Source organism: Hydra viridissima, unplaced genomic scaffold (genome assembly GCF_058129835.1).
Source record: "Hydra viridissima isolate aposymbiotic clone 2 unplaced genomic scaffold, HvirCarnegie_v1 scaffold_22, whole genome shotgun sequence".
NCBI classification, from domain to species: Eukaryota; Metazoa; Cnidaria; class Hydrozoa; order Anthoathecata; family Hydridae; genus Hydra; species Hydra viridissima.
The window spans coordinates 276,738-383,285 of record NW_028324321.1 but is presented as its reverse complement, the minus strand read 5'-3'; the positions used below and the strand labels follow the sequence as shown (position 1 = coordinate 383,285).

Below are 106,548 nucleotides of genomic sequence, written 5' to 3'. Positions count from 1 at the left end.
CATTAATTATCAAAATTATCATTAATTCTGGATCCCCTAAGAAAATAATATTTAAAGTTAAATTGTTCCGTTCATAAGATTTAAAGATAAAAAATTAAATTGCCAAAATATTTCCTTCTATTTCTTAACTTTGTGCCAATATTGTGGCTCACAGTTTTATTACTGCCAAAGTTGATACTTGAAAGATGATACTAGAAAAATGATACTGAGATGAAAAACAATCTTTAAATCATTTCAAACTTTGAAAATTTGCTAACGCAATAATTTCAAAATTTGTAAATTTAGAGCTTTACTGCAGTTAAGATTTTTTCCATCATTTAAACCCACCATAAACTAGTCTTTTAAATTGCGATTACTTATAAAACAAAATGAAATAAAACTCATAAACTTCTATTTTAAAAACGAATCCTTGCAGTGTTTATCCTAAAAATAAATCGATAATTATTAAATTTAGATGCTACATGCTGATGTCATCAAATACGCTGTCATCTAAATCTGAGTTGTTATGATCCGAGTTGGATTTACTATCTTTCATTGTATCAATTACAACAAAGTTCTCACTGTGAGTGCTTTCTTTTTCAGGCTTTAAAAATCGAATTCTTTCTTTAGAACTTCCCCTTGATACTTTTCTCATTTTAAAACCGAACTTTGGTTTTTTCGGTTGATACAAGCGTAACTTAGAGGGAGTAGTTGGAGATTCAAACGCATCAGTAGAAACTGAATGAGACTCTTTGCAACTGGTCCCAGGAGTATTTGTACTATCATCAGAAATTGGCAGCGGGTTTTGATCTTCATTTGTTTCACTATCCTCACCGATAGAGTTTAAACTGTGACGATAGGTATCATCTACAGGTCTAGTGACTCCTCCAGGAAAGATCTTAGTGTTACCTTGAATCTTGTCAAGAATATTTGCATAAGGATGAGATTCTAAGTTAAAAGAATCAATCAGAGATTCACTTCTTTCCGACAGTTTTCGCATAGTGCTTTTTCTAGAAACCGATTGTCTAAATGATGGACGTTCAAATGAACTATTTTTGTGTTGCTTTTGTTCGCCAGAAAACGAGACATACCTTGTAGAAAACTTCCGACTTAGAGCCGTGGATTTGTCGATGTGATCGATTGACGAACTAAAAGAGCTTCTAGGGAAAATTACTTCTTTAGAACCCCCGGTACTAACTTGGGTTTGCACGCGGAATCTTCCAATTGTAAACGTTCTATTTGCAGTTGCATCTAAAGATTCAAAAGTCCAATCGTCAATTGTTGATAGATTAATATCGTCTTCACTCATTCCATCAAATGGGTCATCAAGTTTGTCTTGTACGCCTTGAAGAGCAGAGAAGACAAATGCCACAAGCACAGATATATAATACGGTGACCAGTTATTTTTTGACCTTTGACCTTCATAAACAAAATATGGCGAGAGAACAATAGGTAAAACAAATATCAGCACTTTGTTAAAAGAGCGAATAGATCGCGGTGAGCGATATTCACGAATTACTCGAAGGCGCTCAAACGCTAAACATAGAGAAGTTAGAAGAACGAGAGATCTTGATACGAGCGCTGAGTTCGCCGGTAAATCACTAACGCGAAGATTTTCTATTAATTGATTAGTATCACTAAAGTCTTCATACATCGCTCTAAGAATAACTTTACGATGGGATGTCTTGTTTGTTAGAAGATATTCTCTCATATAAAAAAGCATACTTTTCAGTTTTTGGTGAACAGCCTGCATCCAAAGTATATCCAAATGTGCTGCTTCTCTCCAATCACGCATGCAAAAAAACCATGATAAACCCGCAGATTTAAAGTTTGCTAAATCGTCTAAAACTTTTTCACGTCGTTGAAAATCAGTATTAATGGAAAATGCTAACGGGAAAACGATAGGAGATACAAACAAACCGACATTGACACTAAAGGTCAAATTGTAATACTTTGACAAATAAACCGAAACAGCTGCTATTACCATTTGTACAAGGACCATATAATTGAAGTTTTGAAAGAAACTTTTTAAAGTACTCAAAGTAAAAGTGTAAACAAGAAAACCACGATAGTATAATGTTGCTTTGGTTGATAAGTTGAGCCTTCGCTCCTGCGACCATTCGTAAATAGCCTCTCGTCCCTCTTCATCCTGAAGATCCCAGAAATGTCCGCCTCCATATATTTTCGTTCTTTTAGGCAGTTGCCTCATTTTCTAAATAAAATACAAACAAATTTATCTTCTTTCTTAAGTTGATTGTTAATTTTTCTTGTTATTTTAATGGATTCCAGCGAAAGGTACGCTATAAAAATCTAAGATTGTTTGCTGATACCATGAAAAATATCTGAGCCCCTTACAAAGTAAAATGCTGCAATTCCATTAAAACAATATTTTCATTCTTTGTATTTAAAATATCTTAGAGTATTACAAACGATTCATCAATTAGACAAAAAGTCTAATTGATGAATCGTTTGTAATACTTAATCACAGTTGCCATCCAATTTGACAACATTTTAACTAATTTAATTTCATGTTAAGTCAACGAAAAAATATCGTAACATAATTTGGCAAACAGAAGAAAAAGGAGCACTACAAGGTATTTCACAGACGAATGAAGCATTCCCTATTGTTTCAAATGCTTTTTTATTTTAAAAAGAAAAAAAAAAAAAAATAGAATAAACGATTTTCTTACTTGCGCGTCAAATAATATTAAATTGTTAAGAAGTGCATTCTTTGTAATTCTGTTTTTGAATTCATCGATGCGTTAATCAGAATTTATAATACAGTAAAAGAGTTAGCTATTTGCAGGAATAAAATAGATAAATATTGAAGGAGCATTAGAACAATACAGCGTTGTTAAAAAGTTTTAATTGCCTCTACGTTGAAAGATTTACGCTGAACTACCTTTTAATCCTGTATTAAAGCGTCCTTTAGTTTTAAAATTTAAACTTGATCGTACGAATATCAAAGCTACGATAATCACGTTTTTTATAGCCTTTCGTCTGAAAGGCGCGATGCTAGCCTTATAAGGTTATTGTATCGCTTGAAATGTAAGAAGATGGCTTGCTTTATCATTTATAATGTTAGTCATAAGAAACTATATATGTTAAGCTTCTTCAAGACCGTTTTACCGACTGACTTTAAGCGACCTTTTTCTATTCGACTTAAGTCGTAGAGAGTCGTGATGAAACACTGGCCTCTGTTATATCGGAAACTGTTAGTTGGAAACATCTTGACAAAACTGGTTGAAATTACAATTAAAAAACGTACTCCCTCATTTTAATTACGTTATTATTTTAGAAGCATTTCCGGCTCAAGTGTTAAGCACAATAAATTAACGAATGGAAGGGCAATTTCTTGAACCTTTGGAAATTTTTGTGCGGTTTTCTGATATGGCATTTTTGCCAGTTTTTTATTGTAAGATTTTTTGTGATTTTTTTTTCGTTGCGGTTGAAAATTTTTGTTTTTAAAATGTTTGCAGATTGAAAGTTTTTTAAATAGCACAAAACTCTCTTTGAAATAATGTTTTTTCGGTTTAACTTTTTGAAAATAATAAAACCTCTCTTCCAGTTTATCATTTAACTAAGTTGATAAGAGATGTTATCCGCATGTAAGGCTCTAGCGAATTTTAGCATCTGTTTTTAGGTTGCTGTATACCAAACATTACTATTAGACATTAGAAATAAAATATACCTCTTTCCACCATGTATTGAACTTCATCATAAACCGATTCTCAATTGTAATCTACATTTACTAAGCAACACTTTTTAACCTTTCGGTTTAAATTAGAAAACAAATCATGCTGAGCAAATACTCAGTGATAACGCGAAGTTTATTGAAGAAGAATGTCTCAAAAAATCAACGGCTTTTGTTTTTTGATACCGACTTGTTATAAAGTTATAACTTTTGCAGGAAAAAATGCTTTTATAAACTGTCTTTTGTTGCACGGTTACCGTGGTAACATTGCTTTTTAATAAAAAAAAAAGCGGAAGAAAATTATCGAATAATAAAACCGCGGAAGTATAAAAAGTAGTGTTTAGTAATTTAAACAACGCATTTTACAATAAAAGCGATCTTTTTGCTTAGATAAGTTCGCACGAAATATACTAACGTAAAAACCCAAAGTTTTACAATTTTTTAAATTTTCATATTTTTATTTTTATACATGCGGAGCTGTTTTGTTACAAAATGCAAAAAGTCAACTGTAAACAAATTCATCTCCCACTTTTTTTTTCTTTATCTTTATAGCTTCGAAATTTCTAACTCTTGGTTATAATTATTTATATAAATTATCGATAAGTTTTTTGTGACGTGAATTTACAAGTATATTTTTGTACGTATATTTCAAAGTATACTTTTCATTGTAAGAAAATTTTAGCAACCCGTAATAAAGTTTCTTACTAATATGCATTAATCTGTTTATTAGAAAGCAAAACACTGAAAAGCTCACTTTTTTCCAGCTCGCACTTCATCTACTCATTCAACGCACTGATTAGATCTTGAACCATCGTCAATAGTTGTAGGCAGTTTGCACCAATAGTTTCAGACTGAGTTCAAGGCAGAGTGTATAGTAGATTGAGTTTCATATTTTGTAAGAAGTTCGAGCAACCTGAGATGCGAGCTTTGAGCATACTTCTGCGTTATGGACTCCAAAACATATCCACAAACCTTCTCGTGTATCAACTAATATTCAATATTTGGTGAAGTGAATTTTGCGTTGAACTTTTCATCTACAAAATCTTTTTGAACCTCGTCTAGCATACGTTCACTACTAGAGCTAATATTGTAACTTCTGAGACAAAATTTGTCACAAAAACCAGTCGCAAAGAAGAAAGGAAAATTTATCATCAAAAAATAGACAAACAATTTCATTATGTTAAGCTTTTCATTATTTTAGTGAGGAGGAAAGACGAAAGAAATTTTAAACATCTTTAAGTTTTACACAACTCAAACATCCAATTTTCAATCGAAGAAAAGTGCGAGACGGCCGAAACACCAGATGGACACACGTGTACAATTGGGTGAAAAATAAATCAAAAAACACCATTAATGTTTAAAACTGTTTTCATAATAACAACCAGAAATTCAAACGTAACCGCAACGATAAATGGTATTAGTTCAATTAGTAAGGCACGCAACAATTCTGTAATTCTTTTATGATTTTTACAAACAAATCGAGACCAGAGACGAATGCAAATCAAAAGATAACTGGTAAAACCCGTTTCTTAGAGGTCGAAATAAGTACACTAATTTGAATATAAAATTCATTGTTTACGCCAGAACATCACCTGAGATAGGAAAACATCTGCAGACATGTAAAAACAGTAGTTGAGAAAATTTGGCGAATTTTTGGGGGATTTTCTTGGAAGATTTTTTTCCAGAGCGTTTGGAAGGATTTTTTGTGAGAGATTTTATGGGAAAAAGAAGAAGACTCTTATGAGAAAATCTTAAAGAAATTTTTGGTGAAGATTTTAGGAGAAAAGTCAAAAAGAGATCTTTTTTTTTAAAAGAAAATCTTAAGTGATTTTCGGAAAATGAGAAAGAGAAGATTTCAATATGAGAATAGTTCTAATATGGAAAGACACTCAGGTCACGAGTCCAAAGGTGGTAAGAGAAGATATTTGAGTGACTTGGATTGTATATTATTATTTGTATTTTTAAATTTTAAAAGAATATAAATTCATGAGATAAATAATTGAGAATATTTATGTTAAATAATATAAGTAAGAAAAGAAAAACCAGTGGTAAGTATTGTCATTTTGTATATATTTTTCGATTTAGCATTTTCATTATTGTTTCTATTTGTGTTAATATTTTTATTGAAAAGTAACACCACCCTCACATATTCTCATCACTCACACCATCTCCACCCTCACACTCTACTTGGCGCTACTCACACCATTGCCACCCTCATACTATTTGCGGAATTCACACATCACCACCCTCACAATCTCCGCAATCTAGAAAACCCCGCCCTTTACAATATGGTTAACCTTTTACATAACGTTGCTGTTAAGATAATTCACGAGTTTAGAATTATTTTGCTCTCCCTTTTTAAGAGTTGGAAGAAAATGAGTTATTAATTTTAGCATGCAACTATTACTTTTAAAAAAATACGCTTTTTTTTAAAAAAACTTTTTTCTAAATAACTTGTTTAAACATGAATTATTTAAAGCATAGGTTATTATTTCTTTAAAAATTAAAGTTAAAATTTTAAGTAATTTTTACTTTTAGAAAAAAATCAAAAACTTTCTCTCAATGTTTAAATTTGGAGATGGAACAAAATAATTCTAACCTCGCGAAATGTCGTTATTTAAAACTACTTTCAAATATACAATAAAAATATAATATCAATGTGCATTGTATAATAATTCTTTTTTGTTCATCAAGATCAAATTAGATAAAAGTAAAATGCACTTTACGATTTTTACGTGTTTTATCATTTTAGAATATCACCAATCAACGACAATCAATTTTAGAATATCACCAATCAACGACGATCTTGAAACAAATTAAAGAGGTTCTACAGCCTTATGGTGTTCCATGGAATAGAAGCACTGTAACAGGGTATGTATAGTCTAATAGTTTACCTCCAACGTTTTTCCAATCACCAGCAGATAGTTTTTCTATTATCTATCGTAATGGTTTGTTAAACGATTACTTTTTCAAGAACACCAACATGGGGATGAGGCTATGAATTAGACTGGGGAACATCAGCATGGGGATGAAACTGAGTATTCACTAATTTGCTTGATGATTCTTTTTTCAATATACCTTTCAAAGGAGCTATAGAGCCTTTGTCACTTTTATGCTGGATTGAACTTTGTAAGGGAACTACATTCAACAATTGATCTTCCTTAAAAACAGAAGTTGTCAATTTTCGATCAGCTGATGTTAAAGGAAATAGAGCTTGAGTTAAATTTTTCGGTTCATCTGAACTCTCTCGATGCTCTTTGATTAGCTGCTCAAATTTAAAATACCTGTCTTTAGTAGCTTCTAGAGACTGAAATGTCCATTCATCTATTGATGATAGATTAATGTCATCCTCACTCATTCCGTCAAACGGATCATCAAGTTTGTCCTGAACTCCTTGAAGAGCTGAAAATACGAATGCTATTAATACAGATATGTAATACGGTGACCACTGGTTATTCGAATTATAACCTAGAAGTACACAGTAAGGCGAAATGATGGTAGGAAGAAAGAAAATAAAGATTTTGTTAAAGGAACGAATTGATCGAGGCGAACGGTATTCCCGAACAACTCTGAGACGCTCAAATGCCAGGCACAATGCATTGATAATAAGATGTACTCTGGCTACAAGAGAGGTGTTTGCTGGCAGATCACTCTTCCGGACTAATTCAATCAGTTGAGTAGTATCGCTAAAATCTTCATAAATCGCTCTGAGGATTACTTTTCGTCTCGAAATCTTGTTTGTTATGAGGTACTCACGCGTATGAAAAAGGATGCTTTTTAGTTTCAGATGTACAGCTTGCATCCACATTTTGTCCAAATGTGCCGCCTCTCTCCAATCTCGCATGCAAAAAAACCACGTCATTGCCGCGGCTTTGAAATTAGCTAAGTCATCCAAAACTTTTTCCCTTCGTTGAAAATCAGCATTAATAGCAAAAGCTAACGGGAACACAATAGGAGAAACAAACAAGTTTACATTTACGTCGAATGTTAAATTGAAATACGTTGATAAATACACTGCAACAGCTGCTAATGCCATTTGGAAAATCACCATAAAATTAAAGTTTTGAAAAAAACTATTCAGCGTGTTGAAGGTAAATGTATACACCAAAAAATCTCGGTAGTATAAGCTTCCCTTGTTTAATAGTTTAAGCCTTCTTCTTTGAGACCATTCTAGGATTGGCTCGCGTCCTCGTTCTTCTATTATATCGCCGAAAAGTGTTCCACCCAGGGCATTTTTTCTTTTACCCATTCCGCTTTTTCTGTTCTTTTTCTAAAAAGAATGTTTAATTATTTGGTTTTTTTAAATCATAATCTGCAGATAATATTATTTGTATTATTTTAACTACATATTTTTTCTTATTTTTTCTTTTTTATTACATATTTCATTACGTATTAATCAATATCATATAATAGTAATTGGATGCTATTTCGTATCATTTAATTTTAATTACATATTGCAACATTAGTTAGATTTATTTTAATTGATTTTGTATTAAATTTAATGAACTTTAGTTAATTTACGATTAAATAATTTCAGTTTCATATTTACAACGTCAATTAAAAATGTTGTATCATGTAAACGAGATGCTAATTCAATCTTCATATTATTTTTCATTTATTTCATTATTCTTCATAATATGTATATTCATATTATCTCACTTTAATTACATATTAGTTCATATGATTGTAATAACGTATTATTTCATGTCATTATTTATATTAATTCATGTTTAATTACATATCAATTAATAATAACATATTAATTCATGTCGTATAGTTTAATTACATATCAATTAACAATAATTGATGTTAACTATTATTGATTAATACTATATCATTTTAATTATACATTACCTAATATCATATAATTTTAACTTCATATTGATTTATAATTTTATTAAAAACGTGAGCAACTTTTAAAATAGCAAACAATGTAGAAGAAAAGTACAAGAAAAAAATATATATTATGTTAAAAAAATAATTTAAGCTGTAAATTTAAATAGCAAACATTTAAAGTTATGCAGATTTTCTCTACTCAAAAAAAAAACAAAAAAAAACTAACAAATATTTTAATAGAAAAAATCTACTTCATCTCCTTGAAGCGACTGTGACGTCTCCTTGTTCTTAAGTTCAAAATTTATTTGAGGGTTATATCGTCTAAAGATTCATAAGATTCGCTTCTAGATTTATCTAACGATTCATTAGACTGCTTTAATGGTTTAATAACGCCTCCTCGCAAAATTGTAGTAACGCCTTGTATCTTATCAAGAACTTCTGCGTACGGATGCAGCTCAGGATGAAATGATTCGGTATTTGACTCATGTAAATCTTTGAAAGGTTGACTCGGAGTGTTTTTCCTCAGCGTACTTACACGCTTTATACTGGAGCGCATAAAAGAGACACTTTTAGAAAGCGGTTTTGCACCACTAAATTTTTTCTTATCGTAATGTTGCGTTTGATCGGCTGATGCGGAAAGTTTTGAAGATGATATATAAGAACCTTTTGCACCTTCAAATGTTCCTTTAGGTTCAACTTTGAATCTTCCAATAGTAAATGATCTGTTTGCTGTAGCTTCTAGAGACTGACATGTCCAGTCATCTATTGACGATAAGTTGATATCATCCTCACTCATCCCATCAAAAGGGTTATCAAGCTTATCTTGAACTCCTTGAAGAGCAGAAAACACAAATGCTACTAAGACAGAAATATAATAAGGTGACCATTCATTTTCGTTCTTTCGTCCAACAAATACACAATAGGGGGAAAGAATGATTGGCAGGAAAAATATCAATACTTTGTTAAAAGCGCGAATAGATCGCGGAGAGCGATATTCGCGTATGACTCTCAAACGTTCAAAAGCCAAACACATTGTGTTTAAAAGAACGAGAGATCTTGTTACAAGTGCTGAGTTTAATGGGAGTTTACTGGTTCGTATACTTTCAATAAGTTGGTTGGCATCACTAAAGTCTTCATACATAGCTCTTAGGATAACCTTCCTCCGAGCACTTTTTTCAGTTAAGAGGTATTCTCTCATGTAAAACAACATACTCTTTAATTTTTGGTGGACTGCTTTCATCCAAAATGTATCCAACTGTGCTGCCTCTCTCCAATCACGCATACAAAAAAACCAAGACATTCCTGCGGCTTTAAAGTTTGCTAAGTCATCCAGTACTTTTTCCCGTCTTAGAAAGTCGGTGTTTATCGAGAACGCTAACGGAAAAACTATCGGCGAGACAAACAAGTTGACGTTGACATCAATTTTCAAGTCGAAATACTTCGATAAATAGACTGCAATAGCAGCTATTGCCATTTGTACAAATACCATAAAGTTGAAGTTTTGAAAAAAGCTTTTCAATGTACTGAGAGTAAATGTATAAATCAAAAAATTATGATAGTAAAAACGTTTATTTAACAGTTTAAGTCGTCGCTTTTCTGACCATTCTAATATTATCTCACGTCCTTCTTCGTCAATTATGTCCCAAAAAAGTGCACCACCCAGTGCTATTTTTCTTTTAGCCATAGTTTTTATTATCTACAACAAAAGTTTATTAATAAATCTATAAATCCTAAATAAAGAGAACCACCTGTGTATTATTTGTGTCATAAGTAAGCAGAGAGTTAGAAATATTTAAATCAGCATTTAAATCTTATAAAGAAATTGAACAAGTGTATATAAAATGATAAGCCATCACTAATAATATTAATGGAATTATAGTCAGGTATATCTCAGTTTTTGATTACAGCTGAATAAAAATTTAAAAAATATTTTTTCATAGAAAAAAATATATCGTGGAGGAGATTCGTACTAAAATAGCCATGTACTGAAATAATCTGTGCTTCAAGAAACATAAATTATCTTCTATAAAACCTGGAGCACATTTTGTTAGTTGTTTTTACAATATTTTTGTATCAATAAAAAAAAGTTTATAAAAGCACTAAAAAAAAAAGCACAACGTAAATTTTTTGGACATCAAAAGACAAATCTTTCTAATGCTACGGCAAATAGAGTTTTTAAAAAACAGCAAAAAAAAAAACTCATACAAAAATGGTAAATAAACCTATTATTTAAAATCTGCTCTGTGTGAAATAAAAAAAAAAAAAGAAAATCAAAAATAATTACCCTATTATTCATGTTTAACCGGAGTGGCTCAAATTGTAGTGAAGCGAAACCAAATACAAGCATTGAATTTACCGATGGCCGACAAAAAAAATAACCGATGGCCGACAGAAAAATTTGATGTATTTTAATTTTTAAAAAGCATTTTTTTAAGTTTTTAAAATCATAGGCTTAAAATGTATGGAACCCAAACAGAAGTTTCAAAAAATAATTCATAAATGTTTTTAACAATATTCTCACATAAAAAGTTTAGATTTATAATCATTCGAAATGAAACCAAAATCAATTTGGAATAGTATTAAAAAGGTGATAACTTTTACTTGATAGCATAAGTTAAATTAAAAGCATACATTAAGTATTCACTTAAAAAAAAGGCACTTTGTAAATTTTTTTTCTTGCAAGTTAATTTAAAGATTATTTTCTTCTTTTTAAAACCTTGAATATAAGCGTCTGTCAACAGCTAAAATTGGTAGAGACCAGAATCTATGGTTCAAGTTGTTGAAGATATGCAAAACGAAATTCAAAGCAAAAGATAAGCAAACAAGCAATAGGAACCGATCCATATTACATAAAAAAACTAGCATAAGCTAAACAACTAATGAATAGTTAGTTTCAAGTTAAAGCCCATTCTACCAGTCTCATTTAAGGTTTTAAGAAGTGGAAGACCAGTTATTAAAAAAATGCTATACTAGAGCTTTAAAGGTATGTATGTGTTAAATTGATTAAGCTTCGTAATTTAGCTTTTGAACTTGCTATGCGGCTAGAAAAATGTTTGCTACATTCGAGGAAGGATCGTCAAAATCCACGGGTGGAAAAGAAGCGAGCAAGAAAAGATTGACAGATCTCATTTTTAAAATATAACTTAGATTTGTCACCTTGGAAACCTAAAGCACATCCATTAGAGTCCTTTAATAGTCACAACGCTGACATGTTCTACAATGTCAGCTTTTTGTTTTCAAAAGATGCCGTTCATATTTGTAAAGTGGTTTTTTAACTTTTTGAGATTTTAAATTTTTTTGATTTAAAAACGTCAATAGTTTTATAAATTCTTTATAAATTAAAAAAATCGTTCATGGAATTAAAAAATTATTTAAAAAATTGAAATCGCCTTTATAAATATGAAAAAATAGTGAAAATTTTTACAGCACCAAATATGAAAGAAGAGTGCCAAAAGTAGATATTCTGGAACATCCCGACGCCAAATAAAGAGATCACCAGATTTTACCATTCAAAAGTTCCAAACAAAGCAAACTAGTGGCTATGTAATGTAGGCAGTTCTGGTGGTCTTGCCTCTTTATACAGCAACACCGTCTAGAAATTAGTCTAGAGGGTGTTTCTGTATTTGTAATTCTTAATTAGTCTTATGGAGCATTTAAGTGTTGATATAACCATGAAGTAAATTTTTGGATAGTCAGCGACCTTGCAAGACGGTGTGTAAATTTGTAATTGCAGAACTTTCCGGTCAAAATTTGGATTAAAATGAATTTAAAAGAATAAAGGAATAGATAGAGTTTAAGAAAATAAATTATAATTTATGCCTGCGAGCACTTTAACTTAATTTTTATATGCAGCCATTTAAATCTAATAAGTAGAAATAGGAAGATTTGGATGAAAGACTTTTTTCAACAAATTTTCTGGTCCTTCTTTATTCTGTTTCTAGCGTATATATACAAACAATTTGATGATTGACATGTTTATAAATAGTTCAATCTTTACCTAAAGCTGAAATGCAGGAAGAAGCTAATAATAGATATAAAGGGAAGCGGACATTCAGTGGTTAAACAGACACCATCCTGAAACAAACGCATGCACTTTTAGTGGAGGTTTTAAACTTTCTCATCCTTAATTATTAAGTTTCATCAATATTCACGCACGTGATTTATAATATATACTAATAAATTACATTCTAATTTTATTAAGTTAATTTAATAATAAGGGTTACCCCACCCCCACCCCCCACCTCCACCCCTTAAGAAAAAAGTATCATGTGTCTTTAAATTCCAAAATATTTTTGAACACGATGTGTTTATAAAAAAATTTTTTCACTTCTTTTTTAAATTTAATGCCACAAATTCTTTACATTTTTTTAGCTTTTTAAATTAAGGTTTGTTTGGTTATGAGCGGATTATGGTTTGCCTCGATTATTTTGTTTGAGCTTTCCCAACTTTTAATGAACACAAACTTTGCACGACCAAAAGACCACTTCTCTTGTAGTAATTTTTTCCTAATGATAATAATCATTAGAAAGATTTTATAAATAGATATATTTGACACTATTCGCACCAACATTTTCTAAGTGCATCTCATGAATATAAGTAACAATGACGTGAATTACGACCATCTTTTCAGTTTCGAACGAACTTTTTAAAGTTAGTGTTGTTGTTAGAAGATAACTCTGGTTGACTTGTGAAGATGTATTCAGGAAAAGAATGTAAAAGATTGTAAAAAATAAACAAAATTAATCTAAATGATAGCACAGAGTATTTTAAGAGAAAAAATGTAGAAGAAAAAAAAAAACAAAAACGAATACAGAAGGCTAATAAATGACTTTTATTTGATCAAAAATTAGTGATTATTAAATTTCAAAGAAGGAAAAGAAATTAAAAGCAGCATTTAAAAAGTTTTAGTTTTCAGTCAACTGTCACATCTATGAATGTATATTAAGCTAAAAAGTACAATAAAAGGCGAAATCAAACCTGAAATCTGTGACAATCGTGTTCTCATTAACTTAAAACTTCTCGACAAAGTTCTATTGAAGAGGATTCTAAATGACATTGCTTTAAATAACATAGTTAACAAATCATATGACGCACTTAAGTAAATAAAAAAAGATCTTAGAGTAAATAAATAATAGTAATTGAGAAAATGAGTAAAGATTAACGCAGAGTTGTGATAGTTGTTTAATGTCTACTCCCAAATACTTCTTGTTTACAAAAACGGATTTTGAAACGCAAGGAGTTTAAGCCTTATTTAATGTTAATTTCATGGGAGTGCTCTTCTCTTTCTTCTTCTCAATATAAATATTTTCAATTCGATAAATTACTCAAAAATTAGATACTCGGGTCGAGAAATGTCCTTTTTAAACAGACAATTTTATCAACCGTTTAAAATAACCCTCAGAGGATGTTGACGTAAGCAAAAAATCATTCGGAAGAGCTTAAAACTTTGTTGCTTTGCGAAACATGATCGAATTTCTTTATTTGAAGTTCACGTGAAAATAAAATAGAACAACTTAGCTAAGCAAATAGTTTGTTTTAAAATACGAATAAATACCATTAGTAAAAAGTTGTGCTATTGTTATAGGATTTCTAGTTCTTCACTGGTATAATTTAAAACCAAATTTTTTTCTAACCCTTTTTTCATTTGTTTAACTTTAAATTAAAACGAACTCTTACATTTGCTTGTGTTAAATAATCTCGATATCTGGTCTCGATATCTGGTCTCGATATCTGGTCTCGATATCTGGTCTCGATATCTGGTCTCGATATCATTTGCGTAGTGAAATTGGTAAGGAAAAACTTTTAAAATACGTTAAGTCTTTTCGACTAACTATTCTTCAATTTAATATTTTATTTGAAGCTTAAGAAATTATTATTATTTTAAGATGATTTTTACTCATAATTATTTTTCAGAACTATTTTCAGAATAAAAAAATTTGCTTTTTTCTCTTCCGGAGAAGCTAATGATCGCAATTTATATATAAAAAAACATTAAATATATATATAAAACAGTAAAAATATAAAACTATTTCAAATAATTATTTTGACGATGGTTTCTTCGAATGGTTAGTAAATATAAGATTTTCTCTGCGTTTGGTAAAAAACTAACAAATTCCAAAAAAGCTCATCAACTCAAACAACTTAGAGGTTACTTAGAGTTATGATTTTCCTCCTTTTTTTTTCTTAACTATTTAGATTTTTTTATTAAGAAAACAAAAGACTTCAATAAATGTTTATTTAACACCTTGAAAGCGTTAATCTTACCGAGCATATCAATCCGGTAGTAATTGAAATCTATAATTTTGTCGGTTAAGTCAATAGAAGGGATTTTGCAAGCCACTTATTGTGCCCATCAATTTGTGTAATTCTCTGTGGGTTTTTATTAAAGCTATTCTATTTGTAAAAACCTGTCTACATTTGCTTCTATAGACTGAAAAATCCATTCATTTATCGAACAAAGATCAATGTCATCCTCACTCAATCCATCAAATGGATCGTCGAGTTTATCTTGGACACCTTGCAGAGCTGAATAAACAAATGCAATTAGCACAGATATGTAGAACGGCGACCATTCATTTTTTGTCTTTTGCCCCAAAAACACGCAGTATGGTGAAATGAGAGTAGGAAGAAAGAAAATAAAGATTTTGTTAAAAGAGCGAATGGATCTAGGCGAGCGATATTCACGAACGATTCTCAGCCGCTCGAATGCCAGGAAAAGCGAGTTGATGACTAAATGAATTCTTGCAACAAGAGACGTGTTTGCTGGCAGGTCACTCTTACGAACGAATTCAATCAACTGAGAAGTATCGCTGAAATCTTCATAAATTGCACCTAGAATTATTTTGCGTCGTGAAATTTTTTTTGTTATAAGGTACTCACGCGTATGAAAAAGGATGCTTCTTAGTTTCAGATGTACAGCTTGCATCCACATTTTGTCCAAATGTGCCGCCTCTCTCCAATCTCGCATGCAAAAAAACCACGTCATTGCCGCGGCTTTGAAATTAGCTAAGTCATCCAAAACTTTTTCCCTTCGTTGAAAATCAGCATTAATAGCAAAAGCTAACGGAAACACGATAGGAGAAACGAACAAGGTTACATATACATCAAATGTTAAATTGAAATACATTGATAAATACACTGAAACAGCTGCTAATACCATCTGGAAAAACATCATGCAATTAAAGTGCCGAAAGAAACTCCTGATCGTGTTCCATGTAAATGTGTACACGAGAAAATCTCGACGGTAATAAAAGTTTCTTCTGGTTAATAGTTTAAGTCTTCTCCGTAATGACCAGTCAAATATTGGCTCACGACCCTCCTCATCTATAATGTCCCAAAAAAGAGTTCCTCCTCGAGCGTTTTTTCGTCTCCTCATCATCGTCTCTATTCTAAAAAGAACAACGGTCGTTGAGTTACCCTTTTTGAGATAAGAGAAGCATGTTTTAATCGTTATATTTTAGAAAGTAATCACGACTCAGAAGTAGGTATACTCTATTCAAATCAAAGAATCAAAAGCGACAAATTATACGAAATGTGTAACACGATCCTTCGAAAGTTTTTAAGTTTTTTGATTGGAAACTTTCTGCAGTAATAATTTCATATATAATAATATAATTTTAAAAATTTTAGATGATTTTAAAATCAAATGCAGAACATTTATACATTGATTGCATTTTTATGATCATAAATTTAAAAAAAAATAAGGTGATCTACTATTTAACGATGAAATATTTATTATGAACCCATTTTTTGTTTACAAAACAAATTGAAGTGTTTTGAAATGTGGAGCAAAAATTTCGTTCAAATTTTGTTTTATAAAAAATAATTTTACAGAATTGTCAAAAATAATTTTGAGATCAACACACTCAACACGTCAACCTGTCAACCTATCAACCTGTCGACCTGTTAACATGTCAAAAACACCAGATTTACATCGTTGATATAAAGGTTCCTGAGGTACTGTTTAAAAAAAAACTCGTTGTACTTGCTCATCACCACCAATTGATGTCTTTTTTTGGTAGTTTGTCAAATAAAAGATGTAACTGTGTGTGGATTGCTATTAGATGTTGCATTTTTCGAAGGTTCAAACTCAAGTTGCTTTGTTGAAATATATGGTCGCCCTCGTCTGATTTTTGTATCGCCATTTATTCTCTCAAGAAAATCTGCGTTCGAGTGTAGTTTAACCGGTTGCCTGTTAAAACTCTTCAAAGAATGATTCCGAAGTATTTTCTTTAAAGTATTTGAACGCTTGAATGAGGGGGTTTTAGGTAAAACCTTTATTGTTGGAGATTTAATTTTTTCAAAGTGTTGTGGTTTTTCATACGCACATGTAAATATATTCAGCGTATCTAAATCATCAGCATCTTTTAAATTTCGTTGAGGTTCGACATTAAAACGACCTACTGTAAAAGCTCTATTTGCTATAGCTTCTAAAGATTGACATGCCCAGTCATCAATTGATGATAGATTTATATCGTCTTCGCTCATCCCATCGAAAGGGTCATCAAGTTTATCGTGTACTCCTTGAAGTGACGAAAATACAAATGCTACTAATACAGAAATGTAATAACCTGACCATTCGTTTTTCTTTTGTTTCCCTACCAATACGAAGTAAGGAGAAAGAATGATAGGTAAAAAAAAAATTAACACTTTATTAAAAGCCCGGATGGATCGAGGAGAGCGGTATTCTCGAATGACTCTTAAGCGTTCAAAAGCCAAGCACAAAGAGTTGAGAAGAATTTGACATCTACTAATAAGTGCTGAGTTTAAAGAAAGTTTACTGGTTCGAACGTTTTCAATCAGTTGATTAACGTCACTGAAATCCTCGTACATCGCTTCTAGAATAATTTTCCGTCGGTAGCTTTTGTCTGTTAAAAGGTACTCTCTCATGTAAAACAACATGCTTTTTAACTTCTGGTGGACTGCTTTCATCCAAAATGTATCCAACTGAGCAACCGGTCTCCAATCGCGCATACAAAAAAACCACGACATTCCAGCAGCTTTGAAATTTGCCAAATCATCTAGAACCTTTTCCCGTCTTTGAAAATCGGTATTTATCGAGAACGCTAACGGAAAAACTATCGGCGACACGAACAAGTTGACGTTTACATCGAACGTCAAATTGAAATACTTCGATATATAGACAGCGACCACCGCAATTACCATTTGAACAAGCACCATAAAGTTAAAGTTAAGCAGAAAACTTTTGATTGTACTGAAAGTAAAGGTATATAACATAAAATCGCGGTAGTAAACTTTCCCCTTATTTCTTAGCTTGAACCTTCTTCTTTCCGACCACTCTAATATAATCTCTCGTCCATCCTCGTCTACTATATCTGAATAAAGACATCCTGGTGTAGATATTTTTGATTTAGCCATTTTTCTAGTTAAAGTGAAGAAATAAAATTTAATTTCGTCGTTATATGAACCACAATTTTTCAAGCGCACTTTAAAAATGTGCGTGCGGTCCTTTATCACGTTAAACAATCAAATATTTAGCAACGTGTATTTGGGTATTGTTATTTGTAAATACATAATGTATGAAGGTATATGTAATACCATTCATCTCACAATATACTTTTTTAAAACGAATAGTCATTAAAAAAATTCATCAAAAGATAATGAAAAACAAACGAAGCTATAAAAAGCTTGTTCAACTATAAATTTAAAAATATCTAAATTTATATTATACTTATATACACGTATATAAAAAATATAGGGGTATATAAGTAAAACACGTTACAGGTAAACAATAAAAAAAAAACTTCAACAAAATTTAACTGTTCACCACGTTAGGTCACATAAGATATACTTCTCCATAACCCAGGCTTTTCTTTCAATCTCTTCCTAGTGTCTCTCGCCATTTTTCCACCTGTCGAAATGCTGGGTCTCAAAGCAGGACGTTAAATTCACCCTTTAGTCTCAAAAACAGTTTTGCCAAAAAATACCTGCAAATTTTTTTCTTACCAAAAAAAATGCTTCCAACGTTATGATAGGTCTACATGTTAGAGCAATTAAGATAATTGGTTTCAAAAAACACCTTGCATATTAGGTTTGTGTGTGTGTGTGTGTGTGTGTGTGTGTGTGTGTGTGTGTGTGTGTGTGTGTGTGTGTGTGTGTGTGTGTGTGTGTGTGTGTGTGTGTGTGTGTGTGTGTGTGTGTGTGTGTGTTATAAACTATATAAACTATATATGTGTATTATAACTATATTTTAATTTCATTTTTGGTCGAGAATAAGTTTGGTCCTGAGAGGTATTAAAGTTATCTTTTGTTGATTTAAATATCACACTTCCTAAAACTAATATTCAATAGATATTTATTTATTAAAATACAATATCAATCTTATATAAATCTAAAATAAATAGAATATAAAATAAACCTAATTTTCCAAGGTTTCAAACTTTAATTTAAGCTTTTTTATTGTAATGGTTTAAAACGATAGAATATTTTAAATCTCAGCTTACAGTATTTACATATTTGTAGGGTATATATATACATATGTATCATTATAAAATTTGAAAAAAACATTCTTTTTCTTAGTCACTACTTTTGAATATACCGTTCAGTTTTAAGCCAATTTAAAAGCGAATGTAAATAGTATAAACATGTAAATAAAGAATCAAATAAAATGCTTTATTATTGCTGAATTTATTTATTGCAAGTCGTAATAAAATTAAATTTACTTCGACTTTGAAGTTTCAAAAGTGCGTCTCGGCTCTTTTGTAATAAAAACTGCTTCGACCGCAAAAAAGTTCGAACTACTTTGAGGGCCGTTCAACTAAAAAGGATCTATATTTTGTAACCTCTAGTGAATGAAGCATCCATTCCTCAATTGAAGATAGCTTTATATCATCTTCGCTCAAACCATGAAAAGGGTCATCTAGTCTATCATGAACACCTTGCAAAGCGGAGAAAAAAAAAGTAACCAATACAGACACAACATAAGGTGTCCATTTACTTTCGTTTGTCTCACCCACGTAAGTAAAGTACGGAGATAAAATCACTGGAAGAAAAAAAATGAATATTTTATTGAATGAGCGAATAGAACGAGGAGAGCGGTATTCCCGAATGACTTGGAGGCGCTCAAACGAAAGAAAAATTGACATTAGCACCAGGTAAACTCGTGCTACAAGAGGAGAGTTTAGCGGTAATTTGCTTGTTCGAATATTTTCTATAAGTTGATTGGCATCACTAAAATCTTCATACAGCGCCTTTGATATAACTTTGCGTCGAGAAAGTTTTTTCGTTAAGAGGTATTCTCTCATGTTGAAAAGCATGCTCTTCAACTTTTGGTGCACAGCTTGCAACCAGTTCATATCCAGATTTGAATCAACTCTCCAATCTCGTAAGCTAAAAAAACAAGACATTCCTGCAGATTTAAAATTTGCTATATCATCCAAAACTTTTTCCCTTCTTTGAAAGTCAGCATTGATTGAAAAAGCGAGGGGGAAAACTATCGGATTAACAAACAGATTTACATCAACATCAAAAGTTAGTTTAAATCGATTTGATAAGTACACTGAAACGACCGCGATTATAATTTGGACAATAACCATGAAATTAAGATTTTGAGCGAAACTTTTCAATGTATCTATAGTGAATGTATACTGCAATACTCCTCGATAATAGAAACTGCGGCTACTTGACATTTTAAGTTTTCGGTTGTGCGACCACTCTAAAATTACCTTTCTCGCGCCATGGTGTGGAATATCCCAAAATAGAGATCCACCTAAAGCTTTTTTTCTTTGATTAAGTATATTCTTTCTACTTTTACTCATTTCTTCTTCTTCTTCTTCTTCTTCTTCTTCCGCTTATTCTAAAGTAAACAAAAGTTTACGTTAAACTATTATATTATTAAATGTTTGTATAGTTACGTTTAATTGTTGAGGAGAAAACCCTAATTCAATGTTTAACTATGGTGATGATGATGATGATGATGATGATGATGATGATGATGATGATGATGATGATGATGATGATGATGATGATGATGATGATGATTAGGTCCATAAAAAGTAATTTATCAAAACGTGATACTACACTACAAATGGAACATATTTGATGCGAGGTATTAAAATTGCGAACGCAAGAAACGTTACTTTATAACCTTTGAAAAATTTATTTGAATTGTAAAAAATGACAGTCTCAAATATTAATGGAGAGAGGACCAGCCCTACGTCTAAAAATAAACTGATAGCTACAAAAAAAAAAAAAAAAAAAAAAAAAATTTTGGACACAAAATTTGTACCTCTGACTTTTTCTTTCTTAAAGATTATCTCATCTTATTATTTACAAACTTTGGTATTTTTGGAAGCCATTTTGGTATGAATATTTGAAAAATATTACATTCAAAGATTGCTTCATTGAAATGATGAAGCAAATGTTCTTATTTATGTTCGTCTGTTCCCTCGGTTTTAACAAACCGCACTAAAAATAAAAGGTGCATCGATCTTCAAAACTTGAATGCCAACGCTGAAGATAAATTTTAAAGATGGATGAATGCATTTAAAAAAAAAAAAGGATAAACGCAATAAAAGTCTTTCAGATCACAAGTTTTTAAAAAATTTTTTAAAAAATTTTAATTTCACGTTAAGTGTCTAACACGTTATTTGAAACTTAAAAAAATCAGTTAAAAAAAAAGCGAAGAAAAAGTAAAAATCTAATTATTGGTTTTAGATGTTACTTTAAAAGATAATCCTAAAAAATTTATTCAAAAAAAAACCCCACCAAACTTTGTGAAGTTTCTTCAGCATCCAAAAAAAAAAAAAAAGCAAATCAAAATAAACAGTTAAATATGAACCTTTCATTTTATTATTCTATAAAGTCAAAGTTCTGGCTGAAAGTGATGTAAAAAGAGAGTTCTTTTTTTTAAATAATTTTGATTTAACGAGAAAATGAAAAAAATCTGAGGGGTTTAAATGTCGAATACTTTTTTGTATATAACAAAAGAGTTTTCATTTTTTATTTTTCAATTTTAATTTATTATTATTTGTGATTTTTTTTTTTAATATATTTATCATTTTTATCATTTAATATTACTTATTTTTATTCATTGTTATATACTGTTATCATTTATCATTACTATTCCGTAAAATAGCATATAGTTGTTTCCGAAAATGGGACCAAATGTGTAAAATCCACCATCATTTAGTCTACTCTCTAATCGTATACAAATTTGCGGATCGGTTGACGTAAAATTATTTTTTCTAAAATTAGGAGGATCCATGGTTTAGTTCATAAAGTTAAAAAGTTCAGCCAAAAGCTGATACATAATGGCTTCTAGTTAGTTGCGAGGTTTTTCGGCAATTATTTACATTCTTGATTTTGGAATTACTTTGGATCGTTTATTTCGTAACTCTTTCACTGTTTTGACATTCAGACGAAGAGTATATTATGTAGAATTAGTGTGTAGTTTTTTTAACTGGAATTTTTATCAAAAAGCTATCTCTCGACAAACGATAAGAAGCCGAGTCAAGCTTCAGCATTTCTGAATCTATCTTGAGAAACTTTAACAATACATTTATCCCAATTACAACTTACCAAAAATGTGGTGTCAAACATCAACTTCTGTTGCCAGGTACCAGCTAAAAACCAACCATACCAAGAGGTTTGCTGAAATGATTAAGCTTATTGCCGAGCAGGAGAATTAAAAGGGCCTTAAGAAAATTTCTATGGCTGCTGCTAAATTGGGTGAAAACTTAAGAAAAAATTATTTTAAATCTTCTCATGAAAAATTCAAATACACTTTTTTTTAAAATAAAGTTTCTTTCTTTTAAAGTTATTTGATTATTTAGAATTTGAAAAGTATCTAGGGGAGTCTTAGTTTGTAAAGGCGGGTACACATTTCAGAGTTGATTATTAAAAGATGGGGTATTCATTAATTTTTTATATTTCAAACGTAGTTAGATTTTGCATTTTTTTTGTAAGCATAATAGATTGACATGTATTATGTGGGCGTGTTATATATTTTTAATTTTATCAAAAAAATGTAAAGATCAGAACTACAACTTCTGTCACTACCTTTGAGCCTTGCATCAAAATTACACGGAATCAAGCATACACACACAGGCATACGTCACACAATTCGTTATACAATACGTCACACAACCTCAAACAATTCAAACTGATGTTTATTTAGATTTACAAAAACTTGAATGAGTTACTTAGCTTACATAAAAATTTTCCATTACAGCATTTTTGTGTTCTAAGACCGAAAGATCGTTTTCTGTCTCGATTTAGCTTGGTCAGCTCCGTTAAAATTTTAAAATTTTGGTTTTTGAAATTTGGGCGAAACAGTGGGCGTAGGTTTTAGACTCAGAAATAGATAATGCCATAGGCAATTTCCGTATCTAGTGTAAAGCTTGCGTGCTCAGCTTCTAACACACATTCATTTAATTATCGGTCTTTCGTAGCTCGTGTTTCAAGGTATATTGTCTTATTGCGTGGGTTTGAAAAAGAGTCGACTTGCGAAAATTTTAAATCATAAAAACCGTGTGGCCTCGTCTCTAAACGTTTTAAAAAGTGTTTATTTTAAAGTTAATGAGCATTCTTTTTAAGTCATTCTTTATTTACTTTTAGTTTTAAGTTTCAAGATTGAACCTTACAAGCTAACGTGACGATAATATTGAAGAAAATGTATTTTTCGTTTTTCTACAACAAAACCTTAGCTCAAAAATTTTCCGGAAGTCGAGAAATAATTTGCGAATACTTACAGAATACTTAATCTTACCCGAACGCTGCGATATTTTCGGAGTTAGAAATTCAGCTTATAGGGATTTGACCCCTGGTTACCGCGCAAAAATAAATTTCAAAACAAGTTTTGAAAGCAAACTATTTTACCTTGTCATCATTATTTAAAATAATGAAAAATTCTATCGCTTGAAACATAAGCACTTCATTTTGCAAGTATATAATATTTGTAAAAAATGAAGTTTTAGAAGGTTTTTATTTATTCTAATGCTCATAATTTTTAAACTATTTTAGTCGAAATGCAACCACTAGCTATATTCTAAAACTGCTCCCCACTATTTAAAAAATGTAAATGATGCCCACCCAGCAACAAACGCCTCTAAAAAGAAAGAATTCTAAAAAAATTCTTAAAAAAATATCACAAGTTTTTGTTTGAACTTATTTCAGTTTTTATTTTGATGGTAACGAAAATGAATATAACAAAATTCCGTTAAAAAAAAAAAATCATTAGAGTGGTTTCTGTTAAACTAAATGGTAAGATTTCTTGTAAAATTATTACTCTTTAAATTCTTTAATCATCTTAAAAAATAATAAAAAAAAAGTAGCATTTACATTTAGCAAACCATGGCCCTTAGTCCTCGTTAATAAATCTAAATTCTCTTTTTTACTTAAATACTTAAAAACTCAAAATTGCAATTTTTCTTGGCATAGTTCAAGGAATACAACACTCAGACTTTTAAAAACATTTGAGATCAGCTAAGTCCAATAGCCAACGTATTAAATGCCTAATAATGTAAAAATAAATTTCTTACATATATCTTACAATTCCTTATTTTGTAAATGCATAAACTATTATACTCTGTAAAAAAAAAAAAATTTGCTCTTTTTCATAGTGGTACTTTTTAAAAATAAATTTGCAATTTTTTTTAGAGAACTAATTTTAAGGCTGAAAGTAATGGCTAGGTTTTTCAAAAAATGTATATTTCACTTTTCTTTCTGTGTTACATCTAATATCATTTCTAGGTACAATTAATTTTGTTTATACGCTTTATGCATTGTATTATTATTATGATATCATAAAAGTTTAATCATAAATATATGTAAAAGTTTAATCATAAAAATGCAAATTTTTTATACACTTAAAAATACACACACACAAATTTAATTCTTGGTTATAAAAATCTGTTCTCAAAGTTGTTTATCTTTAATATGTGAATCTTAGACAAGTTTTATGTGTTATTTTGTTACGTGGTTTATTTATTTTTGATGTTATTAAGGTAAAGTATTAAATCATTTTCAATCACCTGTTTTTTTGTTATATTTTTATAAACAAGAAATGTACTGAAAGTGATTAATATTAATATTTTTGTATATAAGAATTATAAACTGATATACATTTCTTAGGTTAAAACTATCAATTTAAAATGGTGTACTCTTAGCTATAATGAGTAACAAATGTTTTGAAGTTCAATTATCTGATGCACTTTCAACAGTTATTATTCCGTCATACAGTTCAGAGTCAGAGGTTTGCTTAATATTAATATCTGTTTTCTGTAAGATATTTTTATGAGTTTATGTAAGCTTGTGTCTACTTCAATTTCTTGAGGTATATATACTTCCTTCTTACAAAAACTTCTATTCTTTGTTATTTTCATAAAATATTATTAAATTATTTACTTAAGAATTGTTAACGAAATAAAACTTGACATTCGAATACTCAAAACTGCCTAAAATATTTTAGTGTTGGTTAGATTGTAGTTCTTATATGCTTTGCTATTGCTTTTTTTATACTTAACACATAGTATGATAGTGAAAGTAACGAGCTATTTGAAGATATGGTATTTCATCCAGTTTTGAACAAAGGTCAGTTGAAAAATTGTATTACTTTTATAAATTTATAGATATAAAGTTAGCATTTATAGGATGTCAAGAGATTTTTTTTACTATTTTACAAGCAAATTATTATAAATGTTTTCAAGCAAATTATCATTGTAGAAAAAACAGAAAAAAATAAATGATCATCTTTTTATGGCTATAGTAATTGAACTAAACATCAACATTTGGTTTTTTCATCAATGACAAACAGTAACAAACAAAGTACAAGTTTATAAATATACAATAATATAAAAAGTAAATGTAAAATGTTATTATAAAATATATACAATATATAACAAAAATATAATATAAATGTAGTGTAAATATAATAAAAATATTGTACTAATATGACATAAATATAATGTAAATGTAATATAAGTATGAAATAAGTTTAATGAAAACATAATTTAAATATTATATGAATATAATATAAATTTGATATAAATTTGATATCTAAAAATAAGATGACCAACTTTTTTAAAACAAAAAAAAAAAAAATGTAAATAAAGTAAACATTTTATTGTAACAATAACACTTGCAACATTTTAGATTGTAATTATGTTTATTTTTTTTGAAGGAGGGCAGTAGTTATAAAAGGAGGACTCTCCTCCCTAAAGCAGGAAGATTAGTCACCTCAGTAAAAATGCATAGACTAAATCAAGTTTTCCAAAAATCTCTATATTTAAACATAAAAAGTGATAAAGTTTAAATAATTTGCAATAAAAACATCACATACCTTAAACAATTTTGTTTCAACCCCTGGAAAATATTGTGCACTAGTTTACTTATTAAATGTACCAAAAAAAATTATATACAGGTATATAATTTCTTTTGCCGAAATTTTTATTTGTTTAAAACTTTTGGTTAGTGAATAATTTGGGCAGTAATTCTTTTTGATAGTGAATCTTTTAAATAGTGAATCTTCTGAAAAGTCAAAGGTGGATCTTATGATAGTTAATTAGTGTATATTTTTATTCTTTGTGCTTTAAATGACACGATTTCTTTTTTTACAAGAACATTAAACTTTAAATATTTGATCCATCCAGTAAACCATTTCAGATATTTAAAAAATACTTTTGAGAAGTTTATAGTTGTTTTTATGAAAATTATATGCAGAGTGATAGCTATGTTGTTGCATTAAGTTTTCTAAAAGATTTTTTTTTAATGCTAAAAGAAATTTGATAAGCAATTATAAATTTTCTTTTCATTAAATTTTATTTATTGTTAATGGGTAATTTTTAAAAATAACAAAGGGTCAAGTCTAATGTTACCAATGAAGTAAAGGTTTCTTAGTCTTGATCTAAATTAAAACTAACTAGTAGTAATTTAACTTGAAATTCAATCAAAAAATTATGAAGTTATAATAAAATTAATATGGTACTATCAAGGTCAAATGTTTTATGCCAAAAACAGTTTAGCTTCTTTATATACTTGTTTTTTGCTTCAATATATTTAGACATACAGATACTTAATGAAGATCAAGAAAACAGTGTCAATGAAAAAAAAGACAGTGGAATACTTGTTGAAAGTTATAATCATAGATTTGATGAAGAATATGGTAATTATAATAATAAACACAAAGATCTGTTGAATAATTTAAAAAAAAAATTTATTTATATTTTTTTTTTTGTTTATAGTTTTGATAAGTACATTTTTTTGAAGTTTAAACTTCATTGTGAAGATATTAGCCAAATTATTTTGTTTTCTCTGAAATGATGACTTTACAAACTCATCTTATACTTTATTTCATTTTGTTTTAAATTTACTATGTTAAGTCAGATTCCCCAGAGATGTCACTTTTATGCAAGTTACTTTTATCTATGATTTATAAAGGCTTTTAAGATCAAAATTTTTAACATTTAAAAACTTTAACATTTCTTTTCAACACAATTTTTTGATTTATTTAGATAAAATAACTTCAATGGAGAGCAGTAAATTTATATACGAGGAAAATTTTAAGTTTTTGGATGGCATAAATTATTTAGACATTCCAACGGAGTCAGAGCTTGATAGTATAATTGCTCAACTCCCTGTTTCATGTCAAGGAACTGAGTATGTGATTGATGAATCAGATTATCTTGATGAATCTGGTAGTAGTAGTTCATCGCTTCTTACAAAACTTGAGCATACAATGGTTGAACTGAAAGAAGAGAACAAGAAAAAGTTGAGCAATCTTGAATCAAAGAATCATTCTGGAAATCTTTTATCCAATTCAAAATTTGCAGTAAGAAAGTTTTTCTCTTATAAAGTTTACTCTTTTATTGTACATTTTTTAAATAGTCAATTTTATGCAATTAAATGCAAAAGTGAGTGAACCTGGTTTTCATTAACTTTAAAAAAGGTAAAAAAAGAGTAAGAACTTGCCTTAGCAAAAACAAAATCATGTGAAAGACATAATTTTTAACAGTTATTAAAAAAATGATATTTAAGCTCTTATTGCTTTCTATTTTATTATTTTAGGAAGAATTTCAAAAAAATAAGTTAAACCAAGCTGTAACGGCACGGTACGGAAAAGAGTGGTGAGGTTTTTAATATAACATTACATATACTTTTATAATACATTTATAAAATATACTATACATATGTAGTCACATAAATGCAATACTGTTTTGAATATTTATTGCGTCAAGTTGCACAATATTATTAGTGGCAGCACAAAAATACTCTGTTTTTCTTTTTTTTTTAAATCTATTATTTATTTAGGATTTTTTCTTTGTTTTACTGATAAAAGCTAGAAAAAAAATCAATAACACATACAGAATCAGGGGGCAGGGTGGGTGGGTGGGGAGCAGTGGGTTAACATTCTTCATTAATGAATTGACTTTTCTTTAATTTATTCATGAAGAATACATATGTTTATCATCTCAAAAAATAGGGGAGGGGGGCAGGAGGAAATGTTGTTTTAAAAAAAACAGGGTTATACTTACTTAAAATTTCTCCTTAAGAAAAAAATTAAGATTTAAACAAAACAAAACAAATCTGCCACACCTCCTTAAAAGAAAAAGCCCAAAATGGCACAATTCTGGACTGTATAAAGAAATCTACTGGCCAGAATTTTGAAAAATATTGTATGTGTGTTCAGAGGCCTAATAGTTTTAAATAAGGAATTTAGGCAAGATGAGTATACCCATCAGTTTTGGTCCCTGAAGACTAAATCTAAGATGGGTATACCTGTCATGGTAGTGGAGCTGTTAACAAATCTGTTCTGGACTTATACTCATGTATTTACATTATTTATTTTATAGGCTTGAAAAATAAAAATCTAAAATAAGTTTTTTTTACTTAGTTCCACAAATGATGTTGATAATGAAGAGGACATTGAAGTAATGCGTCAAAAATTAAAACAGCAAAGTGCAAGCATTGTTAACACTGCAAAGCAATCTGGAAGTCCTACTCCTTTTGAATGCAAAGGAGAACTTCAAGCTGTAAAAGTTGATAAAGAAAATAAACCTGGCTTTGTTAAAAAAAAGATTAAAAGTCCCGAGATAGAATTTTCATTTAGTGGTCAAGTTCAAAATTCAATTGAGAAGCAAGATAATGTATGTACAAGTACTTCAATGGTCAAAACAGTTGATAGCATGCTTGATGAGGTAAATCGCATTATGCGTCAAGCTGCTCCTGATCATGATAAAAATGTTCTCATTTTAAAAGCTGCTGAAGACTTACCATTTAATGAGTGTTCAGGGGAAAATGGCACAGTTGATCATCAGAGTGGTAATGACCTTATTAAACAATTAACTGTTTTTGAGGAAGTTGAGAATGGTACACTCAATTTTTTTAATAGCTAGAATAAAATACAAAGAAAAATTTATATTTCATTAGAAAAAAGAGATGGAATATCCAGCCAAAAACAAAACAACATTTTTTTTTGCAATAGCTCAAATTTTCTTCGACTGAGCTCTTATTTGTTAATGATTTTGAGTGAGAATTGAACTTAAGGATGTAAAGATGGACACAAGTTTGATGAAAAAGTAAAATATATTGTGAAAAAGAATCTCATAATAATAAGATTATTTAGTATTTTATTATATTTAGTATTTTATTATTTTTAAAAATTTGTTTTGCTTTTCAATTTAGAATTTTCACACCTTGTGTATGGTTCTGTGTCATGTAGTTATGTAGATAATGATATGAAAACAGAAGTTGTTGATTGGTCTGATATTCTAGAAAAAGACAGGGATAATGAAAGAAAATTTGCTAGTCCAGAAAAAAATGTAGATAAAGATGTGTTTGAGAGCTTATTTACGGATTCATTTTTTTCAGCTGATGGAGTAACAAAAAATAAAATATCTAAAGAGAATAAAAATAAACCAAAAACTCCTTTACTAAATAAAGCAAATAATTTAAAAACACAGAGCACTGAATTTGGAATAGACAAAAGATTATTACGAACAAATAACCAAACATTTTTCAAAGATATTGATAAGGAGATAAGTTATTCTGCAGAATACTCTTCCAACACTTATAAAAATATCTCTGACTCTTCAACAGATATACAGGGTGATAAAAAAGAGGTAGTAGTATTTAATATTTAGGTTGAAAAATTTTGTGTGTGTTAATGTTTATCTTAATTTATACCTAAGCTTTTTTTTATGTCTGAGTTGTGTTAATATATCATTTGCATTCATTATTTAGACCATAGTTATGTAATAATTAATAATATTATATGTTAATATAAATTAAACAGTATTTTTTTTTGAGAAGATTATATTAAATTTTTTTTTTTTCAAAAGTTGTAAAATTACTTTAAAGACATACAGAACAACAGAGTTGCAGTTTACAGAGCTGCACTATAGTTTTATTGCACTTCCGTCTTAGAAATCTTCCAGAAGTACGAATGATTCATATTAAAAACTCTGACACAGAAGTTGAGGGAAATAAATACATTTCGCTTTATGTAAACTTACATAAAGCTTTTTAAAACATGAAATGTTATCCTGTGATGTCTTGCTAAGTTTCTAGATGGATGTATAAGCCAGGGTATCCATTTAGAAGATATTACACTTTGTTGCATGTTATAAATTGTTGCAGATATTTTTATGAACAAATACACAGAACACTTATCTCTACTTCATAAACAAACTCCATGTTAAGATTCTCATTACGTGAAAGGAAATATAAAAACATTTCCTTTATGTGATCATCAGTTGCCCTATAATATTATTTATATAGTATTTATTATTATAGTATTTATATAGTATTATATAGTATTTTATATAGTATTATATAGTATTATATAGTATTTATTATTACATAGTGTTTATATATATATATATATATATATATATATATATATATATATATATATATATATATATATATATATATATATATATATGTAGCAAAAATTCTTAAGCTTATAAACTTTGTAAAAGTTGAAATTTTATGATAATCATTTTCTTTGAACGACTTTGAAGAATGACTTTCTGAAAATTAATTTTTGATCTTAAATGTTGTTTAAGGCATTTATGTTGTCATTTTTTTTTTAGATCTCTGAAATGAATTCAAACAGTTGCAAAGATGGGGATTTTGATCCTGCTTCTAGTAATACTGACGCTAATAGGAACAAGATAATTTTGAATAAACCAGAAAATGATAACACCATTTATGATAGTTTTATTATGATCTCAGAAAATAAGCAAGACATAGTTCAGGATAATCTACATAATGATGTATTGATTAATGGTGAGCTTTTAAATGCTAATAATATTCATGTAACAGACACCAATAAAAAAAAAAAGAAAAAGAAAAAAAGAAAAACAAACAAATCACTCAGTGGCAATGTAAGCCAATCAGATTTCTCCTATGATACAAACAGTGCATTGACAAATGGTTCACATGTAAAAAATCCGCAAGTCACTGAAGAAAAAAATACTTTAGATTCAAAGAAACTTTTGTATGATCAGGTAGCCATTTTGTTTTATGTTTAACAGTATCAGAAAAAGTTATATTTTTGTGTTCTTAAAAGTTCTTTTTGAGTAAGTAAATTCCTTTATTTAGGATTAGACATTTTAAATAGCATATAGCAAAGTTTCTTTCTCAACAACATTTTGTTATTTTGTATCATATTTCATATTGGTTTACAGTTATACGTAATTGATTTTGTTATTTAAGTCAGTAGGTTAATATGCAGAAGGAAAGGATTATAAATAGTTTTGAATAAATTTTTAAAAAAATTGTTTTTGTTTTTTTCTTTTCTTTTTTCTCTGAGTAAATACTTTTTACGACATTTGAATTTTGTAATAAATTCACTATTACTTATTGATACTAGCTTTAAATTTCTTATTGATAAGTTATTTTTTATTATTAGAGTGTATCGTATGAAGAAGGCTATGCATTTATGCCAGATACAAATAAACAGATTTTAACCTTAAAGATTATTTTGGATTCACCAGGTGTTGTGAAAATCTCAGATTCTGTTTGCCCAGTTGTTGATTCATTAGCAAGTGATATTTACATTGGGTTGGTCACTCTATTCCTCCTTTTGTTGCAAGGAAGTAAATGGGAGATTCCTTCTCAACTCACTGAAATACCATTTGATGTTGTTTCCTTACTTCAAGCGAATTTAGATGGCGAACTTCTGTTAATTGTTGGTATTACTGAGAATCAGAACACAAATCAGCATAAGGTAAAGAAATCAAAACTTGGGTCAAGTTTTTTTCATGCTGTATCTCAGTTTTTAAACACAACATATTTAGAACAAATTTTAAAAAGAATATGGAATGTTGTAGAAATTGGAAAATTAAAACCAATTACATGTGACACTACAATTCGGCAACAATTAGAACATAGGAAAATGGAAAAATATGAAATACCTGGCCATGGAAAGCTGTCATCTTTTATTAACATTAGTCCAGATCCATTTACTCTACACCGTATTTTAGCTATGAAGTCATCAATAGCTATTCACAGAGTTGATAAATCTGCAAAAAGCTCTTTAATGCGATTTGATTCTGCAATTCCTGAGCAAGAGTTTACATGTATAACAATTCAAAATATTTCGTCTATGTCTCCTAAACAATTGTCTTCTTTTATGAAGAGGATGCGAGATGAATCAGTTGAGATAGTTGGTTTAAGAATAGGATACATTGTAAATGGTAGGATTATAATAGCTTATAGTTTATATTTGTATTTAGCAGGCATACGTTTTTAAACATAGTAATATAAAATTTCCTTCATTCTAAATTAGTTTTTACTATTTAGTTTCAGCTAAGAACACACAGAGCATACTTGCGGTTTGTATAAACGAGGTTAGTGCTGCTACAGTCCAAGAAGGAAAACTACTTCTCTGTAATTGTAAAGAGCTAAACAAACTAACTATAAATTTCCATACAGATAAATCATTGCTTGATAATAATGAGGAACCTATAATAAATTATGCTGTCAATAGCAAGATAGCTTATAGGCAAGTTGTTCAGTGGTTTGGACCACATTTTAAAGATTACAATGAAGCTCACACGATGATCAATGAACATAAAATACTGTCTTCAATAACTTGTGGTGCTCAGATCCAAAAGAAAAAATGGAGCATAGAAGCTTCAAACCTATCTCTTCTAGCAAGTTACTCCTATTACTCTTGTTTACTTCTCTCTTCTTGTGTTCCATCTTCATTTTTAGCTTTCATAATTAGTTTTGCTGCAAAACGAGGGTTACAGTTAAAAGCAATGTGTAAACTCTGCATTTCGCTTGAAGATCAGTATGCATGGAAAATAATTACAGAGCAAAATAGCAAAACTCTTTCCAGCAATGGTGAGAAGAAACAGACTTTGTTAATTTTTCATGGAAGTAGTTGTTCTTTCCGTTTACTTGGACTTGTGAAAAAATTACGTCGCATATTAACTGAACCTATAACTGGTGAAAGCCTGCAGCTGTTGTGCAATGATAAACTCATTAAATATAAAGAGTCACATAACAGAAATGAAAGTTTTTATCTCCAAGCTCATTCTACCAAACATTTAGTTTTAGCTTTGGTCTTTAATGATCACATTAATGATTTGTTAAAGACATCAGAATTAATACCCGATCAATTTCCATTTGACTTTGGTGATGTTATTGCTAAAGTTAGAATGAACACATATACTCCTGAACTCAACTTTATAGCTGTTGTAATTTATGGGACAACATTAGTAAGAAGTATGTCAACTTTTTTCAGAATTGTCTTTGGTGATTTATTTTTTAATTGCATAAATGCTTGGCGTCAGATTTCACAGAGCTCTGCAGCATCTTTCTTATACATTCCACCTTTAGAGCTGCTAGGGTTTAAATATATTTCCCAAATGTCAGTAACCCAAGTAACTGACTTTGTTCTACATGAACCTTTCAGTACAAAATGGGGAAATGATACAAGAAAAATGATTGGGAAAGAAATGAACTTGGTGATACTTAGAGCTGTTGACAAGTGTGAAATAATGCGACTAAAGGAAAAAATGGAAGATTTTTTAGTTTTTTTAAGAGCAGATCGAGAAGTTTCTGATGTTATTCTACACAATGATATTGAATATGTAATGCAATTAATGGGTAAATACTTTTATCACCATGAACTTCATGGAGATACTTTACCTGATCAGTCATGTAAACATTATATACCAGTTGATGACACTTTCTCTAGTTTATTGAAAGTGTTCAATTCTAAAACTGATAGTAGTTTTGTTTCATTAGAACATGTTCCCCCAATAGATTCTTATAAATTTCATAATGCTTCAGATATTAGTAATGTTGTATATGAAGTACAGCTCAGTAAAGCACCACTAATGGCCCAACTTCTTTTGAAAAATGAGCAATCATATGTTGGCTTATCTATGATATACAATTCTCAAATCATCTTAGCAATTTCAAAAGCTCTTGTTAAAATGGTGCGCATGGGCTTTCAAATATGCGCTTTAAAGTTCCCTGTGGTATTTTTTTATTGTTGTATTTTTTGTTTTCTCATTAAGTTCTCTAAATCTTTTATTTGATTTTAAAGTTAAATTTGGTATTATAACTGCTGCTGTTACACCAGTTGCAGTTTTCTTTGTTTCAAAATATTATCACAGCACTTGTATTGTTTTATTCAGTTTGACCATGGAGATTTCTGGATGCGTTTAGTTTTTAAACGAGCTGATGCTTTTTTTTTACTGAATAAGCTTCTACTTGATCTTAGGGATTCCTACCAAAGCTTAGTTTGGAGTGGTATGAGGTTTTAACCTAATGATGTTAAATCTTTGTTTAGAATATTTTATTTTAAATATTATTAATCTTTTTTTTATGTTTTACAATAATCATAAAAGAAAAAACACTTTATGTTTTCTTCTATTTTTTTTTCCTTTTTTTTTCTCTGTTGAGTTTGAAAATCAAGGATCTGGAATGTAATAACTATTCTGGATACAGAAGTTGAAATTAGTAAACTGCTCATGTGTTAAATAAGAATCAAACAGAATTAAAGACATTCACATATTCTTATATCAAAGAGATTTTACTTTCTTACATATCTACATTCAAGTATATTTGCTATAAATATTTTTTATTATTAAATATTCATTTTAGTCACAGAAACTCAAAGAGATTTGATATGTTTTATTGAAGATAATTTTAAACGGAGTCCTGGCTCTGGAGGAATATTTTATCCAAACTACTTTTCATATATACACAAAGTGAGTTTTTTTAAATATGAATTTTTTTTTTTATTATTAAAAAAGTTACACAGATTTTATCATGTGTTATACTTTTTAAAAAAAATTTAACCCCCTAACATTTAAAAATTTGTAATTCTAACTTCACCCTTTATTTTGAGGTTTCATGAGTTGCAAATGTTTTAGGGTTTTGATGTTGCTTTGCCAGCACCGGGTTATAGAAGTTTTCTCAAAAACAGTTTTCTTATGCTGCATTTGAGTGCAAGGGTTGTAAAATTACCAGCCAAATAACCTAAAGATTGCATTTGATTTTAGTTAAATTTTGAAGAAGAAACAATTCCTCATGGACGACAGTCTCGAGACATTGATTGGGATCCTGACTGCTCAAGGATTCAATATGGTAAGTGGTCTTCATACATTTCCTTTTAATCTTCCAATTCAAAAAAAAGCAAGATCAAATTAAATGTAAAGCTTTTTTGAAAATTTCAATGTGTTTAGAATATTTCAAGAAGCATGAGCTATCTTACACTCAATCATTTCTATTTTCTCCTTCAATAAAAACAGATCAGTTAACAGTAGTAATATTTACAAGACCTATTTTATCTGGAATTTTCTGTGGAAAACAGTTATCTTCCAAGTGTGTTTTTCCTGAATTGTGGCATCTGTTAGAGTCCCTTTCTTATCGATCAGTGGGAATGAAAATGACAAGTGTCAATGAGGAATTTGCAAACATGATTATTGAAAAGTTTGATTTAGATGAAAATAAGAAAAAATTAATGGTAATTTAATGACCCACCCTTATATATATATATATATATATATATATATATATATATATATATATATATATATATATATATATATATATATATATATTATATATATATATATATATATATATATATATATATACCAAATGTTCTTTACATTAATTAAATTCATAATACAAACCACAAAAATTATAAATTATAATGTTTATTTAAAATTTGATTTTTTATTTGAAAAGGCTTCCATGTTTAGAAACAACTGAATTTTGATAAAAATTCATTTCAAAAATTATTAACTTTTTTTTTTTTAACTATGAACATTTTTTTAATAAGAAAGTTTCAAGAAGACAGTTAGTATTTGGTGGCATATCCATTTGCCTTCAAAAGTCTCATCAACGAGGCATCGAGTCAACTAAATTAATGAGAACATCCTGAGGAATGTTATACCAAGATTCTTAATCAAAGTATATATATGACCTTTGTTGGTTGGTTTTCTACCATCTAATTGGCAGTCAATGTACTTCTAAAGATGCTCAAGAGGATTTAGATCTGGGCTCTGTGAGAGCCATTCAAGAACTTTGATTTTTTGTGATTTCAAATAATTCTTAACAGATTCGGCACAAGCTTTGGATCATTATCTTGTTCAAAGATCCATTTGCGAGTCATTTCATTCTTTGCATGTGACAACAGAATATTCTTGATGATGACTAAGTAAACTCTCTGGTCCATAATACCTATTATGCAATCAATGGGATCCACTTTGTCATGACTAAAATCCTCAAATCATAACATTTCTCCACCTTGTTTAATAGTAGGTAACTGATCATTTGGATTAAGTCTGTCTCCTACTACTAGATGTTTGGCATACTTAATTCCACACTACTGAACTCTGAACTTTGTTAGAGGAAAGGGATTTTAACCTATTGATTTATTGCAAATTTTATTCTGGCTTCCAAATTTCTTGCATATATCAACAGTTTCTTAACTGGATGTCAGCCATACAGATTATTTTGATGCAATCAACGTTTAGTTGTATTGAAACTCAAGTTTATGCCTTGAAACTGATGCATAATTGTGTTAAGTTCAATAGCAGTCTTGCGAGGATCTCCAAAAATATATCGATCTTTTCAGTTGTAACTTTAGGTCTTCCATTCCAAGGGTTCTCTTCAAAAGCTTTGCACTGACGAAATCTCTTCAAAAGCTTTGCACTAACAAAATCTCGTGGAAACATCATAAAGCTCAGAAATCTTTCTTTAAGACACAGCTTTTACAATTAATTTCCTTATATTATTTGAAACTTCCTTAGCCTCTCTCCTATGCTTTATCATGATGAACTTGAATTATAAAATTTCACTCATATTTCAAGGATTAGTTACACTTCACTGCTTTCAAAGTATCTCAAAATAATCTAGTTACTAAATTTCACAAATATTTTGGCGTTTAATTATGCTTTTGCTTACAAAAACTTGATTAAATTGCAGGTTATGTTACTGTTTTAAACTTTTGAACGGAAGTCTTTTTAAAAAAAAAGTTAAATTTTGATTAACAATTGTAATTTGATAATTTAGTGGTTTGTATTATGAATTGAATTAATAATACAAACCACTAAATTATCAAATTATAATGAACATTTGATAATAATTTCAGCTGATTTGAGAAAGTTTGTAAAAAGCATGTATGTATGTATGTATGTATGTATGTATGTATGTATGTATGTATGTATGTATGTATGTATGTATGTATGTATGTATGTATGTATATGATCATAATGAACATACATTAAACCTTCATTTTTGGTTATATGACTTCTATGCTGTTTAGAAAGCTTTATTATGTAACAGTGATGACCCTTTCTTGGCTGTTGCAATGCTTGGATCGTGTATTTTATCAAATTTTTTCATAATGATGCAAAGGTACTCTTTATTATTATTATTATTATTGTTGTTGTTGTTGTTGTTGTTGTTGTTGTTGTTGTTGTTATTATTATTATTATTATTATTATTATTATTATTATTATTATTATTATTATTATTATTATTATTATTATTATTATTATTATTATTGTTATTATTATTATTGTAATTATTATTATTATAGTTATTATTATTACTGCTATTATTATTATTATTGTTATTATTACTATTATTATTATTATTATTATTATTATTATTATTATTATTATTATTATTATTATTATTATTATTATTATTATTATTATTATTATTATTGTTGTTGTTGTTGTTATTACTATTATTATTGTTACTATTATTATTATTATTATTATTATTATTATTATTATTATTATTATTATTATTATTATTATTATTATTATTATTATTATTATTATTATTGTTGTTGTTGTTGTTGTTATTACTATTATTATTGTTACTATTATTATTATTATTATTATTATTATTATTATTATTATTATTATTATTATTATTATTATTATTATTGTTGTTGTTGTTGTTATTACTATTATTATTGTTACTATTATTATTATTATTATTATTATTATTATTATTATTATTATTATTATTATTATTATTATTATTATTATTATTATTATTATTATTATTGTTATTATTAGAATTTTATACATGTAATAACAATTCTCACGTTTGGACATGCTATTTTTACATTTAGAAATCTTGATGATAAAGCACTGCAATCTTTAAGAGACTTTTCTTTGGTTTCCCAATCAAGCTTGCAGGTGATTTTTAAAAAAAATCTCAGTTTTTTTTTTGATATTTTGATTTTTATTTGTTTTTTCAATTAAACTTTTTTTTTTTCAGGCTGAATTTCTTCTCTTGTTATTATTCGATCAAGTCATCCCAAACTGCAAGTTTCAAATACGAACGTGTGTTGTTTGACAATGTGCTCTTTAATAATTCATTATTAGTTGTGTTTTTTTTCTTCATTGCAGCATTTTCTAGATTTGCATTTCAAATTAATCTTGATTTGTTGTTCTTGGTTAAAATTCTTTTTTAAATTTAAGTCCCCTGTTTGCATGTTACTCTCTGAAGTTTCTTTTTGTACTTTTGGATTTTCCAATATGAATCTATTATTTTGAGTTTTTTTTTTTTTAATTTGTTTTTTATTTTATTTTTATTTTTTCTATTTCTTTATTTTAAATACTTGTTTATTTTTTATACTACTAAAAACATTTTAAGATGTATTTTTCCAGTTACTCAATTTCACTTTTTTTTTTCAAGTTGGATTTCTTTGTTACTATTATATTTTCTGATTTAATGCTCCATTGGCATTTTGTTTTTCTTGATGTTAATATGGAAGCAGCATTGGTTTGTTTTAATTAACAATAATTGTAATTTATTTAATGAATTTGCTACTAAAAAAAAAAATATTTATGAAAAGTTATTAGGAACAATATTGGATTTTCACTATTTATGTTAAAAGAAATATTTTTAGTTTTTAAATATTTTAATTTGAGAGATGATATTAATAACACTAAGTTTCAATGTGTTATAGTTTTGTGAAATTAAATGTGGTTTGGCTGGATTTGAGAAATTAAAAATGGCTCTGCCAAATACCAAGCTAAATGTATAAGTTTTGATTTAGTGGAAGGTTCGACAATTATTTATAATTCAATAAAAAATTTTGTTTAATAAATAAACTTTTAATTTTGTAAACTTTTATAGCAAGAGTGTTCAAAACTAATGTTCAATATATTAGTTGATGCTGTAATAAAGAACAATGTTGCTGATCTTAAAAGCATCATGCATGCCAATCAAAATCTTTTTGACAAACAAGATGAAAAATACAAGTTTACACTCCTACACTGGGCTGTGTTGCATGATTCAATTGATGTATGTTTTGCATTTTTTTAATTTTTAAATCTTGTTTTAGAATATTCTTTCTTTATTCTCTAAAATTGATTTTTTTTTTTAAATTGATATTTTTTTAGTTTTCTGATTTTTTAGTGTTTGAAATGGCTAATACTAAATAAAGCAAATGTCAATTTGAAAAGTAAAAAAGGTTGGACACCTATTCATATATCTGCAATAAAAGGAAGAGACGAATGTCTCAAGGTGAAATTTTTTATGATAAATGAGTTACAAAACCATTTTCTATGATATGTTCTGATTATTGGTTGGTTTTCATTAAAGATTAAACAGGCAAGAGCTTTGTGTCCTTATTGACTTCAATTCTTTTTATCTCAAATGAACAGTTACATAGTTTATCTTTAATTGCCATAAATGGAAGTGTAAGAGTGTGTAAATCTGCTGTGTCAGCTAATACTCTGTGACACAGAGTATATACATTTTACTGTAGTTATGCATTTTTTACCAAGGACTAAAAGCTTCAACATTTATTAAGAGCATTAATAATTAGTATTAATAGCATTATAAAAACAAAGAGTGCTAGTATTAGCTAACAATTTTTGATAACATTAGCTAGTGTGTTAGTGTCAGCTAACACTACCTAAACAACCGAAATGAGCTGTTAGTTCAACTCATTTTAGTCATTTTTCTTTGAACCACTTTTAATCCTGTTTCTTTAAAACTAACACAAAAATCAATAGTCCTAGTCTCTAAGTGTAAATTTTTGAAAGGTTTTGTGTTATAGAAATTGTTGTGCAAAAGAATAATTCTGATTAAAACCAAAGTTAAAAATTTGGTGTTATAAAAAAGTAAATTATAGGATGTAATGTTTTTCTGTGATAAAGTTTTTATTCTTTTAATTCTTGCTTTAAAAGTAATAAGCATTGTCATATACACTCCTATGAAAGTATTTTTTTTCTTCCATCTTAGATTTTGGTAAATAATGGAGCTGATATCAAAATGAAAGATTCTCGTGGTAACACTTTTAAAAACTTCTTTTCTTTTTATTGTTTGTTTTTTATTTTTTAAACTTAGTAAACTTTAGATGAACTTTTTTTGGTAAGTTATTAAGGCTGACTTCCTAATACTATTCCATTTAATTGATGGTTTTCTGTTTTTTTCTTTACATGTCATACTTCCTTAGATAACTCAGTATCATTTCTGTAGCTTGCAATCTTAAACAACTTGATTGGTTTGCATAATACAACTTCAATGGTGGTTCACAAATACCTATATACACTTTATCTATATTGTTTTGAAGGTCAAATTAGATAACAGCTTTGTATAGGGTGTTTTCAATTAGGTAAAGTTGATTAAGGTGGCATTGCAGAATATTGGTATAATTGCAGGATTTCTTATTTGGGTCAAAACTTCATCAATGATTTTGTGGTTATGTGAGTTTACTATAAATTCCAAGTTTTAATGTGTTTCTGTTGAAGATGTTGTTCAGCTTATGCTTTGCTGGAAAATACTTATTAAGCTGAGGAATGTTTTACCAACCTTTATAATAACTTTTTTCCTTAATGGTGTTTAAACCATATCATATTTTGCTTGTATACACTGTATGTGTGCATGTGTGTGCGTACCTGCATGCGTGTGTTTATGTATATATATAAAGTTAAACATGGAAATTTTACTGCTTTTTTGAAAAAGTTGTTTTTGATTGGTTGCGCAGATTTGAATAGCCAAATTGGGAGGGACTAGAAATGCTCAGCTAATAACAAGCATGAGGATTTAAGTTTTTTTTGAAGACTAGGAAGGATTAAGATACCTCTCTTTGGGATTAGAAGACAGAAAGTCCTGGAAGAAGGTGGGTTTATTTTACTACTGCATTAAAATATAGTATGAGTAATATACATTATATAAATAATATACATACAAATTATGTGTATATACACATTTTATTTGTTAAAACAAATTACCTTTAGGTTTCTGAAGGTGTGTAGAAGAGTACAAGACCATCAGATGGACCTAAAGAAATTGAAGTCAACTCAGAACTAGAATTCAGTTCTAATGGCACCAGTGCTAATCTTGATACAGATTTTGAAGCAGCAGATTGGCATCATAGATCATTTAATTGTAAACCTACTGCACATACTTTGGATTACTGTCAGGCCTATGTTATTAAAAAGTGCAATGTGAGGAATGGCAGACAGAGTTAGCTGAAATAACCATGAAGTTTTTATCCCCATTTAACAATTTCAAATTAAGGAAAACTGGAGCTGTTTATCATGATAGGTTTTTAGGCAAAAGTCTATAATACCTTAAACTTAAACTTTTGTTCAACAATTAAAGTAATTGCAGTGGCCCTTTTTATTTATTAAATAGGTTGTCTAAAAACCCAAAGCTTTATTCAATTTTCAGGAAGCTTTTTAAAGCAGGTTAGCCTTTTGCCAGCTGTCCATCTAAAAGAGTTTTAGGTATGCAAAAGCATAATTAACAAATTTACTTAACCTTTTTGCATAACAAAAATGTTTCTTTTTTTTCCTCTCATGAATATTGTTTTTCCTGAAAATAAGCAAAAAACCTGAGGATGTACCCTTTTAAAATGAAAATATTTATAACAAATGAACCAGAAAAATTTTTTTTTTTTCATTTTGATCACCCTCAAACACCCCAAATTTAACTTATTTTTTCTATTTTAAAGGACATATTTTTAATTTTTGCTCTTGAGGGAGACATAAAAGTCATCTGATCAACCTGAAAAAAATTTTGAGTAAGCTTTAACATATTTACTAAAACTTAAGTTGAGTATGTACTTGAGTTTTTAAAATTTCCTTAAAATGACCCCCCCCCCCCTAGTAAACACATGCACTGTGTTATATATTATGCTTTTTAGTTTTTAACTTTTAATTAAAAACTAAAAAATGTAGGACATAAGAAATCACTAAAGTTTGAAGTTGATTCTAATATTTTTCAAGCCACTGAATATTTAATAAATATAGAATAAAAATCTTTAGAGTAAATTTATAGCTCTTATTATCGCAAAAAAACTCAAATCAGTGATAACCAAAAATGAGTTTGTTTTAACTAGACAAAACAATTGCTCATTTGGCTTGTTCCCATGGTCATTCAGCTGTTTTAGAAGAGTATCTAAGACAAGGACAAGTAAGAAGTCTTTATTGATTGAAGATGCTATTATTGTTTTAAATGTTGATTTAATTATTTGTTTTCAATTGCACTCGAGATAATTATTTGACTTATCTATACAAAGCCTTTTTTCTTCAGAATATAGAGTTAAGAGATCATATGGGCTGGACAGCAGCACACACTTCAGTTCACCACGGAACTCTGGATTGTTTAAAGGTGTTGGTTTATAATTTATTTGTTATTTTAACACTTTAAAGTAATAGTTAGTAATCATCATTTGTTTTTTGCTTGTTATAATTTTATATTCATTTAATCTTTTAGGTACTTATAAAATGGGGTTGTGACATAGAAGCTGTTGATCGAGATGGAAACAATCTAGGTGAGTTGTTAAATTATAGTGAAGTATACGAAATAATATATGATAACTAAAAATCTGGAAAAAACTTTGAAAATAAATATCTCTTGAACAAAGTTATCAATTTTATTAAATTAAAAACCATAATAACATGAAACTTGTATTTTACAAAATAAAAAAAAAAAATATTTATCAGTCCATTTCACCAAACATGGTCAGCTCTTGTAAAAGTACTCGCCCCAAGCCAATCTATGCAGTTTTGGTTTTTTTGAACGTTGCTGATGAACTTCTTTAGATTTACCAGACATTTAGAAATGTACACATCCTTGTTGACTGCTTGGTCCAAAGGAGCAATGTAATTCTTTGTGACTCCTTTCTCAGAAAAGGCTATCTAAACTAATAATTTTGGCTCATATTTGCTTTTTCTTTTGAGCTTGATCTCAATATCAACTTTCTGGCAACGCAGGATATCATACTTCTGTCCCCAATGCCTACATTGCATTGGGGACAGAAGTATGATATCCTGATTGCCAGAAAGTTGATATTGCTTAAAGAAAAATATGACTTTTTGTCAATGATCACAATTTTTTTCCCAAAACGTGCAACCAATTTTCGGCACTTTAAAATTCTCAACTAAGCTGCTGTTATCATGGAATCCGATATTGCCAATGTAGCTGGCCCAAGAATGCCACCTATTTGGGGTGATAGTGTACACATTCCAGGGTTACCTGGTGCAAGTTTTGAAATCTTTTAGGTACGTCTGCTATAAAATCCATACCATTAATCATAGACCAATAAAATTTGGTGGTAATTTACCCTATGCCAATACCAAGATTTGGGTAAAATTTTATCCCAATCCCCGCAGTATCCCAATCCCTGCAGTATAACAAAAGTTATGGTAGTTTTCATGTGCTCTATTTGAATATACCAATAACTTTATAAAATAAGGATTTTCATGTTCTTACCAACACTTTTGGTTTAGGGGGTCAAAGCGTTTGCAGAAATATCCAAAATTTTCAAGCCTTTCACTTGAAAATTGTTGTATGTGGATAATAATTTTGTTTTTCATTTTTTATAATATGCAAATTGTTAGGCTGAAGTATTAGAAGTGATTTAGGTAAAAATGTAGCTCTACTTGTAGCAATATTTTATTTATTTGAAATACACCTACTTGAGTCTAATGAAATAACATTGCCAGAAATCCTAATATTTGTCAATCATATTCTTCATTTTCATATTATGCCTGAATTTGTCTAGGTACACAGCTACAATCCACTAACTTAAGATGTCATGAGCAGCTGACGTGAGCAGAATAGAAAGTGTGTCTGTATGCTCTGCCTCCAAAAGTGTGGCCGACAGATGACTGCTCTTCAGGCTGAAAGAGTTTGCCACATTTACCAGACAACTCTTAATGTGTGTGACTCTCATGTGCCTCAAGGTCTTCATGAATTCATGGTTAATAAAGCTTTTAGACATGTTTAAGTAAGTTCTGAAAAAATAAAGGCTATGGTATATTGTAGAGGATCAAATTAGCAACATAATAGGTAGGATTATAAAATTATAAAACATTATTAGACATGTATTGAAGCTACAAGGTTTGTCCAGATTTTCTGTTATCATATGTTACTCTTAATAGATTATCAATAATCACATAATTATGCCTACTAATTATTTTTAAATAAAGTTCATTTGTGCTGCAGTGAAGGTCAACTTGATTGCCTAAAGGTTCTCTGTGATGCTGCAAATGAAAGTATAGTCTATACTTTTTTAGCACTCCTCCAGAATCCTAATGACAAGGTATAAAGTTTTCATTAATGCATATTGAAATGAACTTTCTGTATATAACAAGAGAGTATTGTATGTATATTATATTAGGAGAGCATTACTGGCAAAGACAGATTCTCATATTAAATCAAAAGAGAAGTTTTTTTTTAAAGAGGTTTTTCTCAATTACATTTTTGCTTTTGTTTATTTATTAAAGGGTCAGACACCAAAAATGGTTTCTATACAAAATTTGAATCATAGTTGTGTTGAATATTTGATAAGTAAGTTTTTATTTGAGATTATAAAATTATATACTCCAATTTTTCATGAGTTGTTTTACAATAATATTATACGATGATGATGATGAGGATGATGAGGATGAGTATGATGAGGATGATGAGGATGAAGATGGGGATGATGAGGATGATGATGGGGATGATGAGAATAAAGATGAGGATGATGATGATGATGATGATGATGATGATGATGATGATGATGATGATGATGATGATGATGATGATGATGATGATGATGATGATGATGATGATGATGATGATGATAATGAGGATGAGTATGATGAGGATGATGAGGATGAGGATGAGGATGAGGATGAGGATGAGGATGAGGATGAGGATGATGATGATGATGATGATGATGATGATGATGATGATGATGATGATGATGATGATGATGATGATGATGATGATGATGATGATGATGATGATGATGATGATGATGATGATGATGATGATGATGATGTATAACTGTGTGCGGGTATGTTTCTGTCAATCTTCTATTGTTCTAGAACAATTTGAAATTTATATTTGCATTCAATGTAAACAAAAAAATATTGAACCAAGAAAAATTTTAGTTTATTCGATTTAGGGAAGTTTTTGAAAGTTTTGTAATTGACGTTTCATCTGCTTAAACATATAAAATAATGATAAATAAAAAAATATGTAAATGAAGTCATTGATAGGTAGGTTATATAAGAATAGATATTTGATAGGTTTAAAATTATGGCCACATGCCATAATTCTTAACCTATCAATTTTATTAAAGCCATAATTTATTAAAGAAATTTGACAGTTGGTTTATCTAATTCAGGAAAAACACAGTGGATTCATTTAATTCAGGAAAGCTTACCGAGAAATGTACAGTTTAACAGGAGTTATAATTTATTTGGTACAACTGCTATTACTGAAAAAGGTTGTAAAAGAAAGATTACTGAATCAATTGATAAAAACATTATTCAAGTAAAAGAAAACCGCATCGAATCTTCAAGAAAGTTGATTTATCTAATTCAGGAAAGATAGCAGAGAAGGTTGAAAAAGATCATTATATCAAAGTCACTCTACTGACTATTCAAAACAGAATCAGAGATGAATGATTTCAAAGATGACTTGTTTGTAAGAAACATTTTTTAACTAAAAAACATATGAACCGAAGACTAGTATTTGCTAAATTTGTTAAGTTTGGTGTCAGAAATATGGTTTGGGGTGCTACATCATGGCGAAGAGTTGGAAAAATAACTTTTATGATAGCATCATGAACGCCGCAGTGTACACAGACATTTTGGAAAAAAAATCTTAAACCTTCAGCCAGAATGTTAAGATTAGGCAACAACTTTATCTTCCAAGAAGATAATAATCCTAAGCATACAGCAAAGAAAAAACACAAATGGTTCAAATACTGTAGAAGTAATGGAATGGCCAACACATTTGCCAGGCTTAAATCCCATTCAGAATTTATAGGCAACTCGGACTGTAAGATCGGAGTTAAGTGGTTTTGAAAGAAAGAACATCTGAAAGATACGATCTCGAAAGCTTGGGACCGAATTGACCCAAAAGAGACTAAAAACATAGTAAAATCAAAACCGAATGATTTCGGTCTAAATCAAAACAAAGTCCCTAATATGATGTGTTACTAAATTTAAAAGGTTGCAAATAAAATTAGTAAAATATTATGCTAATCTTTATGATTTCAACAAACTTTTTAAACAACAAAAGTATGAACATAACTTTTACCATATTTAAAAAGAAAATACTAAAAAAGTTCTTAGTCCATTAAATATTTTTGCTCACTGTAATCACCTCCTAAGTCAAAGCTGTTACTTGCAGCTCTGAGATATTGGTGTTCGTGTTTGCTAAAATACCATGAATGAAATTAACTACAAATTTCGTTCATGGTTTTTTCTTTTGTTTCGTTTTTTCTTTTGTGTATGTTCTTTTTAGATTATAGCAAAGCTGCTTCAGAGCAACTTAAAAGTAAGCTCTCATTTAGAAAATCTCCAATTTACCGGCGATTTAGATCATTAAAACTGATAGTTTTGTTTTTCTTTTGTTTTTGTTTTTTTTCGTTTTAAGATTCAAGGGAAAAAGATGTTTCGTTGCCAATCTTTCCCAATGATTCATCAAATCATCCAACTGCGACCAGCGATGGCGAGGAGTATAAAGTTGAAGGTTGATGTAACTTATTATTTTTGAAATCGCAAGAAAATAATTTTTCATTCCTAAACGATGAGGGTAATAAAGGTGGTTTGATATTTTTTAACAAATGTCATTATATTCTTAAGTTGGTTGCTCTTTTTTTTATATCATGAATTGATGCTAAATGCTAAATGAGATTTTTTTCGTTTCTAAAAGAAGATACTTTTATTGGGTCTGAAAATCAAGTGAAAAAAGTGAGCACTTCTACAAAATTAAGTTTATCAACAGAGGAGATGTTACGAGCTGCATTGGAGGAAAAGGACCTGTATGAAATATTACCTTATAAAAAGCATTTGCATTAAAAAAGAGCTGTCGATGCTGTTATTTTATGGGTATTAAGTTTACGGTTTAAACATCTTCCGTTTAGAGTTATTAAGAAGTTGAATGATTATCTTGAATTCGAACGCATACGAAGAGAGAAAATAGAAGCGCAGCTCGACGAAGCCAGAATCTATATCAGAAAGTTAGTGCTTACGTTAGGCGATAGATACGGAAAAGTACGTTTACTCTAAACTTCAAAAGAAGTTCGTCTTATTTTTTTCTCAAATAGTTGATGGTGTTGTTGTAAGGTGACGATGATAATTTAAGAAAACGAAACGTGTCATAAGTTGTCTGTTACTTTTAGAAAGAATCGAAAGGACGTCTAGCAGCTCCACCTAAACGGAAGAAGAATAAGATCCCTCAGAATACGCCATCTCTATCAGATGTTTCGTCTTTTGTACTATCCTGTTCACCAGAATCGACTAAGAGTTGAAAATGTGTTTCAGGACCTTTAGAAAATACTTGCTTGTTTAAAACTGGAAAATCGAATTATTTGTGTGTTGATCGCTTTTTTAGATTGTAAATTTACATTTATTTTTGTTAATTTTTTCGTATATATATATATATATATATATATATATATATATATATATATATATATATATATATATATATATATATATATATATATATATATATATATATATATATATATATATATATATATATATATATACACACACACATATATATATGGCATAAATAATATATATTTACATTTACACACACATATATATATGGCATAAATAATATATATTTACATAAAGACATTTTTAATGACACCGCCCCTGATTCTTTTCTAACTCGCGTTATCACAAGACAAGGATGCATTTCATGACAGCAAATATTAAAGAATTGAAAAAGCGTTTGACAATTGTTTGTAAAGGGAGATTATATTGGAAAATAAAACTTATTTCATGTCAAATAATTGTTTTTCATTGCTGTTTTACAAATTTATCGGTCCTGGTAAAGCTGTTGTTGCTTTTTAAAATACTTTCATGCACCAATTATTTTTCCATAACTAACATAACTCATAAAAAATCATCTACAAGATGACAGTGGTACTATGAAATGTTAAAGTAGATTTTTTCTACAGCCTTTCTCAACTCTCCTTTATAAAATATTGTTTTCAATCGGTTAGAACGCACCATTTGAATTGGGGAGGCTGAGTTTTGTTGTTATACAACAACCCAGCGAAAGGGTTAATGATTTTTTTTTTTTTCATCGTTATTTTCGAAATATGGGTTAATTATGCAACAATGATGCATAATGGATAAATAACTTTTTTTCATTATGAATTTACATTAAAACATGATCGAACTTTTAGTTCAACCATAAAGCCGACAATTAAGTTATACACGAACCGACAAACAATTTCCGATGTAATTTGATACTCCGATATTTTTTTAAGAAATCAAATTCCAACATGTAAATTGCAGCATATCGTCATCACTCGTGTACTTTGTTACTTTTATCTGAAAATATTATTAGTACACAAAATAAATCAAAATGTTTTATAAAAAATGTTTTTTTTTTTTTTTAAAAAAAAAGCAAATAAAAACAGCGTGTCGATGTTGCCTAACAAAGAGGTTGTTTTTATCTTGATAACCTAAAGTTTGTGTCTGGACCGAGATAAAATTTCTACAATCATCAACGAAAAAAAAACAGTTTTGATGCAGCATGAAGGAAGCTTCATTAGTAAACTTGAGTCCTTATTTTGATTTAAAACGATGTTCTTGAATTTGAAAGTCTTTTTTTTTTGGATGTATATTTATAAACAAGTATATATACTCAAAAAATTTATACATTTATGGTGTGTGTATACATATATAATACACACATACCATATTATATCTGATGATATGATATATATGATGTATGATATGTATATATAACGGTGTTAGGTTGTGGTGTCATGTTTTACAAAAAGTATCTCTATCAGAACAGTTAAGTCCTTGTATTAATAAATTCTGAACTTGTAATATTTCTTTAACATTTCTTTCATTTTTATTGTTTTAACCCATTCAATTGAAATCTCCATTTAATTTGTAAGAACTGTTGCTAGAATATGTCAGATCCTTTCTTATGAATGCTTCGATCTGAATTTAAAGTTTTTCATGTTATTTTTTTTTTTTTTTACATTAAAGATTTGTTTCGCTTTAAATCAGCGGGTTAAAACCAAAAGCAATTGTAATATCAATATATTATACGCATTAGAGGAAAAATATGGCTAAACGAAAGGCTGGACTTGCTGGATCTCTTTTTTGGGACATTCCACAAAATGAAGAACGAAAAGAAATTTTAGAGTGGTCCGAAAAGAGAAAACTCAAACTGTTAAGTAATCGCAGTTTTTATTATCGGGGGGTTTTGCAGTATACGTTCACCATGGACACTTTGAAAAGTTTCGCTCAAAATCTGAATTTCATGGTTATTGTCCAAATCGCTATAGCGGTTGTTTCTGTTTATTTATCAAGCCGATTTGAATTAACTTTTGATGTTGATGTAAATCTGTTTGTATCTCCGATAGTTTTCCCCCTCGCTTTTTCCATCAATGCTGACTTTCAAAGAAGGGAAAAGGTTTTGGATGATATAGCAAATTTTAAGTCTGCAGGAATGTCTTGGTTCTTTAGCATGAGAGATTGGAGAGTCGATTCAAATTTAGATAAAATATGGTTGCAAGCTGTTCACCAAAAACTGAAGAGTATGCTTTTTCATATGAGAGAATATCTAATAACGAAAAAGATTTCTAGGCGCAAAATTATCTTAAGAGCAATGTATGAGGATTTAAGCGATGCTAATCAACTTATAGAGAACGTTCGAACAAGCAAGTTGCCACTAAACTCTCCTCTCGTAGCCCGAGTTTATTTGGTGCTAATGTCAATTTGTCTATCATTCGAGCGTCTCCGAGTCGTTCGTGAGTATCGGTCTCCTCGTTCAATTCGTTCTTTCAACAAAGTTCTAATATTTTTTCTTCCGACGATTTTATCTCCGTACTTTAACCTTGTAGGGGAAAAAAACGAAAGTGAATGGGCGCCTTATTTTATTTCGGTTTTGGTAACTTTTTTTTTCTCGGCTTTGCAGGGAGTACAAGATACACTCGATGATCCATTTGATGGAATGAGCGAAGATGATATCAACTTATCATCGATTGATGAATGGACATTTCACTCGCTCGAGGTAACTATACATAGATATTTTTCAGTTGATCGGTTAACGGATTCAGAGATTTTAGTCTTAGCAGATTCTACCGAAAAACATTCAACTTCGCGAAAAGAAACCGCAACAAATGAGTCATTTCAACCGAGTTTACATCCATACGCTAATGTCCTCAATAAGATAACAGGAAATACCACTATTTCACGAGGGGGAATAATTAAAAAATTTCATGAGACTCTGCTTTAGCGATGTGGTTCGGCGAGATATTTTGCTGTTTATAAAAAAAAAAATTAAATAATATAGCAAAGTTAATCAAACGGGAAAACGATAACAGAAAAATATTCAAGATATGGAGAGGTAGATTTTAGAACTGGAGAAGAATTAAAAAGAAGAAAGCAAAAAAGAGATAAAAGAGAAAGTTTAAAAACAGACCAAAAGAAAAATACAGTCCATTTATTATTTCAATTTATTATCTTTTTACTTTTAATTTCTTTTTTATTCTAAAGAGAGTTTAAAGAAAAAGTGCGAGGCTGTCAGCTGTCTTCCCACTATGCCAGTTTTTGTGTTAGTTAGCAAAGTGATTGGTGAGTGTGACCGGGGAGTAAAAAGATGTTAAATAATCCAATATTGATGACTTTACTTTTATTTCGCACGTTGGATATAGCTCTTTCCCTTATTACAAATGGCGGATTAAATTTGCTAACAAAAAAAGAGGCTTCACTTTTCGTCCAATAAAATTCCCCGAGTTGAACACTTAGTATATATAATTGATCTTAGCTTACTATAAACATGTAGAGAATTTAGAATCCAATGCAAGTTGTCTCATCTTCAAATCTCTTGTAGTCTATCGAAAAAACTTTTTGCCTCTAAAACTTAATTTCTTATATAATCCCCTATTCTGAATAAGTCCCCAATGAGGTTATTTATAACCAACAGAAATGGCTATTGACAACGATGAATATGATAACGAAGATATTGACATGTGATTTTATGACTTATATTAGCAAAATATAACCCCTCCCCCTCTCCAGCCTTGATAGAATTGCCAATTTGTGGCATGAGTATGTAGAAAGTGAATCTTTAAAATCGCCCTTGAAAGATTTTATGAACTGTATCAATCTTCAAATATTGCATCTAGATCTCATTAGTTATGTCATTTATCAGTTCAAATACTGTAGTTGGGGGAGTGCTGTTTTTAAAATTCGAGTTCTTTGCTATACAGTAATCATTATCTGTTACGTGTTTATAAAGTCTATTTGTAGATTTTACGCTCAACATCTTTTGAAAAAACAAGGAAGTACAGATATAGGCCTGTAGTTTGAGTTCGGTGAGTCATTACCAAACCTAAACATCAACGCGATGCGCCAAATTTTTCATCACTCTATCGTATTTTATAAACTTGATAAAAGGAAAATTCAATGGTTTCGAAAAAAAATTGGACGCTGAAAAAAAAATTGGACACTAAAAAAAAACATGCACGCTGATTTTATCAATTTCTGCTCTTTTTTCATTTTGAAGAGTTTGGAAGATATTTTAAAGTGAATCGTTCTCGAAACGCATCAATGATTTCTACTCTTAATTTGCAGCTAAATTTGTATTTTCATAAATTAGTTAACCATCTCTCAAATATATTTTTGTTTACCTGTAAAATAAATCCTTTTTATGACGACGCATGTTTTGTTCTAATTTTTTCGCATAATAAATCCATGAAGATTTTTTGAATTTTTCAAATAAATTTTTACTGTTTTTGTGATATTTATGTTTAGGAATATTCTCATAGAATTTTTCTCTCTCCTGAAAAGACTTGAGCCTTAGGTCATCGAAGCGTTTTTAATTTTTTTTCCTTTTAAAGAAAGATATTATCATCTTGATTATGCAGTTGTTATGAAAGTTTAGCAGTTGTTATTAAATTTTATAGTTGGTTTCTTTAAGTTTGGAATAGAGTGAATTTGAAGGATTGAGTCTATATGTTGTTTAACAATGTTATTTAAGGAATGATGTAACAATCTTCTGTTTAGATTACTGACTATTTAAACATGTTTTTATAGGTTATTAAATATTCTAAAAAATGTGCGTAGATGAGTTTTTTTTAGATACAAGCTATTTGATTATATTTGTTGTAAACTATTCTTTTTAAGGAATGTGGGCCTTCGAGTAGTCGTTAAAGAAATTTGAAAAAAAAAATTAGCTAGTACGAGTATTTTTTGAACAAACATTCCTCGAATAATCATTCGTTCGAAAGAATGTAATCATTCTTTCGAATGTACGCATATATTGTTAATAACAATTCTTACCTGATAAATGGTTCGAAAATAACGTCAGTTACGACCTTGAGATTTAATAATTGAAATTCGAATTCTCTTATTAAAGTTAACTTGTTAATAATGTTAGCTGTGCCGAGGGAATTATTTCTAGTAATAAAAAACTGTTGCATTTTAAAACTTCTAAAAAGTAATTGTTTTTTTCACTAGTAAAAATAAAATTCCCTTGGCACAGTTAAATGATTAATAATTAAACTGTATAAAGGGAATTTAAAATTAAATTATTAGATTGCGCAAGACATTTATAGCATAGGTTTAGATTTAGAACTAACAACAGTTCAACACTTAATCTACAAACAATTATTCAGAGTAAACTTGTTGTTTTTTCAGGTGATGATTTTTTAAAACAAAATTTTTTGATCTCTGCTTTTTTACGTTGAGTTTACTGTAAAAAAACTTACAAAAATAATATTGTGTAAACATTTTGCAATTGTCACGTCATAGTCTTTTTTGTTAACTAGATGGGGTGTCTGAAAATATGAATGTTATTTTTGAATAATATTCGTTCGTGCCAATATTTTGACAGCATTTAACAAAATTAATTCTCTTTTTCAGGCCTCAAACTTTATCATGCCCATAAAAATCAAAAATGTATGGGAGTTTTTTTGAAAGAACTGTTGTTAATCATGCCAGTGTAATGAGTGTGATAAAGAACTAGTTCCAAATCCAGGTAAGCACATCTTTTTCTTCTTAATTATCTTAGGTGAAATCCTTTCTTGGCATTCTAGAGACTTAATAAACAAATAGAAGTTCTGCCAAGGGTCATGTTTCAGAAAATGAATCTTTAGATGACGAATTCATTAGTAGACTAAAAAGAGCTAAAGTTGTTGCCGTCCCTGGGTCATATACTTAACCTTCTACATCATCTGCCTCTGCTTATCCTCGAGTAGCGAAAATTCTAAAAACAAGTCAAGCTCGTGTTGCAATACCATGGGCAAATTATCATATTAAAAATACTAAGTTAGTGACTAAAGTGGCAAAGTGAGTCATCACTTACAACTTGCCATTCTCCATGATAGATAGCGAAATCTTCTTTTCAATAATGAAACAAGTAACGAAAGAAAAGTGTAACTATGTTTCTTCAAGATCACTTTCTCGTACTCTAATTCTTCAATTATATGAATATATTAGTGATCATGTTAAAAAAGTTGTTAATGAGGAGAAACTCAAGCTTGATGGAGAAAAAGTTGTTAATGAGGAGAAACTCAAGCTTTGGCTTTAACAACTAACATTTGGACTTCAGCTATATATATATATATATATATATATATATATATATATATATATATATATATATATATATATATATATATATATATATATATATATATATATATATATATATATATATATATATATATATATATAATATTATTTAAACCCAACTATATAACACCTGATGACTGAAAAATGAGACAAAATTTAAATCAATATATGTATGCTATTCATAATCATGCAATTGAAATATATTAGTATACTTATAGGGAATTTAATACTCTATTAAAATTATATTATAGTTTTAAAATATTAAATAAAATGGCTCCGTATAAAACAAGTTTGCAAGAAGACCTAAGAAAACGCATTTGCCAATTTAGAAATTAGCATGTGGAAAAGCCGAAAATCTTCACAGTAAAACACTTTCTAGATGAAGGAGCATCGAAAAAATTTAGGCTATCAACGAAATAATGTAGATAAAAATTTAGGCTATCAACGAAAAAAAGGTAGCGGTCCAAAGGCGAAAAAAATGGACAAAAAGCAATAGACCAATTGAAAAAAGCATTTGATCATCATCACGGTGTTTCACAACGTCAAGTAGCTCGAAGATTCGATTGTGACCAATCGTATATATCTAAAATTCTTAAAAACAAGACAAATATTAGATATTACAAGAAGAAAAAGATTCCACATCGAAGCGAAAGCCAACTAGCTCGAATCAAACTTTTGTGTCGGCATATATATCGCAATTTTAGGAATTTTGATTTTGTCTTGGATGACGAATCATATTTCACATATGCGAATACAACATTGGCTGGCAACGATGGCTTCTATTCTAGCAACGTGTCATCTACAACTAGCGACGTCAAATTCAAAAGAAAGAAAAAGTACGAGGAAAAGGTGCTAGTCTCTTTGATTATATTGCCCAAAGGGACTTCAAAACCAATGTTTTTTTAAAGTAGCCAGGCAATCAACAAACAAGCATACATCGGATGTCTCCGCAAGCGGTTAATACCCTTCATTGATGAATATTATAAAAATGAAGAATACTTGTTCTGGCCAGATTTAGCTAGCTCGCACTATGCAAATGAAGTGGTTTCTTTTCTCGATGCCAATAACATCAAATACCTGCCAAAGGTAAAAAATTCACCCAATGTACCAGAAGCTCGACCGATTGAGGACTTTTGGGGTCAGTTGAAACGCTTAGCCTACGAGGCTAATTGGCAAGCAAGAACCATTCCTCAACTCAAACGGCGTATCGTGAATTGTCTTAACAAAATGGATCCGGAAGTGGCAAAACGTTATGCCTCAATGACTTCAGTTTGTCTAGGTCGAATTGCTTTTAATGATGTTATTGAAAACCAATAAATATATTTTTTTAAATATCATATAATTGTTTATAAATTTATTTTAAATTAAGTTTAATAGCTATGTAACTATGGCTATAATAACAATTTTAAAGTTGTCTCATTTTTTAGTCATCAGGTGTTACTTTGCTGCCCTCAGTTGTTATGATTTGCGTCTTGCTGAGGACGATATAAGAAATGGAGTGGTTGAAAGTTTGATTCAATTATAAATAACGATCATTTTATTAGTATTTCAGTTATTCTTCTTAATAAAAAGACTTTTTTGAACTTAAGTACCAACACTCTTCCTTGATGCAATACTTTCCAGAGTACACAGGAGAAAATGAATACGAAGTGGCACTACATTAGGAAAAAATACTTAGATAGAAATCGCAATAAAGCTAAAGAAATTTACGTGCACTTAACTTGCGCAACGGACATTGCAAACACTGATCTTGTCTTTAAAGCAGTTACAAATAAGATATTTGTTGCTAATTTAAAGAGAGAAAAACACCTTAGTCCAAAATAGTTCATAAGTTAAGAAAATTGCTGCCAAAATGAAGATATTGGATTTCTAAGACAAAAAAAAGCACGTAAACCAAAATACCCGTATATACAGTAAAAGCAACAAGTACAATCATTACCTTTATATTATTGCCATTCCTCTTTCTCTTAAAAGTTGCGCTGTTAAGATTTTGAATACAAAATTTCGAGTGCATTCCAGCTAAGTAGTAAACGCAAAAAAAAACATTTTTTTTAGGTACTCACCACTATGTATTATTTCTCATTAAGATATTTAATTACGTTAGAAATATCTTAATGACGAATAATACATAGTGGTGATGTGATGTTTGACGATGTTCCAAGATCCAACGTGATGTTCCAAGATTTGTTTTACTCAACTAACGGTTATTGTTGGTTGAGTGAAACAAATCTTGGAACAAATCTTGGAACACCACGTGGAAGCTTATGGTGGATTTAACATTACAAAAACTAAAAGCAGAGGTACATTACATCTTTTGTTATGGATCACCACATTAAATGACATCTTTTGTTATGGATCACGATCACTTTTGTTAATGCAATGTCCAACTGTGCTCCAAGGAGAGGATAACATTTCTTTAGAACAAGTCAACAATAGCTTCGTTAACACAAGTCTGGTACCATACTCAGATACCAGTAGTTTGAATCAAATTCAAATTAGCCTGTAAAAAGTAAATTAAGAAAAAGGCATTCTCTGGCCAAGTTGGCACGGTGACATTGGAAGAACGTTTGGGCGAAATCGAACGCGATATCGAATTAGCGATGGGGATCGACGTTAACATGCGATGTAATGCAATTTTAATTTTTGATGCCAACCTAAAACCAATATCGCACTAACATGAAAAGGGCGTCGATGCCCATTTTCATGTTGGTGCGAAGGGTTTTGATAAAACCATGAGTCTTATGTCTCTTTGATGTTGATTTAACATCGCAATTCGACGTAAATTTCCGACGTCATTATCACGTTGGTGCCCACTGGGGCTTGACAAAAATAATTGGTTTTTACCTCAAAACAAAAGTCAAAGATAAAAGGTAAATAAATACTCGGGAGGAAGTAAGCATCTGACAGAAAATGGGGGTATGATAATTCAAAAACATGTAGAAAAATGAGACGTAATGTAAATGTATAAAGAGAGGAGGTTTATTGAAGTATTTAAATACACTATTAAAAACACCAGAGAAATTGGTGTTTACAGGTAAAATCCAATTTAATGCAGCTTTTTTGACACCTGGCAAAAAAAAAATCTTAAAACCTGAGAAGGAGTGTGGTAAGTTTGGAATTACTGCGGCATTTAACTTTTGAAATTTAAATTCGTTAAAGAAAAACCTTCGTTAAAACATTTTTTCATATTAACCCCTCAGAGATTAACTTTGGAGAATTTATATTGTATTTTTATCAATTTCTCAAACCATGATATAAATATGAGTAAGAGGTAAAAAATGAATAGTATTAAAAGAGAACAAGCTCCCCGGCGGGGAATCGAACCCCGGTCTCCCGCGTGACAGGCGGGGATACTTACCACTATACTACCGAGGATGATTATTATTGAAAAATATTATATAAATATAATTTTAATTATTAAATTAACTTTTTAATGACCTTTAGTTTTGTTCTAAAATTATCGTCGGACAGCAGAAAGCTGTCCGAAATCAAGAATTAAACTTAAAAATTAGAATCAGACTTCAAATCTAAGTTTCAGTATCTATGGCTGAGATTTGAAGATATCAATCAGTTTTGAATGCGACATTTTAATATGAAATTTCAAGTTCAATTTTTTTAATCGGATTTAAAACGTTGCGCTTTCATCCATCCATCATTAACAATATTTTAACGCTCCAAAACTTGCCAACTGCTAAAAGAATTTATTTTAAAAGAGTCTAATAAAGTAGCAATGAAAGTCTTTTAAATAATGTGAGGAGGGAAAATGATAAAATTGTAAACATTATCTTTAAGTTTTACCCAACTCAAGCATATAATATTCGACAGAAAGAGTGAGTCAACCAACAAAAAGTACGCACGGAGACTTATTGAATTTGTCATATGAATAAGATGATAAAGCGAAAAGAAGAGAAAAATGTAACAACAACCAAGAAAAGACGTACACGCAGAGAATTATTGAATTTGTCAAATGAATAGACGATATACCGAAAAGAAAAGTAAAAACAACAACAACCAAGAAAAGACGTACACACAGAGACTTATTGAATTTGTCATATGAATAAGATGATAAAGCGAAAAGAAAAGTAAAAAGCAACAACAACCAAGAAAAGAAGTACGCACAGAGACTTATTGAATTTGTCATATGAATAAACGATAAAGCGAAAAGAAAAAAAAAAAAAAAATAACAACAACCAAGAAAAGATGTATGCACGGAAACTTATTCAACCTGTCATATAAATAAATGATGAATAAGTAGCAAAACGGTAAACAACCGAAAACTATAAAAAGCTCAAAAAAAGAAAAGAGGACAGTTTTAGGAAGACAGTTTTTGGGAAGACAGTTTTTGAAGAGAGTTTTTGAAGAACAGTTTTTGAAGAGGTTTTAAAATGGCAAAGTAAGAGTTAAGAAGAGTAAGAGATTTAAAAGAGAATTTTATGAGAAAAGAGATTTAAAAGAGGATTTTAAAGAAGAAAAAGGATTTTGTTATAAAAAGAGTTTTAAGAGATTTAAAAAAAAGGAATTTATGAGAAAAGGATTTTTAAAGATTTAAAGAGAATTTTATGAGAAGTATTCATCAAGATTTTAAAGAGAAACTTACGAGAAGAATTGGTAAGAAAAGATATTTGAGTAACTTTAGATAAGCGTTATTATCTGTATTGATTTATTGATATTTGCATGAGTTAATTTTAAGGGAATATATATTGATGAGAATATTTGAGAATATTTATTAAGAAAAATAAGTAAGAGAAGAAGAACCAGTTGTAAGTACTTTTGTTTGCATTCCGATTATTAATATTATTGTTGTTATTACTATATGAGTTAAATATTGTTATTGAAAAGTTTGATGCTTTGCCGCACACCTTAGCATATCCGCGCCATTACATTTACGTCACACAAATATAAGAGTGCTTACCATTACACATTAATAGAACATTTGTTTGAGTTTTATACTATAGAACATACAGAACCGCCCTCACACTGGAGGTCCTACCGAGATCAACTCTATTCACTAATTTCTTCATAAATCAGTGAAATATCATTTTTTTTCAACACAAAAAAATTATGGCAAGCCATTCAGGTTCACCTCATAACAGCAATAATCCTAATGTTTTACCACTATTTTACTCAAAAACACCACCTGCACCCAACTGTACCACACCCGACATTGAAGTTTTACCAACTGAACATTTTGATCGAGACTCACTAGGACATGAGGAAAATGATTGGCGAGATGAGTATATTGATAAAATGATAAGTGAAAAGAAAATAGAAAAAGCTTTCAGACGATTTTTGAATTCTACAGCAAAACAAGAAGCGGAAGCTTCTCTGGTTAGACAATACGATGAGAGAAACACTCTTAATTGGTTAGAAAAGATTGCAAACTCATTTAGACCAACAATTGATAAGTCTAGTTTACCACAGTTTAACGGAGGACCAGATGATGACGTTAAAGAATTTTTCCTTCAATTTAAGAGAACAGCTACCTTTAACAAGTGGGACAATAGCGAACAACTTAGCGCTTTTCCGCTTTGCTTAAGTAAATCTGCTTCAATATTTTATGAATCCCTTTCAAGCCAAACAAAACAAGATTTACAATTAATTCAACAAGCTTTTCAGAATGAGTACGAACCACCAGAACGTATTTGGATGAAGAAAACCCAACTTTATGAATTGAAAGAAGGAGAAAGAGGACTTGAACATTTCATAGCAAATTTAGAGAAGTTGTCACAAGAGTTAAATGTTTCGGAAGAAACCAAAAGAGATCTTTTTATTCAAGGAGTTAATTCTTATCTAAAGAGAAAACTTCTTTTAAGCCAACCAGAGACATACACACAAGCAGTTAGAATCGCAAGAGTAAATAATTCAGTTAACATCGATGATAACGCTCGCATAATGGAAACAGTAGTAAAGGCCGTGACAAAAGCGCACAACCAGTTGGTTAAACCTAGCACTGTAACATTCGCTGAGAATGATGCACCACCAGTGGTTGCATATAATACAACACCTGCGAATTTAGCTAATCCCGAAAATGCGACTAGAGAAGTTGCAAGGCTCAAAGACGAGAACAGAAAGTTAAAAATGCGTCTACAGAGACAAACGAATAATCAGGATTGCAATACAACTCCAGTTAACCAACCAATCTGCTATGTATGTAATAAGGCGGGACATTTAGCAAGACAATGCAGACAGGAATACCAAGATCCTAGAATTCCACAAAATAACAACTCTCAGTATCAGTACAGGAAAAACTTTACTCAACAACCACGATGGAGAAACAATAGAAAATGGACACCACGAAATTTTGATAACTGGAACAGAAACATGGATAATAAATACACTCAACCCGATTCGAATAACCAAAATTGGAGATCTACTACCTCAAATAATCCACAACCAAATTATAGAGATAATTACTTCAGACCGAGAAGACAAAATGACAACCGGAGGAACGGTGAAAATACACGAACAGACACCCATGAAAATCAAAGGAATGATTTGCCAGTTCGTATGCTGGGAATGGAAAATATGACACAGTATCAGAAGAACGATTTCAAATCTTATACCATGGATTGTCCACATTTCAACACCCTAAATGGAGATATAAATAAACTTATGCAACAAGAGATTCAGAACTTATGTGAGTATAATAAACAGATCACCCATGAGATGAACTGTCTACAAGATCAGTTTCGATATTTGCTACAAAACGGTACTGCACGAAATCCACTACAAGAGAACAAGGAAATGGACAAGAAAGATTTTGATCAACCTAACGCAATAATTTATGAACCCCAAAATATGAAAGACATCAAATGTGAAGATCCAGTAATTATCAAAAATGCAACAAGTTCATTAAGCAGTTCTCATGACATTGAGACTAATGCAGAAACTGATCAAAACAACACTGACGAAATAGTCACAAATACCTACCCCGAAATACTCGATGATAATTCTAAAGCTAAGACGGAAGATTACATTACACCTGAATATTTCACTCCAGAACATAACGAAGAAGTAAACAATAAAGTTGACCAAAAGATAGAAGAAGAAACAGTTATTCCTGTTAATATAGTAGATTTAAACCACCAGCATGTAATTGACGAAACTCCAATTGAAATACCAAACTTATGTTACGAAAACCAAGGACATATTGATACTTCCTCGAAGCCAAAAGTATTAGACCATCTTAATGAAAATGACATAAGTAGCAGAAAAACAACAACTTCTGAGTTAGACATTAAAATTCAATCAGAAAGCGATAATTACAATCACGACAATGAAGATCAGCTGGAAATTATTGAAACATCTCTTAACGATGGTATTTTGAATCCAACAACTGAAGAAGAGTATTGCACGACAATAGAAGAACATACAGAAAGTAGTATCACAAGCCAAATTAGTTTAAATACCCTAAAAGACATAAGTACAAGTTCAGAAAACCAAGGCACAGCTAAGTTAAAGTTTAATGAAAATCATGATATCAGAATCCTCAAAGATACAATTGTGTTTCCTACAAATTGGAGACTCTACAAAGAGTTAGAGTATACTTTAGAACCAGTGAAAAAGCTTCATCCTCCGATTCTAAAGAAAGTTAATTCAGATCAGCTACCTCATTTTCCACCCAAAAACATACCATTCGATTGTTCATTCCATTTTTCTGAGCCGTATAAGGAAAGTAGAAGCCTCACTATAACTGCACTACTTTTGCAACTCGTTTTGTTCATTCCAATATTTCTTCTTTGTTCGAAAATCACCAATCATGAACCGACATATGATTTTAAGATGACTAAATCACTTACCAAGGAACACATTAACAAAGTAGAAAATAAGTTTAAATCTCTTTTCGAAATTCAAGTATTGTACTCCCCAAGCGTTTCAAAGTTCCCAATCTTTCTCAAAATACCAAGTATAAGGAATTATATAATTACTAACTCTTATCAAGAGAATAATGTTTTAGAAACATCATTAATTAAGGCGCCCTCAACTACAAAAACACAACGTTTTATGAATGATTATAATGCATTAAGTAAAGTACTGAAAAATGAAAGTAATGTTCCGTTGGCTATTATGTTCAAAACCCCGACAGATTTAAATAAAACAGTAAGAACACCAATATTTAAAACACAAGAATACGATCAGAAATTAAACAATGTAGGTTTAATAACAAATAACGTAATCATTTTGCTATTTTGCTCCAGTTTTACCAAAAAGGTAAACGAATTTCAAGGAAAGTAAATTAAAGGTATTACGGGTAACATGCGATTGAGAAACGCATAGGGAGATTCGCGAACCCTACCCATGTGAGCGATTTAAAATGTAATTTGTTCAATTTGATAATTTGATTTTTTATTGATGATGATGATGATGATTTAAGATGATGATGATGATTTAAGATGATGATAATGATTTAAGATGAAGATGATGATTTCAGATGATGATAATGATTTAAGATGATGATGATGATGATGATGATGATGATGATGATGATGATGATTTAAGATGATGATGATGATTTAAGATGATGATAATGATTTAAGATGAAGATGATGATTTCAGATGATGATAATGATTTAAGATGAAGATGATGATTTCAGATGATGATAATGATTTAAGATGATGATGATGATGATGATGATGATGATGATGATGATGATGATGATGATGATGATGATGATGATGATGATGATGATGATGATGATGATGATGATGATGATGATACGACAACGACGACAACGACGACAACAACGATATCGGTATCAATGACTATGACGATCAAACGTATTTTTTGTGTGAAATGCAACATTGAGGTTTTAATTAGTTTAAAGAATTTTGCATTTCACAGTTTTAAAAGTTAATTTTTTTTCAAGGCACATTTTCAGGTTTTAGCCCTAGCTACTCAGTGCCTACGCCATTTTATTTTTAAGACGATTTGTTTATTTTATTTTCCTTTTTTTTTTCACATTAAATTTTCAAGATTATCTGTAAGAGGTAATTTATTTTAATTGTACTATATTAAAAAAAAAAAAAAAAAAAAAAAAAATTGTATAAAAAATTTTATTGGAAGTATATATAATTGAAGTATATAAAATTGAAGTATATAATTGAAGTATATGAAATTGAAAGCATTTGCACGACATTATATTATCGAAATATTTAAAAATATATTTACACGGTTTAAAATATTTATTGAAAACGCGAATCAAGTTTACTCAAATCTCGAAACCTACTTGAATGGAAGACAGACAATGCCAACCTCAAATCTCGAAAATCCAGACACGATAAACAGTATACCTATACCACTTACATATGAACTATCCTTGTATCAAAAATCAAGGGACGATTTTTTCGAAGAATGGAGCTATGTGAGGAGGGAAAATGATAAAATTGTAAACATTATCTTTAAGTTTTACCCAACTCAAGCATATAATATTCGACAGAAAGAGTGAGTCAACCAACAAAAAGTACGCACGGAGACTTATTGAATTTGTCATATGAATAAGATGATAAAGCGAAAAGAAGAGAAAAATGTAACAACAACCAAGAAAAGACGTACACGCAGAGAATTATTGAATTTGTCAAATGAATAGACGATATACCGAAAAGAAAAGTAAAAACAACAACAACCAAGAAAAGACGTACACACAGAGACTTATTGAATTTGTCATATGAATAAGATGATAAAGCGAAAAGAAAAGTAAAAAGCAACAACAACCAAGAAAAGAAGTACGCACAGAGACTTATTGAATTTGTCATATGAATAAACGATAAAGCGAAAAGAAAAAAAAAAAAAAAATAACAACAACCAAGAAAAGATGTATGCACGGAAACTTATTCAACCTGTCATATAAATAAATGATGAATAAGTAGCAAAACGGTAAACAACCGAAAACTATAAAAAGCTCAAAAAAAGAAAAGAGGACAGTTTTAGGAAGACAGTTTTTGGGAAGACAGTTTTTGAAGAGAGTTTTTGAAGAACAGTTTTTGAAGAGGTTTTAAAATGGCAAAGTAAGAGTTAAGAAGAGTAAGAGATTTAAAAGAGAATTTTATGAGAAAAGAGATTTAAAAGAGGATTTTAAAGAAGAAAAAGGATTTTGTTATAAAAAGAGTTTTAAGAGATTTAAAAAAAAGGAATTTATGAGAAAAGGATTTTTAAAGATTTAAAGAGAATTTTATGAGAAGTATTCATCAAGATTTTAAAGAGAAACTTACGAGAAGAATTGGTAAGAAAAGATATTTGAGTAACTTTAGATAAGCGTTATTATCTGTATTGATTTATTGATATTTGCATGAGTTAATTTTAAGGGAATATATATTGATGAGAATATTTGAGAATATTTATTAAGAAAAATAAGTAAGAGAAGAAGAACCAGTTGTAAGTACTTTTGTTTGCATTCCGATTATTAATATTATTGTTGTTATTACTATATGAGTTAAATATTGTTATTGAAAAGTTTGATGCTTTGCCGCACACCTTAGCATATCCGCGCCATTACATTTACGTCACACAAATATAAGAGTGCTTACCATTACACATTAATAGAACATTTGTTTGAGTTTTATACTATAGAACATACAGAACCGCCCTCACAATAACCTTAAATTCGAAATTATTTTTTAAAAAAATTATTATCAAAAGATATTTTAAATAATTGCTACAAAGAGATCTTTTCCAAAAGCATTTTTTACTTGAATAACCCCGTAGACGGTGTCATGATGGCGCAAGTAATACGCTTGCGTGGCGAAGAAAACTTTACGAAATTTTTTAACGTTTAAGCAGCATATTAAAAGTTGTATTAATAAAAAAAAATTCTCCAAAATTCAGGAAAATATTGGAGAAACTTTTTTTAAAGGTCAAACATTAAAAGATGACCGTCAACAATTAGATTGATCGTCAAATCTGAATCCTGAAAACAACTTTTCAAGCCAAAATTTTACTTAAAGCAATTTTGTGAACCATTAAAAGTGAAGTTGTTAGATGGAAATTAAAGGATGGGAGTTAAATCGATTTTCTGTTTTTTCTTTATTCTTTGAAAAGAACAATAATTTGCCTTAGTTTTGGAACCTTCAATCGAAAACCACAAAATGCAATCAACTTAATTTTTCAGCGAGTTGAAGAATCATTCAGTTCCGACATAATATTAGTATTTGTCTTTTGATTGCTGCCATGTAGTTTATTACGAAGATAACATCTGCGGTACTCATTAAAACTGATCACCTAAAAATGGAAGCAAAAATTAAAACTTTAAAATGAGGAAGAAAAAAAAATCGCTTCTAAACCCAGCAAGAAGGCGTAACTAGTGAAAAAATTATTCTTCTTTACCTTAGGTTGAAATATGTCACTGAGTCACGAATATTACCTTACTAAAATCTTTTCTCATTTTGAACCTCGATAAGTTAAGAAAATATTACCTTGATCTAGTTGCAGAGCTAAACGGGTTTATTTCTAATAATGAGACCTGAGGGGTACATTTCAGCCATTTTTTAGAAAGGAGTATACTTTTGTTTAAGGTAATAGAAATTGATAAAGGTATGGGAAGGAGCAGTTGAACAAAAACGTTCGACACATTCAACGAAAAAACAATTGTCTTTGGCAGGAACAACAAATTTAGGCCCCCCCCCCCTCATCCTCTTCGCATTTAATAAATTGAGCCCCCGTCTTTTAATACTTAAAAATGCTCTTATCTGGCCTAATATTAATATCTCTTGTTCTCTTTGGAAAATGCTACGAAAGAAAAGATGAATAGATTATAGATCCTTTTGATTACCTAATATAAGAATTTTTTGAAGAGCTTTGATCAAGAATAAATATGATCATTTCTCTTCAATAAAATTTATCATCTCTTTTCAATGCAATTCAAGAAATACAAACACTTTATTCAACACTTAACCAAGGTACATGTCAGTAATGTTAAAATATATTGTGTCAATAAAGTTGAGTTAATACAAATGTATTAAAGATTGCTTGCAAATTCTGGAAGTTAAAAACAACAATGCACATTAATGCATAAAGCTTATTTACGCAGTAAGTACTCACATATATGATATAAGTTTGTATACGATATTGTTTGATGCTTGTAACTTTGCTTTTTCACAGCGTTAAACATATTTTCGTAATTTATTTCAAAAACTTCTCTATTGCGATTATTGTTTGTTCAGTTTTGGTTAAGATTCATTATTTTTAAAGATGTAATGCCTGCTATTTTTGCAATATTCACCAAAAAATGTGCCTTAGCGATAAACATGCTTTATTTGACTCCAGCAACGAATCTTATATATACTTATAAACATATATACTTATAGACATATATACTTACTTTTGATATATTAAGCATGACCAATATTAAACGTCATACAAAGATAAATATGTAAACTTGCATTTATTATGATACTTCAAAAACAGTTAAAGCCTTTTTTGTTTGTTTGTTTTTGCCCCTCAGTTTCCGTAATGTCTGTTACAAGAAACAAAGAAAGTCGAAGGGGATCAACATTTTTTTTATAAATCCCGCATCTGTATATCAGAATTTCGAAAATCGTCACGATTTTCAAAACAAAGTTCTAAATTTTTTGATAATTATTTATTTAAATAAATAATTATTTGAATAAATATTTTTTTAAACAAATTATTATTTCAACAAATAGTTAAATATTACTACACAGCAAATAGCGCATTATTTTTGAAAAAGCAAGTTAATTACTTAAAAAGATTTTTTGTAAATTGCGGAACAGAAGAAGATGAACCTAGTATAACGCAAACAATTCCTTCTCATTGTGCATTAACCGCAAAAAACAGTTATAATCTTGTTTCGCATTTTTTAAAGAACTTCAGTTTCCTTTAGACATATAAACACAAAGAAATTATTTCCATTTTATTGAAAACTTGATGTGAATTAATTCAAATGAAATAGAAGAAGGCTGTTTAAGGCAGGTTTTGTTTTCCAAAGAAAACATAAATGGCTGCTCCAGATTTTTCTAAGATGGCCTTTTTGACTGAATCATCGCGCAATTAGGTTTTCTGTCTAACTACCCTACGGAAAATCACTGCTTTTCTCTAAACTATATGCATGTCATCAGGTACTCCCGTTGAATGTTTACTTAGTCTTGGCGGCCAGATACTTACGACCAGTGGCGTACCTAGGGTAAATAGCGCCCTGGGCAATCACCGATCTCGCGCCCCTCCTCCCCCACATAAACTTCATCTTTTTAATAAATGATGACACAAACTTTTAATAAAACTTCATTATTCGTTATAAAAAAACAATTTCTTTATGTAACATATATTACAACTTTTTTTTTCTAGCTTTAATTGCTGCAAATTTCTTAATAACACTGTCAAAATCAATTTCTTCGGTATATTCTCACTTTATGCTTAGCCTCTTTTGCGCCCCTTTTAGGTTGGCGCCCATGGCACGTGCCCTGCCTGCCCTACCCTAGATACGCCACTGCTTACGACATCGTTGACACTAATTTTTCTATCAACTGAGTAAGTATTAAGTAGATAGTGGGCTTGTACTTATTTGTTGTAATCTTTCCTTAAAATTGATAAATAGATCATTCAAAAGGAAAACATTGAACTCAAGTTTGGCGAAAAGTTTCTTCGTGATCACCTGATGTTATTTTAAAAATTTCAGAACCAATTAAAGTATCAAAATCAATTAAAGTATTTAGATAATCTGTACCAAGTTTGTATCATTTTTAAGCCAAAAATTTAATCAGTGTGTGATGATAATTCAATCTGCAAGACATGACTAAACAGTTGCTTTACAACATGCAGCAGATATTGTTTCTGAGATTCATTTTTTGTAATCGTTTCATTGAATGTCTGCATCAACCCTATGTCACACTCTGTACAATCACTAGCCAGGTTCTTTACAAAAACCTTAGGCCTTCTTCAATGATGGTTTTTCAGGCAACGATTTAACGGGAACATCTAGGAATTTATCATTAAGACTCATAGTGTGAAGAATTGGTCACTTCTGCAGAACTGTAAGGCAATGACTTTAACAAATATTCTCCTCAATCAAACGGAGAATGTATTAGAAGTTGTGTTTTCTCACTTGAAGATGCGGTGAAAACAAAGGAAAATTTTCCAATTCCGGGCTGCAATATACCACAAATGCCTCGTTATCATCTTTAGGCCAGTCTTCTGCATTGGCTGGTATTTTATTCACGAAATTGCTGGGTCAGCGGAATGTTATTTATTGGAGCATCTGTGACAATTCTACAAGTAAACCATGACTGAATAAAAACACACAACAAATCAGTTAAACTTTGTAGTTAATTTTAATTTATGAGCAGTAATTCTAGTACATTTCAATGGCAGCATAGAGCAATTTCATCATCAGCGAGCAGATGGCATTCACTATGCAAAGTTATCAATAGTGCTCTACAAAGCTTTCGGATTACGTTCTTTGCTTCTGGTCTAAAAACAGAGACAAAAACTCACAATGGTCTTTTCTTTTTTAATTTAGCTGACAGTAGTCTGCAATGAATTCTTTCAGCTTTTTTGACTCGTTCATCAATAGAGTCTGACGTTCTTTTTGTTTATATTGGCTTATTTTGGACCTTTTATCACGGAATTTTTTAACCATGAGAACATCTGGTTCAGTAAAAGTGCACCCTTGGCAGACACTAAAAGCATCCCTCAATACCACCTCAGACAATGGTGCTAGCAGGCCATCCACAGCAAATTTCGGTTGATAAATGATTCAAGAAGAGAGTCCAATCATTCTGCCTGTGTTGCAGAGAGTGGTACCATGATTGTCTCCAATTGCCATGATTTCAGAAGATTAAAAACCACATCAGCAGTAGCTTTACCTGTTACCAGAGGTCATTTTTGAAACCCCATGAGCTTTGTATTACCATCATTTAACGAAGTAATTAGAGTCGGTCAATACTGATGCCAATGTCACCAGGAACATTTTTTGCGAAGGTTTTCCATCCCATTGTACTACTAATTTGCTAATTAGCTGCTAACTTTCTTTTGTAATTAATGTGCCAGTTTCAGAAAACGTTTCTTTCTGTGATGATGACCTGTACTTTTTGAGAGCACGACAGCTGATGTTGAATATGGAGCCACTTCATTGGCTACTGAAGCAAGTATCATGTTGGATTTTCGTATGCTTGCTTTTGTAGGCATTTAGCCAAACTATCATAAATATCAATTTTAATTTATAACTTACTAAGCTTTATGCCTGCAACAGATTTTATCCAAAATCTATGTATAGGTATTCTAAAAATTAAAAAAGTGTTAAATGTCTATAAACTTGTGATTTTTAGTGGCTGCATGGTCACATGAGATTTGAAACTTTTATATAATTACTGTAAGAATAACTGATTTTACCAAAACTAGCCAATGCGGCCAGTAACTTGTATGAACTTAAAGATTTTCATGAAAATTTGGAGACTTGAGGGACCTCTAAATATCCTTTAAAGATTGTGAAACTTTTCACGTAGAGTAAGATAATCGCTGTTAATCTTTTTGAAGGTGAAAAATTGACTTTTTCATATATATATATAACACAATATATATATATATATATATATATATATATATATATATATATATATATATATATATATATATATATATATATATATAAAATAAACTTTTAAACCAAAGGTATAATTGAGGAGTATAAAATACTTTATTAGGTGATTTGAAGTATTTTCTCAAAAATGTGTAAAAGAAAAATGACGTGAGACCAGATTCTCGTGAGAGACTTTTCTCGTCTCGCTTAATCAAATTGTCTCTTAAAACAAAAAGTGTAACTAGACAAGCTTTCAACATTAACAATATCGAGATGGAAGATACCAACAGTGTCTGACTCGACTAAATAAACGTGACGGTCTCTACTAAAATTAATTTTTCACGAGTTTTTTTTGCTTAATCTTATTTCTATCTCAAGTCTCGGATAGTATTTTTTTTTTTTTTTTTTATTATCATTTTTTTAAACTTATTTTTTTTTTTTTATATATATATTTTTCATCAAAAAATTCTTCTAAACAATTTTTTTTAATAGAGTTTTTGAACTATTTTTTTTTTCAATAAACTGAATGCTCCAGATTATCGTTTGAATTCTTCTCATAAAACTTAGTCGCATTTACATTTTCAAAGTAACGATATATAACTTAGCAATAATGTTATCTTACAATATAGCTTAGCAATAATATAATTTATATTAATGAGTAAAAAATGCTGAATTGTATACTCACAAAAACGTGACTTTAACAGTCTTAATTATATCGTTTTTCATCTTGTTTATATCGTGATTTAGTCTCGACAACTTAAACGAGACGAACAAGATGTGACGAGACTTTATGCAACAGTCTGACCTCTAGTATTGTGTATTTGCAAACAATCCTATTATAAATATTTTTTAGCGTCATCGAGCTGCTTCATGAAAAGATTCTCTGTTACAATGTTATGGCTGAAAAAGAAAAAAAAACAGGAAAAGAAATTTTAAACTTTAATATTTTTTTTATCTGCGACAGGATTCTGAAGGAGGTAAAAGAGTCTAATTATAGGATACCTATCATAATGTTTAAAAATAAAAAACAAAACAAAAAAAAAAAAAAACAGGAAAACAACAAAATGATATCAAGATGATAAGAGAAAAGGTTACATATATTATGTATATAAAAAATATATTTAAAAAAATTAAATATTAAAATGTTGGCTTTTGTCCTTAATAAGCAAAATATTTCTTGTTTTTATGAATTTTAAAACTGGACAAGTTCATCCTTTTCTAAATTGAAAACAAATCTATTAATAGTCTATAGATTAACCCCCTTATCTATAGATTAACCCCCTCATCGGACTTTTTTTTGTAGAGCCTATAGATTTTAAAAGGTTCCTAGTGTTATTTGTATTCGGACATAAAAAACAAATTTTTATGAAGCTTTGCTCATGTTGGATTCGGATGATAAATGGTTTTGATGAATATTTAATTTACGATACGGTCGTGGTGGTCAGTTTCTTAATAAGACGATCAAAAGCCGAACTTTTATCTCTAAAAACCTAAAAAAATGCACGCGACGTGTTTTTGTTGAATGTAAAGATTTTTGGCGTTTGTGGCTTCTAGCGCAAAATTTTAAGCTTTCGAACTGCATTGTAGTATTTTGATTGTAACATGATTTTAAATTAATAATTCACACAAATGCAATATTATTTAGTTACTCAAAAATTAAAGAATAATAAACAGTTTTTAGCCTTAAATTTTGAGAAATTCTTTTCTTTTTTTTTTTCTTTTTATTAAAAAAGTATGTCTTCAGGGAGGTAAATTTAAGCATTTTTTACAGTGATCATTCTAAGAAGAAAAACAAAAGTCGGGTACTAGGTTAATGACATTACAGCATCTGTAGTTCGAAACTTGGAATGTAAACACACAGAAATTTTTCTTAGATGTTATCACAAATCCAATACATAGGGTACTATTAAAAAGACGCTTACCGTCAACGGTGCAACATCTTTTTTTCAATCCACAGCGTTTGTCTTCGCAGTTTTTTTTCGTAAAGACTATTTTTGTCGTCCTTTCTGAAATGAGGCATGCTGGATTAACCCCGTTTTTTGTTTTAAAATGTTGGGTTTTTAAAAAAGCTTAAACCCCTGCGTTTTGTTTAATTTTTTTTTTTTTTTTTTCTGAGAATCATATTTTTTAACAAAAAACTGCAAGTTTTTGAAATTAATTGTTACTAAAATTATTTAGTAACCAATGTAACCATGAGCAACAAGGTTGTTCTAAAAGCGTGCCAATTAAATAAATTATCATCAATTTCTTTTTCAAACAAAATTATATATTATAGCTTGTATATTATGCAAGATATTATGATGACAGTTCTCTGCAATTTTAACCTCAAATTAACAATAAATTAAAAAAACGTGCCATAGAAAATTCTATGATGAAAAACAAGCTCCGAGCATTGTTCGAATGTCTTACTATTTTTTTTTTTAATATTAGCCAGCCGGCATCGACATACTTATTCAAGATATTAAAAGTTTCTTAAAAATATTTCTTGTTTTAAACTCAACTGTTTATAGTTTTTCAAATCGATCTGATTTTTTTTTTTTTTTTTTTTTTTTAATTTCTACGAAACGTTTACGTTCTAACTGATTGATTCTTCTAGCACCACGAATACAAGTCACAGAGCCTTTCCTTCTTTTTTTATTGCGGCTAATATTTATTTAGGAAGGTTTGCTCGTGGATATTTTAGCGCAAATCTTTATTAGAAATAAAAACAAACGCTCTTTTATTGAAACCTGTTCTTTGCGTATTTCTCTTTCAACAGAAGGTAACAGCACAATTATAGAAACAATCTGTGTGTTTTAAAAAACCATATGTCATAACCTGAAGCTCTAATAAAAGAATACTAGAAAATTATTTATTTATTACGGACGATTTGAATTTCAATCCGTTTTTAGTTTTTAGAAAGAAACGAGCGAATCGAATTAAAACAACAGCAAAAAAGATTAATCCCATAGGTATATAAAAAAAATTAACGACTTAAAAATGTAGGTTGACGTAATCCTGAACGTTTCTAAAGTACCTTTGTCCGGGAATGTTAGTAAGAAAGGGATGAGCAACATCGGCGGATTTAAAGCGCACTCTTGTGTTAAGCGATCTTAGCGTCTTAGCTAGAATCGTCCTTAGCTGATGATTTTTTAAAAAGACTATTTTATCAAAAAAGATAAAAATTCAGTGATGCAGCACTCAGCTACAGCAATTCAATTTTTTCCCCACATTTCTTAAGAAAGCTTAGAAAAACGTTTTTTCAAAAAAAAAGTTTTTTAGTTGTCAAAGTTCCATAAATGATCAAAGTTATATAATTTTAGAACGCCCACCCCCGCTGCCTTTCTTCTTTAAGGAATGCTGAATCCCTCTACTATCCTGAATATTTCTTTATAACTATTTTTCACTTTTTAAAAAGTATTGTTTTGTTGTTGTTGTTGCTGTTGTTGTTTTTTGATCACACAACTTTAATTAAAAAATCAAAGTTTTATATTCGGACAAGATCAGCCAAAATTCAACTTGTTTTGGGTTGTTTTTTTTTTTTAAATTTTGCTTTCTCTTTGTATTAGCGTCACTTGATATGTAAATACTTTGTCTTCACATCTAAAATTAGGTTTATTTTATTAGGTTGATTCGAGGTAAGAGATTTATGAACAACTGATTGCTTTGTATCATTTCTTTATCTTTTTCTCCTCATAAATTTATTGGTTTTTTTTAAAAACCGAAAAACCTTCCTGACGTCATCTCTGCCAAACGGTTGTAGACAGAGGTTGGACTATAAGTTTAATGGTATGTCAAAGAATTCATTTTTACAATGTTTAAACCGCATTTACTGGCAATCAAACCATTTTTTTTTATGTAAAAAGTTTATATACATTATTGATTGTTGATTTACAAGATTGTTTGCTGATCATCTGTGTGCTGTTGTTTTTATATAATGTCCCTTAAATAAACCTGATGCTCGATCTCCTTTTTAAGCCCACCCCTAGTTTTTAACACCCCCTCGTCATAGGTTTAAAGAGCTACCTTAATGATCAAATCAATCAAATCAATCATCTAAGAGCAATTTTATTAAAAACAGAATGAAAAATAACAACGCTTTTTGAACTTGGCGACTTTTTTTAAATTTCCATATAAGAAGCTTTTCAGTTAACCATCTTTATTGAACTGCAGTGATGCCGTAAAGCATTTGAAGCTTTGTTTCATAACAAGCTGATGTGAATTCATTTTACACTTTGCTTTAAAAAGAAAAAAACATGTTTTTTAAAGTGCTTATGGGAATAGAAGAAATATCTCATCTAAATTCAGATTCAAATTCATTCTAATTGACCAGTACCTTGCATGAAATCCAAACAGCCAAGGTGTTGGTAAGATTATTTGTTGTGGCTGTCTTAGAGTAAAAAAATGATAATAAACTAAATTTTTTAGTATATTGCGACTTATAATTTTATACTCTAAAACTTACAATTGTCTAAGGTAAAACAAGTTCTTTTTTTTTTAGACGTTCGAACAATCTTCGGAACTTGTTTTGCATCGTAGACCTTTATATTATCATTATTATTATTATTATTATTATTATTATTATTATTATTATTATTATTATTATTATTATTATTATTATTATTATTATTATTATTATTATTATTATTATTATTATTATTATTATTATTATTATTATTATTATTATTATTATCATTATTGTTATTGTTGTTATTATTATTATTATTATTATTATTATTATTATTATTATTATTATTATTATTATTATTATTATTATTATTATTACTGTTTACTATTATTACTTTTTCTATTATTGTTATAATTAGTATTGATTTTTAATTTTCCAGATCAGTTAGGTTAAAATTTAATTGGGTGTTAACATTTTTCCTGCCTATTCTTTTTTGTTCATATAGGTCTTACTATGACGTCATACGTTACGTCATGAGTAAAAAAAACACGAAGCACAGTTAGTTGTAAACTTTTAAAAAACCACGGTATCGTTATTTCGTTCTTCGTTCATTTCGTTCGGTATTTTACCAATAAAAAAAAATTAATTAAGGTGGTACACCCCCATTCTAAAAAATTTCCTTAAAATAATCAATACAAAATTAAAACTACAATACACAAGTTAAAACAAGTGTGTTGATTTTTTTTTTAAATAAGAAATCTCGATTGCTCAACTTTTGCCTCACTTATTCCATACGAATTGCCAAAATATGGGTGTAATTTAAAACAAGATATCTCCAGTTCTAAATATCTTTTAACTCTGAAATTTTCACACTATGTTCCTAAAAGGTACGAAGAGGTTATGAACCAAAATCATGCATTAAAGATGCATAGAACATTTTAAAAATAATTTTCTATATATTTAAGAAAATTTTTAACAAAAAAAGCAAGAAAAAAAGATTTTAAACATACTTATACATCATATTTACTTGTAGTTTTGGTTCATTACCTAAGTCAATTTATAACAAAAACACCCTGAAAATTTCAAGTCAGCATATTGTCCCAAACTGAAAATATTGCGTTTTAAAATTTAGGTATTTGGTAAAAATGACATTTTGAGAAAAACACAAAAAACAAAATAAAAGTTCGTTATATTAGGAAAAGAAGCACGAGCCCAATTAAAAACCTCCACTATTATATTGTGGGTCCTTTTCCAGTTCTTTTTCAATATCTATGTAACCTTTTTTGATGGCTCTAAGCTGTTTTCTCCTTATTTTACCTTTAGCACTTGATTTGTGATTCATTTTTTTAATTCGGTTGCAGTCTAATTTACGAAGTCCTTCCTGCATAAATATACTTGGTTCGATACCTCCAGCACTAATTACTTTTTCAACTGCTGTGATTCAATAATTAAATCCTATAATAGCTGAGTTCATACTAATCATAAGAACTTTTTTCCCAATAAAAAAATCTTTAGGACACCTCTTCCATATTAAGGAATTCAGACTTTCATTGTTATTTTGAGTTTGTCCGTGCAAACATTTTGATAATAATGTTTCATTTGTCAAATCTGTAAATATCGGCATAAGTACTGCTTTAATTGCTAATGGTAAGCTTAATTTAGTTTTGTATGTTGTTTCACCTGTTACTTTATTACTCTGCCACAAAAACACCAACTAGTTCTAGTTCGTGGGCAAAATTTGTGTCTCTCTGACTCTTCACTTATGTCACTGTTGTGAAATAAAACAGTCCAAGCACCTTTTTTCATTGCATATAGGTTATTCACATTTTGACGGATAGCCATACCAAAATAATTTTGAAGCGTATTTATGGCTTTATCTGTCAGTCGACCTTTTCCATCTATTTTTTTTCGATCTGAAAGAGACTGACCTTTAAGTGTCACTCTAAGGTTACGCGCACGATTTCCAAGTCTCTTTTGGTAATGTCCAACACAATGAAGTCTGTTTATTTCAAAACCTGGATATGGATTACTTGCAACAACATCATTATATGCTGAGCTGCCACCGTCTCCAATATATCCTTCATATCTCAAACCATGCATTTCAATTAACCGTTGAAAAATGGAAACAGCACCAGAAGCTTCCATGGATCCTGATGATTTATTGTGGTTAGCTTCACAAACATGATTTATTTTCCAATTTTGATAACCTGGTGTTGACTTTTTTTTGTTCCAATAACTACAAGCTTTGCAGAACTTAGTTAACAAAATTGAATCAAGACATTTTCCATTCTCTCTTGATATTGCAGTGACAATACCATTTAAAGATTGATGGCCTCTCTTTTGCCAGGTACCATCAACAGAAACCTGGCACAAAATAAACAAGCTGCAGTAAAAAAGAGTTATTGATGTTTATAAGCTTGAGCAAGTCTACATTTTTTGTTTTAAAATGCGTTGCTATGGCGTTGCTACGGACTTCTCAATTTACTATGGCCACAAAACACATAATTGTACACACTTCCTTATTTATTTATTAAAAAAAAAATTAATAATATTGTTCTATGAAAAATTTTGAATTTAAAAAACCAATTTTCAAAAAATTGATTTTTTCTAAAAAATTTCAAAATTAATGGGGATGTACCACCTTAATGCAAACGCTGTTTTATTGTTATGTTAATATGATGTAAGAGGTTACTCATCCGATTCTCGCTCGCTGTGCACAATTTTGAGACCTTGATAAAATTTCTATTCGGGCAATTCTTCCATCAAAAAAAATTAACACTGTAAATTTTCCTTTAATGAAAAGTTGATGAAAAAAATGAATTGGAAATATATTTTGTTTTTTTTAAATTGCTTTTCAGCTATGGTAAAATAGGCTATTAAATAATTTAGACACCGAATGTCTCATATTTTTTCTGTTTTAATATAGAGACTTCACAAGCACAAATAAGAGTATATAAATATAGCACTTATCAGCTTAAATATTTACAGAGCTAAATTTTACTTATAATAATGAAGCTTTTAACAATACACCTAAAAAAAACTTTGAAGAATTTTCCTCGGTATTGTAAGCACCATTGACGACCATCTTTGTTCATTAAAACGATTCGTGCTTTTCACTTAACTAAAGAACATGTGTACGCAATGAGGCTTTTCAAGGTCGAGTGAAAACCGTTGAACTCGGCATTGTCAAAGTGGGTAAGTAGTATAACATATCTATTTCTTTTTAACATTTATTTTCTTTATATATTTGTTTAGTTATTATCATTTTATTTCTTTTGAGTGGATGGCTTCAATAAAAATACGGCCAATAGCGTAACTAAGCACGTGACTAATTGGAACAAAAATTAGGAATTCTAAGACTAAACTTGTTATCCATAAGTTTAATCTCAAAATAAATCATTGATTAAAAATTTAGAGTATGTTTTAAAATCGAAAGAATGATTAATTATTTTTATATATATATATAAAGTTTTCATCATTTTTCATAAATTCCCATAAACTTTTCTTAAATTTTCATATACTTATAAAAAAACAATAAAACCTTCAATCAATCGGTAGGAAGATATTTAGAGTAAACTTTTTTTTTTTTTATCAGTAATAGAGAATTATAATCACGAAAGCATTTAAAATAATTATTGAAAAATATATTATTTACAATTAGGTTTGTTATTATTCGCTGTTTTCCGTTTCAATTAACGTACTCACAACGTTTTTTCATGAAGCAATTTTATTGACGTAATTTTATGTCGGCCTTGAATACTCAGTTTCATTTGCTTGACAATATTTTTTTGTTTTCCGCAAACTAGAAACTCAAATAAGTGGCAATTAAATTGATGAATGTTGGGGTGTTTGCAGGTGGAACAATGGTCAACATTTACTCTTTTCTTCCTTTATCGTTTTGAGATTTACGTAAAGTTTTGTAAAACCTTTTATTGTTTGATAATTTGTAGACTAAAATTTATGTTTCAGAATTAAAAAACGAGAAATCCAAAAAAATGTGAAAGACTTTTGAAGGTTGCTAGTTATTGTGCAGGAAAATTTCGCAGCAAAATTCTGATCAATTAGCTCCTTTTTGTGAAATCCTTGAAGATGATCATTCAGGATATCTACTTTTCATTAGACGTTAAACCTTTATTAACTGTCATAATGGTTAACAATCAACCAACTTTATCACCGGCATGATGTTAAAGGCATCATGCTGTCAAAATACCTACCCAAACTATAACTTCATTCTTCATATATATTTAAATATGTGTGCGTGTTTCTCTTTCTCTCTCTCTCTCTCTCTCTCTCTCTCTCTCTCTCTCTATATATATATATATATATATATATATATATATATATATATATATATATATATATATATATATATATATATATATATATATATATATATATATATATATATATATATATATATATATAAAGAATAATTGTTCATCATTTGCAAGTGCAAACTATGAAGCTTTTTATTATTTTTTATCTCAAAGGATGAATAAATTTAAAAATTAAATTAAACGTGACAATCGCAAAGTGGTTTTTTGGTTTAGTTTACAATTATCTAAAATTGAGAAAAACGAAGAATGTGATCAACCGCATGATTCTAAGTAACAATCAGTATTGGGGAAGCAAACAAATTATCTGCTATTGTTTTCATCCTCAAATACAGAGGATATCATTCTCGCTCATCATCACAACTCAGAAGATTTTGCCCAATGACTGAAATGTGTAATGAAAAAAGATAAAAAGCATTTTTTTTTCTTTTCTATCATTCTACATTGTAAAGGATTTTTAACATTTACGCCTTATTTTTAGATTCAAGTGCATTTAAAAAAATGACAAGATGGTCCTGAACGCCCCAAAAAGAATGATTTAACATGAGTAGCAATCCTTCCAGCTGACGTCACTTTCAAATCTTGATTGATAAAAATAATTTTTTTTGTTGGAGTTTTAGTTCTATTTATAAGAAGGGGGATTAAGATATAAATCACATCCTTTATTATTCCCGCCCTTTGCTTAAGTAAAAATGGCTTTTAAAATGGTTCACAACAAAACAAAGATAATTCAATTTTTTAGAAATCTTAAAAGACGGGCGGATAGTATACGTATCAAAACAAAATTATCAATATTTAGGTTTGATTAACACTTTTTACAAAGATTCGCAATAATTTGTTAATTTATTTAGGTATTTCAAGCAATGGTGAGAGAACCGAGCAATCAACAAACCACAAACTTTTAAAATTATTGTTATCATACTTTTGTTATTGCTGTTGTAGTTGTTGTTGTTGTTGTTGTGTTGTTGCTATGATTATTATTGTTGTTGTTGTTATATATATATATATACACACACACAAATACATATATGAACTATATGTTTGTAATTGGTATCATGTATTTATTTTTTTGTTTATTAAGAAGCACAAAGAATTCTAAAACAAAAAATTAAAATAGAAATACCAAAATGTCTACATACCCTCTGTCAAGTACAGCTGCACCAATCAATAGGATATCACACGTTTCAAATTCGACATCGGTTTTAAAATGTCAGTTGCTGCAGGCTGATATTTTTTTACTTGTTGGGTATATTGCTGTCCTTATCATTGGAGTAGCTGGCAATATTTTGGTTCTGATTATATTTCAGTTCAAATGGAAGAAAGGACCAATAATTGATTTGCTTATTTTTTACCTTGCTATATTCGATGCGTTAGGCTCATTTTTTGGACCTTTGATTTTTATATACTGGATTTCAACGTGCCATAGACGATGGGATTTTGGATTGATTGGTTGTAAAATATTTCCGCTCTTTACACGAGTAATTACTAACATATCAATTGGTATTATTCTTATTATGGCAATCGACAGATGTCGGTCAATTGTCTTCCCTTTGAAAAGACGTTTTCGAAGAACCACCATACACGTTGCTGTCTTTGCAACGCTTGTAATTTCGATTATTTGGGAAGCATATTATGCAAAGGGACTTATTATAAACTCAGCAGGGGTTTGCACCGTTGTTCCAGTTAATACAGTATCTTTTGCCTACCCGCTTATCGCACTGGTAACAGCCAGAGCATTAATTTTTATTACGGTTTTTTCAACAACAACGATAGCCGTGTATGTTAAACTTCATAACTGTGACAGGATGGCACTTCTAAGAAGCAGCACTTCAAAGACCCCTAGTAAAAACAAAAACGTCATGAAAATGTTGGTAACTATGGCCGTCGTGTTTGTTTTATCTGTTGTACCACGTGATATTTTGCATTTATCTTTCACAATTTCTTGGCTCACAGAAAATGGCATGGGGAAGTAAGTTTATTAATCTTTTGTAATTTCTTTTATGTAAGAATTATGTAAATATATATATAAAATTCTTAAATAAATCCTTTATATAGTTCTTACAAACTGTAGTATATTTCAAATATGTAAAAAAATTGGAAGGCTCGGTCTTTAGAGGTTTGGAAGAACCGGAATGAAACTATCGGATTTTTCGGTCATTAACATCGAACGTTCAGGATTTTATTAATAGTAAACTATCGGTAATTTCAAAATATTTGTCGGAACATCAACATTTTTTTTATAACCCGAATTTTATATTAGAGTTTTTTTATAAAAATTTTTATTCTTGAAAGACTAAACATCAAATATTTTTTTAATTTGTTTTTTGTTTTTTTTCTATTCAAACCTTTTTTTTAAATGATTTTTATTTAGTTATTTTGTTCTTTTCGTATTCTTCACTTTCAAGATATATCTTCTCGATTGAGATATCCACTTTATAATTTTCTCATTGTTTTATTGTACAAAGAGGAGGGTTTTAAAAAATTTCGGATGAAGAATGCGGACGGTCTGTCACAACGTTTCAAGCTCCACTGGAAACCCCTGCAGAGGCACAGCTTGACATTGGCTTGTCTCATTAAATCAATCAGAATCTTTCACCACCATCTTTTTTCATGCTTATTAGATGTTTGGAAGCTTTATCTTAAGCTCAAAAAGAATTGTCCAAGAAAGAATTCCTAACCTATTTGAAATATCGCGAGGTTAGAATTATTTTGTTCTATCTCCAAGTTTAAACGTTGGGAGAAAGTTTTTGATTTTTTCTAAAAGTAAAAATTGTTTAAAGTTTTAGCTTTTATTTTTAAAGAAATAATAACTTATCTTTAAATAATTTATGTTTAAGCAATTTATTTAGAAAAAAAAATCAAAAAATAATGCGTATTTTAAAAGTTATTATTATTAGCTAAAATTAATAACTCATTTTCTCCTAACTTTTAAAATTGGAGATAGAACAAAATAATTCTAACCTCGCGATATGTTACAAACTAGAAAAAATCAAAAAAAAAAACATGAACTATTCTGATTGGCTAAAATATGTGCACCTCTTTTTAAATTTGGAACATTCAAACTCGATTGACTTGTGCTCATACTCCTCATCAGTTCCTTCATTAACCTTATAATTTTGATTGTTCTTACATCTAAACTTGACATGATTATCAATTAATTTGATTCCCAATGATTTGGTGTTGATTAGTAATTGCTTAGCAGGTTCGATCAAAGTTGTTCGACCTTTTAACAGAAGCGTCTTTGTAATGGATGAAGCAGAGGGAATAAGTTTCGTTTTCAGTTTTACACTTTAAGAACTGGTGAACTCTCTGATTAGTGAAGTCACAAACATCCTGTAATCAGGTCTTAAATTCTTTGTTCTTTTTTCCAGGAAGATGAGTAATTTGCTAACCATCTGAAATAGTTTTTAGTAAGGTTTCTTGCTGAGTTATTTCTAACGGACTACTTACCAGACTACTTACCAGATGCTTCACTTTTCTTCGTCGAAAAAAGTTTTTTCCTCAACTTACAAATTGATTGCGTAATAAAGTTTGGGTTCGAGTGAGTTACGGATAGGAGTTGATAATCCTTTGCACAATAGTTTAGAAAAGAATGAAAAATACTCAAGTTAGTTCCCAGTCCCTTGCTATGTCACTATTAAAATGCCCATCAGATGCAGTATCATTAGTTTGAATAGATTATAAAGTGAAACAACTGTTTTTTTGTTTCCGTCTTAATTATTATTTTGTATTTTCGCTATTGGAAAATTTGACAAAGAGATTTAAGGGTCCGAGATCTCAGACATCAAGGTATCATGGCAACCTTTTGCAAATCTATACTGAGGAAGTTCTTAAACTCTTTACGAAGATTCGTGCTGAACAAAGATTCGTACTGAAGGTTTGAGCTCTCTAAATAATTCATAACTTCTAAATCAAATTGCTATTCAATTGACTTTTGTGATTTGCAACTTTGAAAAAAGAGTCTCAAACAATTTTACGCTGGAGTAGAACTTTTTGCGGACCGTGTGTGAATAATAATTTTTTTTTTTTCTAATTTAATTTTTTATCGTAGGAAAAAAAATAAAAATAAAAAGACATTTAAACCCTGCGTTTTCTTTTAACTCTTACCGTATTACTTTTCAAAATTTTAATTTGAATTAAATATGGGAATGAAACATAGGAACGATCTGGTTTTGAAATATCGAGTTACCGATCGTTTCGTTCTGATTACTCTTATCGGTCGACGTTTCGAAAACCAAGCTCCGAAAATAAAACTGGTCCTAACCAAATGCTGAAATAAATGGGTGATGTCATTACACGTGTCATATGTTTTAGTATTTTTCTTTTTGTATTTTTAGCGTTGGTCACATAAACCACTGGCTTCGCCTGCTTCAAATCAGTAATGGAATTTACAACGTATTTATTTACGGTAAAATGTATGACAATTTTTGGAAAAGTTTGAAGATGATGTTGCATTGCAGGTTCAAATCTTTGGGAACGTTCGAAAGTCAGATTTCGCACTTTGATCAGCGGAAAAGCTTTTATTCTGAAGAAACCAGGAGAGTTACGATAACGCAAAATTGGAATGAAACAGAATATACAGGGGTCAAATTTACCTTGATTAAAAGTAAAATCAGTCAAAGCAGCGCTTAAATTTCATGACAGAGTTTCAAAGATGCTATTCTTGTAGAACTTAAGCTCCTTTTACTATAATAGCTCCTATACTGTAATGACTCATCTACTACAATGGCACTTCTGTTATAATGGCTGTTCTACTGTAATGACTCCTCTACAATAATGGCTTTTCTTCTTCTACAAATGCATTTACTATTCTTCTAATTTTAAGTTGAAAGTGTCGTAGATGAGAAATGTATATCAAAAGTTGACTTTTTTTCATAAAATATTTTTGTTATTCACCTTGGTAAGACTTAGTTTAACAATTATCGTTACATTTGTATTGTAATAATTACAGCTTATGCAATATCAATTAAAACTGTTTATTATCAAATGCAGACTGTGGTTTTATATTAAAGTCAAAGGCGAAATTGTTTGGGAATCGCATTCAATAAGAAAGTGAAAATATTTCAATAAAAAAAAAATATATACGCTGATAAACAAATTTAAAATTTAAACCATCGCCAGTGTCATATTTTACAGTGACGACATTATCTACCGTGTCTTATCTCGGAGTCATATAATGAGTTATTATCTTTACCGTACTATACCTTTATCGTGCTATATCTTACGTGTAGTTTTATTATCCCTTACTGTCGATCAAACATTGAGAGCAAAATTTAATGAACTTTGTTTTTGAAACGTAATAATTAAAAGTTTTTTTTTAAACTATTAAAGTAAATATTTATATTAATATAATTAAATTATAATTTTTTTATTATGATATAATTTATTTATAATAAAAATAGAGTAATTTTTTTTTGCGAGTAATTTTATACCAGCTTAAAAATGTTTTTTGTTTGTTTGCCGTGATGAAACTTTTTGCGCTTATGGCCCAATTGAATTTGATGTGCAATTTGATTTTTTTTTTCGTTCCTTTTTTAAAGTTTGTAATAAGAAAGTGGATAAAAAAATGGTTTCAGGGTTGCTGTTGGATTTTGAACGTATGACACATTCAGTATTGGATGAGTGATGCACGCAGCAACGGTGCCGCGATACGAAAATTTTCCCTAAATTATATTTTCCTTTGGTTTATTTTTAAAAATTCGTTCATGAGCATGCATTGATGCATTTCGAGCGTTTAAAAATGACATATATTTGTAAGGTATTATTGCAAGCATGCGAGATATTTGTGGGCAGTTTTACGAATTAAATTATCCTGTAAAAAAATTATTTTCTGACTCAACGAACACTAGGTCACAAACTGCACAGTTTAATTACGAAGTTTTTGTTAACATTTGTTCTTAAATTTTATCAAATTTACTTAAGTTTATTGGCTTACAATACCATTGTTAGCAAAACGAGCGGCACAAATCACTGTATTATGTAAAAAATAAATTGTGTTTCAAATGCTTTTTTTTTTAATCCAAACAAATTAATGTCTCAAGTGGTTGATTTAATTTTCTCATAAACCGTTTTTGCTTCAAAGATAAAGGAAAGTAAAGATAAAGATAATAAAGCTCGAATATCTTTTGTGTTTAAACATAAAAATTGAGTTTCTTCTCAAATGAAGTAATTGTGATGACAAACGAAGTAAAAAATTTAAATACGTTGTTTTAAATGCCTAATACCTCTGGATCTTTAAAGCGTTTTTTTACATACTTCAGTCTAAACAACCGTCTGTTAGCACTGCTCTGGCCACCAGTTTTTAATAAACAATAATTCGGTCAGTTCTAATGAGATTAAATGAGATTAAATCCCAACAGTTATAAGATAATTAGATAAAATTTTAGAACCTTTTCTACCAAACTTACATAAGGAGCTGCGTTGTTCTCTGATTTTCTGTAAACAGTTGATAAAATCAGATTGCTTTCAATGGATTCTTGTTCGAAGCAATTAACCTCAATGCAAATCCGTAAATTTGTCTTATTCTGATAAAAAACCGAAAAAGCAGTTGTGATATGGTTGGTGTGAAAAACATATTGTATACGTTAAATCTTTTTTTCTTTATTCAAGTAAATTGCTTTACATATTCGGCTACCAAAGAAAAAGAATAATCAAATCTTTTTAAAAGCTCATAATTGTTATCCACTATGTAAGGATATCACGAAAACGATGGCTGGAGTGGCTTATATATTTGCGACAATAAAACCATGGTTTCTTCGATAAGACATGTCTGTCTTTTTTTTCATAAAAACGTTTTCATAAGAAATATTTTTACATTGAAGAGCAATATCTAATCGCATGATTTTAAACTTCCCAACCTCTCGAGGTATTTGAAATTCAATACAAATTTTTTGATTCAAGTTCAGTTTTAATAGATGCATGAAAAATAATGGTTTTATATCTATCGTATATATATATATGAGAGAAAAATACGTCTTTACTATCATAAATAAAAAAGAGAGAAAACTTGAATGACCTAAAAGTAAGTTATCATTTTTTTTTTACTCCAGTTTTTTAAATTTCATTTTGTTGATAATCCTCGGCCTCGTTCTCAGCGCGATTGTTTACAAAAGCAGGAGAAGATTTCCCTGAAAATGAGGCTGAGGAAATTTGATAAATTTAACCAGTTATCTTATAACATACAAACACTAATCTATTGAGCAAACACGATGTCGATTCAGGAGCTAAGATTAAGATTTAACTAACTCGATTCTTTTAACGGATGTTTTTTCAAAACAACAGAAACCATATTCAGGATCTTTTCTCAGTAAGAAAACTTTCGGGATGGGCCATGAAATCTTTGAGAGCGTGCCAATTGCGAATGAAATATAATTTAAAAAACAAACATAATATCAAAACAAATAATATTGACAATCAGCAGTCGAAAATGCATCTTCCTGGAATCAATCTAACTTCCAAATTTGGAAGAAAATACTTGTGTAATTTACGAAAAATTTACAGAAATATTTTATTTTAAAAAACAGATTAAATTATTTTTTGTTCTTTTTTTTGTTGTTTGAAATATTTTTAATTTAAGAAACTGTTATTTATCTTTTATACAAAATTATTTTCCTATTAACAAATAAGTTTTTGCATTTGTTAAAAACAGTTTTAATAAGTAACTTTAAATTAAAAACTAAGACTTGAATAAGCTTGCTGCAACATGATGATCTAATAGATAAAAAGATAGCTTGTAAGGTGAAAGATTTTGTTTCTTGGGTGAACCATTTAAACGAAAAAATACCAAATATTTATTGAGGTTTGATTCAACAGGCTTAATACGATGATATTATTTTATCCCGAGCAATTATTAATTTTTATCTTCTTCAATTCTACGATTTTAATTTAACTTTAATAGTACATATATGAGAAATAACTCTAATAGGAATATATATATATATATATATATATATATATATATATATATATATATATATATATATATATATATATATATGAGAAATAACTGTAATATATATGAAAAATAATTTGATTAGTGCATCAAAATAAACTTAAAAAATTAAAAGTTTAGGGGAAAAAACGTGCATTTATCATAAAACAATACATGAAAATAACGCTAACAGTGTTTACAAAAGATAACCTATTAGGTTAAAGTAAATCAAATTTATTATTACATATCTGAAAAGTAACTGCGTGCTTAAACAACAATTAATGTTTATTTTAATGTACAAAAAAAATATATGTATATTTCCAGGTTTATTTTAAATAGCTCTTTCTGGATCACGCATTGAATTCTGGATCTTTGACACACAGTTTTAGGTTGATTTATAGCGATGGATTAACGCTTATGACGAGTAATATCATCAGGAGGTCAGCCATGGAAAGATTCCTTATCAGTTAAAAATAGTAATCCGTCTTTATTAAACAATATCTCTATGGAATCCACAATATGATTGGCGAGAACTAGCAGTATATTATTCCATAATGCATAAAGGAAATTTAATTTATCAATTTTCTTTTTTGTCTCATTTGACCAGTAATTGAATTATAAAGAATTAAATGTGAGTTGTTTTATAATAAATTTTTGGATTAAGTTGGAATTAAATTTGAATTTACATTGCTGTAAAAAGTAAAAGCTTGCTTTGAGTTTTTGTTCAACTTTCTTGAAAAAAGCAAAAAAGGGGTTCACCGTTGTTGACAAATGTTTAAAGAAAATGGCGACAAAAATTAAAAAAATTCCTGCAATCAATAATAAGCAGCTGACATCAACTCAGTTTCAAATTCATTTTGAAAGTTTGATAAATATGTTCACCCGTTGGTGCAATTTATTTTTGCAATAATATTCCAGTGTATGACTACTATTCCTGCAGTAACACGTGATATTTGAAGAATTAATGCACATTGAATCGTAAAATATTTTCGCTTTGCCAGGTAGAAATAACTATATTACTTTATTGGGGAATTATCTTTTATTAAGAAAGAGCAATTTTAAATAAAAATAACCTCAAAGCAAAAAAATGGTCTCGTTTAACAAAATTAACAAAAACACACGAGAATGACAACATATGCTTTTGTATCAGTTGTTGGACAAATGACGCAAACTACTTTATATTGGTGAAATGTTGAAAAGACAAGAAAAAAATTGCACTAATTCGTTATAAATCAATAACATGAATTACATGTAAATTGCTTGTGCATATCTCAATCATATATGTGTGCGTGTGTATATATATATATATATATACATATATATATATATATATATATACACACACATCTATACACACACACATGCATATACAGTGATTTCAAAAAATAGGTGTATTAAAATTCTTTTTTTTTTAAAGTAGCATAAAATAAAAGATAAAGAAAGTAATGCCCTAATCTTTCAAATTTCAAGAAATAATTTTTAAAAAATCTTGCATCAGGGTCTTTCAAAAAAAAAAATACTTTAAAATGATATCGAACACGATAAGATAATGATATCGCACACGATAAGATAATGATATCGAACACGATAAGATAAATGTCAATTAAAAAATTGCGATAAGTTAAAATTGGAACAACAACAAACTTCAAAAGCATTTAAAACATCATCCACGTGCTTAGTTGCAAGGTATGGAATCTTTTTTTGCATTGACTTAACAGGATTGTTGCAAAGTTTGGTTGGAACCCTACTCCAAATGGTATTTAGTTCTTTTTTTAAATTACTTATTCAGATCTTAGCTAATTATATACCCACCTAAGCTTTAATAGATTCGATTGGTTTCAAATCTTATAAACAAGTTAGTATTAAATTTTTTTTTAATTTTTTCCATTCAAACTGTGTGTAAGCTGTATCTTTTTGAAACTACCATTTTTTTGGTTTCGTTCCTTTTAATCAGCATGTCTGCTGATGGAACTTTGCTGTTTTCGAGCGTTTCTCTGTAGATGTATTATTTGATTTTGCTTGTATAAGTTTTACACAAGCCTATTCCACTAAGTTTAAAACAACCTTTAAGTCCAACACCACTTTTCAACTTTACAAAATAAGGTACGAACAAATCACTTATAATGCTTTTTGGATTTAAATCTCTTGATAAGAACATTACTTTTACCTGCTTATCGCTTTAAAGTTCATCGTTGTAAGCTACTTGCTCCTTACACTACCTTAACCTGGACCCGTCGTCGTTGGTTTTCTAACGGCTGTATGTACGCACCAATTTTTTCATAAGAAAAAATTTCTGATGTTGAAGAAGCTCTCTCTTTTTTTTTTTGAATTCCATTTAAAGTTTTAAGTTCACGAAAACTTAACCTTGGATTTTCACTTTCTTGACGAAAAAGACTGTTCTCGATGACTTTAATCCTGCATAAGGGAAAAGTAATTCACTAGTGTTGGTGACAAATTTCTTTATCAAATATGGCTTCTTTTTTATGATCTTTCAAAAAACAAGATAAAAGCAAAAAACGCCAATGCGCCAACATTTTAGAAACCACTGTATAAAACAATGATATATTATATATACTAAATGTCTAACTGCGGGATTTTAATGGACGAAAAGTGAAGCCGCTTTTTTTGTTTGCAAATTTAATCCGCCATTTGTAATAAGGGCAAGTGCTATATCCAACGTGTGAAATAAAAGTAAAAGTGAATGTTGAGAGCATCTAAATTTCTCAATAAATTAAAGATCATTCGAAAACTCGTTTTAATAATGGCTTAAATAAGTAAAAAATAATTTCTGCAAAAAACCGAGTGCTTTAATGTAGTAGACTTCTCACGTTTTAATGCGATAGTCCACCTTATGAAAAATTCTTAGTTAAGAACTGGAAATCAGTGAAAAAATGTCACTTCCTTTCATGTATCTTTTAGAACAACCATACGAAGCTTATGAATTCAATGTTAAAATTTTAATCTTAACTTTTAAAATGTCATATAGGTAGATAAGCTTTTTGCCCGAATTAGAAATGGCTTCCACGGCTTCAACTTTCGGATCGAAGTTAGACTTCTAGTATCTTTAATATATCATTGGTATAAAAACGGTTCTAAAACATGACTTCTAGCAAAAAATCAATTTACAACTTTTTTTCAGCCGACATGTATTGATCAGCATTTGATTGAAATCTTAAATATAATTATGTCAACGTTTTTATTAAAATTTTAATTTATTTGCATTAAGTTAGTAGAAAGATAAACACGTTATGAACCTGCTTACCGTTCCGCAACCAATGACGTTTCAGGGATCAAATTTTACCAAGCCAAGAGCACAAGAGTGTAATTTAAAACCTATCGACATTCTATTGATTGCTGGATATATCACAGTGATACTTATTGGACTTGGGGGTAACATCTTGGTTTTAGCTATATTTCGGTCGAAATGGAAGAAAGGAACCATCACACAGTTGCTAATTTGTTATCTTGCAGTATTTGATGCGTTATGCTCGTTTTTTGGCCCGTCAGTTTTTATTTATTGGACTTTAGTTTGCTGGAAACGGTGGGACTTTGGATGGGTTGGTTGCAAAATATTCCCCTACCTGTTTCGTGTTTTTACCACTATATCTGCTGGAATTATACTTGTAATGGCAATCGATAGATGCAGACTTATTCTTTTTCCTCTGAAAAGTCGTTTTCAAAGAAAAAGCATACACGTATCTATATTTGTAACTGTACTCGTCTCCTTTTTATGGGAATCGTATTATGCTAACGCACTTTATGTTAACAAGAGCGGAATCTGCACTGTTCTACCTGTAAACTCGCCTTCTTACGCGTACCCGCTAATTGTGCTCACGTTAATGAAGATAATCATTTTTGTTCTTGTATTTTCGTCAACTACAGTTGCAGTGTATCTAAAGCTTTGCCGTTGTAATAAAACAGCGCTTTTACAAAAATGTCCGAATAAACAGCCAATGAAAGACTTAAAGGTGATGAAAATGATTGTTACAATTGCTATTGTTTTCATTTTGTCAGTCGTACCACGTGACGCGTTACATCTGCTGTACACGATTTCTTGGATGCCTGGCAATTACGGTATTAGAGGAAGGTGAGAAGTATCTTTTTGCTTTTAGTTTTTGTTCAGCACACATTTTTGTGCACTGACTTGGTCCACAAAATTTTGATGTTACGTTTGTTTATGCAGCGCTTTTATTCTTTTATAGTGAAACTATCGTTCACCGTTTAAATAACTGGTTTCGCCTGCTTCAGATCAGCAATGGGATTTACAACGTTTTTATTTATGCCAGACAAGATGCGAAATTCTGGAAAAGCGTAAAAAAAGCCTTATTTCTTACGTACACGAACTTAGCGCCTAAAAACCACACGTCGTGCGTCATTGGCTCAAAAAAAAACGATTCTCTATTCTCATCAGCAGATACAAAAACAGAGATAGTAATGAGCACTGACAATGTAATGGGAAAAAAGTCAATAGATTTAAGAGTACTGTAAACAAAAACCGCAACAATCAAAGCAAACGTTCGAAAATCCGTTGACAACGATCTGCAAGTAAAAAAGTAAACAAAGCAAAACAAAAAGTTACAACCGGGTACAAAATTACAACCGGGTATCAAATTACAACCGGGCATAAAATTACAACCGAGTAACTTTAAAATTATTTTTAATCATCAACCTTTTTTTATAAAATATTTTCTGTAACGTTTGAAGTTTGAAAGTTTTTTACTTTTGAAGAATTTATTAGATGTCAAACTACTGTTACCATGAGTATTGTTAACATAGCTCCAAAAGATTTTTAAGATTTGTTTTTTGCTTTTTTGTTTAGTTGTCAGAAATATCAAAAAAACGCAAGTGCGTCAAGTTTGTAATTAATATTATTGCTCTACTATTGGAGTGTATACGCGAAAGAAAATTATCATTTCTTTGAAAGCATGAACTACCTTTTGAATTGAACTTTGTTATGCAAATATATTTTCATGTGCTTGCATCTTTCCATTAAATAAATTCTTCAATCCCTTTCTTGAAAGATTTGACTTTGAAAGGGGTAGAATTGGGTAGAATGTAAAATTATTAGAATTACAGCAAATGTTAATGTTTTTTTCGTGAAATCATGAAAATTTAAAAGAATTGCTCCTGAAAAGGCTGTCAGAAACGTTTTCTTCTTTATCGCCATTATCAATTTCATAATCATCACGTTTATCTTCATTATCCCAGAATTTATTAGATGATGGTTTTCAACTGCTTTGACCTCTTTTTTTATTTAAATTATCAAAAAATACCACATTTGGTATTTCTTGATAGTTTTTTACGCTTTATGATACATAATTAAAATCTAGTAGAAAGTTGTGGTAAATATACAAAGCTATAATAAAGCTAATCACGAGTAGAAATCGTAGATAGTCGTGCGTTTAGATAACAGACATCTCCTTTAGCCTTCGAAAACGTAGAAATTCTACTTTTACACTTTTGTTTGGCTTTTGCTTCAACGCAAAATTTTAAAAGAAGTTTAACGCAAATGATTGATAAAATCACAATTTAATTAACACCAATTAATCATAATAAATTACATTTTTGTAGCTAAAAATTGCTATAATAAATATTATATAAGTAATATTTTTTTAAACTTCGTTTTGAATAAAAACCGAAAATTTTCCCATTCGAAATTTTTTCTATGCATGTTGAGAAAATAACCAAATAAAGTATGAGCAAGTTTTGGTGTTTTTTATTTATTTATTTTACAATTATCGTTTTTTGGATTAATAAGTAAATTAAAAGCATTTTTAGTCATTATTAATAGAAATTACTTTTATTTCTGCTTGTCCATAAGAATTAATTTAAAAAAATATTCTAACAAAATTTTAAACTTTAAATTTTGTAATTTTTTAAAGTACAATACGAAACCAAAAACTTGATGGAATGACTCGACAACTAAGTGCATGTGAAAAAATTTAATTGAAAAGTCATTGCACCTTGAGATGTTCGATGAATTCAAGATGGAGGTTCAAACGATATTTTTAAGCAAAGAAGCCTAATTAAAAGGTAAGTTCTGAAGACCAATCATTTCATTAACAATACCCTCTGATTCCCAAAAATCGTTTTTGTTGTAACGTCATCCGCGGTCGAGCTTAAGAACATCATTTTGATAACGAATTATTTTCAAAACTCCAAATTTAATTTCAAAAATAGGACAAAAATTATCGAGTAGTTTTGAATGGTCAGTGATAGAGACTTCAAATCAGTTATCAGGCTTCGAAAGTGTAATTTGCTCAATACTTCATATACAACTTTGTGTTCGACGTAGCGTTAAGTTGCAAGATGGCCTTGCATAACTCAAATGTAGAATAAAGTTGCTCTTTATGTAAACCACTCTCTGATTGCACGTGCTCCGCTTATAATTACTCAAACTGAAAATTTAAACCAACTTTCACTCCCCGTCGCACAGGACCTCACACGGTAAGTCCATTAGTTTGAAATATAACAACACAAAGCAGACACAATTTTTATAATCAATTCTGGACCAATATGTCTTCTCTTATTCAAATAAAATTTCTTTTCAGCTTCATCAAATTTACGTGTTGGAGAGGTTTATCATAATCGAGTATTCCCCTTGTATTTTACTTGGTTGCATATGAAATTACTTCGATTTTCCCCGGAACGCTTGGCACGTGAGGAAAATCAAAATTTTAAAGATTTTCTATTCTACTTGTCCGCAGTGAATTTCCAGTATCATTGCATATTTCTCGAATTGCTTTTACTCATCCCGCATCTCTCGAATTTTTTAAAATATTTTTAAAAACGGCATTACTACAGGTGTTAGTCGAAATAAATAGCAGCATTATTTTAAATTATTGCCAGGTTATGTTTGTAGTATCTTTGACAGAACTGTGTTCAGATTTTCAAAACTTAAATTAAAAATAAAAGATAGGTTAAAATACTACAAATAACTCGGCCACTCGATAAACTAATCATAAACTTTGGAGAACCATTTAAAGACTTCACAAATTCTTCTACAAAAACATTCTCCAAATCATTTTATTTTACTATCATAGGTTGTATAAACATCAATAGTTTATTTTTCATATTTAAACCTAATTTTTTTTTCTTTAAAATTCTTCCTTAGGTATTTGAAACTTTTTGCGGCTATTGATGATGTAATGTTAACTTACAGCACGACTTCTTTTTTTGAGGAAGATAAAAGAATAAAAAATATAGGGAAAACGTCCTCCAACATAAAAAATATAGGGAAAACGTCCTCCAACATGGAATATGGAAGCCAGATGTTTTGAAAATTGCTTCGAGCGTCATTTATTACAAAGTTTACAGATTTATGCAGGCTCTATTCAAAAGAAGTTTTTTTTTCTAATACTTTTTTAAACCGCTTAAAGCTTTAATAGTGGGTGGAATTTCATTTGAGCGTCTGGAAACACGCTGCACGCAGCGTATAAAAATCAGCCAATCATTATCACGATTATTATTTCCGATATTTGATTTGAACTTATGTAACTATTCAGCAAAAAAGTTGAATAAATTTGATTAATTATCTATTTTAGTATTCAATATAACAATTTTTTTTCCCCCTGAAGAATGAAAACAATCTCGTTAAAAGTTATTTTTTCGCTTACAAAATCTTCGGTTATATTTTTGATAGCTTGAAATAAGGAACTGCAAACAAAGGTGAGAAAATAGCAAGGATCACTATAGCAACCAAGGAGGGGGTAGTTTTTAAGGAGCTTACGGCGTATAATGCACAACGCTATAGCTGCTTAAAATAAAACGTTTTCTTCTGGATAGAAGAATAGGCACGCTGCAGTTTTTTTTGTAAACGCTTTGTTACCGACAGTCTTTTATCAAGATTGAAGCATATAATAAAATAAATAATAAAAACTAAACTTTATAATAATAAAATAAACTTTCTAGGTATTTATGTCGTAGCTCTTTATGTCATAGAATATAAAATGGCGGGTGTGCTAGTCATTTATCTGTTTTTTCATTTCGCGAGGTTAGAATTATTTTGTTCTATCTCCAATTTTAAAAGTTGGGAGAAAATGAGTTATTAATTTTAGTTAGTAATAATAACTTTAAAAATACGCATTATTTTATTAATTTTTTTCTAAATAATTTGTTTAAACATAAATTATTTAAAGCATAAGTTATTATTTTTTTAAAAATAAAAGCTAAAATTTAAAAAATTTTTACGTTGGGAGAAAGTTTTTAAAAAATTAAAAACTTTCTCCCAACGCTTAAACTTGAAGATAGAACAAAATGATTCTAACCTCGCGATATGTAAACTTTATTCACTTAATGATGATTAGTTTATGCAATAAAACAACGTGGCATAGACAATGCTATGAAAATATATTACTAAAAATTCAGCATAACCAATTATGTAACAATTTTTCCGATTTTATCCGATTTCTTAACAATCTTTTTATAGTTCTTTACCAAACGTATACTTATAAACGAAATGCAAGCGTTGCCCGTATGGTGCGTAATTATCTCAGACTTAAAAAGAGTGTTCTCAACCCTAAAAAAAAGAGCGGGTTAGATCCGATGAAAAAAAAATGAAATGGTCAATGAAAAAGTTTGAAGCATTTTTTAGTTTCGTTTTAATTTATTCGTCATAAGTTATTCAATTTTATTCTTAGAAAGCCTCACTCTTCCAAAAACTTTCGTGCGGTGCGTGATTAAAGTCCGTCTCCTTTCGCTTAACTTTTATGAAAGAAATACCGAATTATCATTTTTTCAATAAGCAAAAAATATAAAAAAGCGTTATTTTTCTCAATACGAGAACCATGAGTATTTATAGTATGCATTAGACAGTTGTAATGCGTACTGTAAAAAAGATGTACTTACAGTAAAATCATCCTAAGATATGAAAATATTCGATCAGCCAATCACCAATCACCTACATCAGGTGTTTCTCTTTCATATTTTCCCAACGACTTACTTCAACTTTAAGTAAAAAATTTAATTTGGGAAAGAAGGGAGGGGGGAGGGGGGAGGGGAGGGGGGGAGGAAGGAAAGGGTAAAGATGACGCACTTTTTAAAAAATATCGAATTCTTACTCTATAACTGTCATACAAAAAATAATTTTATCAGACGATGACGTAATGTTATAATGGATCACTATGTAACAAAATAAACTGAAACAAACAGAAAAAAAAGTTCATTAAAAAATTGTTTCTTTAGACAGTTATCTCGAGATTATCATCCCCATTTGTGGGAAAAGATGACGACCTCCAAAAGAATATTACGTAGTAAAAGTTATATATATGTGTAATATATGTTATTTTGTGGCAGTCAAAAAATTTGTAAAAACCGGTGTGAAACTAAACAATTATAGTTTTTTCTTGCATTTAAAGCTTAATTAAAATAATAAAGATGATATAAAGCTGAACGGTAAAAGTGGTTAAGAAAGCATTGCATTTTATTGCCATTGCTGATGATATGTTAATGGTATGGTAATGGTAAGTTAAGTTTAATATTTTGTTTTAAATTTTGACTCAAAGCTGTTCTAAAACAGGCAGCAACCACATATTAGGAGATCAAGATGTTTTAGACGAGCTAAAAGGACGATAGTGTTTCACTTGCTTTTCAGTGATATGCTCTTTCAGTGCGCCGAAGAGGGTAAAGAGTGATATGCAGTTCGCCAACTGTTTTTATCAATATTACCAGTTATTTTTCTAATATGTTGATGATCCTCGCGGTATTTGCAGTTTTGCTATCGTTATTTTAGAAACTTTATTAGAAAATATTGAGTTTCGAATTATTATGAAGAATCATAAAAATTTTCCATTAAAAAAAAAAAATAATTAAAAAATAAATTAAAAATTTTTAAGTAAACTTTCCTTGGTTTGCATGGGGGAACTAGCTCAAATGGTAGAGCGCTCGCTTAGCATGCGAGAGGTACGGGGATCGATACCCCGGTTCTCCACTCTTTTTGGCGATTATAAACAAAAGGGAATGAAACTGTTCTTCACTTTTAATTTTAAACTTTTAACTTATTGCTTAAGATAAAAGTTATAAACATATAGCATGGGTAAATAAATTATATATATATATATATATATATATATATATATATATATATATATATATATATATATATATATATATATATATATATGTATATAATAGAAATCTCTAATTAAGGACAAAAATCACTCAAAATTAAGTAACTGAACGAATGGAACGGACTTGAAAAATTTCCTAATACTTTCATTTAAAAAAATGCTGCTTATTTTCTTCTGTAATTAGGGGGTTCATGAATCCAATTACGGATGTATTTAGGAATTGAACGGAAAAAACACACAAACATATACATTAGTATTACCTTGGTAATTTTCGTTTGTTGATGCTCATACTTGAAGGTTTTTTTTTTTTTTTTCTCCAAATAACTTCTAATTTCCTTGGTTAAATTGTACACCAGACTATTTCAATTAAAAACATTAATGATGAATTCCACGAAAATCGTAACTAGAGTGCGCCAAGTTCCCGTATTTACGGGAACTACGGGAGCGGGATCCTGTTCCTGCTTTTGGTATTTAAAATACGGGAACGGGATCCTGTTCCCGTTATAAATAAAATACGGGAACAGGAAATTCCCGTTCTCGTTCCCGTACGTCATTCGATGTTACGGGGTTTTCCCGTAATTATTATATTATAATATATAATATATAATATTTTCATTATCATTATCATCATCATTTTAAAAATATATATTTATTTTATTACATTTTTAAAAATCTTTAAAAAGAACATTTTAGTTTGTTCAGTTATTTCCATTGGGTTTGTCTTTTGACATTTCTTCAAAATTCAAAGTGGAAATTAGCCCCATGGGCATTATATCCAAGTGTAGACTTTAATTTCCACTTTGAATTTTGAAGAAATGTCAAAAGACCAACCCACTGGGAATAACTGAACAAACTAAAATGCTCTTTTTAAAATTATTAAAAAAGTAATAAAATATAATGAAATATAATTCTAATTCATATATATATTTATATATTATAATATAATATAAGAAATACGGGAAAAGCCATATTTTTACAAGTTTCCCGCTTTTTACCAAGTTTCCCGCTTTTTACCAAGTTTCCCGCTTTTTTACGCGATTCCCGCTATTTTATGATTCGCGCGCATATATTCCCGTTTATTTTAAGATTTTAAGATTTATGTTATAAATTTGGTACTAATACTAGGAACAAACTACTATAACTATAAGGTAAATATATATAAATATTATAATAATTTAAAATTATAATTAGGTTTAAGGCCTAATTATAATTTTTTTAAGTAGTTTACTGTCTTCGTTTCTTTGCTAACTTTCTTCTTTTCTTTGCTAACTTTCTTCTTTTCCTTACTAACTTTCTTCGTTTCTTTACTAATTTCTTCGTTTCTTTACTAATTTCTTCTTTTCTTTATTAACTTTTTTCTTTTCTTTACTAACTTCTTCTTTTCTTTACTAACTTTCGTCTTTTCTTTACTAACTTTCTTCTTTCCTTTACTAACTTTCTTCGTTTCTTTACTAACTTTCTTCGTTTCTTTACTAATTTCTTCGTTTCTTTACTAATTTCTTCTTTTCTTTATTAACTTTTTTCTTTTCTTTACTAACTTCTTCTTTTCTTTACTAACTTTCGTCTTTTCTTTACTAACTTTCGTCTTTTCTTTACTAATTTCTTCTTTTCTTTGCTAATTTCTTCTTTTCTTTGCTAACTTGCGTCTTTTCTTTACTAACTTTCTTAGTACCTTTGATATCTTTCTTGTTAATTACCTTATTTTCCTTTGAATATAAGTTATTAGTTAGAATTAACCTTTTTTCCTTTTTTTTTTTGAGGTACATAGCTTTTATTAAAGCTCCCCTGTGTGTGCAAGTAAGTTTACTGTTTATTTCTAATTTTCTATCTTTTCTTTGCTTTTTTTGGTTGATATCTTCATTGCTTTGCTTTCTTTGGTTGTTATCTTCATTGCTGTCCTTTTTTTGCTTTATTTGGTTGCTATTATCTTCTTTTTTGTCTAAGATGGGTAAGCGATCTCTTATTTGGAACTACTTCATCAAGATCGATGAGAGTGAGGCAAAGTGTTCTGAGTGTGATAAAGTTTTAAAGACTATCTTCTTCAGTACGACTGCTTTGATTCGACATCTTCGTTCTCTTCACCCGAGGTTGTATATGGATTACGAGAGAGAGAATACTGAGTCTCTTAGTCTTCTAATAAATGATCCTTCTGATGACGACTCCGATATTGAAAATCCTCAACCCGGTCCTTCAAGAGGTAGGGGTACTCCTGCGCGAAAGCGACCTTCTAGCACTCCTGCTGGTGCTCCTTCTCCAAAGGTTCCTAAGCTTGGTATGCGTCCTCAGTGGCCTGTTGATCATTTTGAAAATGTGCGTCTTGTTACGGAGGTTACTAGGTTTGTTGTCGAAAGTGATCAATCTTTTAGGATTGTCGATCATCCCTCTTTTCTTCGAATGATGCGACAGGCAACCAAGGGTCAGTACAATCCAGTATCAGCCCGTCAGGTGTCCCGTAAATATATTCCTAGGTTATATGCTTTCATGAAGAAGAAGGTTTTAACACTAATTAACCAGGACAAGCCTGATATGGACGGTGTTGGGTTCACGAGCGACATCTGGACTTCAAAGACAAATGCTTCCTTTCAAAGTCTGACGCTGCACTACATTGACAAACATTTTGCTATGAAACGTTTCATGCTTCGTCTCGAGTCCTTCCCAGAGTCACATACAGCTGAAAATATTTGTTCAAAACTTTCGGTTATCATAGACAGCTTTGAGTTTGGTAGGAATGTGTTTAGGTGGGCCATTACAGATGGTGGTGCTCCGGTGGTTAAAGCGGTTAATATTTGTCCTGAAATCAACACTGGCCTCCGATGTGTCGACCACATTATTCATCTCATCGTCACCAAAGCACTAGAGAAATGCAAAGGTTGGTCCATAATAAGTAAGAAGGTGTCTCGTTCGGTTGGTCATTTTTCACATTCCGCCAAGGCTACTGCTGTCCTCAAACGAATTGCAATAGCAGCTAATTGCAATCGTACCACACTTGTGCAGCGTGTTGTCACTCGTTGGAATTCTGACCTCAGACAACTTGAGTCAGTTCTTGATCTTTATGATTCGTTGCAAACAATGGTGGAGAATGACACTTCTTTGGACGAATTTCTTCCATCAATGGGTGATAAGCTAGTCATTTCTGCCCTTGCCAATGTCCTCCAACTTTTTCAGTGTTTCTCTGATCTTGCTAGTTCTGATAAAGGTCCCACACTCAACGTCGTCATTCCTGAACTTATTTCAATTTCTGCAAAATTGAACACTTTGACCCGCTCCCCGCCAAATGAGATAGTAGGTGAAGTAGGTTGGGCGTTGAAGGCTGAGTTGGATGCGAGGTTCCCCGACTGTGGTGTAAACACAGTTGAGTATGCTGTCGCACATTTTATGGATCCAAGGTACAAAGGTGTTGCTCTCAAGAAGTACGACAAGTACAACGCCACACGGGATTTAGTTGTTCAAGGACTCCTTATGTTGACTCATGGTGATGGAAGTTCCCCAACTGGCACTCCAACACCCCCTTTGGTGATAGATGAGGATGAGGATGATCCAATGGCTGCAATGTTGCGTGAGTCTTATGGACCCAACCCCACAAAACGTGGTCCAGAGTCAACTATGATGGTAGAGGTCAATTGTGAGGTAGATGTCTATGTTAAGGAACCAGTTGTCCCTCGTAATTCCAATGTCCTGGAGTGGTGGAAGACTAATCGTTAGAAGTTTCCATTTATGTCAAGGTTTGCAAGGAAAATCCTATGTGTCCCTGCCGCATCGGCAACCTCTGAACGAGTATTCTCCACTGCTGGGAACATCTCCGAACGAAGGACCAACCTTAATATAGGAAACATTGAAATGTTAGTCTATATGAAGGAGAATTTCAGAGAGTTGGACAGGTTAGGCGTCACTGACTGGCCAGGTTTTGCTTGAACAGTTCCATACTTCTATTTTTTCTTTTTTTTCTATTCTATTACTATTTTTTATTCTTCTTTATTCTTATTCTTTTTTGTAGTATCATGATTTATTCTTTGTAATTTCCTAAATCTTCTGTTGTTAAGTTAATAAATTTAAAAAATAAAAAATAAAAAAAATAAAAAAAAAAAATAAAAAAGAATCCAAAAACAAACAAACACCTAAACCAAAATAAACCACAAAAAAAAAAAAACAAATTATATAACCAGGAAAAAAAAAGAAAAAAAAAAGCAGGAAAAAAAAAAGCAGGAAAAAAAACCAGGAAAAATACCAGGAAAAGTAATACAGGAAATATTAGACGTTCCAGGTGAAAAACGGGAACAGGAACGGGATTTTCCCGTTCCCGCTTTTTAAAATACGGGAACGGGAATTCCCGTTCCCGTTTTTTTCCAAGTCCGGGAAATGAATCCCGTTCCCGAAAATTCCCGCTTTCGTTTCCCGGAAAACGGGAATTGTCACAGCCTAATCGTAACCTTAACTTGATTTTATAAACTAATTTTTTACAGTATATTTATGGCGTAATTAGCTTTAATATGTATCTAATCACAAGAAAATATTAAATAAATGAATAAATAAGTTCGCTAATTAATGTTTATGGTAATTAGTGAAGCCGAGGTATGTTTACAAATTGCCTGGGAATTTTTTGTGGAAAATGCAACAACAATATATCTTTAATTATTTAATGTTATAAAATACATCAACAGGTAAGAATGGTATCATTTTAAAGAAGAAATGTTGTACAGTAAATATGTAAAATTAGCTTTTAGAAACTATTAGGTAAATTTAATAATTTAATTGAATTTAAATCGATATTGTATTTCATTGATTTTCTGTGATTCCGTCACGAAATAATTACAAAACTTTATTTTATTATTGTTTCTGGCAAACATCAAAGTAAATAACTACACATTATCTTAATATTTAAAATTTGGAATAAATTGTATGAATATTGGATATATTGTTTATTCGAATAAATGTTTAATGTGCGTGACGGAATCACGCAATATCGTGACGGAATCACGCAATATCGTGACGGAATCACACACTTTTAATTTCAATATTACATGCTTAATTTGTACGGAGTTTTCTAATGTTTTACCTTTATATTATTTGCCAATAAATATATCTACTATTAGGATTGTTCTTTACAACTATGCCGCATCAATTTTCTATTGTAGATATAATTTATTAATTATTAATTAAAACATTATGCCACCAAAGAGTGCTGTCGAAAGACAGCGAATACACCGTGCAAAAGTTAAAGAAAACTCTACTATGCTCGAAGCCGCTAGAGCAAACGATTGTTTACGAAAGAAGAGACGGCGCTCAGAAATGGACGACGAAAAGGCAGCTGGTTTTAAAAAGCGAGCAAAGCTGGCCACTCGTAAATGGCGTGTTAATAAATCTCATTCCTTGGCTACACCTTTTACTGCAATCGAAAATGAACTTCCTTACAAATCGTTATCGTCCTTTGGAAAAGCAAGAAGGAGAGTGGAAAACGCTCTTCCCAAAAGTCCTCGAAAAAAAGCAGCCGTAGTTCGAAAATTGGCCAGTGATATTTTGAATATTGAAGTAAAGGGTCCTTCATTAATGACAACAGCAGATTACTCATGCGTTACTAACTTTTATAATAATGATAGTATATCACGAGTAATGCCCGGAAAGGCAGACGTCGTTACAGTTTATTCAAATAGCGGCAAAATTAAAATGCAAAAACGTCATCTTGTAATGACTGTTGCTGAAGCATACCAGACTTTTAAATCTGAATTTCCAAATTACATTATCAAAAAATCCAAGTTTGCCTCGATGCGTCCAGAGAACGTACTTTTAACCAGTGATATGCCACAAAACGTATGCGGATGCAAATACCATAGCAACATTATTTTGTTACTGGACTGTTTACATCGTCAATATCCACAAATATTTCCGACGTATTCAAATGAATTTGTATCAAATTGTGTATGTAATTCACAGCAAGAAGCTTGCATGTTTAACAAATGCGGTATGTGCAAAGATTTTCGACTTTTTACTGAAAATTTCACCAGTAAACTTGAGAATACTGATGATTCAGTGACCTGGTATCAGTGGAATCAGGACAATGATAGTTATTTAGTAAAAGAGTTGCAGGAAGGTAGTGTTCAAGATGCAATTGATTTGATCTTATCTCAGCTTATTGCCTTTCTACAACATGTTTACATAAAACGTCAACAAGCGATATCTTACGAATCACAGAAAGCTGACGCACAGTTGCCTGACAGTACATCTTGTATCTTGCAGATGGATTTCGCAGAAAACTATACTGCGACTTTTCAGGACGAGATCCAGTCAGTACACTGGAAAAAAAAACAAATAACTGTATACACGATTATGATTTGGCATCGCTCTGAAATAATTTCAAAAATATTTGTTTCAGACTGTCGTGATCATGAAAAACATTCCGTCACCGCATATACTGCGAAAATTCTCGAGTTTATCAAGCTGTCTTTACCCACAGTTGATACTGTGCAGATATGGACCGATGGACCAAGTAGTCAGTACAAAAGTAAATTTGTATTTATTCTGTCTATAAAATTGAAGGAAGTTTCTGATCTACAGCTACAGTGGAATTACTTTGCAACCAGTCATGGCAAAGGGCCAAATGATGCGCTAGGTGGCAATGCGAAGCGAATTGCCCATCGTCAAGTGTTATCCAGAAAGTTTGTAATACGAGATGCTTTATCATTTTCTGCTGCTGTTAAATCTGTACAGAGCAATATAAATGTTACTGTCATTTCACCTAATAAAATTGAAACCAAATGCAATGAGCTGAATGCTGATATTTTGTGGGGTGATGTACCGGCTGTTCCAGGTACACAAACTGTTCATTGTGTTATTCCGCAACAGAACAGCGTTAAGTGTAAGATGTACACAAATGCTGTGAATGTAAAACAGCATGTTATGATTAAAACTACAACAGAAACTATCACTCCAGCTTTAACTTCTATAACACCTAGCATGGATTTTATTTCTACGCCACCGACTGTGGATGCTGGTTCTACGCCACCGACTGTGGATGCTGTCAGTATTATTCCTAAAGCTTAAATAGTTAATAAATAAAATAGTTAATTAATTAATTGAATGAATGCTAATTGTCTAATTTGATTAAGAATGGTTAACTGTTCTGTAGTCATGTTATTGACTCGCCTTTTGAAATATTACAGTGAGTAGACAGTAGGTGTTTGTTAGTATGGCTAATAGGTGATTCCGTCACACCATTTATGTGATTCCGTCACACATACTTTAATATAAATATAGTATTATCTATTAAATAATTTATGATTGTTTCTAATTATTTGCAAATGGTATGTATTTTAACACACACATACACTTGTGAAGTTAAGCAAATTTAAATAGGAGAGCAGAAATGTGTTACTATAATAATATACCATAAAATGCTTGTCCATAAATTGGTGATTCCGTCACGCATATTATTATATTAATATTATATGATTATTATGTATTTATAGTTTTTTGGTATTAGTATTTCAGGCCAATGTGTGACAAACACATATATCATATGGAATAACAATATGCACATTACAGTTTTTTTATTTTTATAACATAAATGTGGAAAATAAGCTCAAATCGGTGATTCCGTCACGATGGAATTCATGTTATGGTTTTTATGGCTTCGATTATGCTTACGATAAATTTTTGCTACTTGTTGAAAACGGCGCACAGTGACTCAGAACGATCAAAAAACGGTAAAAATTAAATGAAATTTGACATAAATTGTAAATCAATAATGTTATATATCAAAATAATAATTTTTGGGTCAAAGATTTAAAATTTATTAATAATTTTTTTTTTATGCGTAGCTTCGACGCGTATAACGCGCGCTTATGCGCGTATAACGCGCGCTTATGCGCGTATACGCGCGTTTAAGGTGACTATACGCGTACAAAAATTTTTTTTTTCAAGTTTTAGAATCTTCAAGACAAACACATTATCTTGATATATTACTCTACTTGATATTTTTATAAAAATGGTTTTTAAAGGAGGTTGATACATAGAGAAAAAAAAACTATTTATTACATTCATTTTATTATTTACATTACAATTAATTTAATAACTTCATCTGGTAACGGTTTTCCTCGATAGCTCTTATGTTTTCTAAAAGATATGCTTGATACTTTTGGATCTGATCTTAGTAGAAGGTAGTGCATCTGATTCATCATTGTCTTTAACCTTGAAATTTTTGCCGTGTGCTTAAGTCTAGAATTTCTTATCTGTTTATTTAAACTCTCCAGTGCATCTTCCGAATATACCCCGACTGGCAAAGGTAATTTATGTGATATGGAAGAACTATGAAGCAGCAGTTTATGTACAGTGGGAGGCATAACATACCAGTTGTACAAACTCACTATACGTTTAGCTGTTTCAGTGCAGTATAAATCTAATTCATTGATGTTAATAGAATATCCACAAGATATGGTTATGAGAATATTATGCAATCTTTCAATTATATCACAATCAACTTTAGTAATTTCAGAAAGAGCTTTACTATTTTTAAATGCTCTTCTGGCAGTATTGCCGTCATTGGTATTTCCAGACCCAGTTTTAGGCATGTCAACATATAAGCTTAACCGTTCTCTGAAGAGTACCTGAATCTGTTTTTTTTTTAAGTCTACAGATAATTTTTCCTCAATTGTTTTTGGCTTATACTTTTTAATTTCAATTTTATAACTCAAATGAAGAATAAATTCCAAGCATTTTATCCAGCAATGCAAAGCTGAAATTCCAAGCCCCAAGGCTGACTCATTCTCAGTTTTTGCTTTTAATAAACCAATATTGTTCGTTTCGTTGGGTTTAGCATTGCAAACATTGCAGGATTGAGTGGATTTTGTCTCTGTAAGTGCATTAACTACTTTATTATCAAACATTGTAAGATCAACTCTATAGCTGATATTAAAGGTCACCTTTCTTCCTGCAATATCAAAAACTTTGCAAAACGTCTTTAAGGTATTTATTTGATTTTTTAGATCTGATTCTTCTTCTCTGGATAAAATTGGACTCTCTTTTTTATATTGTAGATGAAGAGGTCTACAAAAGTGACAACTTGAAGGATTTGCATTTTTCCAAATTTCGCCATCTTTTACTTTGAGCAATAAAGGCACAAAAGCTGTACTAAAAAGATTTTCTTCACTCTTAAGTTCTATACTTGTGATGCTTGTCTCAAAGTATTTCTGTTTATAAACACTTTGGCTTGATGCTCCATCAAAACCAATCTTTCCATATAAAACTCCAAATATTTCGTTACCTTGACCACAATAAGGCATATCAATCATTTCAGTTATTCTACTCACAGTGTGATCTAACATGCTTTGAAGAGTACACTTTGCAGAAATTTCAGAAAAATGTATATTCTCAGGATAACATTTCAATTTTTCCACCAAAATATCGTGCAAGGTAGGATAAATATGTACATTGTGAACAAGAGCTGAGTTTCTGATCATTTGATATTGTTTATCGCTGAGATCAGTGTTCATTTTTAATGCAAGAGCTTCCTCTACACTCATAATGATGGGAAAGGTTTTATCCAAAGTTTTATCAACTTTTTCTATCTCTAAAACATCAGACATATTGTTTTTTAAAAAAGAAGCTTTTTTTTTTCTCCAGCAGCATTTGCACTTTTTGCAGAAGCTAAAAATAGAGCTTCATGATGTTTAGTGGCTAGTTCTTTTAATTTTTTTTTCTTTTGCTTTGCTCTCCAAGAACACTCAATTGCTTATGGGGCCTTCCAGAACCAAAATGACTATTTTTATTGTTCATAAGATTTCTTTGAAGCCAACGATTTTCTTTTTGTATAAATGTATCATAATTTACTTTAAGTTTTCTTTGCGAACTTCTTCAGTATTTTTTATTTCATTAAGTAAATCCTTCCATAATCTTAATTTATCCACTCCTAGTTCACGCATCTTTGGGATAAGATCTAATCTTTTCATTGTTATTGTTTTTAAGAACCATCAATATAATAAAACTAATAAATCAGAAACATTTTAAATTACATTATGTATTTTTTTACTTTACACTGTTTAAAATTTTATTTTGTAATGGCTTTAACAATTGTCACATTGTTACATCCTGTAATAACACTATATTACTAAGTTAACTTTATATTACAGGAAATACTAAAGTTGTTCAGTTAAGCTTTTTCAAACATGTTGTACTTATCAAATAAATACTTTTAAAAATGGCGGAAAACGAGGTTTTAAAGTGTTTATCAACATTTTTATTTCTTTAATAACTTCCAATACCG

General features: G+C 29.9%; 12 protein-coding genes, 2 long non-coding RNA genes, 1 other non-coding gene and 2 pseudogenes across 34 annotated transcripts; 9 read left to right on the top strand and 8 right to left on the bottom strand.

Annotated features, from left to right (window-relative positions):
• Nucleotides 1-339: 339 nt before the first annotated feature.
• LOC149876315 (uncharacterized) lies at nt 340-4,554 on the bottom strand. 3 transcript variants are annotated; one of them, XM_090075511.1, is made up of 2 exons: nt 4,428-4,554; nt 340-2,191 (listed from the first exon to the last, which is right to left on the bottom strand). In XM_090075511.1, the coding sequence occupies exon 2, from the start codon at nt 2,186-2,188 to the stop codon at nt 458-460; it is 1,731 nt and encodes a 576-aa protein (XP_089931637.1). In that variant the 5' UTR covers nt 2,189-2,191; nt 4,428-4,554; the 3' UTR covers nt 340-457. The 3 variants fall into 3 exon arrangements, with proteins under 3 accessions (XP_089931637.1, XP_089931635.1, XP_089931636.1); XM_090075509.1 differs by lacking the exon at nt 4,428-4,554 and adding an exon at nt 3,671-3,899; XM_090075510.1 differs by lacking the exon at nt 4,428-4,554 and adding an exon at nt 2,670-2,904.
• A 1,172-nt stretch (nt 4,555-5,726) lies between these two features.
• LOC145191187 (uncharacterized) lies at nt 5,727-7,922 on the bottom strand. The gene has a single exon (XM_090075515.1). It carries the CDS (start codon nt 7,920-7,922, stop codon nt 6,669-6,671), a length of 1,254 nt encoding a protein of 417 aa, XP_089931641.1. The 3' UTR covers nt 5,727-6,668.
• Nucleotides 7,923-8,760: 838 nt separating this feature from the next.
• Nucleotides 8,761-13,592, bottom strand: LOC145191186 (uncharacterized). The gene is made up of 2 exons (XM_090075512.1): nt 13,487-13,592; nt 8,761-10,205 (listed from the first exon to the last, which is right to left on the bottom strand). The coding sequence occupies exon 2, from the start codon at nt 10,191-10,193 to the stop codon at nt 8,811-8,813; it is 1,383 nt and encodes a 460-aa protein (XP_089931638.1). The 5' UTR covers nt 10,194-10,205; nt 13,487-13,592; the 3' UTR covers nt 8,761-8,810.
• A 50-nt stretch (nt 13,593-13,642) lies between these two features.
• Nucleotides 13,643-15,887, bottom strand: LOC149876314 (uncharacterized). The gene has a single exon (XM_090075518.1). It carries the CDS (start codon nt 15,885-15,887, stop codon nt 14,898-14,900), a length of 990 nt encoding a protein of 329 aa, XP_089931644.1. The 3' UTR covers nt 13,643-14,897.
• Nucleotides 15,769-18,623, bottom strand: LOC149876313 (uncharacterized). Its single transcript, XM_090075514.1, has 2 exons — nt 16,494-18,623; nt 15,769-15,897 (listed from the first exon to the last, which is right to left on the bottom strand). Exon 1 carries the CDS (start codon nt 17,885-17,887, stop codon nt 16,535-16,537), a length of 1,353 nt encoding a protein of 450 aa, XP_089931640.1. The 5' UTR covers nt 17,888-18,623; the 3' UTR covers nt 15,769-15,897; nt 16,494-16,534.
• Nucleotides 18,624-19,001: 378 nt separating this feature from the next.
• On the bottom strand, nt 19,002-22,254 carry LOC149876312 (uncharacterized). Of its 2 annotated transcripts, XM_090075516.1 has the most exons (3): nt 22,049-22,254; nt 20,757-20,935; nt 19,002-20,324 (listed from the first exon to the last, which is right to left on the bottom strand). In XM_090075516.1, the coding sequence occupies exon 3, from the start codon at nt 20,284-20,286 to the stop codon at nt 19,267-19,269; it is 1,020 nt and encodes a 339-aa protein (XP_089931642.1). In that variant the 5' UTR covers nt 20,287-20,324; nt 20,757-20,935; nt 22,049-22,254; the 3' UTR covers nt 19,002-19,266. The 2 variants fall into 2 exon arrangements, with proteins under 2 accessions (XP_089931642.1, XP_089931643.1); XM_090075517.1 differs by lacking the exon at nt 20,757-20,935.
• A 1,284-nt stretch (nt 22,255-23,538) lies between these two features.
• On the top strand, nt 23,539-38,342 carry LOC149876311 (uncharacterized). Of its 4 annotated transcripts, none has more exons than XM_090075499.1 (18): nt 23,539-23,731; nt 24,602-24,722; nt 25,000-25,060; nt 26,529-26,630; nt 26,980-27,296; nt 27,533-27,591; nt 28,359-28,786; nt 29,150-29,586; nt 30,562-30,978; nt 31,383-32,169; nt 32,276-33,966; nt 34,126-34,240; nt 34,595-34,701; nt 34,996-35,080; nt 35,179-35,459; nt 37,269-37,360; nt 38,094-38,160; nt 38,243-38,342. In XM_090075499.1, exons 2-18 carry the CDS (start codon nt 24,642-24,644, stop codon nt 38,318-38,320), a joined length of 5,205 nt encoding a protein of 1,734 aa, XP_089931625.1. In that variant the 5' UTR covers nt 23,539-23,731; nt 24,602-24,641; the 3' UTR covers nt 38,321-38,342. The 4 variants fall into 4 exon arrangements, with proteins under 4 accessions (XP_089931625.1, XP_089931627.1, XP_089931626.1 ...); XM_090075500.1 differs by having other exon boundaries at nt 23,619-23,731; nt 29,150-29,589; nt 32,282-33,966; XM_090075498.1 differs by having other exon boundaries at nt 23,619-23,731; nt 29,150-29,589.
• Nucleotides 38,343-38,862: 520 nt separating this feature from the next.
• Nucleotides 38,863-47,842, top strand: LOC149876310 (uncharacterized). Of its 10 annotated transcripts, none has more exons than XR_016448796.1 (14): nt 38,863-39,008; nt 39,107-39,274; nt 39,389-39,496; nt 40,220-40,265; nt 42,324-42,397; nt 42,518-42,595; nt 42,701-42,758; nt 44,419-44,531; nt 44,716-44,779; nt 45,606-45,907; nt 46,733-46,765; nt 46,865-46,960; nt 47,144-47,252; nt 47,355-47,484. XR_016448796.1 is itself a non-coding variant. In XM_090075502.1 (14 exons), the coding sequence occupies exons 1-14, from the start codon at nt 38,982-38,984 to the stop codon at nt 47,739-47,741; spliced, it is 1,233 nt and encodes a 410-aa protein (XP_089931628.1). In that variant the 5' UTR covers nt 38,869-38,981; the 3' UTR covers nt 47,742-47,842. The 10 variants fall into 10 exon arrangements, 4 of the variants coding, with proteins under 4 accessions (XP_089931628.1, XP_089931629.1, XP_089931630.1 ...); XR_016448798.1 differs by having other exon boundaries at nt 38,865-39,008; nt 43,992-44,531; nt 45,606-46,437; XM_090075502.1 differs by lacking the exon at nt 45,606-45,907 and adding an exon at nt 47,613-47,842 and having other exon boundaries at nt 38,869-39,008.
• A 997-nt stretch (nt 47,843-48,839) lies between these two features.
• Nucleotides 48,840-51,013, top strand: LOC149876309 (uncharacterized). Its single transcript, XM_090075580.1, has one exon. It carries the CDS (start codon nt 49,535-49,537, stop codon nt 50,708-50,710), a length of 1,176 nt encoding a protein of 391 aa, XP_089931706.1. The 5' UTR covers nt 48,840-49,534; the 3' UTR covers nt 50,711-51,013.
• A 1,876-nt stretch (nt 51,014-52,889) lies between these two features.
• On the top strand, nt 52,890-54,017 carry LOC149876308 (uncharacterized). Its single transcript, XR_016448828.1, has 3 exons — nt 52,890-53,115; nt 53,341-53,455; nt 53,574-54,017. It is a non-coding gene; the product is annotated as an uncharacterized LOC149876308 (long non-coding RNA).
• Nucleotides 54,018-57,807: 3,790 nt separating this feature from the next.
• LOC149876307 (uncharacterized) lies at nt 57,808-64,622 on the top strand. Of its 2 annotated transcripts, XM_090075563.1 has the most exons (3): nt 57,808-58,659; nt 58,742-64,271; nt 64,354-64,622. In XM_090075563.1, exon 2 carries the CDS (start codon nt 59,113-59,115, stop codon nt 62,284-62,286), a length of 3,174 nt encoding a protein of 1,057 aa, XP_089931689.1. In that variant the 5' UTR covers nt 57,808-58,659; nt 58,742-59,112; the 3' UTR covers nt 62,287-64,271; nt 64,354-64,622. The 2 variants fall into 2 exon arrangements, with proteins under 2 accessions (XP_089931689.1, XP_089931688.1); XM_090075562.1 differs by having other exon boundaries at nt 57,808-64,271.
• Nucleotides 64,623-64,930: 308 nt separating this feature from the next.
• Nucleotides 64,931-71,612, bottom strand: LOC149876306 (uncharacterized). The gene is made up of 3 exons (XR_016448812.1): nt 71,501-71,612; nt 70,264-70,478; nt 64,931-65,266 (listed from the first exon to the last, which is right to left on the bottom strand). It is a non-coding gene; the product is annotated as an uncharacterized LOC149876306 (long non-coding RNA).
• A 3,016-nt stretch (nt 71,613-74,628) lies between these two features.
• Nucleotides 74,629-76,558, bottom strand: LOC149876305 (uncharacterized; annotated as a pseudogene).
• A 2,793-nt stretch (nt 76,559-79,351) lies between these two features.
• Nucleotides 79,352-82,989, top strand: LOC149876304 (neuropeptide Y receptor type 6-like; annotated as a pseudogene). Its single transcript, XR_016448815.1, has 2 exons — nt 79,352-80,268; nt 82,637-82,989. The product of XR_016448815.1 is annotated as a neuropeptide Y receptor type 6-like (transcript).
• A 1,705-nt stretch (nt 82,990-84,694) lies between these two features.
• On the top strand, nt 84,695-91,019 carry LOC145191684 (RYamide receptor-like). Of its 3 annotated transcripts, none has more exons than XM_090075566.1 (3): nt 84,695-85,320; nt 89,456-90,316; nt 90,432-91,019. In XM_090075566.1, exons 2-3 carry the CDS (start codon nt 89,478-89,480, stop codon nt 90,715-90,717), a joined length of 1,125 nt encoding a protein of 374 aa, XP_089931692.1. In that variant the 5' UTR covers nt 84,695-85,320; nt 89,456-89,477; the 3' UTR covers nt 90,718-91,019. The 3 variants fall into 3 exon arrangements, with proteins under 3 accessions (XP_089931692.1, XP_089931690.1, XP_089931693.1); XM_090075564.1 differs by lacking the exon at nt 84,695-85,320 and adding an exon at nt 86,595-86,860; XM_090075567.1 differs by lacking the exon at nt 84,695-85,320 and adding an exon at nt 87,653-87,985.
• Nucleotides 91,020-96,084: 5,065 nt separating this feature from the next.
• Trnaa-agc (transfer RNA alanine (anticodon AGC)) lies at nt 96,085-96,157 on the top strand. The gene has a single exon. It is a non-coding gene; the product is annotated as a tRNA-Ala (tRNA).
• A 5,242-nt stretch (nt 96,158-101,399) lies between these two features.
• Nucleotides 101,400-106,275, top strand: LOC149876303 (uncharacterized). Its single transcript, XM_090075579.1, has one exon. The coding sequence runs from the start codon at nt 101,460-101,462 to the stop codon at nt 103,329-103,331; it is 1,872 nt and encodes a 623-aa protein (XP_089931705.1). The 5' UTR covers nt 101,400-101,459; the 3' UTR covers nt 103,332-106,275.
• Nucleotides 106,276-106,548: the final 273 nt, after the last annotated feature.

Bases quoted from the DNA above. Each gene is read 5' to 3' on its own strand.
- LOC149876315 (XM_090075509.1), bottom strand. From the start codon at position 3,700: ATGATGAAGTTCAATACATGGTGGAAAGAG. The intron at 2,192-3,670 runs GTATATTTTATT...TATTTTATTTAG, and splicing joins TCAATACATGGTGGAAAGAG to AAAATGAGGCAACTGCCTAA.
- LOC145191187 (XM_090075515.1), bottom strand. From the start codon at position 7,922: ATGGGTAAAAGAAAAAATGCCCTGGGTGGAACACTTTTCGGCGATATA.
- LOC145191186 (XM_090075512.1), bottom strand. From the start codon at position 10,193: ATGGCTAAAAGAAAAATAGCACTGGGTGGTGCACTTTTTTGGGACATA.
- LOC149876314 (XM_090075518.1), bottom strand. From the start codon at position 15,887: ATGATGAGGAGACGAAAAAACGCTCGAGGAGGAACTCTTTTTTGGGAC.
- LOC149876313 (XM_090075514.1), bottom strand. From the start codon at position 17,887: ATGGCTAAATCAAAAATATCTACACCAGGATGTCTTTATTCAGATATA.
- LOC149876312 (XM_090075516.1), bottom strand. From the start codon at position 20,286: ATGAGTAAAAGTAGAAAGAATATACTTAATCAAAGAAAAAAAGCTTTA.
- LOC149876311 (XM_090075498.1), top strand. From the start codon at position 24,642: ATGAGTAACAAATGTTTTGAAGTTCAATTATCTGATGCACTTTCAACA. The intron at 25,061-26,528 runs GTCAGTTGAAAA...CAATATATTTAG, and splicing joins TCATCCAGTTTTGAACAAAG to ACATACAGATACTTAATGAA. The intron at 34,241-34,594 runs GTATGAGGTTTT...TATTCATTTTAG, and splicing joins CCAAAGCTTAGTTTGGAGTG to TCACAGAAACTCAAAGAGAT.
- LOC149876310 (XM_090075502.1), top strand. From the start codon at position 38,982: ATGGCTCTGCCAAATACCAAGCTAAAT. The intron at 39,497-40,219 runs GTGAAATTTTTT...CTTCCATCTTAG, and splicing joins GAAGAGACGAATGTCTCAAG to ATTTTGGTAAATAATGGAGC. The intron at 47,253-47,354 runs GTATGAAATATT...TCTTCCGTTTAG, and splicing joins GCATTGGAGGAAAAGGACCT to AGTTATTAAGAAGTTGAATG.
- LOC149876309 (XM_090075580.1), top strand. From the start codon at position 49,535: ATGGCTAAACGAAAGGCTGGACTTGCTGGATCTCTTTTTTGGGACATT.
- LOC149876307 (XM_090075563.1), top strand. From the start codon at position 59,113: ATGGCAAGCCATTCAGGTTCACCTCATAACAGCAATAATCCTAATGTT.
- LOC145191684 (XM_090075566.1), top strand. From the start codon at position 89,478: ATGAACCTGCTTACCGTTCCGCAACCAATGACGTTTCAGGGATCAAAT. The intron at 90,317-90,431 runs GTGAGAAGTATC...ATTCTTTTATAG, and splicing joins AATTACGGTATTAGAGGAAG to TGAAACTATCGTTCACCGTT.
- LOC149876303 (XM_090075579.1), top strand. From the start codon at position 101,460: ATGCCACCAAAGAGTGCTGTCGAAAGACAGCGAATACACCGTGCAAAA.